The sequence below is a fragment of the Coregonus lavaretus genome (genome assembly GCF_964263955.1).
Source record: "Coregonus lavaretus genome assembly, chromosome: 38".
Classification (NCBI taxonomy): Eukaryota; Metazoa; Chordata; class Actinopteri; order Salmoniformes; family Salmonidae; genus Coregonus; species Coregonus lavaretus.
In genome coordinates, this window is record NC_140025.1 from 26,340,470 (window position 1) to 26,484,648 (window position 144,179).

The window sequence follows — 144,179 nt, forward strand, 5'->3', positions numbered from 1 at the left end:
TCATATCCCCTCATCAGTACCTGTACATGTGTTCCCTCTGCCCCCTGGTCTTTGTGTGTCATTGTTTATTGTAGAGGAGATTATAGCTCGGTGGATCTTGATTCTATTGTGTATTGCTGGGTTATTCACCCGTCTGCCTTTATTTCCCAAGTGCGCCGTTTGTCCGCACTGGTGTGTATTACGCATTGCTGCGTACCTCTGTTTATTGATTAAACCATTTATTCCGTGATTTCCTCTCCTGCGTCTGACGCCGTCCAACATCACCCGCTACAATTGCAGAATAAATTAATAAAACTCTTTGCAAAACATTCCAGTTAACTATGACTAACATGCTCCCTCTACTGCCTAGAAAGGCATATAGAAGGTCATAGTGCAGAACATTACAGTATTAGGTAGAATTACTTAAGATTGCTTAAGAGAATTGATTGCGTTGTAATATGAGAATGCAAGTAAGCTGAAAGCTGATGAGACATGTAGGTTCAGTCATAATCTAACCATCCAACAGTGGCTTCAACTGTGAACAAGACAGCTGCTTTAAACTGATCATTTCTTTGTCAGATGGAATGATTTTACAAATAAACATTTTGGAAGCTAAGAGATCAGCCATCTTTGAATTTATTGTATCGTGCACACTGACAAAAGTATTGATAATTTTAGCTTTTTCATGTGCTTTTTTAGAAATCTGCGTTGTGTTGTCAAAATAGAAAAAACTCATGCTCAATATTTTTTATATAATAATGTCACTTAATCAAATTACGATATTCTATCAATAACTATAATTATGTGAACCAGAGCTTGGTCAGCGACTTAGCCACTGACCATTCTTGACCATTTTCCCTATGGATCCCAGGCTTGAGCCAATCTATTTGTGTGGCTATTTTGAATACAATATAGAAATTGTCCAGTATTTTATTCACCACAATTGAACAAAATACAATTATGTTTCTTTACATGAATATTGGGGAAAATAATGCTCTCTCTCTCTCTCTCTCTCTCTCTCTCTCTCTCATACATAGAGTGCATACACACGTTTGTCACCTCATTTCAATTTGGACTGTGGACTGAATTCATTCTCAGAGCATCAGTGAGACAGGAGACAAACAGGGAGAGAGAGACAGAGACTATAGAGTTACACAGTATACATTATACACCAGTTGTTATCATTGAGATATGGAGACAGAAGAGGACATCTATGCCAATGTAGAGGAGGTCTGTGTTAAAGGCTATGGTGATCTGGCTGCAGGTTATGAGACTTTACACCAGAGTCCACAGGCTGGAACAAGTAAGTGTGTTTACAGATTCTTACACACATCTTAATTTATTCATTAAGTTTACTTTGCAGGACAATGCACAAAAAAAACCATAAGTCTGAGAGGAACCGAGAAATGATACGTCACACCATATTTAGTTAATTGCTACTTTCCATCTGTAGTCCCTGGGCAGGTGAACATCTAATCATGGAAATATTCTATACAAAACTGACAACATAAATACATCAGACATTATAAAAACAGTGATCAGGACATAGGGACATTTATCAACACAGACGTCAACACATTGCACTGAGAAAGTGAAACACATTGCTGTTGCACAGAAATTGAAATATATGTGTACTCAAATTAAAGATGTATTACAAATGGAGGGGAAATGGAGGGGACATATTGCTAACACTAACATACTGTGATGCGGTGATGTTGAAGGAGTCAGGTGCAGGAGGGTTACGCAGCAAGGCGTCAAAAAACGCTCCAATGCGCAAAACATGCGCACTGGAAAATACAAGGCACACAGGAAAATATCCTGCCGATACAAAATACACGAAGCTCCACCGAGCTTGACTATCCTCCACAATAAACAATCACACACAAAGACAAGGGGGCAGAGGGAACAATTTTACAGGTACTGATGAGGGGATATGAACCAGGTGTGTGTAATAAACAAGACAAAACAAATGGAATGATGAGATGAGGAGCAGCAGTGGCTAGAAGGCCGGTGACGACGACCGCCGAAGCCTGCCCGAACAAGGAGAGGAGGCAGCTTCGGAGGGAGTCGTGACACATACTGCTAATACTAAAGGCATGTATAATATTATCACCTGTTATAAGTATGTATGAAACGCTGCAAACGCTGCAATATTTCTTAAATCAACAAATCAATCATAATCATGTTCAATATCATCATACATTGTCTTTCTATGTCGTAATGACACATTTCACACAAACCTAATTCCTTTTAAATTGGAACAAAATTATTTCATGGAAATAGTAGTAGAGGAGGACAGAATTGGTGTTACTTTCTGTCTGTGTGTGGCTGAAGACCACAGCATCAGTTCATCTTGGTATCAGAACAGCATTGGTTTATAAGGGAGAAACTGGTCAGCTGGAAAGACTAAGATAGATACAGTAGGACCAAGTCAGGTGTATGTTACATTTGCTTCTCTACACGTGCAGGACTGAAACTTGGGAATCAGAACTGTCAGCCTTACAGACTGGCCTCAGTTTCTCTAGGACTGCTGTGTGTTCTCTTGCTGACCGCAGTCATAAGTCTATCTGTACACTGTGAATATTCAACAATCACAGGTGGTAGGGTGTGTGTGTGTGTGTAACAAAACATAAAATGATACATTTGTTCTCTGTTCCATCACAGATTACAATGACTACAATCAACCATACTTCAGAGAAGGAAGAACTTCAGACTAGTTACGAAAACCTGACTAAGGAGAGAGACCAGCTGGAGACTTCTTTCAACGCCTTGAATAAAGACAGAGACCAGTTACAGACCCATTTTAACACCTTGATTGAAGATATATTGAAGTTATATGACTGTATTATCCGATATGCTCTCCTTCTGCAGGATAATGTCCTGTCAGTTGGAGGAGATTCAAGTCTAGCTGTTATTACCTCTCTTATGAGAAAAAAACCTGGAGTCAGAGAAGAGCATAATGTAATAATAGAGGAGCGGACCTTGTGATCATAAACAGTAGAGACAAACAGGTGAGAGAGAAGGTGAAAGAAAGGTAGAGAGACAGATACAGACAGACAGAGATAATAAACATACTAACTATGTTTTCCCCAGGTGTTTCTGAATAAATTGGCTAATAGTCGGAAGTTCTGGAGTAGTCTGACTGAGTCAGTGAAGGAAGGGACCTGGAAATGGGTAAATTGAACAACTCTAACTGCAACACAGTGAGTAAAATACAGATGGATCTTGTAGATACTTGGTTCTTGTACTAAATGCTGAATACTTAATATAATGTCCCTCTAAACTTGTTGGTTCTTAGGTTCTGGAGACAAGGACAGCCAAATAATCATCTGGGTAGTGAGGATTGTGTGGTCTTTAACAGTTTCAATACTTCACCCTACTTGGGATGTATTCAGTCATGGAGTGACAAGCCTTGCTCACAGACTAATCAACGGGTATGAGAGAATATGAGAGAATCCTTTCACTATGTCCTTTTGTCCTTTTGAGTTAGCAATAGCTTTAGCCTAGATTCTTGACAAAAATCTAATTGATATAATATCTTAATAATCAAAATTAGTCCATTTGATTTTGGTGTTATTGATGTAATAGAATGGCAATTAGTAGTGCAATTGTAATATTATAGCTAATGTAGTATGTACAAGTCAAATGCACAATCTTTAAACAATAATTTAGTTAATATGATAATATTAAACACATACACTGAGTGTACAAAACATTATGAACAACACAATTGATTGGCTCAAATGCATTAAGAAGGAAAGAAATTCCACAAATTAACTTTTAAGAAGGCACACCTGGTAACTGAAATGCATTCCAGGTTACTACCTCATGAAGCTGCTTGAGAGAATGCCAAGAGTGTGCACAGCTGTCATCAAGGCAAAGGGTGGTTATTTGAAGAATCTCAAATATAAAATATATTTTGATTTGTTTAACACTTTTTTGGTTACTACATGATTCCATATGTGTTATTTCATAGCTCTGATGTCTTCACTATTATTTTACAATGTAAACATAAAAAAAAAAAAAAAAAAAAACTTGAATGAGTAGGTGTGTTCAAACTTTTGACTGGTACTGTTTGTACTCTGTCACCATATAAAATACACACGACGATTTAAACATTTTGCTAATTAAGTTATGGCATGTACAATATATATTTTTTCTGGCCTTTGGGAAACCAACTCACAAGGATTGGGAGAGAGTGAGTGTGGGTAATGTTGGCCAATTCATGTGTGGGTGTAGAGATGAGGGTCAGTGCACGCTGGGTCAAACAGTAGTTGAAACTAAACAGTCTGCTTTCCTTCATCTGAATTGACATAGGTAAAAAACAGGACTGCTGAAAGCAAATACATCCACAATATTACTTTCACCTATCCCATGTTTCAGATCAGTGCATTTGAAGCAGAGGAGAGGAAGCCACTGATGACCTATTGAGATACACCCAGTGAAGGAAGTTGGCTTCTAGAGAGAGTTTGTATCTGTGGGTAGTCTACACTAACGTTCGAACCAGCACAAGTTCAGATCATTCATTTATTTTACAGTGATTTTTGTGAAGCCATTTGTCTCAGAGCCTGACTTAACAGGATAGACCTAAACTGTCAGCTAAAACAATCTGGGACTGGGACTGGACAAAGAGAGGACAGAGATCCGGTAAGGACACACATTTGCTGGCACACACACACAAATGGATAATAATATTTTTCAATGATCTGTTTTAAAGTCAATTTGAAAGTCAACTGAATTATATGCACATTAGTTTGTGTTTCAATTCCACATTAGGTGATCAACCTCATGTTCTAGCAGTTATTACTGACTGACCAAGATGCATCAGTCATATTGCTTCATTGTAAAAATACCACTATTAGGAAATCAGTGATTATTTTTCAACACTCTGTCAACAGGTTGTTTTGCTGTCAACCTGCATTAATTATGAAATACTTGACAGGAGACCTGTTGCTCTTGGCAACAATGCTCACCACAGTCAACAGTGCAGAGGTGGGTGACCCCAGTTGTACATATTATTTGAATATATTGGTGACAGAATTTACAGGATGCCAGAGTTTTATATTTATATATGTAACCATTTACAGTATATATATTCTAACACTGTACAGCTGTCTTCAGCAGTGCAAGAATGATTCTAACATTGTATAGCTGTCCTCGGCAGTGCCAGAATGATTGTAACACTGTATAGCTTTCCTCAGCAGTGCCAGAATGATTATAATGCTGTATAGCTGTCCTCAGCAGTGCCATAATGATTCTAACATTGTATAGCTGTCCTCGGCAGTGCCAGAATGATTCTAACACTGTATAGCTTTCCTCAGCAGTGCCAGAATGATTCTAACATTGTATAGCTGTCCTCGGCAGTGCCAGAATGATTGTAACACTGTATAGCTTTCCTCAGCAGTGCCAGAATGATTATAATGCTGTATAGCTGTCCTCAGCAGTGCCATAATGATTCTAACATTGTATAGCTGTCCTCGGCAGTGCCAGAATGATTCTAACACTGTATAACTTTCCTCAGCAGTGCCAGAATGTTCTAACATTGTATAGCTGTCCTCGGCAGTGCCATAATAATTCTAATGTTGTATAGCTGTCCTCGGCAGTGTCAGTGCCAGTGTGACGAGGAGCGGTTGAACATAGAACCGAGCTCGGTGGACGACCGCTACCCGACGTGCAGGGAGGAGATGATGGGGAACATCACCGCGGGCGACCTGCTGACCAGGGAACGCCAGGCCACCCCCTCTTTCTCCACTGCCTGGTCGCAAGCTGAACGCTGCAATATGACCGTGGCGAACCTCACCGACCTCCATGTCACAGCGCTGACCCTCTACACAAACACATACAACCGCACCTTCCCTTTGATCTTCGATGTGGATGCCAGATCCCTGGGCCCCAACGCCAAAGTCTACTGCCGGTACTTCCTGTTTAAGTCCCTCCACTTCCTGCTGACCGACGCCCTGCGGCTCCTGAGGGGGCAGGATGAGGTGGAGGCAGAGTCGGGGCAGGATGGGAAGGGCTGCCTACTGGTGTATGCTGACAGCGCGCGCAGGGACAACTTGCGAGGGGAGGTGGGGGATCAGGTGCGCACCGGGCATTTCGTCCTGGCATCCACGCGGCGGTACAGCTCCAGCTTTGACCTGACCATCCGGACGTGCCACGGGCACCTGCTGCCCCGCTCGCACTCGCGCCACTGTCGCTCCTCTTCAGGCCTCAATGTGCTGGTGCCACCCTACGAGCTGTTCAGGGTGGTGGCGGTAAAGAGGGTACCTAACAAATGGGGAGGTGCCCTGAAGTGGCACTTCTACCTGGAGTCCATTGGCACTATGACCAACCTCAACTGCGCTATGACTTCTGCCGTGTGAATGACAAGTCAGTTTGTACAAAGCAAATAAAGTTTGTTTGTTTGAAGAATCGATTAATTTCAATATTTTTCTGTAGACACTACTACCCTCTACTCAGAACCATAAACATGGATTGCAATCATCCCTTTTTTTCTCTCTCTACATATAAAACACTCAAACCTACCTTCCTAATGCACCTATACATCTCTCTAAACTCTAAAGTCTCTGCAGTGGCAATTTGGTAGATGTGGCAGTACAGTCCGTGCTGATGTCTCTCTAGAAGACCATTCATACAGCAGTGATATCTTTCTAGTAGACCTGCCAGTGTCTGTCTCCCAGTACGGTCTGCATCCTCCAAAAGCCCCACATGCTCATCCGGCGCGTCCAACTCAAACGTTCCATCTCCCTAAACACTTCCCTCTCCAACTCCCCTCCTGACCAAAGCATGTCCGCCAGCTCCCAGCATTGGTCGGGCTCCAGCAGGAACCCCCACCGGGACTCGGAGGCCAGGTAGCATCGGACCTCACTGCCCAGCGAGGCATCCCCCAGCTCCCGCAGACCGCGGAAAAGCGCCAGGGTGGTCTGAGGGTAAGGCTCAGCCTTGATTGCCTGCTTGATGTACTCCGCCGTGATCTCCGTGATCCCCTCTGAGCCTGTGACCTTTAGACTTTTCCCTAGACATGCTAGATCTAAGAGAGTATGGTTGGGTGTTGTTGAGAGGCCAAGGAGGAAGCACAGGAAGAGGTCATAAGTTCCGTGCGTATTTTGTAAAACCCTGTCCACGGAGCATCTGTGGAGGTCTAAAAGGGTTGCTCTCCTGAATGTCCCTTTCAATCGACCAAAGAGTGTAGTACGGTGGAGTAGTAGGTTTCTCCTTTTGTTTGTGTAGGTGAGAAACACGTGCAGAGCAGCTAGGTAGTCTTGAATACCCGTGTACGTAAAGCGGTACATTTCCTCCAGGTACATCTCACACCCTGCGATGAGCGGGCTACACAACCTGTGGAATGTGGAACTTTTGGAGATGTCGATTCCGTGTTCCTTCACATCGCTCTTGCTGAATATGATACTTCCTCTCTCCAGTTGTAGAAAAGCCAGCTTCCCTAGCTTACGAACAACCTCTCTGATTGATTCTGAGTGTTCACCATTTAGATCGTTCTTTAAACCGATCTGAACAAGCAAAAAATGAGTGTATAGTTGCGTCAGAGTGTCTATCTCAACACGCTCTCCCTCCTCAGTGTTTTCTAAAATGGCCGCCAACATCTCACAGCACAACGGTGTCTGGCACAGGACGCAGAGGTTCCGTGATGACTCTAGGGCAATAGCTTTCATGACTAGGGCGATAGCTTTGTGCACCAGACTCTGATCGCCAAACCTCTTTCTAAAGAACTCCCTCTTCTGGGGGTCGTCAAACCCCCGTATCTCCGTCAAGCATCGTTGTTGGGGGAGGAAGTTGATGGGGATGAAACTGGCGGCCGCAGGCCTGGTGATCACCCAGACGTAGGCGGAGGGAAGAAGCAGCTGACACCACATGAGGTTTGCTAGGAGGACGGGCAAAGGCATCTCCTTATTGATGTCAGACTCCACCGATAAGCTATTAAAGTCCACATGGAAGTTGAATTGGTCCAAACCATCCAAGATGAAGACCATCTTCGACCGACTCAGGTCCAAACTGGGGGTCTCGCTCACTGATGTCATGGATGAGTGGAAGTGGCTGATGAGGCCACTCAGACTGAAGCGCCGGTCTATCAGCCAATTGAGTTCACTGAAGGGAAAGACAAACATGAAGTCGACGTCCTGATTGGCTCTGTCCTCTGCCCAGTTCAAAATAAACTTCTGGACACTCGCCGTCTTCCCTGAGCCCGCGGGTCCCTTTGTCAGGACGGTTTTTACTTGAGGCCGATCCGGAGATAGCGGCGGTTTGAAGATGTCGTCAAGCTTGATTGCTACTTCCTCATTGGCAGTGGGCATATCTGATGGTGGCCTTACGAGTCGCACAGCAGCATGCCTATCGTCGTGCCATTGGACATTGCCCTCGGTGATGAGGAGTTCCACGTAGGCGTGTGTGAGGCAGTGGCTCCGCACTTCTTGTCCTGATGGGGTTCCACCACACAATGACGCGCACCTCCCTCTTAGCTCTGATTGGAGCTTATCTCTGACTCCTCTTACTGCTGGGACACACACACAGAGATAGAGAGAGAGAGAGAGAGAGAGAGAGAGAGAGAGAGAGAGAGAGAGAGAGAGAGAGAGAGAGAGAGAGAGAGAGAGAGAGAGAGAGAGAGAGAGAGAGAGAGAGAGAGAGAGAGAGAGAGAGAGAGAGAGAGAGAGACAGGGAATTCAGATTAAATTGTTTAGGCTTTTTGCATGTATGCTTATGTATGTATGCCTATAAGAGAGAAACATTCTGAATGAAACTAAATCTATTCTAGTGAACTTAGCTCTAAATGTTGTGTGCACAGCGAGATGAGCTACTGAAGCAATGTCAACAGTTGAAGTCGGAAGTTTACATACGCAGGTACACCTCCAATTGACTCAAATGACGTCAATTAGCCTATCAGAAATACACTTAAACTCAGTTTTTCACAATTCCTGACATTTAATCCTAGTAAAAATTCCCTGTCTTAGGTCAGTTAGGATCACCACTTTATTTTAAGAATGTGAAATGTCACAATAATAGTAGAGAGAATGATTTATTTCAGCTTTTATTTCTTTCATCACATTCCCAGTGGGTCAGAAGTTTCCATACACTCAATTAGTATTTGGTAGCATTGCCTTTAAATTGTTTAACTTAGGTCAAACGTTTCGGGTAGCCTTCCACAAGCTTCCCATAAAAAGTTGGGTGAATTTTGGCCCATTTCTCCTGACAGAGCTGGTGTAACTGAGTCAGGTTTGTAGGCCTCCTTGCTCACACACGCTTTTTCAGTTCTGCCCACAGATTTTCTATAGGATTGAGGTCAGGGCTTTGTGATGGCCACTCCAATACCTTGACTTTGTTGTCCTTAAGCTATTTTGCTTTGGAAGTATGCATGAGGTCATTGTGCATTTGGAAGACCCATTTGCGACCAAGCTTTCTTCTTGACTTATGTCTTGAGATGTTGCTTCAATATATCCACATCATTTTCCTTCCTCATGATGCCATCTATTTTGTGAAGTGCACCAGTCCCCCCTGCAGCAAAGCACCCCAACAGCATGATGCTGCCACCCCCGTGCTTCACGGTTGGGATGGAGTTCTTCGGCTTGCAAGAACCCCCTTTTTCCTCCAAACATAACGATGGTCATTATGGCCAAACAGTTCTATTTTTGTTTCATCAGACCAGAGGACATTTCTCCAAAAAGTACGATCTTTGTCCCCATGTGCAGTTGCAAACCATAGTCTGTTTTTTTTTACTGCAGTTTTGGAGCAGTGGCTTCTTCCTTGTTGAGCGGCCTTTCAGGTTATGTCGATATAGGACTTGTTTTACTGTGGATATAGATACTTTTGTACCTGTTTCCTCCAGCATATTCACAAGGTCCTTTGCTGTTGTTCTGGGATTGATTTGCACTTTTCGCACCAAAGCACGTTAATCTCTAGGAGACAGAACGCGTCTCCTTCCTGAGCGGTATGACGGCTGCGTGGTCCCATGGTGTTTATACTTGCGTACTATTGTTTGTACAGATGAACGTGGTACCTTCAGCTGTTTGGAAATTGCTCCCAAGGATGAACCAGACTTGTGGAGGTCTACACATTTTTTCTGAGGTCTTGGCTTATTTCTTTTGATTTTCCCATGATGTCAAGCAAAGAGGCACTGAGTTTGAAGATAGGCCTTGAAATACATCCACAGGTACACCTCCAATTGACTCAAATGATGTCAATTAGCCTATGAGAAGCTTCTAAAGCCATGACATAATTTTCTGGAATTTTCCAAGCTGTTTAAAGGCACAGTCAACTTAGTGTATGTAAACTTCTGACCCACTGGAATTGTGATACAGTGAATTATAAGTGAAATAATCTGTCTGTAATCAATTGTTGGAAAAATTACTTGTGTCATGCACAAAGTAGATGTCCTAACCGACTTGCCAAAACTATAGTTTGTTAACAAGAAATTTGTGGAGTGGTTGAAAAACGAGTTTTAATGACTCCAACCTAAGTGTATGTAAACCTCCGACTTCAATTGTGATTCAGTATATACAGAGCATTCGGAAAATATTCAGACCCCTTTACTTTTTCCACATTTTGTTACGTTACAGCCTTATTCTAAAATTGATTAATTTGTTTTTTTTCCCCCCTGATCAATCTACACACAATACCACATAATGACAAAGCAAAAACAGGTTTCAGAAATTTAGCACATAAAAAAGAAAAAAAACTAATGTCACATTTACATACTCTAAGTATTCAGACCCTTTACTCAGTACTTTGTTGAAGCACCTTTGCAGCGATTACAGTCTTGAGTCTTCTTGGGTATGCCGCTACAAGCTTGGCACACCTGTATTTGGGGTGTTTCTCCCATTCTTCTCTGAAGATCCTCTCAAGCTCAGTCAGGTTGGATGGGGAGTGTCACTGCACAGCTATTTTCAGGTCTCTCCAGAGATGTTCGATCGGGTTCAAGTCCGGGCTCTGACTGGGCCACTCAAGGACATTCAGAGACGTGTCACAAAGCCACTCCTGTGTTGTCTTGGCTGTGTGCTTAGGGTCACTGTCCTGTTGGAAGATGAACCTTCGGCCCAGTCTGAGGTCCTGAGCGCTCTGGAGCAGGTTTTCATCAAGGATCTCTCTGTACTTTGCTCCGTTCATCTTTCCCTCGACCCTGACTAGTCTTCAAGTCCTTGCCACTGAAAAACATCCCCATAGCATGATGTTACCACCACCATGCTTCTCTGTAGGAATGGTGCCAGATTTCCTCCAGACATGATGCTTGGAATTCAGGCCAAAGACTTCAATCTTGGTTTCATCAGCCCAGAGAATGTTGTTTCTCATGGTCTGAGAGTCTGTAGGTGCCTTTTGGCAAGCTCCAAGCGGGCTGTCATGTGCCTTTTACTGAGGAGTGGCTTCCGTCTGGCCACTCTAGCATAAAGGCCTGATTGGTGGAGTGCTGCAGAGATGGTTGTCTTTCTGGAAGGTTCTCCCATCTACACAGAGGAACTCTGGAGCTCTTTCAGAGTGACCATCAGGCTCTTGGTCACCTCCCTGACCAAGGCCCTTCTCCCCCGATTGCTCAGTTTGGCCAGGCGGCCAGCACTACGAAGAGTCTTGGTGGTTCCAAACTAATTACATTTAAGAATGATGGAGGCCACTGTGTTCTTTGGGGACCTTCAATGCTGCAGACATGTTTTGGTACCCTTCCCCAGATCTGTGTCTCAACACAATCTTGTCTTGGAGCTCTACCGATAATTCCTTCGACCTCATGGCTTGGTTTTTGCTCTGACATGCACTGTCAACTGTGGGACCTTATATAGACAGGTGTGTGCCTTTCCAAATCATGTCCAATCAATTGAATTTACCACAGGTGGACTCCAGTCAAGTTGTAGACACATCTCAAGGATGATCAATGGAAACAGGATGCACCTGATCTCAATTTTGAGTCTCATAGTAAAGGGTCTGAATACTTATGTAAATAAGGTATTTCTGTTTTTAAAATGTCTAAAATCTTGTTTTCGCTTTGTCATTATGGGGAATTGTGTGTAGATTGATGATGGAAAACAATTATTTTGTCCATTTTAGAATAAGGCTGTAACGTAACAAAATGTGGAAAAAGTAAAGAGGTCTGAATACTTTCCGAATGCACTGTAAGTCCAGGCTTATGAAAATCATGAGGAGATACAGTACTTACACTCGCTTCTCTGAGTAAGGGCTGTACGTTCTCCCTCGGTGTCTGGCAGGGTCGCCCCCTGTTGGCCAGAATCCTCCATCGCAGTCTGAGCCAGGCTGATGTCACAATCTGTGGGGTTGGACTGGGATACACTTGTGATTTTCCCCAGAAGAGATTCACAGCAGGGTTGTGCTCAATTCAGCATGCTCTTGAATATAGGGTGGGAGTCATGTTTTGGCTGTTAAATGTGCTAAAATGGGAATACAATAGACATTTCTACTTTCAAATGGTACCTCAAAGATGGTTGGAGGGCCACACACATATCAGAGAATGCTGACTTGAATGGGAATATCAGTTGTTTTAAATTATACTGTCAATCTTCCATAGGAAACAGGGTTAGGCTCAATTCAGAATTGAACTGAGAATGCCTCATCAATTCCAATTAAATTATTGAATTTTAATTGAATTCTAATCGAAGTAGTAAACAGGATAAGGAATTGAATTAAAAGGAAATATAATTGAATTCAGTCAAAATAAAAATGCCTCTTCTATTCTACAGTGCCCTCCACTAATATTGGCACACCTGGTAAATGTGAGGTTCTAGGTCTTTCATTCAAAAATATTAACCAAAATCTAACATTGAAGTAAATTAAAATAATTGAAAGAAATTTTTTATTATTATCATAAAACAAATATTTTTCTCAAATATATGTGTGCCACAATTATTGGCACTCCTTCATTCAAGACTTTGTGCAACTTTCCTTTGCCAAGATAACAGCTCTGAGTCTTCTCCTATAATTCGTAATGAGGTTGGAGAACACATGGCAAGGGATCTGAGACCATTCCTCCATACAGAATCTCTCTAGATACTTCAGATTCCAAGGTCTACGCTTGTGGACTCTCCTCTTCAGCTCATCCCACAGGTTTTCTATGGGGTTTAGGTCAGGGGACTGGGATGGCCATGGCAAAACCTTGATTCTGTGGTCAGTGAACTATTTTTGTGTTGATTTTGAGGTGTGCTTTGGATCATTGTCCTGCTGGAAGATCCACCATGGCCCAGTTTAAGCTTCCTAGCAGAGGCAGTCAGGTTTTGATTTAATATCTGCTGGTACTTGATGGAGTCCATGATACCATGTATCCTAACAAGTTGTCCAGGGCCATTGAAAGAAAAACAGCCCCACAACATAAAGATCCACCACCATACTTCACAGTGAGGATGAGGAACTTTTCTGCATGGCTACCTTTCTGTCTATGACAACCCCACCTCTGGTGTCTGTTTCCAAAAAGCTATATTTTGGTCTCATCTAACCATAGAACCCGGTCCCATTGAAAGATTCAATAACGTTTGGCAAACTGTAGGCACTTGATTTTGTTGTTTGATGACAGCAATGGCTTTTTTTATGGCAACCCTCCCAAACAACTTGTGGTTATGTAGGTGGCATCTGATCGTAGTTTTGGAGACTTTCTGAACGCAAGACCCAACTAACGTTTGCAATTCTCCAGCTGTGATCCTTGGAGATTTTTGGGCCACTCGAACCATCCTCCTCACGTTGCGTGGTGTCAATATAAACACACGTCCATTTCCAGGCCGATTGTTAACATCTCCAGTCGCTTTAAACTTCTTAATTATTGCCCTGATAGTGGAAATGGGCATTTTCAACCATTGAGCTATTTTCTCATAGCCATTTCCTGATTTATGCAGCTCAACAACCTTTTGTCGCACATCATTAATGTATTCTCGGGTATTTCCCATAGTGATGGATGACTACGGGAGCTTGGCCTTTCTGTCACCTAATATTTATACCCCAGTGAATCAGGAAGTCATGGCTTACCACTTAAGTGTTCCTAATCACTCAGGTGAACTTAAAAATGTAAAATATGAATGGGAATATACTTCAGTTAGATTTTACTCATAAAAATGTCAAGGGATGCCAATAATTGTGGCACATGTTTCGGAGAAAAATATTTATTTCACATTTATCAAAAATCATTTTACTTCAATTAAAGATTCAATTTTTGTGAATATTTTGAATGAAAGACCAAGAGGATAAACAGCAAAAAAAAAAAATCACAGCCCGTTTTGCTCATATTTACCAAGGGTGACAATATTAGTGGAGGGCACTGTATATTGGGTGTAGTCTATGCAAATATACTTGTACATAAAACATCAAACATGTCATTATATACACACATATAATATATTGTTGAAACAATAGATTTTCAGGACAAACTCTTAAAATGAATGATCAAGGAAAACAACACCTGCATGTGAATATTCTAAGTTATTATATTTAATTATCACTTACGTTTCGTTCAGTATGGGGAAAATACTACATTTCCCAGAATACATTAGTTTAACCCACAAATTGACCCTGGCCTGAAGCCTTAAAAAAGAAGCCAAACAAATTTGGTGGAAGTATAATTAGTTGGCTATTATAAGCGCTAAGGTTAAAAGAGTATATGAACATTGTTTCCAGAGAAAAGTGATATATTCTTTGGTATCTGGAAGTGTGATCTGTCCGATTCAATGAAACTCTCATGTTTTATAACTGAGTGGAATTTATTTTAGTTGCACCAGAGAGGAAGAGGCGAAGCGAGAGGTTTACTCCGCCCGCAGAATATAAGCCCAAGAAGTGAGAACATTTTGTATTGAGGTCAAGGAAAGTGTCGAATTTGGTCGACAAAAAATGTAATTGCTAATTTGCTACGTGAGACTTATATGATCGAATAGAAGTTTGGTGCTGCCCATGCTGTCACATATTCTATAATGGTACAGATACAAAGATGGGTCCTCTATCTATCTCCATGGCCTGTTGGTCACACATGCATCTGCCCTCCCATTGGATAGAATGGTCCCACCTGATCTAGCCTCCTCCCACCTGTCTTCCATGTTTGAGGACATGCATTTCCATTGTTAAGAGTGTTCACTTGACTATCTTGTGAATATAATAGACAATCTTTGATTGCTCTGAATTAAATTCTACTTCCTGTTACTCAAACTGAAATTCGACATTTTATAGAGGGTGTAAGGGTGTGGTGAATTTCAACTCATGAGTTGAATGGAACTGAATTCCAAAATTCTGAATTGAGCCCAACCCTGATTCACAGCTAATAGGACAAAACGGAGATGCAACAGAAGATCTGATAAATGCCATGCATGAACTTCTTTGCACCCTTTTCATTGTAAACCTGAGTCTAAGCCTTGGGGGATAGTTTTTAGCTCAAACCATTCGGACTAGATAGACGATTTCGTGAAAAGTAACTTGTCGGTGTCCTCTCATGTCTGGCAAACAAAGGCACTGACAAGCACTTATCTCCCACATATGCGAATGGCCGATACAAGCAGATTCAGTGGAATGAGAAGCAGCCCATGCAAATAAACAGAAAGTCTCTAGCATTAACACAAGGGGGGCTTTCTCAATTGGATTTGCTCAACCCCTGCTTGCTCTCTCCGCCGTCCTCCCTGGGCTTTTGACAAAGGTCAAAGGTAATCAAGGAGAGGCGGCGAGGAGATGGAAAGTGGACGAAAATGCGCTTGTATGAAATGAGACTTCTTCAATCGCGCGTTATCAGGCAAATGGAATCCCAAAATAAATGTATAAAGTGATTTAAAATGAATCTAGATAGATGTCTCAGACATTTCATACATAGAACGTTTTTAAATGTTTGCATGGTTTACTCCGTCGAGAAAAAAATTGCTGATTAAAATGGGGTGTGGCAGATTTCAAAACTATTCCGAGAAGGACTCGGGTAGGGTACACATGTGCATCCTCTCCAAAAGGAGAGTATCAAAGAGGGGAAGACGTCTTCCGTTTGCTTACTAATGAGTTTACATTCTCCTTGACCACATCAGTTTCCGGGTCACAGAGGACAGACTTTTGCCCAAATGAGAAAAGGCAGGGTTTTATTAAATGAAACGTGATGACGCCACCAACGTCCGGCACGGACATCGACCTCTGATAGTTCCTCATTCCTCCTTCACAGCAGCCATACCTCTCTATCTGCCATTGAACCCAGTCTTGTTCATTCTCTTAAATTAAATACCATGACTGTTTTCTTATTAGCTGGGATTGTCATTTGAAATGTCTGATACAACATACTTTGGTGATATCGTTATCAACCTACTGCATAACCCTAAAAAATACAAATAAATGTGTATGCAGGGTGTGCTATTAGCTTGCTCGCACTCTTTAAGAAAGACTGATAGAATAGCTAGCATAGCTAGCCATCGCTAGCATTCACTGGTTGAAGTTGAAGTAACTTTTGAGTGTAATGGAGTGGACTATTACATGAATATATGTCAAAAACGCATCTTTTGACTAATGGGTAAAATAGTATGTTAATTGTGTAGATACTCCTCTAAGAAAACCAATGGTACAAACCCATGTCTCTATCATAATCCATTCAAAAGTGTTTACCCTTCGGGATAGCCGAAATTATGGTGACTAAATCAGTGGAGGCCAGAGAAAGAAAGTGGCCAAAAATCTGGTAAATAGCATTGTGACAGCTAGGCTGGATGCTGTGCGAGAATTAAGGCTCACTGTTGAACTCGTCATCTTTCTTGTCGAATCTGGAGGACATAAAACAATATACAGGTAATATAGATATCGATTTTGAGACATGACGTGATGTAATATTTTCATATTTTAGTACAAAAACAAGCGTATCCGTGTGAAATGTCTTTTACATTTAATTCAGCTGGTTTCATGTTAATGTAGCTTTTTGCGACCAGCGGAAACAACTTTGTAGCGGACCACCACACCTCAAAAGTTACTGCGAGAAAGCGCCACCGCTCTGTCAACAGAGTTCGGTGCTTATTATCTGATGCATGAAGTTACGAAAACCGACTTTAAAAAATAAATAATAATATTAATGATATGTTAGAAAAAGACCACACTGAACGATTCAGAACGTGAATAATCATATTTGTCTTGGTCAAATGTATTTTATACCGTAAGGAAGTTAAATTTCATCACCAAAGCGCGTTTTCACCCACTCAGGGTAGATAGACGGGACCTATAATCCAGTTATAATACAAAAAGTGTAAACTAACTATGTGTGTCGTTATCTCTTGAATTCAGGCTTGGATGAACTGCTTTCAACGGGGAAAAATTTCTTCTGTACCCCACTTCCGTGGTTTTAGTTGAAAACGTCACTTCGTGCAGCTATGCTATAGATGGGGAATCAAATTGAAAGTGTAAAAGTACTTACCACTTTGTCCATGCTGCTACTGACTGAAAGCTAATGTGCGTTTTATACAGGAATGTTACTCATTTCCTGTAACGAAACATTGGAGTTTAACAAATTACAACATTGCGCATGCGCAATCTGAACTTTGTGGAAAATTACATAACATTTATTCCTGGGGTCCAATCACGATTACGCAATTACATACAAAATAAAACAGTTCATAACACAACCTATTATTACACTCTACCACAACACACACACACACACACACACACACACACACACACACACACACACACACACACACACACACACACATGATTTAAGCTACACTTACACAATTTACAGTCCACTGTCTCAGAGCAAAACATTGTGCATAATTATGTTCAGTATACAGTATACTGAAATATAAAAACATTCAACCACTAGATGGGGGAAAAGGATTGGACAAAAAGTTCTCTAAACAATGCTTGACATTTTTTTGGATTTTAAAAATAAAAAGCGAGTAATTCACTGTTTACAGTCATAATTGTTTTCAAATTTGAAATGTACAGCTGCCTGGCATGCAAAGTGACAGGACAAAAGGTCACATACACTTAAACTCACTAAATAGAGAATCCACCAAACAATTACAGCGGTCCCTCCTATTTGACCCTAGAAGTAGGCTTCATTAAAACCACAATCTGGAGTTGTGTTTCTGGAGAAATGTCTCTAGAGAAATGTTGCCACTCTTAAACTCATAGAAACAGCTATAGCTTCAAGGAATGACAGTTTACACAGGTATTCTGACAACAAAAACATAAATGGGGAATAGAGTAATCTACCATCATATTTTGGGTTGTGATAGGGTATGTAAAACATGTATATATTTCAAGCATGGGTATTGATATATTGATGACTGTTAAACATCAGGAAATATACACATTTTATGACTTTAAATTAAATGAATGGGTAAGTCTTTGACTTAATATATTGATGTTCAGTTTGAATAAGTCAAGAGATTATTTTAAAATAGTGAAAAGTGAATTATATTTTCATATTCAGTCTCAGTAACTACTCTGAAATAGAGTAGTATAAAAATGAAATAGCCTACAGTGAAACAACTTACTATGGTATCGACAGATTTGTTATTTTCGGGTCACAGTAATCTGTGCAGGCACATGCTCTGATACAAGGAGAGTGTACAGTGTCTGCATGAGTCTGCAGGAGGGAGTGATTGTATTCTTAAGGGAGGATGTGCTACATAGATAGGGACAACCAATAAATGGTCCATCATATTAAACGAAACAAGCAAATTAAGAGCTACAATTGAGCCTAGACCAACATTTTGCGAAAAGCGATAAGAAGAGGAAAATGTCACTCAAGATCAAACGACAAATCAAGATCTACCCTCAGACGTGTTTCAATACAACATACACGGTGAAAGGAAAAAATAAATCTATAGACCTTTTGTTTCTAAAGTAGCCTAACAGCCATTGCGTCTACGGAGTAGGTGGCTTTATCTCAAACGCCTGCTCTTTTTATAATATGTACACAGCTGCTATCCACTGGCTAGCTAAACAATGACCAGCTATAAAAAGATACAGGGGAGGCACCTACATTTAAACAACAAAACAGAAAATAAGTTTGGCCCAGCAGTAGCATAGCAAACACACTAGTGAATTGGATTAAAAGATAGGACAAAAGACCCTTGAAAATAAGGATTATTTTGATCCTGCTACTAACTCAATTGCTACTAACTCAATGCATAGCTATTGAATTGGTCCGTATCAGTGGATGTCATCGAAACAGCTATTTGAAAGAAGGTCTGTGAGAATGACCTACAAAGAAAGCCTGAAATGATAATATCAGCTCAACAGGTTTTCTCCCATAACAACTGTGCCTCTAAAAGGTTTTCTGGGTGAATATATTTTTTACTTAGATTTTGTTTCAACGTCCTCTTTATGATATACCGTCCTCTCCAGGATGTGACTTATCATGTCGGCCGCTCATTGACTTCCCGTTTTGTTCCTTCATGCTGTGTCAACATCTCTGCTGGCAGCCATGCGATGTAACAGGATTGTATCATAAACTGATGTCAGTTCAGGGTTGTCTCTTTGCGACTCCAGTTCTTGTATACTTGTTCGCTCCTCCTAGGCAGGGAGAGGGAGGGAGGTAGGGGAGGGAAGGGCGGAGAGGGACAGGGAAAGAGGGACAGGGAAATAGGGACAGGGAAAAGGGGGCAGAGAGAGGGGAGAGAAAAGGGGTGGGAAAGCAACAAAAATAAGAAAGGATCTTATGCTTCTTTATTAGAAACTTTGCGCCTGATGCGCTCTTCTCCATACTCATTGTTCTGCAGTAGGTAACTCAACTGTCAACACAACACATCTAGGATCTTTCCTGAAGCTAGTGGGAGGAACCAAGAAGCCAAGCTTAAAAAGTCCACTGTAAAATACTTTCTTTTTTCTTTTTTTCTAGGGGGTAGATCAGCTTTCATATTGCAGATAGATTGTAACTTCCATCAATGTAATTGTCTGCATCACTTCCAATCAAAGGCATTACTATATACCACATGTGCTGTGTGGCTTCTCATTGTGCAACCCAACCATATCATATGGGCGAAACTGGTTGCAATGACATCAGGCCGGGTATCAGACTCAGGTGGTCTGTGCAGCTCAAGACCACATTAACCCACTGGCACAGAGCTAAAGCCTACAGTTGTTGTCATGTGGGCTGCAAAAGCTTCTGTATTGTCTATCAGCCTGTAGCTTTTTTACTAACCTGATTATCTGTTCGTTTTTTAGGAGTTATCGTTGCATACTGAATATCATCTTTCACTCTTTCAGATGAATCTATGAAGACAAATAAAGGAAAGTAAATATATGGCCTACGGTGAGGTGTGACTAACTGACAGAGACATACAGACACTCAGCCCCAGGACAGGTTCTGTAAACACTCAGGATTCATTTGTTACTATGGGTACCGGTCTCTGTGCTTGCAGTCTTTTTGGTGTCAGATAAGCCAGTAATCATTGTCAGAGAGTGTGTGTGTGTGTGCCTTCTGCTTTTTCAACATTTAGAGAAGTTGTCTGAGATAATGACACTGTCTGACCAAGCAGAGGAAGTGTGGAAGATATGCCACTTTATTTGACCAGCATCCTGTGTTCAAGAAAACATTTACTACCTTTTCCAAAACAATACCCTTGATAGTAAAAAAAATGAAATTAAAAATAAATTAAAAGGTAGTCACTTTGGGGAGTGACCTCACACCTCTAAAAGAGAAATACCTGCCTTGTGAGTGTCCATTTCTACTCTTCTTTAGATAGATTGCAAGTCCAACCAGCCCTGAGGCAACCAAAACACAGATTACAGCAATAATAAGCATACCCCGAGTCCTCTCATCACTGTCTGAAATAAATAAAACACAAGGAAATTATTAGTGTAAATATGTTTTGAATAAGCTCAACTACACTTAACTTTCACTTGGTAATTGCTATTTTCTGGATGGCTTAATTCAAAATTGCTCTAACCTGCATCATTAGGATGACCATCTTCGGTGCAACATATTGGGACATGAACTGTCTCATTGCTGATAGGGTTAGCAGACACACAGCTGTAGGTGGAGTTGTAGTTATTTCCCTCTACCTCCAAACGGAGAGATAGATCGGTGGTGAGGTTAGGACTGCTGGTCTGGTTTAGTTTTTCCTCTCCCCTGTACAAGGTCAATGTTACCTCTTTTTCGTTGTCGACAGAACACACCACACTACAGGAACTGCTGTCACACTCCGTCACCTGAGGTTTGGAAACAACATCTGGAAGAAAAATTATGAATATTCTGGAATTGGAAGCTATATTTAATGTTTTTGTAACAAACAGCACACACACACACACACACACACACACACACACACACACACACACACACACACACACACACACACACACACACACACACACACACACACACACACTTACTGTATACAGTGAGCTCAAACTTTTTTTTTTTTCCTCCTCCATCTGTATTCTCCACAGTATAAACCCCAGCATCGTCTGTCTGAAGGTCTGACAGGGTGAAGTATCTTGTAACATTGTTCAAGTGGAGGCGGTTTTCAAATCTCTTCTCAAGGGTGATTTTGCCTTCTTTACTAGGGTACACATTTGCAATAGTGCCAAGGTCTCCATAAAGTAAATTGCCAGACTTGATCACCCTCTCTGGAAAAGAGAAAGACTGTCCCACGACGCCTTTTACGTACTGAGTCTCAGACTGGACTGTTTGCTGGGAAGCACAGAGCACTGTGGACAAAGAGAGACTCAATATCAACACAATGACTGCATTCCAGGGGGACTGTAAAACAGTCGCACACTAAATCTCACAATACCTAGATAAGTGTTTAACATGTCAGTAACTGCATCCATATGATATTGTGATCTGATGCCAGACTGCAATGAAGATGACAATGACATTCAATCATTAGTTCATTTTTGCTGGACGTCTGCAATGTAGTCGCCTGCAAAGACACTACTGACTTGAGTATCACAGTCCTTCTTAGTTATTTACAGGCCTAATGTGATGGTTGGGGTCAGGAAATAATTGTTCGGACTAGTAGTTTAATGATTTATCAGAATTTAAGTTCACATGGAAATGTATTCTCTGAGTGAGGAAAGTTCTTCCCCAATTAACTGTTGTTTTTTCCCCAAAATAAAAGTCAAGGATATCACTGAAAAAGCACATGACTTTACAGAGATATTTCATTACCACCCAACATAATTTCCCACTACCGCCTCTTAAATAGCCTAGATTGTATCCTATGAATTTCAGGGTCAGAGGAACATTGCAGCATGATAGAGGACTAATGTAGGCGTTAGCCTATGTCTTATTTGTTGAAACAAGGTTTTGTGTTGACAACACAGAAAAAGAGATCAGGGGCATGATGGTTGCCCTACTAGCAGTAGGAAAGAGCCAGGAATTCTGTACATATGGACACTGCAAAAATATTCTGATTATCTGCTAAATTACTCAAATGTAATTATCTAGACAGAAGTAATGTATATCAATAATCAGTGGTGGAAAAAGTGCCCAATTGTCATACTAGAGTGAAAGTAAAGATACCTTAATAAAAATGACTCAAGTAAAAGTGAAAGTCACCAAGTAAAATACTACTTGAGTAAAAGTCTAAAAGTATTTGGTTTTAAATCTACTTAAGTATCAAAAGTAAGTAAAATAGCTAAAATATACTTAAGTATCAAAAGTAAAAGTATAAATCATTTCAAATTCCTTATATTAAACAAACCAGATGGCACGATTTTCTTGTTTAAGAAATTTACGGATAGCCAGGGGCACACTCCAACACTCAGACATAATTTACAAACTAAGCATTTGTGTTTAGTGAGACCGCCAGATCAGAGGCAGTAGGGATGACCAGGCATGTTCTCTTGATAAGTGCGTGAATTTGACAATTTTTTTGTCCTGCTAAGCATTCAAAATGTAATGAGTACTTTTGGGTGTCAGGGAAAATGTATGGAGTAAAAAGTACATTATTTTCTTTAGGAATGTAGTTAAGTAAAAGTAAAAGGTGTCAAAAATGTAAATAGTAAAGTAAATTACAGATATCCTCAAAAACTACTTAAGTAGTACTTTAAAGTATTTTTACTTATGTACTTTAAACCGCTGTCAATAATACATATTTTTTATTTTCCTAAATAAATAAGTGCTAACTGCAAAAGATTGGAAGGTTTTAGGCATTGCTGCAGGAAGTAGTTTGAGGAGGGGGGTGCTGCGATTTTTGGCCGCGGTGCAGACAGCTATACCCACCCAAATGACTGCAAAAACTGTTAAATCCCCTTGGATTGATGAGGAATTTAAAAATGTTATGGCTGAGAGGGATGAGGCAAAAGGTATGGCAAATAAGTCTGGCAGCCCAATCGATTGGCAAACATACTGCAAATTAAGAAATCATGTGACTAAACTAAATAAAAAGAAAATGAAACTACACTATGAAACAAAAATAAATGATAGAAAGAATAATAGTAAAAAGCTTTGGAGCACCTTAAATTACATTTTGGGAAAAAAGGCAAACTCCATCATTCATTGAATCAGATGGCTCATTAATCACAAAACCCACTGATATTGACAACTACTTTAATGACTTTTTCATTGGCAAGATAAGCAAACTTAGGCATGACATGCCAGCAACACACGCTTACACTACATATCCAAGTATGTCTGACCAAATTATGAAAGACAAGCATTGTACTTTTGAATTCCGTAAAGTGAGCATGGAAGAGGTGAAAAAAGTATTGTTGTTGTTGAACAATGACAAGCTACCGGGGTCTGACAATCTGGATGGAAAATTACTGAGGATAATAGCGGACGATGTAACTGCTATTTGCCATATCTTCAATTTAAGCCTACTATAAAGTGTGTGCCCTCAGGCCTGGAGGGAAGCAAAAGTCATTCCGCTACCCACGAATAGTAAATCCCCCTTTACTGGATCAAATAGCCGACCAATCAGCCTGTTACCAACCCTTAGTAAACTTCTAGAAAAAATGGTGTTTGACCAGATACAATGCTATTTTACAGTAAACAAATTGACAACAGACTTTCAGCACGCTTATAGGGAAGGACATTAAACAAGCACAGCACTTACACAAATGACTGATGATTGGCTGAGAGAAATTGATGATAAAAAGATTGTGGGGGCTGTTTTGTTAGACTTCAGTGCGGCTTTTGACAATATCGATCATAGTCTGCTGCTGGAGAAACGTATGTGTTATGGCTTTACACCCCCTGCTATATTGTGGATAAATATTTACTTGTCTAACAGAACACAGAGGGTGTTCTTTGATGGAAGCCTCTCCAACATAATCCAGGCAGAATCAGGAATTCCTCAGGATAGCTGTTTAGGCCCCTTACTTTTTTCAATCTTTACTAACGACATGCCACTGGCTTTGAGTAAGGCCAGTGTGTCTATGAATGCGGATGACTCAACACTATACACGTCATCTACTTCAGCAACTGAAATGACTGCAACACTTAACAAAGAGCTGCAGTTAGTTTCAGAATAGGTGGCAAGGAATAAGTTAGTCCTAAATATTTCCAAAACTAAAAGCATTGTATTTGGGACAAATCATTCACTAAACCCTAAACCTCAACTACATCTCGTAATGAATAATGTGGAAATTGAGCAAGTTGAAGTGACTAAACGTATTGGAGTAAGCCTGGATTGTAAACTCTCATGGTCAAAACATATTGATACAACAGTAACTAAGATGGGGAGAAGTCTGTCCATAATAAAGCGCTGCTCTGCCTTCTTAACAACACTATCAACAAGGCAGTGTCATGAATGTCTGTGGAATGCGGTAGGCCAGAGTCAAGCGCAGGACACAAAAATGCAATGAAAATCTACTTTACTGTATAGTAAAAAAACAAGCAAAACCTCCAACACAGGGAGGAGCAACCCGCTCACATACGACACTCGAAACAAGTAACAAACACGCACAACACACAGTGGGAGCGAACAGGTTAAATAGGGAAGGACATAATACCATAATGGGAAACAGGTGTGCAACACTAGACAACAACCAGATGAACATAGAAACATGAAACATAGATCGGCAGCAGCTAGTATTCCGGTGACAACGAACGCCGAAGCCTGCCCGAACCAGAAGGAAGGGCAGTCTCGGCAGAACCCGTGACAGGCAGGTCCTACAGGGCCTAGTTTTGTCGCACATAGACAACTGTTCAGTAGTGCGGTCAGGTGCCACAAAGAAGGACTTAGGAAAATTGCAGTTGGCTCAGAACAGGGCAGCACTGCTGGCCCTTAAAAGTACTCGGAGAGCTAACATTAATGATATGCATGTCAATCTCTCATGGCTCAAAGCGGAAGAGAGATTGACGTCATCACTAATTGTTTTTGTGAGAAGTGTTAACAAGCTGTCTGTTTAAACTACTAGCACACAGCTCGGACACGCATGCATACCCCACAAGTCATGCCACCAGAGGTCTCTTCACAATCCCCAAGTCCAGAACAGACTATGGGAGGCGCACAGAACTACATAGAGCCATGACTACATGGAACTCCATTCCACATCAGGTAACTGATGCAAGATTTTAAAAACAGGTAAAAAATACACCTCATGGAACAGCAGGGACTGTGAAGAGACACACACGAAGGTACAGACACACGCATACACATACATTGTAATATTGTTCTATGGTGGTATTATTAATGTTGTATTATACCTTTTGTATTGCAGATATGTAGTGGTGTAATAATGTTATATGATGTACTGTTTTATATTTTGTTGTACATGTAATGTAAGTGCTTTAATGTGTTTGGAACCCAGGAAGAGTAGCTGCTGCCTTGGCAAACACAAATACAAATACAAATCACAGCACTGGACTGTACTTTAGGGGTAGGACAAATAGTGGCCAACAGGAGGGTACCCTAGCCCAGACCATGCCAGGCCACATATGCAGAGGCAGCCTAAGGTAAGAAACATATAGACCCTTCAGCCATCGGAGAGACAACTAGACCCGGCCCGCATCAGTACAGTTCAATCAGACCCTGCCCATCACAGCTCAACCAGAGCCGTCCAGCCTTAGCACAGCTCAACCAGGCCCTGCCCGGCCCAGCACAGCACAGCACAGCACAACCAGACCCGGTCCATCACAGCACATCTCTATCAGACCCGGCCCATCACAGCACAGCACAACCAGACCCAGCACACCCCCAGCACAGCTCTACCAGAACAGGCCCGCCTCAGCACAGCTCTACCAGACCCTGCCCATCACAGCACAACACAACCAGACATGGCACACCTCAACTCAGCCCAGCTCTACACAGCACCGACCACTACCCTAGCGTCTGGCAAAACTCTGTTGAGGGTAGTGCATCACATGATGTAGTCCACACCATATATCATTCTCATCATCAGCCCTCATATGCTGAGAGTTTGGAGGTTCGCCACCACACTGCCCTTCACACCACCCTCCTCAATTCCCCCACAACCCTCCCAGGCCTGGGACACTTCTGCCGCCAATAGCAGCCCCAACCCTGCAACAGCAGCCACACCAAGGCCTCCTGAGTACACCCAGAATGGAGCATTGGCAGCCACTCCGGTCCCCTGCAGCAGCGCCACTCCATTGGCGGGAGCTTCATCCGGGTGGACTGAGCTCTGCAAAACACTGCTCTCCCAGTTCCCGCCCCAGCCCTGCATCCAGCGACTTGAAGGAGGTCTGTCAAATGCTCAGTCTGCTCTGCTCTCATGTGGTTTGCCAGGGACTTTGGCAAAGTCTCAGCTTACTCAACAAATTGCTCCAGATGACACTATGCCTGTTAGCTCTGATGGGAATGAGCTGAATACCCCCCCTGACTTTGAATCTTGTAGGGGGTTTGGGCTAATGCACCTAAATGTGCAAAGTATGATTTTCAAAATGTAACCATTCTCTTGAAAACATGGGTAAATGGTTCTGTCTCTGATTGAGACATTGAAGTAAATGATTATAATGTATATAGATGTGACAGATTACAGAAAGGGGCAGGAGTGGCCATATATTTAAAATCTAATTTGAAGGCATCCCAATCTTCAAATATTTATGTTCCCAAGAAATTTGAGCTCCTGGTTGTAGATGTGTCCATAAACCAGAATACACATGTATTTGTTGCTGTGATTTACCGCCCCCCTGCTGCCATGGCGGATGCTATTGGTGCTATATCTGAGTGTTTAACCTCTTAAGGATCGGAACCTTTTTTTCAATTTTCGCCTAAAATGACATACCCAAATCTAACTGCCTGTAGCTCAGGACCTGAAGCAAGGATATGCATATTCTTGATACCATTTGAAAGGAAACAATTTTAAGTTTGTGGAAATGTGAAATTAATGTAGGAGAATATAACACATTAGATCTGGTAAAAGATAAGATGTTCCATCATCTTTGAAATGCAAGAGAAAGGCCACAATATAATTCTGCAGTTTAGGCGCAATTTAGATTTTGACCACTAGATGAGAGCTGTGTGTGTGCAAAGTTTCAGATTGACCCTGTGAAGCATTGCACTTCTGGACACTTTTTTTATCAAGTCTGCACAAATGTGCCAAATTGGTCAATTGATACATTTTCAAGTACATAACTATAGAGAACATACAAAAATGATATGGTAATACAAAATGTAAGTTTACACACTCCCAGGAATGTCATACATGATGGATCATTAGCTTATACACTAACTTTCACACATCTAGATGGCCGGTGGGTGTGGAGCCAGAGACAGCAAGGATTCAAACTGTAGAACCCAGTTCCTACATTTGAATATAAAAATGGATTTTATCAAACAAAACTATGCTACATTTTATCTCTGGGACCCTTAGGATGACAAATCAGAGCAAGATTACTGAATGTAAGTACATTATTTACCTTCAGAAGTGAATGTATCAAACCAGTTGAAGTGATACATTTTTGTTGTTGTGCACTCTCCTCAAACAATAGCATGGTATTTTTTAACTGTAATAGCTACTGTAAATTGGACAGTGTAGTTATATTAACAAGAATGTAAGCTTTCTGCCCATATAAGACATGTCTATGTCCTGGAAGGTTTGCTGTTACTTACAACAGTCATCCTAATCACATTAGCGCACATTAGCTCAAACGTCCCGTATACGGGACACCGATCCCGTAGAGGTTAAAACCTTTTCTGTCCTCGGAGTTGGTCATTTTAGGCGATTTTAATCTGGATTGGCTATGCCCGGCCTCAGATGAATTTAAGAGTATATGCATTGATTTTAATCTGACTCAATTGATCTCAAAACCCACACGGCTAAATATGAAAAACCCTGTTAACTCATTGATTGATTTAATTCTTACTAATAACCCCCACAAGACCATCGCCAAGCAGCTTGGTGAGAAGGTGACAACAGTTGGTGCGATTATTTGCAAATGGAAGAAACACAAAATAACTGTCAATCTCCCTTGGCCTGGGGCTCCATGCAAGATCTCACCTTGTGGAGTTGCAATGATCATGTGAACGGTGAGGAATCAACCCAGAACTACACGGGAGGATCTTGTCAATGATCTCAAGGCAGCTGGGACCATAGTCACCAAGAAAACAATTGGTAACACATTACGCCGTGAAGGACTGAAATCCTGTAGCGCCCGCAAGGTCCCCCTGCTCAAGAAAGCACATATACAGGCCCGTCTGAAGTTTGCCAATGAACATCTGAAAGATTCGAAACTGGGTGAAAGTGTTGTGGTCAGATGATTACCTCAACTCGCCGTGTTTGGAGGAGGAGGAATGCTGCCTATGACCCCAAGAACACCATCCCCACCGTCAAACATGGAGGTGGAAACATTATGCTTTGGGGGTGTTTTTCTGCTAAGGGGACAGGACAACTTCACCGCATCAAAGGGACGATGGACGGGGCCATGTACCATCAAATCTTGGGTGAGAACCTCCTTCCCTCAGCCAGGGCATTGAAAATGGGTCGTGGATGGGTATTCCAGCATGACAATGACCCAAAACACACGGCCAAGGCAACAAAGGAGTGGCTCAAGAAGAAGCACATTAAGGTCCTGGAATGGCCTAGCCAGTCTCCAGACCTTAATCCCATAGAAAATCTGTGGAGGGAGCTGAAGGTTTGAGTTGTCAAACGTCAGGCTCGAAACCTTAATGACTTTGAGAAGATCAGCAAAGAGGAGTGGGACAAAATTCCTCCTGAGATGTGTGCAAACCTGGTGGCCAACTACAAGAAACATCTGACCTCTGTGATTGCCAACAAGGGTTTGCAGAGGGGTCAAATACTTATTTCCCTCATTCAAATGCAAATCAATTTATAACATTTTTGACATGCGTTTTTCTGGATTCTTTTGTTGTTATTCTGTTTCTCACTGTTCAAATAAACCTACCATTAAAATTATAGACTGATCATGTCTTTGTCAGTGGGCAAACGTACAAAATCAGCAGGGGATCAAATACTTTTTTCCCTCACTGTAGATACTGTAGAGAGTATAGATACTGTACAGACTATGGCGACCATGGAGACTATAGAGGAACCGTTGAAGATAGATATGGTGCAGTGGAAGTAACAACAAGAGAATTGTTGAAGATAAACATGGGTTAATAAGGGAGATTACAGAGTGTGTTTGGGAATAGTACTAAGTGAATGTGGATGTGAGAGATGTGTGAGTGTGGAAAGGACGTGATAGAAATGTGGATATTAAACTGATTGAAATTGGGATAATAAGAGGGTAACAGCTGATATGGGTAAGGGCTGTTCATTGATGCCCTTGGGCTGCACCTCTCGGGCTGGCTGCACTGTGATTGTTGCTGGTGGTGTAGATGTGAATACATAAGTTGATTTATAATGTTATATAGGGAAATTGTATGTGTGAATGGAACACTAGTGTGTGTGTGTGTGGGAAGATATGAAAAGAGAGATGAAATTGTATGTGTGAATAATTGGTTACTAGAGATTTTATAAAGTATTCATGGAAAAATAATAATAATAATAATAATAATAATAAATATACAACTTGCACACCCACAAGTGGTGTAAAAAGTATTCTGAGAACTGTTCAGAGTGGTCCCTTTATGGATCATTTGATAAAGATGAGGTTAAAGCATTGTACGGGACTTGACTTACCCCTAACCAATAAAACTATAAATGCTTATGAGATTTCCTCTACACTGGTAATACATGTTGAAACAAAACCCATGCTCTGTTAAATAAAACCAAACAATATTGAACATGTAGAGACTTGTTAACTAAACTTAATGCTACAATTTATTGTACCCCAGATGGAGTTTTCATTGATATCCCAAACGATTAAACCAATGAGTAAGCAGGCAAATTGAAGCACTCCCCCAGGAGGAGTGGGGGTCTGACATTGCCTCCCAATCTATTTTGTCTCAGGTGCCAGAAACCTTATGGATAGAACATTCCAATGCCAGTGGACTGATAGGCAGTGCTAGCCCAGTTATAATAACTGTTTATCTCTCCCTTCCTGAATTGACCGATGTATTTTATAAATTTGAAACATTACATATGAATCTTAAAACAATATATATTGAATAAGTGTGAAGCAGAAAGTGAATATCCAACAGAGATTGGTAATAAAAAGACAGAGTAACACAGTTAAGGTATAGTCCCCTGTAGCTCAGTTGGTAGAGCATGGTGCTTGCAACGCCAGGGTTGTGGGTTCATTTCCCACAGGGGGCCAGTATGAAAAATGTATGCACTCACTAACTGTAAGTTGCTCTGGATAAGAGTGTCTGCTAAATGACTAAAATGTATACTAAAATGAAAACAATGCCTTCCAATACTGAGAAAGTTATCATGTTTGTTTTGTTTTGTTATTAAAAGACCTCTATTCTTGTAATTAATACTCAGGGAGAAAAAGCTGTATATTCACGTGCAGAGCGCGAAAGGTGTTTATTTCGCCTTCGCAAAAGGCAGGAATCGTGGTCACAGACAGGCAATGGTCATACACAGGTAGGCAAACAGGCAGGAGAATCAAAAACTAGGACTGAAGGCTATAACTGGTTTTCACAAACGAGCTATAAAAAGGCTTAGTAGAGTCAAAACAAGCAATACCTCACAAGGCACAAACAGAAAGAACTGAACTAAATAAGGAGCTGATGAGACCAGGTGAGTAACTAACACAGGTGAAATCAATGAACAAAAATGAAAGACAGAGCTATGTTCAAGAACACAAAGAAACAAGGCTACGTACAAGAACAAAAGGTGAACTAAGAAAACAAATACAGAACCTTACAGTTCTGACTTTCTGGTGAGGCCTGATCACCCTCATGAGAAAGGCTAGAGACATTGGTTGAGAATTAAATGTAAAGTGTAAACACTGATGATTAGGAAGAAGTTTATAATTTATCAACAGTCCTATGTATGATTCGGACCACAAATGAGGGAAACCTGTCTCAAGTCTATTTTACTATTTCTTGAAGTACCTTATGGGATACAATTATTTCCTTATGGAGTTATCAAGGGTTCTAATTCTAATTTGATTTGTTATTCTAATTCATTTATTTTTTATTTCTAACGGCAGTGTTGTTATTTTTTTGGGACGCATGAATCACGATATGAGTCATGTCCAAAGGGGTAATTACCAGCCCCCTGGGGCCCTTTGGTAAATATGCACATATATTTTCTTCACATGCCTGCCTGTAAAAGGAAAAATATATGTTGGTAATGGTTGACAGTTACTCCAAATGAATTTAAGCTTTCTCCACCTCTAGGTGTATATGAAGAAGTGTATTGCTGTTGTTGTATTGTTTGTTTGTTTTTGTCTTGCTTCAATACAAATCTCACCAGATTGGGTCTGCTGGATGGTCGGGATTTCTCCCTAACGATTAGCCATAAACTCCCTGATCCTGTAACTATGGAGTGAGGTCGCCAAGATGATAGGGGAGTATAAGCCAATTTTGGGGGAAAAAATGGTTTCAACTGTGTGTTGTTATTCTCTTTGACATTTGTCTTAGACATTTGTATTACGAATATTGGTAGTAGTAATAACTTGTCATACAGTGAATAATGTCATTTGTCATACAGTGAATAGTTTGTCTGGATTTCCTGAATCAGAAATGCCCTAAACTAAACTGTTGTTTTGGTTTGTCCCATCTCGAGGTGATGGCGAAGGTGACCACAGATGGTATCTAGACGCATGGAAGGGATAATTCGGCCAAGAACAGTGTGAACCTCACCCCCTCTAACCTGCTGAAGTAATGGTGACAATGGCATTCACAATGGTCCTTCACCACCTAGTACCTGAGTCCGAGCCAGCAACCTGTACACAGAAGCCAGTCGATGCTATCAACTGCCCTTTCTCTCAGGAGTGTGACATTAGTCCACGTGGAGTGAGCATGGAGAGAGATCCCGTCCAAACTTCTCTCATGCTGCTGGTGTACTGGTTGGAAAATTGACATAATGGACCGTAAATCTCAGGTGAGAGATTCGTCTGCTGGGAAAATCAGATTATTCCCCAGATTGACATTATCAAGACGAACTGTAAAGCTATCTGAAGAGGAAAATTAAGACACACCAGAAGGATGTGCCGTGAAGGAGGGGGGTGGTCAACCGTGCCCGTAATTGATTTAGGCTTGTCAAAATTATTTATTTGTGGTATCAGGGTTGATTGTGGAGGTCTGCACACTGCGAAAGTTACAGTAATTTAGACTAAGAATGCATTGAGATACCAGTCTGTCATTACCACAAATAGCAAGCAAAAAATGTGAATGCTAGAAATATAAGGTGAATATACTGTATGTCCATATAAATGTACATTCTGCCAGTGTCGGTGTGTGCTAAGTTGAGGGTCTTAACTTTGGGTGATAGAACCAACGTGAAGCACTAAACACTGTCATTCTAAATTTGGGTTGGATAATTAATTGATTGGGTTCTAATTATGATTTGGAAAGGCGAGAAGGAGTGAGCCACTAGAATGTGACTTATTTTCCACCATAATTTGCAAATAAATTCATTAAAAATCCTACAATGTGATTTTCTGGATTTTTTGTTCTCAATTTGTCTGTCATAGTTGACGTGTACCTATGATGAAAATTACAGGCCTCTCTCATCTTTTTAAGTGGGAGAACTTGCACAATTGGTGGCTGACTAAATACTTTTTTTCCCCACTGTAGCTTGGGCTAAGCTTGCCCCAATCTCATTCTTATCCACGTTGGTGTGAAACTGTTATAACATGTGTTCTCTCTCTTCCCTGTGAAAGTCAATATGGTTTCTAAGTGGGATGGAACATGCACTGTTTGCATTAGACACACAGGCCCACCGTCTTTTGCTAGGCCAGATAATACCTTACTCTACTTCCAGTAGCAGGAGTGATGACAGCCCCTTGGTTTATTCAAGGATAAGAGCTATGAGTGAGGTTCTTTTTTGTTTGACAAGTTTAGAATGCCCTAGCGGATTTGTTAAACAACAGGTTTTGTGTTTTGACTAGTCTCAGGGCCAGCCACTGCAACCCGATTGTGGTAAGAGCTATGTAAACAATGGTTAAACATTGAGAGATTTAGTCACCTCTGAGTCTACAGATCCCTTGTGTATGTGTGTGTATTTTAGATTGTAAAACCCAGAGTGAAGGGTTTGAAAGGATGAAGTGTCTGGTTTTATGTGTTGATTTCGCTTAATTTAATATAAATATTTTGATTGAACCTCCTTTGATAGAAGCTATAATTTAATGCTTATATTAAAATGTAATGATCATTATCACAACAGTGATAAGAGGAAGGAATGTGATGGAAAATGTTATGTTTGAATATGAGATCAATGCTGCTTTTCTACTAACAAATTGGAATAGGTTCATACAAGTGACTGATTGAACGTGCTTGGAGGAATCCTCACTATCAGTATAAGCAATTTGGCAGTACGCCCATAACATTGTTTTCATCCTCACTATCAGTATAGACAATTTGGCAGTACTCCCAGAACATTGTTTAGAGAATGAATGATATCTCAGTTTCAAGGTCTCAGCTTGGAGAGAGGAAGCCTAGTGAGGTATTGGTCTGTCACATGCATGAACCAAATGTTGTTGATGAATTAATTATTAATAAAGAATAAGCTAAATCATGCAAATATTACTTGTCTGTGTAAGTAGATAAGAGAACTAACGGGACTACCCCGTTGGAGCTCCTGATCGACATGTGTACTTGGTGCATTGAGTTGGTTGGAACCACTCCAGCGCACTGATAATAAAGGATGATTCATTTAATATTGACTTCAGGTGTCCCTGGTGGTAATTTCCACAACATGGTGTTGAATTTCCACGACAGTATGATTATTGTCACATAGTATGTATTAGAGATATGAAACAGCAAATTACTAATCCTCGTATAATTAAGAAGATACATTTTTTAAAGTTCTCTCCTCAAGGGTTTTTACATGACATGTTCTACTCTGATTTAGCCACTGTCTCCTGTATTCCTGATCCTGAGTTGGCTCTAGAAAATGTATCCTCCATATTTATTTATCTGGCTGATAAACACGCCCCTTTTAAACAATTCAGAGTGAAAGATAGATCTAACCTTGGTTTAGCTATCCGAGCTCAATCAGATGAGAAATCAGGCCTGGGCCAAAGTGTCACGTTCGTTTAAGGATGGGTCAGACCAAGGCGCAGCGTGAAAGGCATACATGTTTATTTCAACGATAAACACACAAACAAAACAACAAACCAACGTAGCGTGAAGTCCTCAGGCTAAACACAAAACAAGCCTACACACGGAACAAGATCCCACAACTAACGAGTGCCAATAGGCTGCCTAAGTATGATCCCCAATCAGAGACAACGAGCGACAGCTGTCTCTGATTGGGAATCACACCCGGCCAAACATAGAACTACAACACCTAGACTGAAACATAGAAAACACTACATAGAACACCACACCCTGACTCAACATACAGAGTCCCATAAGTCAGTGCGTGACAGTACCCCCCCCCCCCCCCCCCAAAGGTGCAGACTCCGACCGCACAAACTTTACATAACAGGGTAGGGGCCTGGTGGGCGGATCCGGCTCCGGGCGTGACGACCACTTACTCTCCGCCTCCCTGTTGCGCCCCTGTTCTGGTCTGGACCTCGGCGCGCTGCTTCCCCTCTCCTTCCTCCCACGAAGTACCAAGCCCTGTCTGGACCCTGGTGTGGGAGACCCCGAACCTGGAGAGGGGCTAACGTCTGGGTCTGGACTGGAGCCGCTGACCGGAGCTGGACTAGGCACCGGTGGAGCGGACTGCTCTGGCTCCGGACTGGAGCCGCTGACCGGAGCTGGACTGGGCACCGGTGGAGCGGACTGCTCTGGCTCCGGATTGGAGCTGCTGACCGGAGCTGGACTGGACCCCGGTGGAGCGGACAGCTCTGGTTCCAGAGTGGATCCGTTGAGGGGAGCTGGACTTGGCAACGGTGGAGCGGACTGTTCTGGCTCCGGAATGGAGCAGCTGACCGGAGCTGGACTGGACCCCGGTGGAGCGGACTGCTCTGGCTCCAGAGTGGAGCAGCTGACCGGAGCTGGACTGGGCACCAGTGGAGCGGACTGCTCTGGCTCCGGATTGGAGCTGCTGACCGGAGCTGGACTGGACCCCGGTGCAGCGGACTACTCTGGCTCCGGAGTGGAGCAGCTGACCGGAGCTGGATCAGGCACCGGTGGAGCGGACTGCTCTGGCTCCAGAGTGGAGCAGCTGACCGGTGCCGGACCAGGCACCGGTGGAACAGGCATGGGCCATGCCGGACTGGACACACGCACCACTGGTCTGGTGCGAGGAGCAGGCACGGGCCGGACCGGACTAGGAACACGCACCACTGGCTTGGTGTGAGGAGCAGGCCGGGCCGGACCGGACTGGGGACACACACCACTGGCTTGGTGCGAGGAGCAGGAACTGGCCGGGCCGGACTGGGAACACGCACTACAGGCTTGGTGCGAGGAGCAGGAACGGGCCGGGCCGGACTGGGAACATGCACCACAGGCTTGGTGCGAGGAGCAGGAACGGAACGGGCCGGGCCGGACTGGGAACACGCACCACTGGCTTGGTGCGAGGAGCAGGAACGGGCCAGGCCGGACTGGCGACAAGCACCACTGGCTTGGTGCGAGGAGCAGGAACAGGCCGGGCCGGACTGGGAACACGCACCACTGGCTTGGTGCGAGGAGCAGGAACGGGCCGGGCCGGACTGCGACACGCACCACTGGCTTGGTGCGGGGAGCAGGCACGGGCCGTACCGGGCTAGCGACACGTACCACTGGCTTGGTGCGGGGAGCAGGAACGGGCCGGGCCGGACTGGGAACACGCACCACTGGCTTGGTGCGGGGAGCAGGCACGGGCCGTACCGGACTGGGAACACGCACCACTGGCTTGGTGCGAGGAACAGGAACGGGCCGGACCGGACTGTGGAGGCGGACTGGAGGTCTGGAGCGGAGAGCTGGCACAACCCGTCCTGGCTGGATGCCCATTTTCGCACGGCACGTGCGTGGTGCTAGCACAGGACGTACAGGACTGTGCCGGCGCACTGGCGACACAGTACGTAGCTCCGCATAACTGGGTTCCTCTATTAACCCCCGCACCTTATATTGCCTAACCAGCTCCTCTACTTCCTCCTTCTCCCTACGAGCCTCCTGCAGTGCCTCCTCTTGAATGGATCTCTCCCGCTCTATTCTAGCTATCAGCCCCCGTAATGTGGTGACCTCCTCTCTTACCCTGCCGATCCAATCCTTCTCTCTCTCTCGGCACTCCTCCTCCAGTAAGGACTCCTCCGGGAGCCCCCACGAGTTAGGGAACAGAAACTCAACGTTGTCGTCATCCTCCGACTCCTCAGTATAGAACTGTTCCCACTCTTCCCCCCAGGTCGTGGGAACTCAATCTGGAAACCCACCGGGTGCGGTGGTCGGGGCTCTTCACTCTCGCTCCCCGACCACTCCTTTAGCCCCCCAAATTTTTTTCTTGGGGTTGCCTCTCGGGTCTCCATTGTTGGCACTGTTGGCGCCGTTTCTCCTCTCCTACCCGGGCTTCCTCTTTTGTCCAGGGTCCTTTCCCAGCGAATATCTCCTCCCATGACCACAATTTGCCCACCTGTGACATGGCTATTCGCTCCGCCTGGGCACGCTGCTTGGTCCGTGTTTGGTGGGATCTTCTGTCACGTTCGTTTAAGGACGGGTCAGACCATGTCGCAGCGTGAAAGGTATACACGTTTATTTCAACGATAAACACACGAACAAAACAACAAACCAACGTAACGTGAAGTCCTCAGGCTAAACACAAATCAAGCCTACACACGGAACAAGATCCCACAACTAACGAGTGCCAATAGGCTGCCTAAGTATGATCTCCAATCAGAGACAACGAGCGACAGCTGTCTCTGATTGGGAATCACACCCGGCCAAACATAGAACTACAACACCTAGACTGAAACATAGAAAACACTACATAGAACACCACACCCTGACTCAACATACAGAGTCCCATAAGTCAGTGCATGACACAAAGCAAGGAAAACGGATTCTGGAGTGGACTGGTAATTTTTCTAGACCTTTGAGAAACATGTGTACTACATCGATTAAGAAAGGTAAATCAAGGTACTTTTTAAGCTCTATCTCTGACTCTGATGGTGATCCTTCTAAATTTGGAAAACAGTAACTGCACTAAAGCGTACAAATTCCTCATCTTCCCTGCCTAAGCAAGTTCTGTCTGACTCTGGCATCATAACTGAGAAGAAGGGGATAAGTGATGCTTTTAATCATCATTTTATCTTGGCATGCTTTTTATTTGAGAGAAACTGTGGATTAATTAACCCTAATCAGTCAATAGACTGCTCTGCCCTCTGCCAGCCTCTAGCAGACTCAACGATTAACACGTCAACTTCTAGTGAATCTTTGTTTTCATTTCAGCAATTTACTATCTGTGATGTGCTAGATACCTTGCTTAAGATTGATGTCAAAAAAATCCACTGGGGCTGATATGCTTGATCTATTTTTACTGCAGGTCTCTGCCCCCCTGATTGCTGAATCATTAACCCATATGTTTTACCTGACGATTATATCTGATACTATCCCCAAGGTTTGGAAGGCAGCCCATGTACTCCCCCTTCACAAAAGTGGTGAACCTTGTGACCTAAATAATTATCGCCCTACTTCTAACCTTTCTCGCCTAGCTAAAATATTAGAATCCTTGATTAATTCTCAGCTAAGATCTTTCTTGTCTTTGAAATGTATTCTAAATGTACATCAGTCGGGTTTTAGACAAGGTCACAGCACTATCTCTGCTGCATTCCTAGTTATAAATGATGTGGTTCATTGTGCGGCTAAAAGGCAACATTGAGCTGCCCTCCTTATTGAGCTGTCAAAGGCTTTCGACACAGTTGATCACTCACTGCTAATTCAGAGGCTTTCCTCAATTGGCCTAGACCAGGCTGCATGTAAATGTTTTAAAAATTACTTGACAGATGTGTATCTACTGATGGTGTTAAATCAGCTTTCCTGGATATTACGAAAGGTGTCCCGCAGGGGTCGATTTTGGGTCCTGTACTTTTTACTGTTTACATTAACAAAATCAACTTGTCTGTAAAAAATTGTAACCTGCACTTGTATGCCGATGAAACTTTTGTGTATGTTATTGCCCCCACGGTTGACCAGGCTCTATCGTTACTAGTCAGCCTTCATTGAATTACAGAAAATCTTTATTGACCTACAGGTAAAACTAAGTATATGTTGTCCTCTAGAGCGCATAAAAATAACTCAGATGATTTAAGCATATGTACTTTGGATGGTGTCCATATTGATCGTGTCCCTGCTTGCAAGTATCTGGGCATCTGGATAGATGAAAAGCTGTCTTTTAAAAAGCATATTGACGAGTTCATTAAGAAACCGAGAATTAAATTGGTCTTCTTCTATAGAAATAGGTCCTGCCTCTCGATAAATCGGAGAAAGCAGATTATTCAGTCGACGTTCCTATCGGTTCTAGACAATGGCGACATCTATTTGAATGCAGCTGCTACTTCATTAAAGCCATTAGATTCAGTTTATCATAGCGCACTATGCTTTATTAAGGGCAACAGTTTTAGTACTCATCACTGCATTCTATACCAGAAAGTTGGTTGGCCCTCTTTGATGTCACGTATGTTGACACATTGTTATGTTTTCATTACTAAACTTTAGACATACGAGTTACCAAACCCGGTCTCAGGGATGGCTAACCCTGGAAATTCCTTTGGTCTCTACTGAGTTAGGTAAATCAGCTTTTAGCTTTTTTGCACCTTATTTGTGGAACAATCTTCAAAATGTTCTGAAATGTTATGTTTTGGTGCCTCTAGGCCAATTTAGAATGCTGATTGAGGACCTTTTTACTGATGAATGTCTTTGTTTTTTTATGACTGTTTTTCTTTCAGTATTTTCTGTAATTTATGTAATTCATGGCTCATCTGTAAAAGAGACCTTGGTCTCAGTATGACTACCTGATAAAATAAAGGTTAAAAATAAAAATAAAAAATCAGTACACTCTTTGCTATCTAGAACCAAAAAGGGTTCTTCGGCTGTCCCCATAGGAGAACCCTTTGAAGAACCCCTTTTGGTTCCAGGTAGAACCCTTTTGGGTTCCATGTACAGTAGAACCCTTTCCACAGAGGGCTCTGCATGGAACCCCAAAGAGTTCTACCTGGAACCAAAAAGGGTCTCGTACGAGGACAGCCGCAGAACCCTTTTGGAACCCTTTTGTCTAAGAGTGTAGGCTGGTAAAATAGGTCCAGATCTTTTATCACAACTTTAATAGTTGTTTATTAAATTGACATTTTCCACACGTTTTTCTTAGCTTGTTTGCTATTTCTCTGACGGTAGCCAATATTAGTTTCCCTCCCTTTTTTACATGATAAAACTTTCTTACTTTCTGATACTTTCTGATACTTTCTGATACTTTCTATGCTTAAACAACATTCATATTTTCCATGACAACGTTATGGAACATGGGGTGAGTGCAAATTTGGCACAATATAGAATGTTAAGAACAATAATAAACATTATCCAACGGGTGGGTCTAATCCTGAATGCTGATTGGTTAAAACCGCATTCCAGCTGTTCCACAAGTTACCACTGGCTAAATCTATGACATTAAAATGACGGTTTACACTGTTCAATCTGACTGCGCAATCCCCTGCCTCATCAGCCCAGCCAAGCAATTTATAAACTTGATCTCCACTATAAAAAACATCTAGACAAGATCTCACATTTCTTTCAGACTAACATTTCATTTTCAACAGCAGAGATTTGTATAAACCTTGCTGTCTGTCTCATTTGCAACATTGTTTCAATATTCAAATTCGATCTCCAGCTGTCCCATAGTAATGAATGTGTCGGGAGTCGGGACGAGACAGACAGGTAGGCAACGTTTCTCAGCTGGTCGAAATCATGAGTCAGCTGGCATCCTTTTTATGGATATTTACAAAACAATGTTCATTGAAAAAAAGTAAGTGCAGCTAGTTTGCAGTCTTTTCAGCTTCAGTTTGAAGTGATTGTGTTAGCTGTGTTGTTGGCTAGCTCCTCTGAACAACAGTGTCCTGACAGGTGAGCACATTTTCTATGCCAGGCAAAATCGTGCCACATTGTTATGGATGTAAACAAAAATGGTTCAGAGACAGAGAGAATCGTTGCGGCTGCATGTATGAGAACCTAGGGAATGAGCACTGCCCGTGGAAATGTGCAATTCAGTATCATAAATAAATAGCTGTCAATGCTGTGACCATCCGAAGAAAATTGTCATTGTGGCTTCTATTCTGAAATAACAAAACATGCCGAAAGGCTGCTGTGTTGTTCAATGTACATGTAACGAGGTAAAACCCACAACCTACGGTTCGCAGTGCTCCCACGTAGGGAAATAGAGCCTGTGAGAAGAGCCATGTGGCCTCAGGCTATTCGGCGTAGGAGAGTGGGAAATGTGGGGACCCGGTGTCCAAGTAGGCTACACATAGCTACAGTATGTGTGTGGAAAATATTTAATCACAAGTAAGACATTTAACTTGTGTAGTATATAGTCTGTTTGTAACTCCACTCACTACTTGTATCTGTACAGTCCGTTTGTTTGTGTTGTTGGTCTTAGCTAGCTTAATGTTCCGGTCAGTAGCTAGCTAGCACTCACTCACGTGGCTGCTAGCGCGTCATGAAAAGGGGCAGGAGGGAAGCCCTACAACACCTACAACATTATGTTTATCTAAGTAGTGAGAATGCTCGGGAGCAGGCAATGCTGAAAAGTAATCTTAAGACATATTGTACTTTCGTTAAATGTAGTTTTGTAATTGACTAAAACAAGCAGACAACAAGAAAATTGTGATTGAAAAAGATAACGTTTTTGCAGTGAGTCAATGACCTGTGTAACCACAGGTTGTTTTCCCCACAGGCGGCTTTCTATCTAATACCAGCTGGGACTACATGCTGATAATCATGACTTTCTTACATTTTATACATTTTATACATTTATGTTTTTATGCTCATTAGTTATATTATTTGTCCCTCCTCTCTTATTAAGTGATGGAGTCTAGACAGGCTACTTTAGGAAACTTTACGAATGGACATAGAGAGAATTAGTAAACTCACACACACACCCTAAAAGTCTAGACCATAAAAGGCTACACTGATCACTTGTGCTTGGCTGCCAAATGTACAGGTGTCCCCATAGGCCTATTATTTAAATTGAGGAAATCTGTTCGTTATCATTATTTTAGCGATCCATGTTAGACGTCCCTCCTAATGAAAAGGTCCCCATCCTGCTGATGTGAGCTGCTGGACAGCTCTCTTGCAGTTGATATGCTTTTATTTACATTTTGTTTACATTTTAGTCATTTAGCAGACGCTCTTATCCAGAGCGACTTACAGTTAGTGAGTGCATCCATTTTCATACTTTTTTCAAACTGGCCCCCCGTGGGAAATGAACCCACATCCCTAGTGTTGCAAGCGCCATGCTCTACCAACTGAGCTACACGGGGCCCATGGATGACAAAGTGAACTTGCCATTTCCAAAAAGGAGCTCAAAGTGAACTTGCCATTTCCAAAAAGGAGCTCAGTGGAATCGGAGATTCCCTGTTTGCGAACTGTTGTCTACGTCAACAGCCAGGGTTTCATTAAATCCACCTAGGCAATATATTTGTTTTATTCTACATTTAAATAAACATGACGCATTTGGCAATGTTCAAGTTCAACTTAAATTAATTGGCCCAAAGCATGCGTCAGACATTTTTTGTTGTTGTTGTCTCTGGCTTGCATAGCACAGGTGGTGGTCGCCTATATTCACTGTAGCAGGCTAGGCCTAATATAGGCTAGCATACGAATGGTGGATTAATAGCCCAGCCTGAATGAACTTTTTTGCATAAACATTGGAGGATAGCTGTGAGGGTTATCGAATCATGATCTGAAACTCTGATTTCCTCGAGCTCATTAATGATAGAATGTTCATATTTGAAGAATGCCGAAAGGCAAGTCTCTTTGGCAATGACAAGGAGTAGTAACGAGTGGAATGTTTGCTAAAGAGACTGGTACTCAGGCTAGAGGTAAGGTCCCTGAACCAATGTTGGTTGTATTCATGAAAGTCATAATGGGTGGATGCTATTTAAAGGAAATTCCACTTTTCAATCTCATATTCATCATCTCCAGCACCAAACTAGTGTCTATATATGTGAAAACAGCATGTTTCTATGATCTGTGGTTAAAAACACAAGAAGAAAGGTCTTTAAAAAATGCTTCTCTGTGACATCACGGGGATTGAAAGTGAAAAACAGTGATTTTTAAAACCTGCAACAAGTTTCTAGGCCAAGGGAGGGTATTTTCTTGCTCCCCACGTCACCGCGAATCTCATAGTGTTTGAAAATCACTGTTTTTAAAATGTTTAAACTTTTGATGATGACATCGGGTAGAACTTTTTTACTTTATATTATTTTCTATAAAGCATAGAAATGCGCCGTTTTCACATACAGTAGCAGTCAAAAGTTCGGACACACCTACTCATTCAAGGGTTTTTCTTTATTTTTACTATTTTCTACATTGTAGAAATAATAGTGAAGACATCAAAACTATGAAATAACACATGGAATCATGTAGTAACCAAAAAAGTGTTAAACAAATCGTAATATATTTTATATTTGAGATTTTTCAAAGTAGCCACCCTTTGCCTTGATGACAGCTTTGCACACTCTTGGCATTCTCTCAACCAGCTGCATGAAGTAGTCACATAGAATGCATTTCAATTAACAGGTGTGCCTTCTTAAAAGTTAATTTGTGGAATTTCTTTCCTTCTTAATGCGTTTGAGCCAATCTGTTGTGTTGTGACAAGGTAGGGGTGGTATTAAGAAGATCACCCTATTTGGTAAAAGACCAAGTCCATATTATGGCAAGAACAGCTCAAATAAGCAAAGAGAAATGACAGTCCATCATTACTTTAAGACATGAAGGTCAGTCAATCCGCAAAATTTCAAGAACTTTTAAAGTTTCTTCCAATGCAGTCGCAAAAACCATCACTCGCTATGGTGAAACTGGCTCTCATGAGGACAGCCACGGGAATGGAAGACCCAGAGTTACCTCTGCTGCAGAGGATAAGTTCATTAGAGTTACCAGCCTCAGAAATTGCAGCCCAAATAAATGCTTCACAGAGTTCAAGTAACAGACACATGTCAACATCAACTGTTCAGAGGAGACCGTGAATCAGGCCTTCATGGTCGAATTGCTGAAAAGAAACCACTACTAAAGCACACCAATAAGAAGAAGAGACTTGCTTGGGCCAAGAAACACGAGCAATGGACATTAGACAGGTGGAAATCTGTCCTTTGGTCTGATGAGTCCAAATATGAGATTTTTGGTTCCAACCGCTGTGTCTTTGTGAGACGCAGAGAAGGTGAACGGATGATCTCCGCATGTGTGGTTCCCACCGTGAAGCATGAAGGAGTGATGTTGGAGGAGTTGTGAAGTAGGTGGTGTGATGCTGTGGGGGTGCTTTGCTGGTGACACTGTCAGTGATTTATTTAGAATTCAAGGCACACTTAACCAGCATGGCTACCACAGCAAGTGCTCAGCATACACTACAGGTCAAAAGTCACTTTTTTGGTTACTACATAATTCCATATGTGTTATTTCATCGTTTTGATGTCTTCACTATTATTCTACAATGTAGAAAATAGTACAAATAAAGAAAAACCCTTGAATGAGTAGATGTTTCCAAACTTTTGACTGGTACTTTATGTTGACACTGGTATTGTGCTGGAGATAATGAAAATGAGTTTGAAAAGTGGTGGAGTTGCGCTTTAAGCTTAAGGAAACAGTTTTTACATGAAATTAATCAACATGTATAAAAAAATAGACAAAGTAAAAATACATACATAAGTTATTGCTGTGGATCGGATAGAAGAGGTCCCTGAACCAATTATAGTTGGTTAAGTTAATCTAAGTCCTATGGGGTGGAATATATTGAAATGTATAAAAAAAATAGATTAAGTCAAAATAAGTTACATTAATTGCCGTGGATTGGAGAGAAGAGGTCTCTGAACAAAGTCAAATTGGATGGAGAGCTCTATGTCATGTGGTTGAAAAGCTATTGGCCGGATAATTTTTGTCAAGTTGGTGACCATCGTTGGTCACCGCCTTTCAAAGTGTTTTTCATTATGGGGGTTAAAATGGTACGACTTGCACCGACATGTCCACTGCATGAACTTTACAAAAATCATGTGATCAAAGGTCATGAAGTTTTAACTGCAGTCGACTGCAAGTTTCTGCAGTTGCTCTTCACCAACTTCATCCTGCAGCCATCGCCTGCATTGTGGGAGGCTCTATTGTCAACTAGTAATTAGGGAGTTTTTGTTCAACCCACGCGAACACGACCAAAACATGACTGAACCATATGCAGTTGATATATACAAATTAATGTAATATTGAGGCTCTCTCTGACTAATTGATTGTACAATGTACATGCATTGCATTCGGAAGTTATTCAGACCCTTTGACTTTTTCTACATTTTGTTACGTTACAGCCTTATTCTAAAATTGATTAAATTGTTTTTTTCCCCTTATCAATCTACACACAATACCCCATAAAGCAAAAACAGGTTTTCAAATGTCTGCAAATGAAATGTCAAGTTTCAGTCCCTTTACACAGTAGTTTGTTGAAGCACCTTTGGCATTGATTACAGCCTTGAGTCTTATTGGGTATGACGCTACAAGCTTGGCACACCTGTATTTGTGGAGTTTCTCCCATTTTTCTCTGCAGATCCTCTCAAGCTCTGTCAGGTTGGATGGGGAGCGTCGCTGCACAGCTATTTTCAGGTCTCCAGAGATGGTCGATCGGGTTCAAATCAGTGCTCTGGCTGGGCCAATCAAGAACATTCAGAGACTTGTCCCGAAGCCACTCCTGTGTTGTCTTGGCATTGTGCGTAGGGTCGTTGTCCTATTGGAAGGTGAACCTTCACCCAGTCTGAGGTCCTGAGTGCTCTGGAGCAGGTTTTCATCAAGGATCTCTCTGTAATTTGCTCTTTTAATCTTTCCATCGATCCGGACAAGTCTCCCAGTCCCTGCCGCTAAAAAACATCCCCACAGCATGATGATGCACTGTAGGGATGGTGTCAGGTTTCCTCCAGATGCGACACTTGGCATTCAGGCCAAAGAGTTCAATCTTAGTTTCATCAGACCAGAGAATCTTGTTTCTTATGGTCAGAGAGTCCTTTAGGTGCATTTTGGCAAACTCCAAGCAGGCTGTCATGTGCCTTTTACTAAGGAGTGGCTTCCATCTGGCCACTCTACCATAAAGGCCAGATTGGTGGAGTGCTGCAGAAATGGTTGTCCTTCTGTAAGGTTCTCCCAACTCCACAGAGGAACTCTGGAGCTTTGTCAGAGTGACCATCGGGTTCTTGGTCACCTCCCTGACCAAGGCCCTTCTCCCCCAATTGCTCAGATTGGCCAGGCAGCCAGCTCTAGGAAGAGTCTTGGTGGTTCCAAACGTCTTCCATTTAAGAATGATGGAGTCCACTGTGTTCTTGGGGACCTTCAATGCTGCAGACATTTGTTGGTACCCTTCCCCAGATCTGTGCCTTGACACAATCCTGTCTCAGAGCTCAACGGACAATTCCTTTGACCTCATGGCTTGGTTTTCCTCTGACATGCACTGTCAACTGTGGGACCTTATATAGACATGTTTGCGCCTTTCCAAATCATGTCCAATCAATTTAATTTACCACAGGTGGACTCCAATCAAGTTGTAGAAACATCTAAAGGGTGATCAACGGAAATTGGATACACCTGAGCTCAATTTCGAGTCTCATAGCAAAGGGTCTGAATACCTACAGTTGAAGTCAGAAGTTTACATTCACTTAGGTCGAGGTCATTAAAACTATTTTTTCAACCAGTCCACAAATTTATTGTTAACAAACTATAGTTTCGGCAAGTCGGTTAGGACATCTACTTTGTGTATGACACAAGTAATTTTTCCAACAATTGTTTACAGACAGATTATTTCACTTATAATTCACTGTATCACAATTCCAGTGGGTCAGAGGTTTACATACACTAAGTTGACTGTGCCTTTAAACAGCTTGGAAAATTCCAGAAAATGATGTCATGGCTTTATAAGCTTCTGATAGGCTAATTGACATCCTTTGAGTCAATTGGAAGTGTACCTGTGGATGTATTTGAAGGCCTACCTTCAAACTCAGTGCCTCTTTGCTTGATATCATGGAAAATCAAAAGAAATCAGCCAAGACCTCAGAAGAAAATCGTAGACCTCCACAAGTCTGGTTCATCCTTGGGAGCAATTTCCAAATGCCTGAAGGTACCACGTTCATCTGTGCAAACAATAGTATGCAAGTATAAACACCATGGGACCACGCAGCCGTCATACCGCTCAGGAAGGAAACGGGTTCTGTCTCCTAGAGATTAACATACTTTGGTGCGAAAAGTGCAAATCAATCCCAGAACAACAGCGAAGGACCTTGTAAAGATGCTGGAGGAAACAGGTACAAAGGTATCTATATCCACAGTAAAACAAGTCCTATATCGACATAACCTGAAAGGCCGCTCAGCAAGGAAGAAGCCACTGCTCCAAAACCGCCATAAAAAAGACAGACTACGGTTTGCAACTGCACATGGAGACAAAGATTGTACTTTTTGGAGAAATGTCCTCTGGTCTGATGAAACAAAAATAGAACTGTTTGGCAATAATGACCATCGTTATGTTTGGAGGAAAAAGGGTGTATCTCGCAAGCCGAAGAACACCATCCCAACCGTGAAGCACGGGGGTGGCAGTATCATGCTGTGGGGGTTCTTTGCTGCAGGAAGGACTGGTGCACTTCACAAAATAGATGGCATCATGAGGAAGGAAAATGATGTGGATATATTGAAGCAACATCTCAAGACATCAGTCAGGCAGTTAAAGCTTGGTCGCAAATGGGTCTTCCAAATGGACAATGACCCCAAGCATACTTCCAAAGTTGTGGCAAAATGGCTTAAAAACAACAAAGTCAAGGTATTGGAGTGGCCATCACAAAGCCCTGACCTCAATCTTATAGAACATTTGTTGGTTGAACTGAAAAAGCATGTGCGAGCATGGAGGCCTACAAATCTGACTCAGTTACACCAGCTCTCTCAGGAGGAATGGGCCAAAATTCACCCAACTTATTGTGGGAAGCTTGTGGAAGGCTACCTGAAATGTTTGACCCAAGTTAAACAATTTAAAGGCAATGCTACCAAATACTAATTGAGTGTATGGAAACTTCTGACCCACTTCACTTGGAATGTGATGAAATAAATTAAATCTAAAAGTAAATCATTCTCTCTACTATTATTCTGACATTTCACATTCTTAAAATAAAGTGGTGATCCTAACTGACCTAAGACAGGGAATTTTTACTAGGATTAAATGTCAGGAATTGTGAAAAACTGAGTTTAAATGTATTTGGCTAAGGTGTATGTAAACTTCCGACTTCAACTGTATGTACAGTGGCTTGCGAAAGTATTCACCCCCCTCTGCATTTTTCCTATTTTGTTGCCTTACAACCTGGAATTAAAATTGATTTTTGGGGGGTTTGTATAATTTGATTTACACAACATGCCTACCACTTTGAAGATGCCAAATATTTTTTATTTTGAAACAATCAAGAAATAAGACAAAAAAACAGAAAACTTGAGCGTGCATAACTATTCACACCCCCAAAGTCAATACTTTGTAGAGCCACCTTTTACAGCAATTACAGCTGCAAGTCTCTTGGGGTATGTCTCTATAAGATTGGCACATCTAGCCACTTCCTCCTCTGGTGTACAGCAATCTTTAAGTCATACCACAGATTCTCAATTGGATTGAGGTCTGGGCTTTGACTAGGCCATTCCAAGACATTTCAATGTTTCCTCTTAAACCACTCAAGTGTTGCTTTAGCAGTATGCTTAGGGTCATTGTCCTGCTGGAAGGTGAACCTCCGTCTCAGTCTCAAATCTCTGGAAGACTGAAACAGGTTTCCCTCAATAATTTCCCTGTATTTAGCGCCATCCATCATTCCTTCAATTCTGACCAGTTTTCCAGTCCCTGCCGATGAAAAACATCCCCACAGCATGATGCTGCCACCACCATGCTTCACTGTGGGGATGGTATTCTTGGGGTGATGAGAGATGTTGGGTTTGCGCCAGACATAGTGTTTTCCTTGATGGCCAAAAAGCTCAATTTTAGTCTCATCTGACCAGAGTACCTTCTTCCATTTATTTGGGGAGTCTCCCACATGCCTTTTGGCGAACACCAAACTGTCACGGAATCTGCCGAGGCTGCTCCTCCTCCTTGTTCGGGCAGGCTTCGGCGTTCGTCGTCCCCGGAGCACTAGCTGCCACCGTTGAATGTTTCGATGTTCGTTTGGTTTGATCTGTCTGTTACACCTGTGTCAGTTTGGTCTTGATTATGTGCCTTATAAGTTTCCTGTGGTTGTTTTCGTTAGTTGTGTGTTATTTTATTTCCTGTCTGTTGGTGGTATCCTGTGCAGTACTCTGGTATTGTTATTGTAACGCACTGTGTTGCGTTGTCGTTTTGCCTCCTCGTTAGAGGTACTTTATTTTGTACTGGTTGTACATTTAAGTAAAGTCTTGTTGACTTAGCTTATGCGTCCTGCATATGACTCCTCTCAATGCACCCACATCAACAGTGACAGAATAACACACCATCATGGAGTCAGCAGGAGCAGCGGCGGCACCCAAGTCCCTCGAGGAACGGATCAGCAATCAAGACACCATGATCCAGCAACTTGGGGCCGCCATGAACGATTTGTCCAACATGCTGCGCCGTTTGGTTACTGGAGAGGTGCCCACATCTTCGCACACCTTACCATCACCATCGGCCAGTCCTCCTCTCCCAGTACCAGAACCCAGCGGCATTCGGCTCTCGCTCCCGAGGGCATATGATGGTACCGCAGCCGGGTGTCACGGATTCCTCCTGCAGGTGGAACTCTACCTGGCCACCATACACCCGGTGCCCTCGGGATACGAGAGCGTCTCCACCCTCATCTCCTGTCTCTCCGGCAAGGCGTTGGAGTGGGCTAACGCCGAATGGAGGGGAATAGACGCCGCTACCATCACCTACGCGGAGTTCTCCCGCCGCTTCAGGGCAGTGTTTGATCATCCACCTGAGGGGAAGGCGGCGGGGGAGCGTCTGTTCCACCTCCGACAGGGGAAGAGGAGTGCCCAGGAGTTCGCCCTGGAGTTCCGGACGCTAGCGGCAGATGCGGGATGGAATGAGAGGGCCCTCATCGACCATTATCGATGCAGCCTACGAGAGGACGTTCGTCGTGAGCTGGCCTGCAGGGACACCAACCTCACCTTCGACCAGTTGGTGGACATGTCCATCCGTCTCGACACCCTGCTGGCTACCCGCGGACGTCCCGAATGGGGGTCGTCCATTCCATCCTCCAGCACTGCCGAGCCGATTCCCATGGAGCTCGGGGGTGCAGGCGCTAGGGAGAGGAGGAGAGAGAACCCGAGGGGGGCCGTCCCCTGCACCAACTGTGGCCGTGGAGGGCACACTGCGGCTAGGTGTTGGGGAGGGTCTCCTGGGAGAGGGGACAACAGGTCGCGCACTGGGGAGTCATTTCAGGTGAGTAGATGCCCCACTTACCCAGAGCTCTCTGTTGGACACCTGTGTATACCTGTGAGATTTCCACAGGTGGCACCTCATTCCCAGCATAAGGCGCTAGTAGATTCAGGCGCAGCTGGGAATTTTATTGATCGTGAATTTTGTTCTAGGGTAGGAATTCCCCTTCGGCCGGTGGAACCCCCTTTCCCAGTTCATGCTCTAGACAGCCGGCCGCTGGGGTCGTGGTTGATTAGAGAAGTCACAGCACCACTGAAGATGATTACACAGGGGGGTCATGAGGAGATCATTCAGTTTTATCTGATTGACTCTCCTGCGTATCCCGTGGTGCTGGGGCTTCCCTGGTTAAGCACCCATGATCCTACCATTGCGTGGCAACAGAGGGCTCTTATGGAGTGGTCTGCCCAGTGTGTAGGGAGATGTCTAGGTGTTTCCATAGGGGCAACATCGGTGGAGAGTCCGAACCAAGTGTCCGCAATGCACATTCCCCCTGAATATGAGGATTTAGCACTGGTTTTCAGCAAAACTAGGGCAACACGGTTGCCACCTCATAGACAGGGGGATTGTGCGATAGATCTCCAAACAGGAGCAGCACTTCCACGGAGCCGTGTGTATCCCCTGTCTCAAGAGGAGACCGCGGCTATGGAGACTTACATAGCCGAGTCCTTGGAACAGGGATACATACGGTCCTCCACTTCCCCGGTTTCCTCGAGTTTCTTCTTTGTGAAGAAGAAGGACGGGGGTTTGCGCCCGTGTATTGATTATCGTAGTATCAATCAGATCACGGTTAAGTACAGTTATCCTCTTCCTCTGATTGCGACTATGACAGAATCATTACGCGGAGCGCGGTTCTTCACAAAGTTGGATCTCAGGAGCGCGTACAATCTGGTGCGCATTAGGGAGGGAGATGAATGGAAAACAGCATTCAGCACCACCTCGGGTCATTACGAATATCTCGTCATGCCATACGCGTTAATGAATGCTCCTTCAGTCTTTCAATCCTTTGTGGACGAGATTTTCAGGGACATGCATGAGCAGGGTGTGGTAGTGTACATCGACAACATCCTAGTGTACTCTTCTACACGAGCCGAGCATGTAGCCCTGGTACGCAGAGTGTTGAAGAGGCTGTTGGAGCATGACTTGTATGTCAAGGCAGAGAAATGCTTGTTTTTCCAGGAGTCCATCTCCTTCTTGGGTTATCGATTGTCCGCGTCTGGTGTGAAGATAGAGGTTGACCGTGTGTCGGCCGTGCGTAATTGGCAAACTCCAACCACTGTAAAAGAGGTGCAGCAGTTTTTGGGTTTTGCTAATTACTACCGGAGATTTATCCGGGGTTTTGGACAGGTGGCAGCTCCCATTACGTCCCTGCTAAAGGGGGGTCCGGTGCGTTTGCAGTGGTCAGCTGAAGCGGACAGGGCATTTGTTAAACTGAAGGACCTGTTCACTTCGGCTCCGGTGCTGGCGCATCCGGATCCCGCTTTATCATTCCAAGTGGAGGTGGACACGTCAGAAGCCGGTATTGGGGTGGTTCTGTCGCAACGGTCCGGCACGCCACCTAAACTCCGCCCCTGTGCGTTCAATTCCAAGAAGCTCAGCCCGGCGGAGCGTAATTTTGACGTAGGGGACAGGGAGTTGTTAGCCGTGGTTCAGGCCCTAAAGGTGTGGAGGCATTGGCTTGAGGGGGCTCAACACCCTTTCCTCATTCTGACTGACCACCGTAACCAGGAGTGCATCCGGGCAGCTAGGAGACTAAACCCTCGTCAGGCTAGGTGGAACATGTTCCTAACCCGGTTTGTTTTTAAGATCACGTACATCCCAGGGTCCCAGAACGGTAAGGCAGATGCCCTGTCCCGGCGGTATGACACAGAGGAGAGGTCCATTGAGCCTACTCCCATACTGCCGGAGTCTTGTCTGGTGGCTCCGGTAGTGTGGGAGGTCGATACGGAGATCGAGAGGGCGTTACGTGCCGACCCTACTCCCCCCGAGTGTCCTGTGGGGCGGACGTACGTTCCGCTCGAGGTTCGTGACCGACTTATTTATTGGGCTCATACATCACCCTCCTCTGGACATCCAGGTATTGGCCGGACAGTGCACTGCCTTAGCGTGAAATACTGGTGGCCAACGTTAGCTAGGGATGTGAGAGTTTATGTCTCCTCCTGCTCGGTGTGCGCCCAGTGTAAGGCGCCTAGACACCTGCCCAGGGGAAAGTTACATCCCCTGCCCGTTCCACAACGACCATGGTCCCACCTCTCGGTGGATTTTGTGACCGACCTTCCCCCCTCCCAGGGGAATACCACCATTTTGTTCGTTGTGGATCGGTTTTCCAAGGCCTGTCGTCTCCTCCCAATGCCGGATCTCCCTACTGCCCTACAGACCGCTGAGGCCCTATTTACCCACGTTTTCCGGCACTATGGGGTTCCCGAGGATATAGTGTCTGACCGAGGTCCCCAGTTCACCTCCAGAGTCTGGGGGGCTTTCATGGAATGCTTGGGGGTCTCGGTGAGCCTTACCTCGGGTTACCACCCAGAGAGCAATGGGCAGGTAGAACGAGTCAACCAGGATGTGGGTAGGTTTCTGAGGTCCTATTGCCAGGGCCGGCCGGAGGAGTGGTCAAGGTATATCCCCTGGGCAGAGATGGCACAGAACTCTCTCCGCCACTCCTCCACCAATCTAACACCTTTCCAGTGTGTTTTAGGGTATCAGCCGGTTCTGGCACCATGGCACGAGAGCCAGATCGAGGCTCCTGCGGTGGATGAGTGGATTCGGCGCTCGGAGGAGACGTGGGACGCTGCACATGTCCATTTGCAGCGGGCCATCCGTCGACAGAAGGCGAGCGCCGATCGCCACCGCAGTGAGGGACCGGTATACGCACCGGGAGATCGAGTCTGGCTCTCCACTCGAAACCTGCCCCTCCGCCTGCCCTGCCGGAAGCTGGGTCGGCGGTTTATGGGGCCTTTTAAAGTCCTGAGAAGATTGAACGAGGTGTGTTACAGGTTACAACTGCCTATTGATTTTAAGAATATTAACCCCTCGTTCCATGTGTCTCTTCTCAGGCCGGTGGTAGCTGGTCCACTCCAAGAAGATGAGATAGGAGAGACCCCTCCGCCCCCATTGGACATCGAGGGGGCTCCGGCGTACAGGGTCCGGACCATCTTGGACTCGAGACGCCGGATGAGAGGTCTCCAGTATCTCGTGGAGTGGGAGGGGTACGGCCCAGAGGAACGGTGCTGGGTGCCTAGGAGGGACATCCTAGATCCATCCCTCCTGACTGAGTTCCACCGTGGTCATCCCACGCGCCCGGGTCCGCGTCCTCCTGGCCGTCCCCGAGGTCGGGGTCGGCGCACGGCTGGAGCCGCGCGTCAAGGGCGGGGGGTACTGTCACGGAATCTGCCGAGGCTGCTCCTCCTCCTTGTTCGGGCAGGCTTCGGCGTCCGTCGTCCCCGGAGTACTAGCTGCCACCGTTGAATGTTTCGATGTTCGTTTGGTTTGGTCTGTCTGTTACACCTGTGTCCGTTTGGTCTTGATTATGTGCCTTATAAGTTTCCTGTGGTTGTTTTCGTTAGTTGTGTGTTATTTTATTTCCTGTCTGTTGGTGGTATCCTGTGCAGTACTCCGGTATTGTTATTGTAACGCACTGTGTTGCGTTGTCGTTTTGCCTCCTCGTTAGAGGTACTTTATTTTGTACTGGTTGTACATTTAAGTAAAGTTTTGTTGACTTAGCTTATGCGTCCTGAGTCTGACTCCTCTCAACGCACCCACATCAACAGTGACACAAACGTGTTTGCTTATTTATTTGTTTAAGCAATGGCTTTTTTCTGGCCACTATTCCGAAAAGCCCAGCTCTGTGGAGTGTACGGCTTAAACTTCCAAGATTGATTGCTTGGAAATCATACAATGTGATTTTCTGGATTTTAGTTTTGGATTCTGTCTCTCACAGTTGAGGTGTACCTATGATGGAGATTGCAGACCTCTACATGCTTTGTGGGTGGGAAGGCCTGCAAATTCGGCAGTGTATCAAATACTTGTTGTCCCCACTGTACATAAAGTATAGTGGACATGATGTCATGAAAGTTATGTGATTGTTGTCAGTTATATAATGCCCTCATGGATTTCTGAATCCATAAAAGTGTGGATTAAATCTTAAAACGATCAACAAGTCCCCTGTAGCTCTGTTGGTAGAGCATGGTGCTTGCAACGCCAGGGTTGTGGGTTCATTTCCAATGGGGGGCCAGTATGAAAAATGTATGCACTCACTAACTGTAAGTCGCTCTGGATAAGAGCGTCTGCTAAATGACTAAAATGTAAGTGGTCCTATGGACAGATACTCCAATCTCCGCTGTGGAGCATTGCAGTTCCTTCAGGGTTATCTTTGGTTTCTTTGTTGCCTCTCTGATTAATGCCCTCCTTGCCTGGTCCGTGAGTTTTGGTGGGCAGCCCTCTCTTGGCAGGTTTGTTGTGATGCCATATTTTTCCATTTTTAAATAATGGATTTAATGGTGCTCCGTGGGATGTTAAAAGATTCTGATATTTTTTTATAACCCATCCCTGATCTGTGCTTCTCCACAACTTTGTCTCTGACCTGTTTGGTGCCATGGTCTTCATGGTGCCGCTTGCTTGGTGGTGCCCCTTGCTTACTGGTGTTGCAGACTCTGGGGCCTTTCAGAATGGTGTATATATACTGAGATCATGTGACAGATCATGTGACACTTAGATTGCACACAGGTGGACTTTATTTAACTAATTATGTGACTTCTGAAGGTAATTGGTTGCATCAGATCTTATTTAGGGGTTTCATAACAAAGGGGGTAAATACGTATGTACGCACCACTTTTCTGTTATTTATTTTGTAGAATTATTTGAAACAAGTTATTTTTTTCATTTCACTTCACCAATTTGGACTATTTTGTGTATGTCCATTACATGAAATCAAAATCAATTTAAATGACAGGTTGTAATGCAACAAAATAGGAATAACGCCAAGGTGGATGAATACTTTTGCAAGGCACTGTAAATAATAAGGTAGTTCTGTTTTTTATTTTTTATAAATTAGCAACATTTCTTAAAACCTGTTTTTGCTTCGTCGTCATTATGGGGTATTGTCTGTAGATAGATGAGGATTTGTATTTATTTAATACATTTTAGAATAAGGCTGTAACGTAACAAAATGTGGAAAAAGGGAAGTGTTCTGAATACTTTCCGTATGTACTGTATATCAATAACCCAGTATTAACAACCCAACCTTTCTCTTTTTAAAGAAAACAACCCAAGTGACCCAATGCCTGCAAGCCAGCAAATGGGTCATTCAAACAACCCAGCATTAAGCATGTACCATCCTTTTTTAGTTTAGAAAACAATCTCTCCGAAGAAGCGACAGTTACAGGGATGGTAAAAAAGGCTGGTAAAAACAGCTTGATTGCCATAGCATCATCAGGGCAACTGGGCAGAAGGGAGTTGTGCTTCAATTACAGCAATTCTGTGACATCTTTAATCGAGCCTCCCATTCTCCTTAATTTCTGGCTTCAACACATTACGGAAAGAGATTAACTGTATAGGAAGGAATCTCTGGAGACAGGTCGTCTGGATACTGGACAGCCAATAAATTCACAGATGCAAACAGATCATCATCTTTAGCAGACAACAACAGTTCTTGAGGGCTTGAACAAAAAAGGATTTTGCGATTTCGTTCATCCTCGTGAACCGGTGTTTGAGTTATGAGGTTGCAATATCAACAGCTTGTTATCTCTGGTATATCTTGGCAGGCATCATTCAAGACTAACTTTAAATTGTGTGCTGCGCAATGGACATATAATGCACAATGTCTCAGGAAAGACTGTCTGGGTTGGCAATACTCATTATAGAAAACAGTCGGGCCCGCAAACGGGACCTACGGGCTGTGGTGAAAACAATTGCACACAAAAAAGGAGGACTTCAGGACACCAGAGGAGTCTCAAGTTGGATATAATTTAATTTACCTGGAATAATTTACACATTTGTGTAGGGTATTAGCCAGACAACACCCGCTGAGTTTAACATTAAATAGTGGGTGAATTTATCCTCAAGCCGACTATTTGTTTTCCTCATTGTTAGGCTATTTGATATATATAATGTTGATAAAATGTTTATAAATAGCAGCTAAATGTGGTATATAGCTATTGTACTGTCCTCAAGGTGTATGCAACCATAATTTGACAGCCAGCCAAACTCATGTCAAGAACTGAACCAGAGTCAGGGATAGGCTTTCCATAAACCTCCAGTTTTATAGTTAAAACTGTAACAATACAGAAAAATGAAATTATTGGAGCAGCTCAGACTTAATGGCAATATAAATATGCAACGGAGTCTAACTGATGTTTCATAGTCGCATAGTGAACAATACAATACAATACTTGACCAACACTGTACATAGAAAACTTAGGTATTCTGCTTGAATATGGTTCTAAACAGGATTAGTATCTAAATAACATGTAAGCTAACTTAAGTGTGAAGAGAAATCACATGTAGAGAGAAGCTAGCTGCAAAACAGCACTTAACAAGCAGGCTAGGCTAGCGAGGGAATACTTGTAATCGATTTACTTAAAAACTCAGAATTAAAACATGACCTGCAGAAAATACAATACTAAAAGATGAACATCTTAGAATTTATTTGTACTAACAGGCAATGTTTTACGAAGGCTTAACAAGTAGGATGCAGAAGATAAACAGCAGTATTAAGTTGCTCTTTTCCAACAATGAGTCGAACTGCATAATTTTCTATTTCCTGTTTTACCACCAACAAAGAAGTAGCAAAGCATAGTACACTTTAGCTGCAGCTACATAAAACAGCCACTGGATGGCGCCAAATCAAAAGGCGCTTGGCCAAAAGAATAGAAGGCAGTCTGGTATCTGAAAGAGGCCACTATTAATTAACGCTACACACATACCTCAAAGACTAGCAAACCCTCAGTCTTCTTTGGCTAAAAGGAGTATGACCTCTGAGACGGGTCTCAGGAACTTCTTAGTGGTCCCCTGAGCAGTAATTTTGAGCTCCACTTTGCGCACCTTACTGTCACTGCTGGTGAAGGTGGAAGTGACCAGTGCCATGTGCCACTCCTTGCGGGTGACTCGATTGTCTTTTAAAAGCACTAGATCTCCCTCTTGTAGGTTGCGGTGAGCTTGGTTAGGTTTGTACAGGAACGCTGGTCCCATACTGGTGAGCTGAGAAGCGGGAACCGATCTTGAGGTGTGGTCGGCAGGATTGTGTTCTGTGGGCACGTAGTGCCGCTGCTTAGGGTGTGTTGATTGACGGATGTGTTGGACTCTGTTGTGCACATACACGTAGAAGCGTTTAGTCTCATTGTATATGTATCCCAAGACTACTTTACTGTCGCAGTAGAAGTTAACGATGTCTGGTTTGAGCTCTATTTCGTCTAGGATGAGCTCTGCCATTTCTACTGCCAACACTGCTCCAAATATGGAGTTGAGAGGGAGTTCTTAGTGTAAGTGTGTGGGATATGGAGCTGCTTCAGATCCTGTAGTGAGTCCCTCCATATTTCCCATTCTTTCAGCTTTTCTTCAGGGGGTGGTGAATCCCAGTCACAAGTGTCTGGGGAGAGTTCCTTCAGTATGGCTCTGCCCTGTATGGTTATTGGCGCTACCAGGCCGAGAGGGTCGAAGAGGCTGTTTACCATTGACAGGACTCCACGTCGTGTGGATGGTTTGCTGCTGACTGATACCCCAAAGGTGAAGGTGTGTGTTTCTATTTCCCAGCATAAACCAAGACTGCATTGCATGGGTGTGGTTTCTCCTCGGAGACCTAAATCTTTTACACCCTTGGCATGGTCTTCTGGGTAACTGCCTCCATCACAGTCGCACTGTTTGATGCAATCTTGTGCAGTCGTAGGTTTGACTCTGCAAGCGATGCTTGTGTTCTCCGTAGCAGGTCGATGGCCTCTGTGTTTGTGGGCAGAGACTTGAGCCCATCATCCACATAAAAATGTCTCTCCACGAACTATCAAGAGTCTGCTCCGTGGTCTTGCTCACAAAACCTATTGCATGTAACAAACAGCTACATGACCTACAGCATGGTCAAGCAAGTTAATGTTTCCGACATTTTCGGACTACTAAACAACTATTGATTTAGAACCACAGAGAGTTACCACAAGTCCCAAAGAAAACAGGCGATGCCTCCACTATTCCAGCATTTCAACTTCAACATTTCAAAATCATCTAATCACCTATTCTTAATCTAGTATAGTGACAACTAAAATATGCTTGCTGTTCTAGGCTGCCTGGCTAAAATGCTTGCTGACTAGCCTAACTAACTTTCATTGGCAACGATGAGCCTGGCCAGCTAGTTAACGTTAGTTTATAGGTCTACTACATCTAGCTAGCTACATGTTGAACTCCATCCTCTCAGGCCAGGAGCACAATGTATGAATTTATGGTTGGATCAGAATCGCTGTTATAATCATTGGCCAGTACTGAGAATTAGGCTAAGTTAAACCACAAGTCCTAATCTCTATCTCCATCCATGGCTAATTTAGGAAAGGGATGCTTTTAGCTAGCTAGCTAGCCACCGGAGGACAAATACACAAAGAGATGCAACAACTCAAGTTTTCTGTCAATGACGTTTGGCACCGAGACGAAAGACAGGCCTACATTATTTTGTTTCTGTTTTTGGTTATTCTTTTGGGGAAGATTGTCTTCCCTTGGCATCCATGAATACACGGCACCAAACATATTTTACAATCTGCAATGAATGAATTTCCAACTTTAATTAGGCTACCAAACAAGTAGGCCACTAATTAAACTATATATACAAAAGTATGTGGACACCCCTTCAAATTAGTGGATTCGGCTATTTCAGCCACACTCGTTGCTGACAGCTGTATAAAATCGAGCACACAGCCATGCAATCTCCATAGACAAACATTGGAAGTAAAATGGCCTTACTGAAGAGCTCAGTAACTTTCAACGTGTCACTGTCCTAGGGTGCCACCTTTCCAACAAGTAATTTCTGCCCTGCTAGAGCTGGCCCGGTTAACTGTAAGTGCTGTTATTGTGAAGTGGAAACGTCTAGGAGCAACAACGGCTCAGCTGTGAAGTAGTAGGCCACACAAGCTCACAGAACGGGACTAGCGAGTGCTGAAGCGCGTGCATGTAAAATGTGTCCTCGGTTGCAACACTCACTACCGAGTTCCAAACTACCTCTGGAAGCAACGTGAGCACAAGAACTGTTCGTCGGGAGCTTCATGAAATGGGTTTCCATTGCCGAGTAGCCGCACACAAGCCTAAGATCACAATGCGCAATGCCAAGCATCGGCTAGAGTGGTGTAAATCTCGCCGCCATTGGACTCTGGAGCAGTGGAAACGCGCTCTCTGGAATGATGAATCACGCTTCACCATCTGGCAGTCCGACGGACGAATCTGGGTTTGGCGGATGCCAGGAGAACACTATCTGCCCTAATGCATGGTGCCAACGGTAAAATTTGTTGGAGGAGGAATAATGGTCTGGAGCTGTTTTTCGTGGTATGAGCTAGACCCCTTAGTTCCAGAGAAAGGAGATCTTAAACTACAGCATACAATTAAATTCTAGACAATTCTGTGCTTCCAACTTTGTGGCAACAGTGTGGGGAAGGCCCTTTCCTGTTTGAACATGACAATGCCCCCGTGCACAAAGCGAGGTCCATACAGAAATGATTTGTTGAGATTGGTGTGGAAGAACTTGACTGGACTGCACAGAGCCCTGACCTCAACTCCACCGAACACCTTTGGGATGAATTGGAACGCCGACTGCGAGCCAGTATCAGTGCACAACCTCACTATTGCTCTTGTGACTAAATGGAAATAAGTCCCTGCAGAAATATTCCAACATCTAGTGGAAAGCCTTCCCAGAATAGTGGAGGCTGTTAAAGCGGCAAAGGGGGGACCAACTCCATATTAATGCCCATGATTTTGGAAGGAAATGTTTGACGAGCAGGTGTCTACATACGTTTGGTTATTTAGTGTAGCTCTTATTTGTATTTGTATTTATTATGGATCCCCATTAGCTGCTGCCAAGGTAGCAGATCCTCTTCTTGGGGTCCAGCAAAATTAAGGCAGTTATACATTTTAAAAACATTACATTACATTCATAACAGATTTCACATCATATTAAGTGTGTGCCCTCAGGCCTCTACTCTACTACCACATATCTTTAACACAAAATCCATGTGTACATGTGTGTATAATGCTTATGGTATCTTGTGTTTGTATGCATGTGTCTATGTTTGTGTTGCTTCACAGTCCCCCCTGTTCGATAAGGTGCATTTTTATCTGTATTTTTTTAATCTAATTTTGCTGCTGGCATGAGTTACTTGATGTGGAATAGAGTTCCATGTAGTCATGGCTCTATGTAGTTATGTGCGCCTCCCATAGTCTGATCTGGACTTGGGGACTGTGAAGGGACCTCTGTTGGCATTTCTTGTGGGGTATGCATCGGTGTTCGAGCTGTGCCCCAGTAATTCAGGCTCTGTTGTAGCCGGCCGCAACCGGGAGACCAATGGGGTGGCGCACAATTAGCCCAGCGTCGTCCAGGGTAGGGGAGGGAATGGCAGGCAGGGAGGTAGCTCAGTTGATAGAGCATGGCGTTTGCAACGCCAGGGTTGTGGGTTCGTTTCCCACGGGGGGCCAGTATGAAAATAATAATGTATGCACTAACTGTAAGTTGCTCTGGATAAGAGCGTCAGCTAAATGACGTAAATGTAATTCAAACAGACAGCTCGGTGCATTCAACATGTCAATACCGCTCACAAATACACGTAGTGATGAAGTCAATCTCTCCTCCACTTTGAGCCAGGAGAGATTGATTTGCATATTATTAATGTTAGCTCTCTGTGTACATCCAAGGGCCAGCCGTGCTGCCCTGTTCTGAGCCAATTGCAATTTTCCTAAGTCCCTCTTTGTGGCACCTGACCACACAACTGAACAGTAGTCCAGGTGCGACAAAACTAAGGCCTGTAGGACCTTCCTTGTTGATAGTGCTGTTAAGAATGCAGAGCAGCGCTTTATTATAGACAGACTTCTCTCCATCCTAGCTACTGTTGTATCAATATGTTTTGACTATGACAGTTTACAATCCAGGGTTACTCCAAGCAATTTAGTCTCCTCAACTTGCTCAATTTCCAAATTAATCATTACAAGATTTAGTTGAGGTTTAGTGAATGATTTGTCCCAAATAAAATGATTTTAGTTTTTGAAATATTTAGGGCTAACTTATTCCTTGCCGCCCATTCTGAAACTAACTGCAGCTCTTTGTTAAGTGTTGCTGTCATTTCAGTCGCTGTGGTAGCTGACGTGTATACTGTTGAGTCATCCGCATACATAGACACACTGGCTTTACTCAAAGCCAGTGGCATGTCGTTAGTAAAGATTTTAAAAAGTAAGGGGCCTAGACAGCTGCCCTGGGGAATTCCTGATTCTACCTGGATTTTGTTAGAGAGGCTTCCATTAAAGAACACCCTCTGTGTCCTGTTAGACAGGTAACTCTTTATCCACAATATAGCAGGGGGTGTAAAGCCATAACACATCAGTTTTCCAGCAACAGACTGTGATCAATAATGTCAAAACAGCCCCCACAATCTTTTTATCATCAATTTCTCTCAGCCAATCATCAGTCATTTGTGTAAGTGCTTGATGAATGTCCTTACCTGTAAGCGTGCTGAAAGTCTGTTGTCAATTTGTTTACTGTAAAATAGCATTTTATCTGGTCAAAGTTGACTAAGGGTTGGTAACAGGCTGATTGGTTGGTTATTTGAGCCAGTTAAGGGGGCTTTACTATTCTTAGGCATGGGGAATAACTTTTGCTTCCCTCCAGGCCTGAGGGCACACACTTTCTAGTAGGCTTAAATTGAATATATATATGGCTAATAGGAGTGGCAATATTGTCCGCTATTATCCTCAGTAATTTTCCATCAAAGTTGTCAGACCCCGTAGGCTTGTCATTGTTGATCGACAATAATAAAATGTTTCACCTCTTTCACACTTACTTTATGGAATTCAAAATTACAATGCTTGTCTTTCATAATTTGGTCAGATATACTTGGATGTGTAGTGCTAATCTTGCCAATTAAAAAATCATTAAAGTAGTTGGCAATATCAGTTGGTTTTGTGATGAATGAGTTTGCTTTTTTGGCCAAAATTGTATTTAAGGTGCTCCAAAGCTTTTTACTATCATTCTTTATGTCATTTGTCTTTGTTTCATATTGTAGTTTCTTCTTCTTTTTATTCAGTTTAGTCACATGATTTCTCAATTTGCAGTATGTTTGCCAATCGGTTGTACAGCCAGACCTATTTGCCATCTCATTTGCTCATTAGCAAATTTAGGCATGACATGCCAGCAACCATACAATTTTTCAATTCCTCATCAATCCACGGGGATTTAACCGTTTTTATAGTCATTTTCGTAATGGGTGCACGCTTATTAGTAAATGGGATAAGCAATTTCATAAATGTGTCAAGTGCAGCGTCTGGTTGCTCGTCATTACACACCACGGACAAACAAATATTCTTCACATTAACAACATAGGAATCACTACAAAACATATTATATGACCTATTGTACACAATATTAGGCCCAGCCTTTCGAACTTTGGTTTTCGTAGATATGGCTACTATATTGTGATCACTACATCCGATGGATCTGGATACTGTTTTCAATTATTACTTTTTTGCATTAGTAAAGATATGATCAATACATGTTGATTATTTCATTCCTGTACTGTTTGTAACTACCCTGGTGGGTTGATTGATAACCTGAACCAGGTTGCTGGCACTAGTTACAGTTTGAAGCTTTCTCAAGAGTAGGCAGCCTGATGAAAGCCAGTCAGTATTTAAATCACCCAGAAAGTATACCTCTCTATTGATATCACATTCTGTACATTATCAGGCATTTCACACATGTTATCCAGATACTGACTGTTAGCACTTGGTGGTCTATAGAAGCTTCCCACCAGAATGGGCTTTAGGTGAGGCAGGTGAACCTGTAGCCATATTACTTCAACAGTATTTAACATGAGGTCCTCTCTAAGCTTTACAGGAATGTAGTTCTGAATATACACTGCAACATCGCTCCCGTTGGCATTTCCGTCTTTTCTGTAAATGTTATAACCTTGTATTGCTACCACTGTATCATCAAATGTATTATCTAAGTGAGTTTCAGAGATTGTCAGAATATGAATGTCATCTGTTACTAGCAAATTATTGATTTCATGAACCTTGTTTCTTAAGGTACATATGTTAACGTGGGCTATTTTAAAACCTTTTCTGGGATGCTTGATTATTTTTCTTGCTTTACTGGGAAGCTTAGCAGAGGTATACATACTCAGGTTATTTTTATTAGTGCAGGGTGAGCTGCACACAGTGGACTTCCTACTAGGGCACACCACCTCAGTGCTAACAGTATTACTCTGGTTCATAAGCATATGATTACTGCATACAATAGCTGTAAGATCAGCAGAGGCATTCCGGGCAGTAAGAGGGACATAAATTAGGTAATTTCATTGTGTCTTCTAACGCCCCTAGGATGATGTACATTTGCTGAACATTATGACAACTCAGCGACACAGTGGTAGGGATTAAATGAGTTGGACTTGAGTCATTGATAAGTCATTGTCTCAACGTGCCTTATAATGCTGTGAAAGGATCCAGGAACCCAAATGATTTGGGTGGATCTCATCCTCCTTATAATATGAGCTTTCTTTCCAGAAGGTATCAAAATTGTCAATAAATGTTACACCGACAGAGCTGCAATAGTCTCGTAGCCAGTTATGGAGGGCTAAAAGTCTGCTGAACCGTTCATGCCACGATTTAGGGAGGGCAGAGGGGCAGATATTATGGGGCGTTTGTTGGTGTCAAGTAGAAACCCAATCAGTTCTTTAAAATCCATGTTCAGCTGTTCTGAGCTGCCCTTCATAATGTCATTTGACCCCACATGAACCATGACAGTATCAATGCTCTTGAATGTCTTCATTCTCAGTTAAGATGTTCAAGTGAGACACTTACACCCTAAAAAACCCAGCTTTGTTGTCCCACACAATGAAATTAATATTGAGACACAGAGCAGCATGACCAGAGGAACATCACACTTGTGATGGGCTGACCAGTGACCACATAATCACAGGAAACCACCAACATTTCCTGTTTATAGGGGAACAATCTAACGTCCCATTCGAATGTAGCTTAAATACCACTGAGTTTGAATGTTCATTTTACCTAATGACTTTTAGATATTGATATCCATGAAAGGATTTCTTCATTTTGGGGTTGAAGCCATGTCCATTGTCCTTCAATGATTCAACATGGTTGAGGGAATTCCCAAGTCCCAACACCATACAGGTGCATGTTTTATCACATCCATAGTGTTTAGGCACTGTGAGCCTAAACACAATGAGCCTGTAAGCTCTGTCAATTTGCAAAAATGCAAATAGAAAGGCAAATGAGTTTCAAATGACTTGATACAGTCTGTCTCAGATAATTATAAAAGGTTGTCAGCCTGTTGTTTCCAAAATCTTATTAATCTTTCATATAAGTTAATATATGAATCAAAGTATTGGCATTCTCTGTAGTTGCTGTATAGATTGCAAACTTTTATAGCCTACACCTCTTTCTTCGCATGAAAGAGCTCTGTTTTAGAATCTACACTCTGTCATTATCTATCCCTTACTGTAAATATTTGTCTAATGACAGGATACAGGAGGATATGAGAGGAATGTTATTTTAAAATGAGTCTTAGCGATTGGTTACACACTGGGGGGAGAGGGGGTTGGGAATGCAGTTAGGGAAAGTCGTATTCGGTCTGTGCTCCACGCACTGCGACTGCTAGTCTAGGCTCCCTTGTCAGGAGACACAGCAAACATGCAAAAATAGATAATGTTTAGGCTACTTACCTATCATCTCCCACATACACTTTTAGTTAGTGCAGCAAATCAGTAACAACAAAATAAACATACCATCAATGACAAAATATAGCAGCATGAACATCAGTCTGGCAATCCTTCTCCATCCGAACAAATGATTCATTGCTCTAAGGCTTGAGCTGTTCAGTGGTGTGCACTGCGAAGAACAGTAAAGTTATAGAGAGAATAGACTCAACCAGACCAGCTGCCCTCTGTGGTGTATCATTACGCCGATTCTGTTAGTAGTTCTGATGCGGTTAGTAGATTTGTTGTGTAGTGATGAACCAGAGTGTACTGTAGGTTGTTAAAGACTGCCTTCTAGTGGAGAAATTAGAGAATTTCACTGTTTTTTTTGGGGGGGTCATTTAGCAGACACTCTTATCCAGAGCGATTTACAGTTAGTGAGTGCATACATTTTCATACTGGCCCCCCGTGGGAGACGAACCCACAACCCTGGCGTTGCAAGCGCCATGCTCCGTGAACTGTGAACTGTTTGCAGTTTGCATCATCTTGTATGGTAGCCTTCTATGTTCTATTATGGTAGGTATATACACTGAGTGTACAAAACATTAGGAAAACCTGCTCTTTCCATGACATAGACTGACCAGGTGAATCCAGGTGAAAGCTATAATCCCTTATTGATGTCATGGTCACCTGTTAAATCCACTTCAATCAGTGTAGATGAAGGGGAGGAGACAAGACAGGATTTTTAAGCCTTGAGACATGGATTGTGTATGTGTGTTATTCAGAGGGTGATTGGGTAAGACAAACTATTTAAGTGCCTTTGAACAGGGTATGGCAGTAGGTGCCAGGCACACTGGTTTGAGTGTGTCAAGAACTACAATGCAGCTGTGTCTTTCTGGGTAAGTCTCTTAGAGCTTCGCACACCTGGATGTACAATATTTGCACATTATTCTTATTCTTAAAGCTCTGTCAAATTTGTTGTTGATCATTGCTAGTCAGCCTTTTTCAAGTCTTGCCATAGATTTTCAAGCTGATTTAAGTCAAAACTGTAACTAGGCCACTCAGGAACATGTTGTCTTGGTAAGCAACTCCAGTGTATATTTGGCTTTTTGTTTTAGGTTATTGTCCTGCTGAAAGGTGAGTTTGTCTCCCATTCTGTTGGAAATCAGACAGAATCAGGTTGTCCTCTAAGATTTTGCCTGTGCTTAGCTCTATTCCATTTATATTTATCTTAAAAAACTCCCAAGACCTTGCCGATAACAAGCATAACCATGGCATGAGGTAGCCACCATCATGCTTGAAAATATAAAAAGTGGTACTCAGTGATGTATTGTGTTGGATTTGCCTCAAACAACGCCTTGCATTCAGGACATAAAGTTAATTTGCCAAATGTTTTGTTTTCTTTAGTGCCTTATTGCAACAGGATGCATGTTTTGAAATGTTTTTATTTATTTTGTAATGGCTTCCTTCTTTTCACTCTGTCATTTATTTTAGTATTGTGGATTAACTCCAATGTTGTTGATCCATCCTCAGTTTTTTCCTATCACAGCCATTAAACTCTGTAACTGTTTTAAAGTCACCATTGTCCTCATGGTGAAATCCCTGAGTGGTTTCCTTCCTCTCTGGCAACTGAGTTAAGAAGGATGTCTGTATCTTTGCAGTGACTGGGTGTATTGATACACCATCCAAAGTGTAATTAATAACTTCACCATGCTCAAAGGGATATATTAATTGTTAGTTTTTTGTATTTTGACCCATCTACCAATAGGTGGCCTTCTTTGTGAGACATTACAAAACCTCCCTGGTCTTTGTGGTTGAATCTGTGTTTGAAATTCACTGCTCGACTGAGGGACCTTACAGATAATTGTATGTGTGGGGTACAGAGATGAGGTAGTCATTCAAAAATCATGTTAAACACTATTATTGCACATTATTGCAACTTATTATGTGACTTGTTAAGCACATTATTTTGTCCTGAACGTATTTAGGCTTGCAATAACAAAGGGGTTGAATACTTAATGACTTAAGACATTTCAGTTTTAAATGTTTAATTAATTTGTAAAAATGTCTAAAAACATTCCACTTTGACATTATGGGGTGTTGTGTGTAGGCCAGTGACACAAAATCTCAATTTAATCAATTTTAAATTCAGGCTGTAACACAACAAAATGTGGAAAAAGTCAAGGGGTGTGAATACTTTCTGAAGGAAATGTATATACAGTGCCTTCGGAAAGTATTCAGACCCCTTCACTTTTTCCACATTTTGTTATGTTACAGCCTTATTCTAAAATGGATTAAATAGTTTTTTTCCCTTCATCAATCTACACCCAATACCCCATAATGACAAAGTGAAAGCAGGTTTTAGATTTTAAAAAACAAACAGAAATACCTTATTTACGGTATTCAGACCCATTGTTATGAGACTCGAAATTGAGCTCAGGTGCATCCTGTTTCCATTGATCATCCTTGAGATGTTTCTACAACTTGATTGGAGTCCTCCTGTGGTAATTTCAATTGATTGGACATGATTTGGAAAGGCACTGTCTATATAAAGGTCCCACAGTTGATAGTGCATGTCAGAACAAAAACCAAGCCATGAGGTCACAGATCTGGGGAAGGGTATCAAAAAATGTCTTCAGCATTGAAGGTCCCCAAGAACACAATGGCCTCCATCATTCTTAAATGGAAAAAGACTGGACCCACCCAGACTCTTCCTAGAGCTGGCCACCCGACCAAACTGAGCAATCGGGGGAGAAGGGCCTTAGTCAGGGAGGTGACCAAGAACCTGATGGTCGCTCTGACAGAGCTCCAGAGTTCCTCTGTGGAGATGGGAGAACCTTCCAGAAGGACAACCATCTCTGCAGCACTCCACCAATCAGGCCTTTATGGTAGTGGCCAGACGGAAGCCACTCCACAGAAAAGAATGGGAGAAACTCCCCAAATACAGGTGTGCCAAGCTTATAGCGTCATACCCAAGAAGACTCAAGGCTGTAATTGCTACCAAAGGTAATTTAACAAAGTACTGAGTAAAGGGTTTGAATTGTGTGTAGATTGATGCGGGAAAAAAAAACTATTTCATCAATTTTAGAATAAGGATGTAACGTAACAAAATGTAGAAAAAGTCAAGGGGTCTGACTTTCCGAATGCACTAGGGTTTCATTCAAGCTTGGGTTCTAAAGACACTGTATGTCATGTACTGTATTTGTTTTCCCCCCACACAACTCCACAACAAAGATGTGAGGCATGGAGGAAGATACTATCCTGTTATCCCAGCAGCAGCCTTGGTGGTGTTCCCAATAATCTTTGCAGTGTTCTTCACCATAAGGAGATGACAACAAAGATAAGATACATTTACTATAATACAGTTCACTTATCCTGTATGTGTCCCTCAAAAAGAGCTGTATCTGTCTAACCGATTCTGTGTGCATTCATTCTCTCACTTCATAATCTCCAGAGAATCTTTGAATGTTGATGAATGGTGGATGACCAATCAATCCTTTGAAAAGCAGAGAGCAAAGTTAGTGAGAGAAAGTAGGTTGGTTGAAATTTTAAACCAATGGGCAACACAACGCTGCTTGGAAGAGTCTTTGTAATCTCCCTGATTTGAGGCTGGGCTGCAGGTGACTGAACAAAGAAAAGGTACCTCAGGAATACGTTTGGGAGGAGCAGCCAGATTGTGGGAGGGTTGGGGGCCTGTGTGGGGTAACCAGAGATCTGTGTGGGTGTGTTGCATCAGCTAACTCAGCCAGGTGAAACCTAGAAGATTTTACTTGTTAGGGGTGGGTAGAATAAACAAGCTGTGTGGTGGGTTGAAATGTCCCTTGGCAAATAGCTCATCAACTGCTTTAACGTTTAAATGAATCAGTTACCTTGGCCACAATCAGACATACAGTGCTGAATGTACCATCAACATCATTTTGCATATAACTGTACTGGTCTCTCTAATTCCCTTCATAAGTTAACTTGCTGTATGTTGCAACACAGTAAAAGTAGCATTGTGTATTATTGATTAGCTGTATTACTTGCCATACTGTAGAAATAACTGTTGTAAAGAAAGGTACATCCCAAAATGTGTAATTTTTTATTTCATAAAGACACTTTGAAAAAAAAAAAAAAATGTCAGTAGGTTGTTGTGGTTGATCTCATGTACTTACATTGAATAGGATATCAAGGTGTTTTGACACTTGAATAGGTTATTCCGGTGTATCTCTAGATCAGGATTCCCCAAACTTGGTCCCACATAACCCCCAGGGTGCAGGTTTTGTTTTTTGCCCAGGCACTACACAGCTGATTAAAAGAATCAAAGCTTGATGATGAGCTGTGTAGTGCTAGGGAAGAAACCAAAACATGAACCTGAGTTTGGGAAACCCGGCTCTAGATGACAGATTGATAAAGCCATCACCTGCTGCTTATCTATTGCATCATATTTTCAAACAGCCTATGAAGTATGATGCAATAGATAGAAAGGAAAACTGCCTGAAGGCCAGGGTATCAGGCCAGGATATTATGTACATTTACAATGAAGGTTACTGAATGTGTATGTCCATTAGAGAGAATGGTAGTTCATCTGTCAAGACAAATAAATGCAGTTCAAAAGAAAATGCTATATAAAGTGCAGCTGCTACATCTTTCAATACTGTGGTGGAGTAAATAGCACTGTATTTGAAAGTTATTTCGGATGTTGCCTCTATCAGATCAGGGTGGCATGTCTTCTTCTATGACCATGGTGTGGTCCTGATAGAAATATGCTGTATAGAACATACTGTACAGACACCATCTGTACATCACTCTGCAAGGTTCTTTGAATAAGGCCCTGAAGTTAGTCTCAAAACAACACCCACAAACAGAGAGAGCGTGGGAGCCTTGTGGTTGCTTTAGCTCAAGTAAAACTACACAAATACATGTTTCAAAATGAACGAGTGTCAACATACATGGATTCCATCAACCACCACAACACCACCATATTGTCTGTGTGTGTGTGTGTGTTAGTGTGTGTGTGTGTGCACATACGCTTCTCTATCGCCATCTATGTCAGCGTGTGGTTATCACTTATTTGTTCTCTCTGAGGTCAGTAGCCTACATGGGTCAGTCGCTCTCATTCTCCTTATAGGGAGAAGTGGTACCTTCCTCTATCTCTGCACAGCTTCTCTATAGCAAGAGAGCTGACACCACAAACCATGCTCTCAGTCCCCTGCACCCACATTTAGCAGACACTCTTATCAAGAGTGACTTACAATAAGTGCATTCAACAAAGACAGACATACAATGAAAGAGAGAGAGAGAGAGAGAGAGAGAGAGAGAGAGAGAGAGAGAGAGAGAGAGAGAGTCAGAGAGAGAGAGAGAGAGTCAGATAGAGAGAGAGAGAGAGAGAGAGAGTCAGAGAGAGAGAGAGAGAGAGTCAGAGAGAGAGAGAGAGAGAGAGAGTCAGATAGAGAGAGAGAGAGAGAGAGAGAGAGAGAGAGAGAGAGAGAGAGAGAGAGAGAGAGAGAGAGAGAGAGAGAGAGAGAGAGAGAGAGAGAGAGAGAGAGAGAGAGAGAGAGAGAGAGAGAGAGAGAGAGAGAGAGAGAGCTCCATCAGTAAGGTAATACAGAGTGCAGTAGGAAACGTTGCTAAATGGAGACACAATCATGATCGTTCAAAAATGCATGAACCATTGGAAAACATTTTAAAGTGCTTGAATCGTGTGGTAATAATGATTTGCCAGGCTTAGCCACAACTGGAAAGTGTGGTTGCCATGCACAGACAGGAGGGCAAGAGAGACGGGTTCTGGGTGTTTGAGATGTGTTCAGGTTTAACACTATCTTCTACTTGCTGTGACATACACAACCACAAGCTCACCAATAGCATCTTACTTGGATTAAATGCTCATAAGATCATTTGAAGATACAAGGGGTATGATGAATTATGTTTATTTCTCTTTATGAAGACGTGTAGTCAGGGTCTCTGTCTCTAAGCTAGACAGGATGTGGTGGGGCTGTAGAGAAACAGAGATGATAGAAAACAGAGGCAGGGAGAAATACACCATCTCTGACTGATATCATCAACCACACGGCCAAGGTGACAAGCACCAAAAACCTGTTCAGACTAGATTAATTGAAAGTGTTAAAATGTGGGATTCATACTAGAGCTAATGCCAAATAAAGTAGTGTTTATTGTATAGAGTTTGACCTTTTGAGGATATGGTAAGTGCTTTATTTGTCTCTTCCCCATAGTGGAGTCTTAGTAAAGATTAGGGACGGCTGCAGTGCGAAACTGCACTGTAAAAATAGAAAGTCTAAAAACAGCATGGTTTTGTAACGAAACCATGGAAAGTAGTGCACCTAATCAAAAATCGAATCAAATCAAATTTTATTGGTTGCATACACATATTTTGCAGATGTTATCGCAGGTGCAGTGAAATGCTTATGTTTCTAGCTCCAAAAGAGCAATACTGTAGGTAGCCTGGTGGTTTGGAGCGAAGGGAAAAATCTGTAATTCTTCCCTTGAGCAAGGCAAGTTACTGTAATTGCTCCAGGGTCGCCATCAATATTGGCTGATCCCTTGCCGTGACCCCCACTCTCTGAGGGGAGTGGGATATGCAACAAAACACATTCCCATTTCACACCTCACACTTGTACAGGTTACCCACTTGTGCATATAGTGTAACATGACTATATAAGTACCCCGTAATTAGAACAATACACACAAATCCCAAAAATAAAAAAGAAAGAAATTAAGAAATATCAGAACAAGCAATGTCAGAGTCTGGAATAAAAATTCTGTATATTTAGTGTAGTTTTTTCTATAAAGGATAACTTTTTTAATGTTTCACTATTTTTATTTTTATGAAATTCACTGAGGAGGATGGTCCTCCTGTTCCTCCTTTGTGGAGCCTCCACTGGGAGGTTGACCTGCAAGAATGTGGGATTTCTTCTTCTTCTTCTTCAGCTTCTTCTTCTTCTTCGGTATTTGGTTGGTGGGTCGCATCCAATTTTTAGGTGCATACACCGCCACCTACTGTACTGGTGTGTGAGGCTATTCACCACCTACCTACATTATATTATTTTCTACGATAATACAAAATTAGTAAAAATAAAAAGGAAAATTGCCCTGACAACTATTAGCCCTCTCTAAAAACGACACCACCCATTCCACTATTTAACCAGTCCTACTCCAGACCAACGATCTGAGAGGACATATCACTACCACTCAACACCCCCTGCAGCTGTTCTGCAATAAATCCTCACAATCCCAAGTACTTCTCTGCCGCTGCCACCACAACCTCTATTTTCTGTGACCATTTCTGCAGTACAATTGACAACCATGGCAATGAATGCTAAAAAGCCAACCTTTTGACCTCTTATTCAATATAAGTCTCATGATTACCCTGCATTAACAGAAAGGAAAACGCTTTACACTGCAGCTCATGCTCCCAGGTGATATTTATTTATTACAATGTTTCAACACTTAGGTCTCCATCAGGCATCCATATCCCAGGTGGTAAAAAATATATAACATAGGTTCACAATATTAACATTCAATGTATCAAAATATATGATCATACACAAGGAATGTGATCAATATTTACAGTAATATATATATATATATATATATATATATATATATATATATATACAGTACCAGTAAAAAGTTTGGACACACCTACTCATTCCAGGGTTTTTCTTTATTTTTACATTGTACAATAATAGTGAAGACATCAAAACTATGAAATAACACATAAGGAATCATGTAGTAACCAAAAAAGTGCAAAATCAAAATATATTTTATATTTCCAATTCTTCAAAGTAGCCACCCTTTGCCTTGATGACAGCTTTGCACACTCTTGGCATTCTTTCAACCAGCTTCATGAGGTAGTCACCTGGAATGCATTTCAATGAACAGGTGTGCCTTGTGTCAAGTTAATTTGTGGAATTTCTTTCCTTCTTAATGCGTTTGAGCCAATCAGTTGTGTTGTGACAAGGTAGGGGTGGTATACAGAAGATAGCACAATTTGGTAAAATACCAAGTCCATATTTTGGCAAGAACAGCTCAAATAAGCAAAGAGAAATAACAGTCCATCATTACTTTAAGACATGGTTAGTCAATCCGGAAAATGACAAGAACTTTGAAAGTTTCTTCAAAAATAAGAAAATACATGCAGTGTTATATTTAAGATAGAAGAAAATTATCACGGAGAGACATCACTGTGAACAACATAGCCAATAAATAGTGACAGTTGACACCCACTCAGTCAGTCAGACCAACTTTGACTATGAGGGGTGTAGCTCAGTTGGTAGAGCATGGCGTTTGCAACGTCAGGGTTGTGTGTTCGATTCCCACGGGGGGCCAGTATGAAAAATAAAAAATAAATTAAATAAATAATGTATGCACTCACTAACTGTAAGTCGCTCTGGATAAGAGCGTCTGCTAAATGACTAAAATGTAAATGTAATGAACATATTTATTGGGCAGCTGATGAGCATACTCTTGTGGTAGAGAGAGAATGTTACAACTGTGAGCAACCAAGGGTTATATTGTAGCTTATTTTCAGTTCAACCACGGCAATGGGGCCAGAATGACGCCAAACGAAACAGAATAAGTTCACGCAGGGCCTCAGAGTCCAGACCATAGACTTATATCCAGACAAAATCTGTGCAGTACAATACTGTAGTAGGATATCAGGAGCATCTCCAGTAGTAGAAAGAGAGATCTTTCTCCTCAGGCCAAAAGTTTTTATTTCCTTATTTTCACCTACTGATTCCAGGCTTTTTGAGTTCCAATGAGAGTTGACAGTTCCAATGAAGCCATGGTTTCGATAAACCCAAAGTTCCTATGAAGAATGATACACCTGCTGTTTTAAAATACTGTTAAATGATATTAATAATCAAGCTGTTTTGTGAACTTGAAGCCATGGAAGGATATTCTGGCTGACACCAGTTCACGTTGGTCGCGTCAGCCAGGCTGATGGAAGGAAGCCATGGTTTTACCAAACCTTACGCCATGCAATGAGAATGATGTCTGTCTATAGTGTGGGATAGGAGACACATTTTTCTCGATGTTACAGTGCTGCTGAATAATCTATTTCAGTACCAGCAATGTGTTGTCACTCAGCAACAAGAGGCAGTGATTTGGAAAAACTGCAGCCATCCATCTCTGTCGCCATAGTGACGCCACATAACCAACCATAACCAATGATACATGACCATTAGCCTCTTCCCACAGACCACTAATGCAAAAAAGGCATCCCAGGACGTGTCTACTGTAAATCTTTGTTTGGACACAGTGAGAGACACATCTCGGGTCACAAACTATGAACACAAACAAAGACAAATACAAGCCCAAAGAGCTAACAGAGACAATGGGAGAGACACAGTTTTGGAGTTCTCACAGTTTTCTGCTAGGCATCCTTGACCTAAGGGAGGGGCTCTCTCTCTCTCTCTCTCTCTCTCTCTCTCTCTCTCTCTCTCTCTCTCTCTCTCTCTCTCTCTCTCTCTCTCTCTCTCTCTCTCTCTCTCTCTCTCTCTCTCTCTCTCTCTCTCTCTCTCTCTCTCTCTCTCTCTCTCTCTCTCTCTCTCTCTCTCTCTCGCTGTCTCTCCAACCCCCCTTCTATCTCTCTATCCCTACAGTTCAAGATGGTGCGGTCTGTCAGAGAAGAAGGTAGTCGGCTCAGCACCATACAAGACCTTAAGGACTCTGGCTTCGGCCGTCCTTCCCCCACGACAATGCCTCAAGCTCCTCTTCTGGTTCGCCAACGAATGCGTGGCGTTCAATCACCATGGCAAAATGCTGGTACAGTGCCACCCTGAGAGAGGCGACTTCGGCTTCCACTACTTTGGCAACTTCGAGGAGTTTCTCCCAGTTCTATTGCGAGACCACAGGGAAAGCTACTTCGAGGTGGGCAACCTGAACACAGAGACCTATTCCAAAGCCAAGGACCTACCGGACTATGTGAGACAGGACTACGGGCTATCCCTGGGCTACCGCTGATGCAACAAGGACCGCATCATCATCAGGCTGAGGCAAGGGGACGTGACAGCCACCTATGTCACCGAGCACAAGGGAGTTTGACTCCGAACGCACCCACCTTGTAAATCTGGATTTGATCCGCATCATCTGGGACCCTGAGCTGGAGCTTGCGACATTCCTGGACAAGACTGGCTACATGGGGCTGTTGCTGAGAGAGCGCCTCCTCAGAGCTTTCAAGGTCTTCATCTTGTTTGTGGTCTTCCTGGTGATCGCTTCTATCATTTTGAGCATCTTAGGGAAGTTGTAGAGACAGGAGTCTGATGTTAGCCATTGTGCGTTTATAGGTTAAGTACATAGGTAATTTGCCATAGTGTTTTGGTTGGTTAGGTCATAAGCCCAGTAAATACAATAGTTATATTATTTTATAAATAGTCAAATAGTTATGTTTCAAATAGTCTCCCGAGTGGCGCAGTGGTCTAATGCACTGCATCGCAGTTTTAGCTGTGCCACTAGAGATTCTGGTTTGAATCCAGGCTCTGTCGTAGCCGGCCGTGACCGGGAGACCCATGGGGCGGCAGGGATGTAGCTCAGTTGGTAGAGCATGGCGTTTGCAACGCCAGGGTTGTGGGTTTGATTCCCACGGGGGGCCAGTATGATTTTTTTTTTTTTATAATAATGCACTCACTAACTGTAAGTCGCTCTGGATAAGGGCGTCTGCTAAATGACTAAAATGTAAATGTTATTAGGTCTATTTGTAATAGATTATATATCTGTTTAAAAACATGAATTTACATGAATGAAAACTTTTTTTCTGTGATTATTTTGAATAAAAATCAAAGAAGAAAAGAAGACTAATTAGCCAATGTCTCTTGCTGTTGTTTCATTATAATAAAAATCGGATGTCATCTCAGGGGAGTATGACTCCGAACCGCCAGAACGATCAGGTCCGGACCAGAACACCTGGAACGATTTGGTTCGAACCACTTGGGATCCGGAGCAGCACCAGACCACGTCCCAGTTGGGACTATTGCTGAGACAACGGTTCACCAGAGTCTTTGTAGTCATGCTAGTGGTCCTCCTGGTCATCACTTTAATCGTTTTGGTCATCTTAGGGAAGTTGTAGAGATAGCAGTCATTGTAGTTGTTGTGCTGCTGTTGGTCCATCAGGGTTGGGGTCAATTCTATTTAAATTCAGTCAATTCAGGAAGTAAACTGAAATTCTAATTTTTCCTAACGGTAAAGTTTTGAGAAATTATTGAATTGAAATGGAATTGATCCCAACCCTGAGGTCCATAGATCATTTCTCAGGGGTAAATAAAATAGTTTTATTATGTTAACTCAATACTTATAGCACATTACTCTTGTATGTCTTTCTACACTCACACTCGCACTTGTCTTTTCTCACTGGCACTGATTTTGCACAGATTTTCCTTCCAAAGACTGTGATATGTGGTTGTCTTTACCTTCCATAGTCGAATGCTCTGAATGTAAGTCGCTTTGGATAAGAGTGTCTGCCAAATTACTAAAATGTGAAATGTAATGTCATGTTTTTAAACATTTTTGTAATCGATAAGATATTATCAGATTTTTTATGTGACAATTTAGAATAAAATTAAAAGAAGACAAGTTGAATAATTTGTCTTTATTTCAACTCTGTGATATATCTCTGTTCTTTATACCATAGGGAACAGAAACCTCTCTAATACACACACACACTACATAAACACCTGGCCTTTGTCACCTCTCTCTCTCTCTCTCTCTCTCTCACATAGAGTGCATACACACGTTTGTCACCTCATTTCAATTTGGACTGTGGACTGAATTCATTCTCAGAGCATCAGTGAGACAGGAGACAAAGAGGGAGAGAGAGACAGAGACTATAGAGTTACACAGTATACATTATACACCAGTTGTTATCATTGAGATATGGAGACAGAAGAGGACATCTATGCCAATGTAGGGGAGGTCAGTGTGAAAGGCTGTGATGATCTGGCTGCAGGTTATGAGTCTGTTTAATATTATCATATTAACTAAATTATTGTTTAAAGATTGTGCATTTGACTTGTACATACTACATTAGCTATAATATTACAATTGCACTACTAATTGCCATTCTATTACATCAATAACACCAAAATCAAATGTACTCATTTTGATTATTAAGATATTATATCAATTAGATTTTTGTCAAGAATCTAGGCTAAAGCTATTGCTAACTCAAAAGGACATTTGCATTATATGTTTGTTTAGTGAAAGGATTCTCTCATATTCTCTCATACCCGTTGATTAGTCTGTGAGCAAGGCTTGTCACTCCATGACTGAATACATCCCAAGTAGGGTGAATAATTACAACTGTTAAAGACCACACAATCCTCACTACCCAGATGATTATTTGGCTGTCCTTGTCTCCAGAACCTAAGAACCAACAAGTTTAGAGGGACATTATATTAAGTATTCAGAATTTAGTACAAGAACCAAGTATCTACAAGATCCATCTGTATTTTACTCACTGTGTTGCAGTTAGAGTTGTTCAATTTACCCCACACTAAGCCAGGGGTGCGCATCGTCAGCCCGGTCCGGTCCGTTCCTGCCTCACGCACCAGGCCAGGGGTGCGCGTCGTCAGTCCGTGTGCAAAGCTGTCATCAAGGCAAAGGGTGGTTATTTGAAGAATCTCAAATATAAAATATATTTTGATTTGTTTAACACTTTTTTGGTTACTACATGATTCCATATGTGTTATTTCATAGCTCTGATGTCTTCACTATTATTTTACAATGTAAACATTTAAAATAAAAAATTAAAAAACTTGAATGAGTGTCACGATCGTCGTACGGAATAGACCAAGGCGCAGCGTGATGAACGAACATGTTTTTTAATCTTTAGTGATAAATACGGACAATAAACAAAACAACAAACGACTCGTGAAGTCCACGGTACAAACACAAAACCAACTGGAACAAGAACCCACAAACACAAAGGGAAAACAGACAGTTTAAATATGGCTCCCAATCAGAGACAACCAGCCACAGCTGACACTCGTTGCCTCTGATTGGGAGTCACTCAGGCCAACATAGAAATAAACAAACTAGAACTCCCAACATAGAAATATAACACATAGAATGAACACACCCTGGCTCAACATATAGAGTCCCAGAGCCAGGGTGTGACAGTACCCCCCCCCTAAAGGCGCGGACTGCGACCGCGCCTCAACTTGAACAAAACAGGGGAGGGCTGGGTGGGCATTCCTCCTTGGCGGCGGTTCTGGCTCCGGGCTTGACCACCACCCTCCAATAATCCCCCCATAGCGCCCCTGGTCCGGTCTGGCCCCGCTGGCCGGAGCTGAACTGGACGTAGCAGGAGCGGTTAGCTTCAGCTCCGTAGTGGAGCAGTTGACCGGTACCTCATTAGGCAACGGTGACCCAGGCACGGGTTGTGCCGGACTGACGACGCGCACCCCTGGCCTGGTGCGTGAGGCAGGAACGGACCGGACCGGGCTGACGATGCGCACCCCTGGCTTAGTGCGTGGAGCAGCAACAGGCCGGACCGGGCTGACGATACGCACCCCTGCCTTGGTGCGTGGAGCCGGAACGGGCCTCACCGGACTGACGACTCGCACCCCTGGCTTGGTGCGTGGAGCAGCAACAGGCCGGACCGGGCTGACGATGCGCACCCCTGGCTGGGTGCGTGGAGCCGGAACGGGCCTCACCGGACTGACGACTCGCACCCCTGGCTTGGTGCGTGGAGCAGCAACGGGCTTTACCAGGCTGACGACTCGCACCCCTGGCTTGGTGCGAGTAGCAGGAACGGGCTGGACCAGGCTGACGACTCGCACCCCTGGCTTGGTGCGAATAGCAAGAACGTTCTGGACCAGGCTGACGACTCGCACCCCTGGCTTGGTGCGAGTGGCAGGAACAGGCCGGGCCGGGCTGGCGACGCGCACCGTAGGCTTGGTGCGAGTGGCAGGAACAGGCCGGGCCGGGCTGGCAATGCACACCGTAGGCTTGGTGCGAGTGGCAGGAACAGGCTGGGCCGGACTGGCGACGCACATCTTAGGCTTGGTGCGAGGGGCAGGAACAGGCCGGGCCGGGCTGGCGACGCACACCGTAGACTTGGTGCGAGTGGCAGGAACAGGCCGGCCGGGCTGGCGACGCGCACCATAGACTTGGTGCGAGTGGCAGGAACAGGCCGGGCCGGGCTGGCGACGCGCACCGTAGACTTGGTGCGAGTGGCAGGAACAGGCCGGGCCGGGCTGGCGACGCGCACCGTAGACTTGGTTGAGAGTGGCAGGAACAGGCCGGACCGGGCTGGCGACGTGCACCGTAGACTTGGTGCGAGGGGCAGGAACAGGCTGGGCCGGACTGGCGACGCACACCTTAGGCTTGGTGCGAGGGGCAGGAACAGGCCGGGCCGGGCTGGCGACGCACACCGTAGACTTGGTGCGAGTGGCAGGAACAGGCCGGGCCGGGCTGGCGACGCGCACCGTAGACTTGGTGCGAGTGGCAGGAACAGGCCGGGCCGGGCTGGCGACGCACATCTTAGGCTTGGTGCGAGGGGCAGGAACAGGCCGGGCCGGGCTGGCGACGCACACCGTAGGCTTGGTGCGAGGGACAGGAACAGGCCGGACCGGGCTGGCAACGCGCACCGTACATTTGGTGCGAGGGGCCGTAACAGGCCGGACCGTACTGGGGACACACACCACTGGCTCTACCCCGGGATCTGGAACGGGCCGGACCGGACTGGTAACACACCCCAGTACCTCTCGCCGTGCCTCTAAACCTTCTTTCCCTACTTTGACCAGTGGCCCCCGTAACCTGGTGGCCTTCTGAATACGTCCCTTTTCTGCCTCCGTCAGCCCCGTCGTCCATGCCCTGTGCCCCCACCTAATTTTTTTTGGGGGTTGCCTCTCGACCGTCCGACGACAACACTGATCACGCCGTTGCTCCTCTCTCCGTCGCCTCTCTACTGTCTCACTCCATGGCCGGCGATCCATCCCGGCCAGGATTTCCTCCCAGGTCCAGGACCCCTGCCCGTCTAAGATCTGCTCCCACGTCCAGGCCGCCTGCTCCTGGACACGCTGCTTGGTCCTGTGATGGTGGGTTCTTCTGTCACGATCGTCGTACGGAATAGACCAAGGCGCAGCGTGATGAACGAACATGTTTATTTATCTTTAGTGATAAATACGGACAATAAACAAAACAACAAACGACTCATGAAGTCCACGGTACAAACACAAAACCAACTGGAACAAGAACCCACAAACACAAAGGGAAAACAGACAGTTTAAATATGGCTCCCAATCAGAGACAACCAGCCACAGCTGACACTCGTTGCCTCTGATTGGGAGTCACTCAGGCCAATATAGAAATAAACAAACTAGAACTCCCAACATAGAAATATAACACATAGAATGAACACACCCTGGCTCAACATATAGAGTCCCAGAGCCAGGGTGTGACAATGAGTAGGTGTGTTCAAACTTTTGACTGGTACTGTTTGTACTCTGTCACCATATAAAATACACACGACGATTTAAACATTTTGCTAATTAAGTTATGGCATGTACAATATATATTTTTTCTGGCCTTTGGGAAACCAACTCACAAGGATTGGGAGAGAGTGAGTGTGGGTAATGTTGGCCAATTCATGTGTGGGTGTAGAGATGAGGGTCAGTACACGCTGGGTCAAACAGTAGTTGAAACTAAACAGTCTGCTTTCCTTCATCTGAATTGACATGGGTAAAAAACTGAACTGCTGAAAGCAAATACATCCACAATATTACTTTCACCTATCCCATGTTTCAGATCAGTGCATTTGAAGCAGAGGAGAGGAAGCCACTGATGACTATTGAGATACACCCAGTGAAGGAAGTTGGCTTCAAGAGAGAGTTTTGTATCTGTGGGTAGTCTACACTAACGTTCGAACCAGCACAAGTTCAAATCATTCATTTATTTTACAGTGATTTTTGTGAAGCCATTTGTCTCAGAGCCTGACTTAACAGGATATAGCTAAACTGTCAGCTAAAACAATCTGGGACTGGGACTGGACAAAGAGAGGACAGAGATCAGGTAAGGGCACACATTTGCTGGCACACACACACAAATGGATAATAATATTTTTAAATGATCTGTTTTAAAGTCAATTTGAAAGTCAACTGAATTATATGCACATTGGGTTGTGTTTCAATTCCACATTAGGTGATCAATGTTCTAGCAGTTATTACTGACTGACCAAGATGCATCAGTCATATTGCTTCATTGTAAAAATACCACTATTAGGAAATCAGTGATTATTTTTCAACACTCTGTCAACAGGTTGTTTTGCTGTCAACCTGCATTAATTATGAAATACTTGACAGGAGACCTGTTGCTCTTGGCAACAATGCTCACCACAGTCAGCAGTGCAGAGGTGGGTGACCCCAGTTGTACATATTATTTGAATATATTGGTGACAGAATTTACAGGATGCCAGAGTTTTATATTTATATATGTAACCATTTACAGTATATATATTCTAACACTGTACAGCTGTCTTCAGCAGTGCCAGAATGATTCTAACATTGTATAGCTGTCCTCGGCAGTGCCAGAATGATTGTAACACTGTATAGCTTTCCTCAGCAGTGCCAGAATGATTATAATTTTGTATAGCTGTCCTCAGCAGTGCCATAATGATTCTAACATTGTATAGCTGTCCTCGGCAGTGCCAGAATGATTCTAACACTGTATAGCTTTCCTCAGCAGTGCCAGAATGATTCTAACATTGTATAGCTGTCCTCGGCAGTGCCAGAATGATTGAAACACTGTATAGCTTTCCTCAGCAGTGCCAGAATGATTATAATGCTGTATAGCTGTCCTCAGCAGTGCCATAATGATTCTAACATTGTATAGCTGTCCTTGGCAGTGCCAGAATGATTCTAACACTGTATAACTTTCCTCAGCAGTGCCAGAATGTTCTAAAATTGTATAGATGTCCTCGGCAGTGCCATAATAATTCTAATGTTGTATAGCTGTCCTCGGCAGTGTCAGTGCCAGTGTGACGAGGAGCGGTTGAACATAGAACCGAGCTCGGTGGACGACCGCTACCCGACGTGCAGGGAGGAGATGATGGGGAACATCACCGCGGGCGACCTGCTGACCAGGGAACGCCAGGCCACCCCCTCTTTCTCCACTGCCTGGTCGCAAGCTGAACGCTGCAATATGACCGTGGCGAACCTCACCGACCTCCATGTCACAGCGCTGACCCTCTACACAAACACATACAACCGCACCTTCCCTTTGATCTTTGATGTGGATGCCAGATCCCTGGGCCCCAACGCCAAAGTCTACTTCCGGTACTTCCTGTTTAAGTCCCTCCACTTCCTGCTGACCGACGCCCTGCGGCTCCTGAGGGGGCAGGATGAGGTGGAGGCAGAGTCGGGGCAGGATGGGAAGGGCTGCCTACTGGTGTACGCTGACAGCGGGCGCAGGGACAACTTGCGAGGGGAGGTGGGGGATCAGGTGCACACCGGGCATTTCGTCCTGGCATCCACGCGGCGGTACAGCTCCAGCTTTGACCTGACCATCCGGACGTGCCACGGGCACCTGCTGCCCCGCTCGCACTCGCGCCACTGTCGCTCGTCTTCAGGCCTCAATGTGCTGGTGCCACCCTACGAGCTGTTCAGGGTGGTGGCGGTAAAGACGGTACCTAACAAATGGGGAGGTGCCCTGAAGTGGCACTTCTACCTGGAGTCCATTGGCACTATGACCAACCTCAACTGCGCTATGACTTCTGCCGTGTGAATGACAAGTCAGTTTGTACAAAGCAAATAAAGTTTGTTTGTTTGAAGAATCGATTAATTTCAATATTTTTCTGTAGACACTACTACCCTCTACTCAGAACCATAAACATGGATTGCAATCATCCCTTTTTTTCTCTCTCTACATATAAAACACTCAAACCTACCTTCCTAATGCACCTATACATCTCTCTAAACTCTAAAGTCTCTGCAGTGGCAATTTGGTAGATGTGGCAGTACAGTCCGTGCTGATGTCTCTCTAGAAGACCATTCATACAGCAGTGATATCTTTCTAGTAGACCTGCCAGTGTCTGTCTCCCAGTACGGTCTGCATCCTCCAAAAGCCCCACATGCTCATCCGGCGCGTCCAACTCAAACGTTCCATCTCCCTAAACACTTCCCTCTCCAACTCCCCTCCTGCCCAAAGCATGTCCGCCAGCTCCCAGCATTGGTCGGGCTCCAGCAGGAACCCCCACCGGGACTCGGAGGCCAGGTAGCATCGGACCTCACTGCCCAGCGAGGCATCCCCCAGCTCCCGCAGACCGCGGAAAAGCGCCAGGGTGGTCTGAGGGTAAGGCTCAGCCTTGATTGCCTGCTTGATGTACTCCGCCGTGATCTCTGTGATCCCCTCTGAGCCTGTGACCTTTAGACTTTTCCCTAGACATGCTAGATCTAAGAGAGTCTGGTTGGGTGTTGTTGAGAGGCCAAGGAGGAAGCACAGGAAGAGGTCATAAGTTCTGTGCGTATTTCGTAAAACCCTGTCCACGGAGCATCTGTGGAGGTCTAAAAGGGTTGCTCTCCTGAACGTCCCTTTCAATCGACCAAAGAGTGTAGTACGGTGGAGTAGTAGGTTTCTCCTTTTGTTTGTGTAGGTGAGAAACACGTGCAGAGCAGCTAGGTAGTCTTGAATACCCATGTACGTAAAGCGGTACATTTTCTCCAGGTACATCTCACACCCTGCGATGAGCGGGCTACACAACCTGTGGAATGTGGAACTTTTGGAGATGTCGATTCCGTGTTCCTTCACATCGCTCTCGCTGAATATGATACTTCCTCTATCCAGTTGTAGAAAGCCAGCTTCCCTAGCTTACGAACAACCTCTCTGATTGATTCCGAGTGTTCACCATTTAGATCGTTCTTTAAACCGATCTGAACAAGCAAAAAATGAGTGTATAGTTGCGTCCGAGTGTCTATCTCAACACGCTCTCCCTCCTCAGTGTTTTCTAAAATGGCCGCCAACATCTCACAGCACAACGGTGTCTGGCACAGGACGCAGAGGTTCCGTGATGACTCTAGGGCAATAGCTTTCATGACTAGGGCGATAGCTTTGTGGACCAGACTCTGATCGCCAAACCTCTTTCTAAAGAACTCCCTCTTCTGGGGGTCGTCAAACCCCCGTATCTCCGTCAAGCATCGTTGTTGGGGGAGGAAGTCGATGGGGATGAAACTGGCGGCCGCAGGCCTGGTGATCACCCAGACGTAGGCGGAGGGAAGAAGCAGCTGACACCACATGAGGTTTGCTAGGAGGACGGGCAAAGGCATCTCCTTATTGATGTCAGACTCCACCGATAAGCTATTAAAGTCCATACGGAAGTTGAATTGGTCCAAACCATCCAAGATGAAGACCATCTTCGACCGACTCAGGTCCAAACTGGGGGTCTCGCTCACTGACGTCATGGATGAGTGGAAGTGGCTGATGAGGCCACTCAGACTGAAGCGCCGGTCTATCAGCCAATTGAGTTCACTGAAGGGAAAGACAAACATTAAGTCGACGTCCTGATTGGCTCTGTCCTCTGCCCAGTTCAAAATAAACTTCTGGATACTCGCCGTGTTCCCTGAGTCCGCGGGTCCCTTTGTCAGGACGGTTTTTACTTGAGGCCGATCCGGAGATAGCGGCGGTTTGAAGATGTCGTCAAGCTTGATTGCTACTTCCTCATTGGCAGTGGGCATATCTGATGGTGGCCTTACGGGTCGCGCAGCAGCATGCCTATCGTCGTGCCATTGGACATTGCCCTCGTGATGAGGAGTTCCACGTAGGCGTGTGTGAGGCAGTGGCTCCGCACTTCTTGTCCTGATGGGGTTCCACCACACAATGACGCGCACCTCCCTCTTAGCTCTGATTGGAGCTTCTCTCTGACTCCTCTTACTGCTGGGACACACACACACACAGAGAGAGAGAGAGAGAGAGAGAGAGAGAGAGAGAGAGAGAGAGAGAGAGAGAGAGACAGTTTAAGCCCCACCCTCTTCAATATATATATCAACGAATTGGCGAGGGCACTAGAACAGTCTGCAGCACCCGGCCTCACCCTACTAGAATCTGAAGTCAAATGTCTTCTGTTTGCTGATGATCTGGTGCTTCTGTCACCAACCAAGGAGGGCCTACAGCAGCACCTAGATCTTCTGCACAGATTCTGTCAGACCTGGGCCCTGACAGTAAATCTCAGTAAGACAAAAATAATGGTGTTCCAAAAAAGGTCCAGTTGCCAGGACCACAAATACAAATTCCATCTAGACACTGTTGCCCTAGAGCACACAAAAAACTATACATACCTCGGCCTAAACATCAGCGCCACAGTTAACTTCCACAAAGCTGTGAACGATCTGAGAGACAAGGCAAGAAGGGCCTTCTATGCCATCAAAAGGAACATAAAATTTGACATACCAATTAGGATCTGGCTAAAAATACTTGAATCAGTTATAGAACCCATTGCCCTTTATGGTTCTGAGGTCTGGGGTCCGCTCACCAACCAAGAATTCACAAAATGGGACAAACACCAAATTGAGACTCTGCATGCAGAATTCTGCAAAAACATCCTCCGTGTACAACGTAAAACACCAAATAATGCATGCAGAGCAGAATTAGGCCAATACCCGCTAATTATCAAAATCCAGAAAAGAGCCGTTAAATTCTATAACCACTTAAAAGGAAGCGATTCCCAAACCTTCCATAACAAAGCCATCACCTACAGAGAGATGAACTTGGAGAAGAGTCCCCTAAGTAAGCTTGTCCTGGGGCTCTGTTCACAAACACAAACACACCCCACACAGCCCCAGGACAACAACAACAACAACAACACAATTAGACCCAACCAAATCATGAGAAAACAAAAAGAGAATTACTTGACACATTGGAAAGAACAAACAAATAAACAGAGCAAACTAGAATGCTATTTGGCCCTAAACAGAGAGTACACAGTGGCAGAATACCTGACCACTGTGACTGACCCAAACTTAAGGAAAGCTTTGACTATGTACAGACTCAGTGAGCATAGCCTTGCTATTGAGAAAGGCCGCCGTAGGCAGACCTGGCTCTCAAGAGAAGACAGGCTATGTGCACACTGCCCACAAAATGAGGTGGAAACTGAGCTGCACTTCCTAACCTCCTGCCAAATGTATGACCATATTAGAGACACATATTTCCCTCAGATTACAGCGATCCACAAAGAATTCGAAAACAAACCCAATTTTGATAAACTCCCTTATCTACTGGGTGAAAAACCACATTGTGCCATCACAGCTGCAAGATTTGTGACCTGTTGCCGCAAGAAAAGGGCAACCAGTGAAGAACAAACACCATTGTAAATACAACCCATATTTATGTTTATTTATTTTCCCATTTGTACTTTAACTATTTGCACATTGTTACAACACTGTATATATACATAATATGACATTTGAAATGTCTTTATTCTTTTGAAACTTCTGAGTGTAATGTTTACTGTTAATATTTATTGTTTATTTCACTTTTGTTTACTATCTACTTCACTTGCTTTGGCAATGTTAACACATGTTTCCCATGCCAATAAAGCCCTTAAATTGAAATTGAAATGGAATTGAATTTAATTGAAATTGAATTGAATTGAATTGAATTGAGAGAGAGAGAGAGAGAGAGACAGGGAATTCAGCTTAAATTGTTTAGGCTTTTTGCATGTATGCTTATGTATGTATGCCTATAAGAGAGAAACATTCTGAATGAAACTAAATCTATTCTAGTGAACTTAGCTCTAAATGTTGTGAGCACAGCGAGATGAGCTAATGAAGCAATGTCAACAGTTGAAGTCGGAAGTTTACATACGCAGGTACACCTCCAATTGACTCAAATGACGTCAATTAGCCTATCAGAAATACATTTAAACACATTTTCACAATTCCTGACATTTAATCCTAGTAAAAATTCCCTGTCTTAGGTCAGTTAGGATCACCACTTTATTTTAAGAATGTGAAATGTCACAATAATAGTAGAGAGAATGATTTATTTCAGCTTTTATTTCTTTCATCACATTCCCAGTGGGTCAGAAGTTTACATACACTCAATTAGTATTTGGTAGCATTGCCTTTAAATTGTTTAACTTGGGTCAAACGTTTCGGGTAGCCTTCCACAAGCTTCCCACAAAAAGTTGGGTGAATTTTGGCCCATTTCTCCTGACAGAGCTGGTGTAACTGAGTCAGGTTTGTAGGCCTCCTTGCTCGCACACGCTTTTTCAGTTCTGCCCACAGATCTTCTATAGGATTGAGGTCAGGGCTTTATGATGGCCACTCCAATACCTTGACTTTGTTGTCCTTAAGCTATTTTGCCACAACTTTGGAAGTATGCATGAGGTTATTGTGCATTTGGAAGACCCATTTGCGACCAAGCTTTCTTCCTGACTTATGTCTTGAGATGTTGCTTCAATATATCCACATCATTTTCCTTCCTCATGATGCCATCTATTTTGTGAAGTGCATCAGTCCCTCCAGCAGCAAAGCACCCCAACAGCATGATGCAGCCACCCCCGTGCTTCACGGTTGGGATGGTGTTCTTCGGCTTGCAAGAACCCCCTTTTTCCCCCAAACATAACGATGGTCATTATGGCCAAACAGTTCTATTTTTGTTTAATCAGACCAGAGGACATTTCTCCAAAAAGTAAGATCTTTGTCCCCATGTGCAGTTGCAAACCATAGTCTGTTTTTTTTTACTGCAGTTTTGGAGCAGTGGCTTCTTCCTTGTTGAGCGGCCTTTCAGGTTATGTTGATATAGGACTTGTTTTAGTGTGGATATAGATACTTTTGTACCTGTTTCCTCCAGCATATTCACAAGGTCCTTTGCTGTTGTTCTGGGATTGATTTGCACTTTTCGCACCAAAGCACGTTCATCTCTAGGAGACAGTCTCCTTCCTGAGCGATATGACGGCTGCGTGATCCCATGGTGTTTATACTTGCGTACTATTGTTTGTACAGATGAACGTGGTACCTTCAGCTGTTTGGAAATTGCTCCCAAGGATGAACCAGACTTGTGGAGGTCTACACATTTTTTCTGAGGTCTTGGCTTATTTCTTTTGATTTTCCCATGATGTTAAGCAAAGAGGCACTGAGTTTGAAGATAGGCCTTGAAATACATCCACAGGTACACCTCTAATTGACTCAAATGATGTCAATTAGCCTATGAGAAGCTTCTAAAGCCATGACATAATTTTCTGGAATTTTCCAAGCTGTTTAAAGGCACAGTCAACTTAGTGTATGTAAACTTCTGACCCACTGGAATTGTGATACAGTGAATTATAAGTGAAATAATCTGTCTGTAAACAATTGTTGGAAAAAGTACTTGTGTCATGCACAAAGTAGATGTCCTAACCGACTTGCCAAAACTATAGTTTGTTAACAAGACATTTGTGTAGTGGTTGAAAAACTAGTTTTAATGACTCCAACCTAAGTGTATGTAAACCTCCGACTTCAATTGTGATTCAGTATATACAAAGCATTCTGAAAATATTCAGACCCCTTTACTTTTTCCACATTTTGTTACGTTACAGCCTTATTCTAAAATTGATTATTTTATTTTTTTCCCTGATCAATCTACACACAATACCACATAATGACAAAGCAAAAACAAGCACATTTATAAAAAATAAATAATAATGTCACATTTACATACTCTAAGTATTCAGACCCTTTACTCAGTACTTTGTTGAAGCACCTTTGGCAGCGATTACAGTCTTGAGTCTTCTTGGGTATGCCGCTACAAGCTTGGCACACCTGTATTTGGGGTGTTTCTCCCATTCTTCTCTGAAGATCCTCTCAAGCTCTGTCAGGTTGGATGGGGAGTGTTGCTGCACAGCTATTTTCAGGTCTCTCCAGAGATGTTTGATCGGGTTCAAGTATGGGCTCTGACTGGGCCACTCAAGGACATTCAGAGACTTGTCACAAAGCCACTCCTGTGTTGTCTTGGCTGTGTGCTTAGGGTCATTGTCCTGTTGGAAGATTAACCTTCGCCCCAGTCTGAGGTCCTGAGCGCTCTGGAGCAGGTTTTCATCAAGGATCTCTCTGTACTTTGCTCCGTTAATCTTTTCCTCGACCCTGACTAGTCTTCCAGTCCCTGCCACTGAAAAACATCCCCACAGCATGATGCTACCACCACCATGCTTCTCTGTAGGAATGGTGCCAGATTTCCTCCAGACGTGATGCTTGGAATTCAGGCCAAAGACTTCAATCTTGGTTTCATCAGCCCAGAGAATGTTGTTTCTCATGGTCTGAGAGTCTGTAGGTGCCTTTTGGCAAGCTCCAAGCGGGCTGTCATGTGCCTTTTACTGAGGAGTGGCTTCCGTCTGGCCACTCTAGCATAAAGGCCTGATTGGTGGAGTGCTGCAGAGATGGTTGTCTTTCTGGAAGGTTCTGCCATCTACACAGAGGAACTCTGGAGCTCTTTCAGACTGACCATCAGGCTCTTGGTCACCTCCCTGACCAAGGCCCTTCTCCCCCGATTGTTCAGTTTGGCCAGGTTGCCAGCTCTACGAAGAGTCTTGGTGGTTCCAAACTAATTATATTTAAGAATGATGGAGGCCACTGTGTTCTTTGGGGACCTTCAATGCTGCAGACATGTTTTGGTACCCTTCCCCAGATCTGTGCCTCAACACAATATTGTCTTGGAGCTCTACCGATAATTCCTTCGACCTCATGGCTTGGTTTTTGCTCTGACATGCACTGTCAACTGTGAGACCTTATATAGACAGGTGTGAACCTTTCCAAATCATGTCCAATCAATTGAATTTACCACAGGTGGACTCCAGTCAAGTTGTAGACACATCTCAAGGATGATCAATGGAAACAGGATGCACCTGATCTCAATTTTGAGTCTCATAGTAAAGGGTCTGAATACTTATGTATATAAGGTATTTCTGTTTTTAAAATGTCTAAAATCTTGTTTTCGCTTTGTCATTATGGGGAATTGTGTGTAGATTGATGAAGGAAAACAATTATTTAGTCCATTTTAGAATAAGGCTGTAACGTAACAAAATGTGGAAAAAGTAAAGAGGTCTGAATACTTTCCGAATGCACTGTAAGTCCAGGCTTATGAAAATCATGAGGAGATACAGTACTTACACTCGCTTCTCTGAGTAAGGGCTGTACGTTCTCCCTCGGTGTCTGGCAGGGTCGCCCCCTGTTGGCCAGAATCCTCCATCGCAGTCTGAGCCAGGCTGATGTCACAATCTGTGGGGTTGGACTGGGATACACTTGTGATTTTCTCCCAGAAGAGATTCACAACAGGGTTGTGCTCAATTCAGCATGCTCTTGAATATAGGGTGGGAGTCATGTTTTGGCTGTTAAATGTGCTAAAATGTGAATACAATAGACATTTCTACTTTCAAATGGTACCTCAAAGATGGTTGGAGGGCCACACACATATCAGAGAATGCTGACTTGAATGGGAATATCAGTTGTTTTAAATTATACTGTCAATCTTCCATAGGAAACAGGGTTGGGTTCAATTCAGAATTGAATTGAGAATGCCTCATCAATTCCAATTAAATTATTGAATTTGAATTGAATTCTAATCGAAGTAGTAAACAGGATAAGGAATTGAATTAAAAGGAAATATAATTGAATTCAGTGAAATAAAAATGCCTCTTCTATTCTACAATGCCCTCCACTAATATTGGCACACTTGGTAAATGTGAGCAAAACATTTCTTTATTGTTTATCCTCTAGGTCTTTCATTCAAAAATATTAACCAAAATCTAACATTGAAGTAAAGTAAAATAATTGAAAGAAAAAAATTATTATTATCATAAAACAAATATTTTTCTCAAATATACAGTGGGGAAAAAAAGTATTTAGTCAGCCACCAATTGTGCAAGTTCTCCCACTTAAAAAGATGAGAGAGGCCTGTAATTTTCATCATAGGTACACGTCAACTATGACAGACAAAATGAGAAAAAGAAATCCAGAAAATCACATTGTAGGATTTTTAATGAATTTATTTGCACATTATGGTGGAAAATAAGTATTTGGTCAATAACAAAAGTTTCTCAATACTTTGTTATATACCTTTTGTTTGCAATGACACAGGTCAAACGTTTTCTGTAAGTCTTCACAAGGTTTTCACACACTGTTGCTGGTATTTTGGCCCATTCCTCCATGCAGATCTCCTCTAGAGCAGTGATGTTTTGGGGCTGTCGCTGGGCAACACGGACTTTCAACTCCCTCCATGCTTCACAGTAGGTATGGTGTTCTTTGGATGCAACTCAGCATTCTTTGTCCTCCAAACACGACGAGTTGAGTTTTTACCGAAAAGTTCTATTTTGGTTTCATCTGACCATATGACATTCTCCCAATCCTCTTCTGGATCATCCAAATGCACTCTAGCAAACTTCAGACGGGCCTGGACATGTACTGGGGCAGGTAGCTTAGTGGTTAAGAGCGTTGTGCCAGTAACCGAAAGGTCGCTGGTTCTAATCCCCGAGCCGACTAGGTGAAAAATCTGTCGATGTGCCCTTGAGCAAGGCACTTAACCCTAATTGCTCCTGTAAGTCGCTCTGGATAAGAGCGTCTGCTAAATGACAAAAATGTAAATGTAAATGTACTGGCTTAAGCAGGGGGACACGTCTCGCACTGCAGGATTTGAGTCCCTGGCGGCGTAGTGTGTTACTGATGGTAGGCTTTGTTACTTTGGTCCCAGCTCTCTGCAGGTCATTCACTCGGTCCCCCCGTGTGGTTCTGGGATTTTTGCTCACCGTTCTTGTGATAATTTTGACCCCACGGGGTGAGATCTTGCGTGGAGCCCCAGATCGAGGGAGATTATCAGTGGTCTTGTATGTTTTCCATTTCCTAATAATTGCTCCCACAGTTGATTTCTTCAAACCAAGCTGCTTACCTATTGCAGATTCAGTCTTCCCAGCCTGGTGCAGGTCTACAATTATCTTTCTGGTGTCCTTTGACAGCTCTTTGGTCTTGGCCATAGTGGAGTTTGGAGTGTGACTGTTTGAGGTTGTGGACAGGTGTCTTTTATACTGATAACAAGTTCAAACAGGTGCCATTAATACGGGTAACGAGTGGAGGACAGAGGAGCCTCTTAAAGAAGAAGTTACAGGTCTGTGAGAGCCAGAAATCTTGCTTGTTTGTAGGTGACCAAATACTTATTTTCCACCATAATTTGCAAATAAATTCAATAAAAATCCGCCAATGTGATTTTCTGGAAAAGAAAATCTCAATTCGTCTGTAATAGTTGACGTGTACCTATGATGAAAATTACAGGCCTCTCTCATCTTTTTAAGTGGGAGAACTTGCACAATTGGTGGCTGACTAAATACTTTTTTGCCCCACTGTATGTTTGCCACAATTATTGGCACTCCTTCATTCAATACTTTGTGCAACCTCACTTTGCCAAGATAACAGCTCTGAGTCTTCTCCTATAATGCGTAATGAGGTTGGAGAACACATGGCAAGGGATCTGAGACCATTCCTTCATTCAGAATCTCTCCAGATACTTCAGATTCCAAGGTCTACGCTTGTGGACTCTCCTCTTGAACTCATCCCACAGGTTTTCTATGGGGTTTAGGTCAGGGGACTGGGATGGCCATGGCAAAACCTTGATACTGGGGTCAGTGAACCATTTTTGTGTTGATTTTGAGGTGTGTTTTGGATCATTGTCCTGCTGGATGTTCCAACCACGGCCCAGTTTAAGCTTCCTAGCAGAGGCAGTCAGGTTTTGATTTAATATCTGCTGGTACTTGATGGAGTCCAAGATACCATGTATCCTAACAAGTTGTCCAGGGCCTTTGAAAGAAAAACAGCCCCACAACATAAAGATCCACTTCCATACTTCAGAGTGGGGATGAGGTTATTTTCTGCATAGCTATCTTTCTGTCTACGCCAAACCCACCTCTGGTGTCTGTTTCCAAAAAGCTATATTTTGGTCTCATCTAACCATAGAACCCGGTCCCATTGAAAGATTCAATAACGTTTGGCAAACTGTAGGCACTTGAGTTTGTTGTTTGATGACAGCAATGGCTTTTTTTATGGCAACCCTCCCAAACAACTTGTGGTTATGTAGGTGGCGTCTGATCGTAGTTTTGGAGACTTTCTGAACGCAAGACCCAACTAACGTCTGCAATTCTCCAGCTGTGATCCTTGGAGATTTTTGGGCCACTCGAACCATCCTCCTCACGGTGCGTGGGGTCAATATAAACACACGTCCTTTTCCAGGCCGATTGTTAACATCTCCAGTCGCTTTAAACTTCTTAATTATTTCCCTGATAGTGGAAATGGGCATTTTCAACCATTGAGCTATTTTCTCATAGCCATTTCCTGATTTATGCAGCTCAACAACCTTTTGTCGCACATCATTACTGTATTCTCGGGTATTTCCCATAGTGATGGATGACTACGGGAGCTTGGCCTTTGTGTCACCTCATATTTATACCCCAGTGAAACAGGAAGTCATGGCTTACCACTTAAGTGTTCCTAATCACTCAGGTGAACTTAAAAATGTAAAATATGAATGGGAATATACTTCAGTTAGATTTTACTCATAAAAATTTCTAGGGGTGCCAATAATTGTGGCACACATGTTTCGGAGAAGAATATTTATTTCACATTTATTTTTTAAAATCATTTTACTTCAATTAAAGATTCGATTTTTGTGAATATTTTGAATGAAAGACCAAGAGGATAAACAGCAAAACATTTTTTTTCACTGCCCGTTTTGCTCATTTTTCCCAAGGGTGTCAATATTAGTGGAGGGCACTGTATATTGGGTGTAGTCTATGCAAATATACTTGTACATAAAACATCAAACATGTCATTATATACACGCATATAAAATATTGTTGAAACAATAGTTTTTCAGGACAAACACTTAAAATGAATGATCAAGGAAAACAACACCTGCATGTGAATATTCTAAGTTATTATATTTAATGATCACTTACGTTTCGTTCAGTATGCGGAAAATACTACATTTCACAGAATACATTAGTTTAACCCACAAATTGACCCTGGCCTGAGGCCTTCAAAAGAAGCCAAACAAATTTGGTGGAAGTATAATTAGTTGGCTATTATAAGCGCTAAGGTTAAAAGAGTATATGAACATTGTTTCCAGAGAAAAGTGATATATTCTTTGGTATCTGGAAGTGTGATCTGTCCGATTCAATGAAACTCTCATGTTTTATAACTGAGTGGAATTTATTTTAGTTGCACCAGAGAGGAAGAGGCGAAGCGTGAGGTTTACTCCGCACGCAGAATATAAGCCCAAGAAGTGAGAACATTTTGTATTGAGGTCAATGAAAGTGTCGAATTTGGTCGACAAAAAATGTAATTGCTAATTTGCTATGTGAGACTTATATGATCAAATAGAAGTTTGGTGCTACCCATGCTGTCACATATTCTATAATGGTACAGACACAAATATGGGTCCTCTATCTATCTCCTTGGCCTGTTGGTCACTCATGCATCTGCCCTCCCATTGGATAGAATGGTCCCACCTGATCTAGCCTCCTCCCACCTGTCTTCCATGTTTGAGGACATGCATTTCCATTGTTAAGAGTGTTCACTTGACTATCTTGTCAATATAATAGACAATCTTTGATTGCTCTGCATTAAATTCTACTTCCTGTTACTCAAACTGAAATTCTAAATTTTATAGAGGGTGTAAGGGTGTGGTGAATTTCAACTCATGAGTTGAATGGAACTGAATTCCAAAATTCTGAATTGAGCCCAAACCTGATTCACAGCTAATAGGACAAAACTGAGATGCAACAGAAGATTGGATAAATGCCATGCATGAACTTCTTTGCACCCTTTTCATTGTAAACCTGAGTCTAAGCCTTGGGGGATAGTTTTTAGCTCAAACCATTCGGACTAGATAGATGATTTCATGAAAAGTAACTTGTCGGTGTCCTCTCATGTCTGGCAAACAAAGGCACTGACAAGCGCTTATCTACCACATATGCGAATGGCCGATACAAGCAGATTCAGTGGAATGAGAAGCAGCCCATGCAAATAAACAGAAAGTCTCTAGCATTAACACAAGGGGAGCTTTCTCAATTGGATTTGCTCAACCCCTGCTTGCTCTCTCCGCCGTCCTCTCTGGGCTTTTGACAAAGGTCAAAGGTAATCAAGGAGAGGCGGCGAGGAGATGGAAAGTGGACGAAAATGTGCTTGTATGAAATGAGACTTCTTCAATCGCGCGTTATCAGGCAAATGGAATGTATATAGTGATTTAAAATGAATCTAGATAGATGTCTCAGACATTTCATACATAGAAGGTTTTTAAATGTTTGCATGGTTTTCTCCGTCGAGAAAAAAATTGCTGATTAAAATGGGGTGTGGCAGATTTCAAAACTATTCTGAGAAGGACTCGGGTAGGGTACACATGTGCATCCTCGCCAAAAGGAGAGTATCAAAGAGGGGAAGACGTCTTCCGTTTGCTTACTAATGAGTTTACATTCTCCTTGACCACATCAGTTTCCGGGTCACAGAGGACAGACTTTTGCCCAAATGAGAAAAGGCAGGGTTTTATTAAATGAAACGTGATGACGCCACCAACGTCCGGCACGGACATCGACCTCTGATAGTTCCTCATTCCTCCTTCACAGCAGCCATACCTCTCTATCTGCCATTGAACCCAGTCTTGTTCATTCTCTTAAATTAAATACCATGACTGTTTTCTTATTAGCTGGGATTGTCATTTGAAATGTCTGATACAACATACTTTGGTGATATCGTTATCACCCTACTGCATAACCCTAAAAAATAAAAATAAATGTGTATGCAGGGTGTGCTATTAGCTTGCTAACACTCTTTAAGAAAGACTGATAGAATAGCTAGCATAGCTAGCCATCGCTAGCATTCACTGGTTGAAGTTGAAGTAACTTTTGAGTGTAATGGAGTGGACTATTACATGAATATATGTCAAAAACGCATATTTTGACTAATGGGTAAAATAGTATGTTAATTGTGTAGATACTCCTCTAGGAAAAACAATGGTACAAACCCATGTCTCTATCATAATCCATTCAAAAGTGTTTACCCTTCGGGATAGCCAAAATTATGGTGACTAAATCAGTGGAGACCAGAGAAAGAAAGTGGCTGTAGTGTATTAAGATTATGCCTTTGTTAAATGTTTTTCATGAAGAAATGGAATGTTGGTTGTGTTAGTAGCAAGAGGGAATGTTTTGGGTGTAACGCCACATCCAGCAGACCGGAAGTGTCTTGGAGACTGGGGATTGGTCAGAAGAGGTCAGTTTCATTGTTTATAAATAAGGGGGTTAGGCGAGGAAGACGTCAGAACGGCCATGGCAATCTGAGGAGCCGTTCTCCAGACCTCGCGAGTCTGTTACTCATGCTGAAGCTTGTGGTCTGAATAAACCTTATGATCAACGTTCAGTATGAGCAGACTCCTTTTGTTCATCAGCAATAATTGCCACCACTCACTCGATACGACATGGCCAAAAATCTGGTAAATAGCATTGTGACAGCTAGGCTGGATGCTGTGCGAGAATTAAGGCTCACTGTTGAACTCGTCATCTTTCTTGTCGAATCTGGAGGACATAAAACAATATACAGGTAATATAGTTATCGATTTTGAGACATGACGTGATGTAATATTTTCATATTTTAGTACAAAAACAAGCGTATCCGTGTGAAATGTCTTTTACATTTAATTCAGCTGGTTTTATGTTAATGTAGCTTTTTGCGACCAGCGGAAACAACTTTGTAGAGGACCACCACACCTCAAAAGTTACTGCGAGAAAGCGCCACCGCTCTGTCAACAGTTTGGTGCTTATTATCTGATGCATGAAGTTACGAAATCCGACTTTAAAAAATAAATGATAATGTTAATGATATGTTAGTAAAAGACCCCACTGAACGATTCAGAACATGAATAATCTTGGTCAAATGTATTTTATACCGTAAGGAAGTTACATTTCATCACCAAAGCGCGTATTCACCCACGCAGGGTAGATAGACGGGACCTATAATCCAGTTATAATACAAAAAGTGTAAACTAACTATGTGTGTCGTTATTTCTTGAATTCAGGCTTGGATGAACTGCTTTCAACGGGGAAAAATTTATTCCGTACCCCACTTCCGTGGTTTTAGTTGAAAACGTCCCTTCGTGCAGCTATGTTATAGATGGGGAATCAAATTAAAAGTGTAAAAGTGCTTACCACTTTGTCCATGCTGCTACTGACTGAAAGCTAATGTGCGTTTTATACAGGAATGTTACTCATTTCCTGTAACGAAACATTGGAGTTTAACAAATTACAACATTGCGCAATCTGAACTTTGTGGAAAATTACATAACATTTATTCCTGGGGTCCAATCACGATTACGCAATTACATACAACATAAAACAGTTCATAACACAACATATTATTACACTCTACCACAACACACACACACACACACACACACACACACACACACACACACACACACACACACACACACACACACACACACACACACACACACACACACACGATTTAAGCTACACTTACACAATTTACAGTCCACTGTCTCAGAGCAAAACATTGTGCATTATTATGTTCAGTATACAGTATACTGAAATATAAAAACATTCAACCACTAGATGGGGGAAAAGGATTGGACAAAAAGTTAGCTAAACAATGCTTGAAATTGTTTTGGATTTTAAAATAAAAAGTGAGTAATTCACTGTTTACAGTCATAATTGTTTTTCAAATTTGAAATGTACAGCTGCCTGGCATGCAAAGTGACATGCCTTAAACTCACTAAATAGAGAATCCACCAAACAATTACAGCGGTCCCTCCTATTTGACCCTAGAAGTAAGCTTCATTAAAACCACAATCTGGAGTTGTGTTTCTGGAGAAATGTCTCTAGAGAAATGTTGCCACTCTTAAACTCATAGAAGCAGCTATGGCTTCAAGGAATGACAGTTTACACAGGTATTCTGACAACAAAAACATAAATGGGGAATAGAGTAATCTACCATCATATTTTGGGTTGTGATAGGGTATGTAAAACATGTATATATTTCAAGCATGGGTATTGATGTATTGATGACTGTTAAACATCAGGAAATATACACATTTTATGACTTTAAATTAAATGAATGGGTATGTCTTTGACTTAATATATTGAAGTTCAGTTTGAATAAGTCAAGAGATTATTTTAAAATAGTGAAAAGTGAATTATATCTTCATATTCAGTCTCAGTAACTACTCTGAAATAGAGTAGTATAAAAATGAAATAGCCTACAGTGAAACAACTTACTATGGTAACGACAGATTTGTTATTTTCGGGTCACAGTAATCTGTGCAGGCACATGCTCTGATAGAAGGAGAGTGTACAGTGTCTCCATGAGTCTGCAGGAGGGAGTGATTGTATTCTTAAGGGAGGATGTGCTACATAGATAGGGACAACCAATAAATGGTCCTTCATATTAAACGAAACAAGCTAATTAAGAGCTACAATTGAGCCTAGACCAACATTTTGCGAAAAGCGATAAGAAGAGGAAAATGTCACTCAAGATCAAACGGCAAATCAAGATCTACCTTCAGACGTGTTTCAATACAACATACACGGTGAAAGGAAAAAATAAATCTATGGACCTTTTGTTTCTAAAGTAGCCTAACAGCCATTGCTTCTAAAGAGTAGGAGGCTTTATCTCACCAAACATCTGCTTTTTATGGACACAGCTGCTATCCTCTGGCAAGCTAAACAATGACCAGCCATAAAAAGATACAGGGGAGGCACCTACATTTAAACAACAAAACAGAAAATAATTTTGGCCCAGCAGTAGCATAGCAACCACACTAGTGAATTGGATTAAATGATAGGACAAAAGACCCTTGAAAATAAGGATTATTTTGATCCTGCTACTAACTCAATTGCTACTAACTCAATGCATAGCTATTGAATTGGTCCGTATCAGTGGATGTCATCGAAACAGCTATTTGAAAGAAGGTCTGTGAGAATGACCTACAAAGAAAGCCTGAAATGATAATATCAGCTCAACAGGTTTTCTCCCATAACAACTGTGCCTCTAAAAGGTTTTCAGGGTGAATATATTTTTTACTTTCATTTTGTTTCAACGTCCTCTTTATGATATACCGTCCTCTCCAGGATGTGAGTTGTCATGTCGGCCTCTCATTGACTTCCCATTTTGCTCCTTCATGCTGTGTCAACATCTCTGCTGGCAGCCATGCGATATAACAGGAGAGTATCATAAACTGATGTCAGTTCAGGGTTGTCTCTACGTGACTCCAGTTGTGGTAATCTGGTTCGCTCCTCCTAGGCAGGGAGAGGGAGGGAGGTAGGGGTGGGAAGGGCGGAGAGGGACCGGGAAAGAGGGACAGGGAAAAGGGGGCAGAGAGAGGGGAGAGAAAAGGGGTGGGAAAGCAACAAAAATAAGAAAGGATCTTATGCTTCTTTATTAGTAACTCTGCGCCTGATGCGCTCTTCTCCATACTAATTTTTCTGCAGTAGGTAACTCAACTGTCAACACAACACATCTAGGATCTTTCCTGAAGCTAGTGGGAGGAACCACGAAGCCAGGCTTTAAAAGTCCACTGTAAAATACTTAATTTTTTCTTTTTTTCTAGGGGGTAGATCAGCTTTCATATTGCAGATAGATTGTAACTTCCATCAATGTAATTGTCTGCATCACTTCCAATCAAAGGCATTACTGTATACCATATGTGCTGTGTGGCTTCTCATTGTGCAACCCAACCATATCATATGGGCAAAACTGGTTGCAATGACATCAGGCCGGGTATCAGACTTACCTACAGTTGTTGTCATGTGGGCTGCAAAAGCTTCTGTATTGTCTATCAGCCTGTAGCTTTTTACTAACCTGATTATCTGTTCGTTTTTTAGGAGTTATCGTTGCATACTGAACATCACCTTTCACTCTTTCAGATGAATCTATGAAGACAAATAAAGGAAAGTAAATATATGGCCTACGGTGAGGTGTGACTAACTGACAGAGACATACAGACACTCAGCCCCAGGACAGGTTCTGTAAACACTCAGGACTAATTTGTTACTATGGGTACCGGTCTCTGTGCTTGCAGTCTTTTTGGTGTCAGATAAGCCAGTAATTATTGTCAGAGAGTGTGTGTGTGTGTGCCTTCTGCTTTTTCAACATTTAGAGAAGTTGTCTGAGATAATGACACTGTCTGACCAAGCAGAGGAAGTGTGGAAGATATGCCACTTTATTTGACCAGCATCCTGTGTTCAAGAAAACATTTACTACCTTTTCCAAAACAATACCCTTGATAGTAAAAAAAATAAATACAAAATAAATTAAAAGGTAGTCACTTTTGGGAGTGACCTCACACCTCTAAAAGAGAAATACCTGCCTTGTGAGTGTCCATTTCTACTCTTCTTTAGATAGATAGCAAGTCCAACCAGCCCTGAGGCAACCAAAACACAGATTACAGCAATAATAAGCATACCCAGAGTCCTCTTATCACTGTCTGAAATAAATAAAACACAAGGCAATTATTAGTGTAAAATATGTTTTGAATGAGCTCAACTACACTTAACTTTCACTTGGTAATTGCTATTTTCTGGATGGCTTTAAATCAAAATTGCTCTAACCTGCATCATTACGATGACCATCTTCGCTGCAACATTTTGGGACATGAACTGTCTCATTGCTGATAGGGTTAGCAGCCACACAGCTGTAGGTGGAGTTGTAGTTCTTTCCCTCTACTTCCAAACGGAGAGATAGATCGGTGTTGAGGTTAGGACTGCTGGTCTGGTTTAGTATTTCCTCTCCCCTGTACAAGGTCAATGTCACCTCTTTTTCGTTGTCGACAGAACACACCACACTACAGGAACTGCTGTCACACTCCGTCACCTGAGGTTTGGAAACAACGTCTGGAAGAAAAATTATGAATATTTTGGAATTGGAACCTATATTTAATGTTTTTGTAATAAACACACACACACACACACACACACACACACACACACACACACACACACACACACACACACACACACACACACACACACACACACACACACACACACACACACACACACTTACTGTATACAGTGAGCTCAAACTTATTTTTATTTTTTTCTCCTTCTGTATTCTCCACAGTATAAACCCCAGCATCGTTTATCTGAAGGTCTGACAGGGTGAAGTATCTTGTAACATTGTTCAAGTGGAGGCGGTTTTCAAATCTCTTCTCAAGGGTGATTTTGACTTCTTTACCAGGGTACACATTTGCAATAGTGCCAAGGTCTCCATAAAGTAAATTGCAAGACTTGATCACCCTCTCTGGAAAAGAGAAAGACTGTCCCACGACACCTTTTACGTGCTGAGTCTCAGACTGGACTGTTTGCTGGGAAGCACAGAGCACTGTGGAAAGAGAGAGACTCAATATCAACACAATGACTGCATTCCAGGGGGACGGTAAAACAGTCGCACACTAAATCTCACAATACCTGGATAAGTGTTTAACATGTCAGTAACCGCGTCCTTATGATATTGTGATCTGATGCCAGACTGCACTGAAGATGACAATGACATTCAATCATTAGTTAATTTTTGCTGCACGTCTGGAATGTAGTCGCCTGCAAAGACACTACTGACTTGAGTATCACAGTCCTTCTTAGTTATTTACAGGCCTAATGTGATGGTTGGGGTCAGGAAATAATTGTTCGGACTAGTAGTTTAATGTTTTATCAGAAATTAAGTTCACATGGAAATGTATTCTCTGAGTGAGGAAAGTTCTTCCCCAATTAACTGTTGTTTTTCCCCCAAAATAAAAGTCAAGAAGATCACTGAAAAAGCACATGACTTTACAGAGATATTTCATTACATTTTAGTCATTTAGCAGACACTCTTATCCAGAGCAACTTACAGTTAAGTGAGTGCATAGATTTTCATACTGGCCCCCCGTGGGAATCAAACCCACAACCCCTGGCGTTGCAAACGCCATGCTCTACCAACTGAGCTACATCCCTGCCGGCCATTCCCTCTCCTACCATGGACGACAGTGGCTAATTGTGCGCCGCCCCATTGGTCTCCCGGTCGCGGCCAGCTACGATAGAGTCTGGATTCGAACCAGGATCTCTAGTGGCACAGCTAGCACTGCCTTACACCACTGCGCCACTCGGGAGACTCATTACCACCCAACATAATTTTCCACTACCGCCTCTTAAATAGCCTAGATTGTATCCTATGAATTTCAGGGTCAGAGGAACATTGCAGCATGATAGATACATAGGACTAATGTAGGCGTTAGCCTATGTCTTATTTGTTGAAACAAGGTTTTGTGTTGACAACACAGAAAAGGAGATCAGGGGCATGATGGCTGTCCTACTAGCAGTAGGAAAAAGGCAGGAATTCTGTACATATGGACACTGCAAAAATATTCTGATTATCTGCTAAATTACTCAAATGTAATTATCTAGACAGAAGTAATGTATATCAATAATCAGTGGTGGAAAAAGTGCCCAATTGTCATACTTGATTGAAAGTAAAGATACCTTAATAAAAAATGACTCAGTAAAATACTACTTGAGTAAAAGTCTAAAAGTATTTGGTTTTAAATCTACTTAAGTATCAAAAGTAAATAAAATTGCTATGAATCATTTCAAATTCCTTATATTAAACAAACCAGATGGCACGATTTTCTTGTTTTTTAAATTTACGGATAGCCAGGGGCACACTCCAATACTCAGACATAATTTACAAACTAAGCATTTGTGTTTAGTGAGTCCGCCAGATCAGAGGCAGTAGGGATGACCAGGCATGTTCTCTTGATAAGTGTGTGAATTGGACAATTTTTTGTCCTGCTAAGCATTCAAAATGTAATGAGTACTGTTAGGTGTCAGGGAAAATGTATGGAGTAAAAAGTACATTATTTTCTTTAGGAATGTAGTTAAGTAAAAGTAAAAGGTGTCAAAAATGTAAATAGTAAAGTAAATTACAGATACCTCAAAAACAACTTAAGTAGTACTTTAAAGTATTTTTACTTAAGTACTTTAAACCTCTGTCAATAATATTCCTAAATAAAAAAGTGCTAACTGCAAAAGATTGGAAGGTTTTAGGCATTGCCGCAGGAAGTAGTTTGGGGATGGGGGTGCTGCGATTTTTGGCCGCGGTGCAGACAGCTATATCGGTCCGCTAATGCAGGACTATTAAAGGCCCACTGTACTACTTTTGTGCAAACAATACATTAATATTTTTTCCTTCTGATTTTTATGGGGGTGCTGCAGCACCCTCAGCACCCCTACTTCCCGCGGCTATGGTTTTACGCCTTGAGTAAGGTAGAACAAATGTTTCAGTGTCACATCCTATGAGGAGACATAGGCTTAATGTATGCGGCAGGTGGGTTCAATTAGGCATTAGGTTACCCAGGTCATTAGCTCAATAATCTGGTTATTGGCTAATAGGCCCAACAGTATATTATTGGGCTTGTACATTAACAACTTTTCAGTATTAGTTCTAGAGGTGGATAGAAGAAAACTCATGCACACCCTACGAACATAATGTATTTGTCCTTCTATAGTGAACTGTATACATTGTCTATATGAAATGTGACTGTGTCTCTGCTTGTGAACACAGACTCGTTTCCTTTCCGATCAGTCTGTCACATCGTGTGGTCTGCCTTTTTCTGTCACGTTAGTGGTTTATACCCACTGAGAAGCAGCCCCAGACAGTCTTCCCTGCATACAGGAGTCCTGTCTCACACGCAGACCTATGTGGTGAAATACGTTTCCACTGCAATGAATACTTTTCACTGCAGCGAACAGAAACGTTCTCAGTAATGCTAACGGTCAACTCGTGACTCTATAATTCTTACAGTTGTCGGATTAATGTAGACCTGATAGGGGTCTTTGGATTTCTAAAAGTGAAAGTGAAATTGCACTGGGAAAAGGAAGCTATTTTGCATGGGTGGGTAGGCCAAGGAGTGTAACTACAGTACTTTTCTACATTGTTTTCACATTCTCTAAGCAAATTAACTATGCAAATCGGTGATGAGACGATGAACATTGTGGTGATAGCTTCCCTAGTGTTGCATGTTCTTCAGCATAAGGGAGCTAGCCTCCAGCCTACATACTCCAGGCACTTGATAATAAAGGACGCATACGGTATGCCTAATATCATTATGTGTTTCTGTCTCACCCACACATACTCACATACCAAAGTCCTGTTCATTTAGGATAAACATACTTCTCAGCCCAGCCATAGGGATTGTAACAGAGGATAGACAACACACAGACAGCGACTTATGAGAAGAAAAACTGTTTAGAAATGTTTTGGCAACGTTTCAGGGGGGTTTCTGCAGCTGGCAACTGTAACAGTAAAACTGACAATAATTACAACAAAGCACTGGCTATGCTATCAACTTGTAATTAATTGCAATTGTGAAACTGCAGTTACAGTATTTGCAGTGTAATGGTTATTTTGAATGCAGCAATTGCAGTATAACTGCAAAATAACCAGAGTTAGGACATAACCACTACACCAGGGGTAGGCAACCCTGATCCGGAGTGCCGCTTGCTATTCACGTTTTTGATTTAGGACAGGTGTGTTGAATTTAGGCAATCACTGAACTGAAACATTAGCTCAGTTGGTCAGGTGTGGTGCCTAGTTGGAACAAAATCCTGTAGTACCTGCGGCACTCCAGGAACAGGGTTCCCTACCCCTGCACTACACAATTACTGAATTGTATAATATAACATTAACCCTGCAGTTACAAAAGTGACTGTAACTGTGTTATTTTGGATGCAGCTATTGCAGTAGCCATATAATAAAACAGCATGTGCAACTGCACAACTGCAATTATTTTTGTAGGGAAATATGTTTATCAATGGAAAATGACAGAGAATTTCAAAACAACAGTTATGAGTTATTGAGTTATTGTTCCAAGTTCAAAGAGCAGCTGGTAAAATTATGAGCTCCTAATATCTAGTATTATATATCCTATTTCAAATGATTTCGAGGAAGAGTACATTTGAGAAAAACAAGTCAGTTAAAGATAAAGGAAGAAGTACTAAGAATATAACATCAGAAGAAGAGAATAAATCAGAAGACAACTTTTATCCTGAAAACTCAACTGGATAGCTAACAAGCTAACAGTTGTTTACACGTCTTTAGGGAGTTGCTAAGAGTTTCTAGCTACTGGCTACCTGCTGTTAAAAAGGACAAAGGACAGGACAAAGGACAGGAAAACTAGGACCTAACCTTACACAAGCCAGAAAAAACAATTCAGACAGAAAACAAGCAAGATAGACTTTGTTTACATTCAAAAACACCTAGCTACAACTAGCCAAGTGCAAACCAGCTGTAACATATACTGTATCCAGCTGTAATCAACTAAGATGCATACATTGACAAGCCCCAAACTCAGCAACCTTGCAATCCAATATGCAGAAGGTATTGCCAGTGAAGCAGGGAGGACAAAACATAAAGCAAAGGTTTTAAAAGAGCACCCAGCGACCCTAAGAGCAGACTTTATTCAACAAAAATACAAAGAAATCAAGGTGGATCTTCTCTTTTTTACTGAACATCCAAATGCTTGGCATGTATCCCTGCGCACGGCAAACAAACATCTTAAAATGTCTGGAAACAATGTGGACACAATGCCAAAATTGTATATTAATATACTGTATATAATAACGGAACAGTAATGATCCAAGGCTCTGAGGCCAGTCTAGAGCTATTTGAAGAAGAGTTCGACATTATAAAACCTCTAGTGGATGATGAACTAAAAACTGGCATGTCTCCACTAACAATCCCTGCAACTCCCAAAACCTTGGCTTCAAAACAGGAGGCCCACAGTACATCACTCCCTCCCTCAACTGTAGCAGCTGTGTGCACACTAAAAACATTATCGGTGAAACAAATCCAGAACTGCCTCTCCCTACTTGAAGTGGAGATTACGGAATTCAGGGAGAGCAAACAACAAGAATGTGACACTGTCCAGAAGCTGATGGAAGAGTTGAGGAACCGTGGTTCAATAGAACAGCTAAGAGAGTACACTGAACAAATGACATAGTCCAATGATGCCCTCCAAGAGGAGCTGTGTGTGGTAATGGTGGAGCTGCAGCAAAGAGAGAGGGACATTGATGCCCTCCGTCAGCAGCAAATGACTACGCCACCAACAGAGCAGCCCATCAGCCTGGTAGAAGCCCAGATGCCCCTGAGCCCATTGGAGCCTTCACCCCATCTGCCTCACAAGCCCTCAGCCTCTTAGGGTCCACCCCGACCTGCCAACTTCCCAGCCTGCCGCAGCATACCCTGACCTGCCAACCTCCCAGCCTGACATAGCCTACCCTTCCTCGCCAACCTCCCACCAGTCTGACCATGTTCAGCCAAACACACCTCCAGAGGACAGGATCCAGTTCAACCCAGGATACTTCCCAAAACAGCAGTTCTGATAGACTCTAATGGGAAGTATCTGGAAGATAGGAGATTATTCCCCAGACACCAGACGGCTAAATTCTGGTGTCCCACTACTGACAGTGCACTATAACTCCTGTACCAAGTCAAGCTGGAAAATCCTGACAACCTTGCTTCACATACTGGGACAAATGACCTGCGCACAAAAGGAGAAGGAGTGGCTGAGGAAGTGAGATAGGTGGCAGAGAAAGCACACACCCTGTTCCTAAGGAGAAACATTATTATATCCACCCTTCTACCAAGGAAAGATCTCCCCTGGCAAATGATCCAAAATGTCAACCATAAAATCACCATGGAACTGCTCCTCACTGCCAAATGTCAGCATCTCTCACCACCACACCCTGAAATGTGTGCACTTGTAAGACCATGTACACCTGGACAATGAGGGAGTTAGAATCTTTGCCAAGGACCTGAAGGATGCCACGTTAGGCAGAGTTCCACAATCATACCAGGCCAGCAACAGAGCCCCCCCACCTCCCCGCATCTCCAAGGAGAGAGAGGAGGCCAATCTCATCTCAACTGATCCAGACACAGACATCTCCAGCCCCTACCAACATGTCCGAGCCAAGCGGTGCAAGACCCAGACCAGCTCAGCCCGGCGGTGCCAAAACCAACCCAGCTCAACCCAGCAGTGCCAGACACAGCTCAGCTCAGTCCAACACAACCCAAGATTCAACAGTCTACTGGCATTACACATCTGGCTAAAATATTACTGTAGCTCTGTTGGAATCACATTTATAGATAACTTTGACACCTTCTGGAAAAAGAAGATACTATACAGGAATAACGGAGTCCATCCAAATCATCTTGGCTCCTGGACTCTGTCCACAAATTTCAAGACTGCGTTAAGACAAGTACTTCTCAATGACCCAAGACCAGCTCAGTTAATCCCTACCATTGTGACAATGAGTCGTCATAATGCTGCATCAAATGTACATTATCCCAGGGGCATTGGCAAACACAATGTAAGTAACTTAATTTATGTCCCCCTAACTGCCCTGAATAGCTCTGTTGATCCTACAGCTATTGTATGCAGTAATCATGTGCATATGGCAGTATGCCCTAGTAGGAAGTCCACTGTGTGCAGCTCACCATGCACTATCAGCTCCAATATAAATAACATGAGCAAGTCTACTTCTGATAAGCTTCCCAGTAAAGCATTTAAAACAATCAATATTTTCTGGGTGATTTAAATATTGACTGGCTTTCATCAAGCTGCACACTCAAGAAAAAATGTCAAACTGTAACCAGTGTCTGCAACCTGGTTCAGGTTGTCAGTCAACCTACCAGGGTAGTTACAAATATCACAGGAATGAAATCATCAGCATGTATTGGATACTGCGTTAAATTTGCATTAAAGCACTATCCAAATCCATAGGATGTAGTGATCACAATATAGTAGCCATATCTAGGAAACCCAAAGTTTCAAAGGATGGACCTAATATAGTGTATAAGAGGTCATACAAAAAGTTTTGTAGTGATTCTTATGTTGATGATGTAAAGAATATTTGCTGGTCTGTGGTTTGTAATGAGGAGCAACCAGACGCTGCACTTGATACATTTATGAAATTGCTTATTCCAGTTACTAATAATCAGCCACCCAAATGACTGCAAAAACTGTTAAATCCCCTTGGATTGATGAGGAATTGAAAAATTGTATGGTTGAGAGAAATGCGGCAAAAGGTATGGCAAATAAGTCTGTCAGCCCAATCAATTGGCAAATGTACTGCAAATTAAGAAATCATGTGACTAAACTAAATAAAAATAAAATGAAACTAGACTATGAAACAAAAATAAATGATATAAAGAATGATAGTAAAAAGCTTTGGAGCACCTTAAATACAATTTTGGGAAAAAAGGCAAACTCGGCTCCATCATTCATTGAATCAGATGGCAAATTCATCACAAAACCCACTGATATTGCCAACTACTTTAATTACTTTTTAATTGGCAAGATAAGCAAACTTAGGCATGACATGCCAGCAACAAACGCTGCACTACATATCCAAGTATGTCTGACCAAATTATGAAAGACAAGTATTGTACTATTGAATTCCGTAAAGTGAGTGTGGAAGAGGTGAGGAAATTATTGTTGTTGATATGACATGTTTATACAGGGTTTTAGGAATGAGGTCAATCCATTAGTATAGGTCACTCTTGGTGCCAGAAAGTCTGAGTGCCAGGAAGGATGGGGGGCCACTGGTGTTAATCTTAGAATGAGTACGTGATGGAATGTCCTGACTGGGGTACAAGATGATACCATTGTAGTTGGGAGTGACACCCAATAATCGTTGGCAACTGTTGGCTAGAATTGGTTTACATTATAAAGTTGTTGGGTTTGAGTCCCTTAGTGTGTAAAAGCATTATAAAGTTGTTGGGTTTGAGTCCCTTAATGTTTAAAAGCATTATAAAGAATTAGTTTAATTTAAGTAATAAAGGGAAATATATATATTTGTAAAGGATATGTATGTATGTATGTATGCATGTATGTATGTATGTATGTATGTGTATATATATATATATATATATACACATACATATATATAAATACAGTGCCCTCCACAATTATTGGCACCCCTGTTTAAGATGTGGTCGAGGACTTCCAAAAATTCTCCTTTTTTTTTTAAACAACATAGAACCCTAATGCAAAAAAAGAGAAAAATCCAACCTTTTATTTAAGTACATTACTTTGGTGTAAAAAAAAAAAATCACACATTTAGAAAAAAAAAATCTTGAAATCATGATTATAAACCACAATTATTGGCACCCCTGATGTTAATACTTTGTACAACCCCCTTTTGCCAACAAGACAGCACTTAATCTCCTCCTATAACATTTCACAAAATTGGAGAACACAGAGAGAGGGATCTTTGACCATTCTTCTTTGCCCAATCTTTCTAGATCATCCAGTGTCCTGGGTCCTCTCTTATGCACTCTCCTCTTTAGCTCGCCCCACAGGTTTTCGATTGGGTTGAGGTCTGGGGACTGAGATGGCCATGGGAGGACCTTGAGTTTGTGACTGCTGAACCATTTTTGTGTAGATTTTGCCACATGTTTTGGATCATTATCCTGCTGAAAGACCCAATGACGACCCATCTTCAGCTTTCTGGCAGAGGCCATCAGGTTTTTATTTAAAATGTCCTGGTAGTTCAAAGCGTTCATAATGCCATGCACCCTAACAAGGTTCCCAGGGCCTTTGGAAGAGAAACAGGCCCACAGCTTCACAGATCCTCCACCATACTTCACGGTGGGCATGAGGTGCTTTTCAGCATACTCATCTTTTGTTTTACGCCAGACCCACTTAGAGTGTTTGTTGCCAAAAAGCTCAATCTTAGTCTCATCTGACCAAAGCACACGATCCCAGTTGAAGTCCCAGTGCCGCTTAGCAAACTCCAGACGTTTACGTTTGTGAGTGTTAGTGAGAAAAGGCTTTTTCCTTGCATGCCTCCCAAACAGCTTGTTGGCATGTAGAGAGTGTCTGATGGTTGTTTTGGAGACTTTGTGACCCCAAGATGCCACTCTTTGATGCAATTCTGTGACAGTGAGTTTAGGACTTTTTTTTTACTTCTCTTACCATCCTCCTCACTGTGCGTTGTGGCAAGATAAACATGGGACCTCTTCCAGCCTTGTTTGTCACTGTTCCAGTTGTTTTAAACTTCTTAATGATTCCTCTGACTGTAGATACGGGCAAGTTAAGGCGAGTGGCTATTTTCTTGTAGCCATTGCCTGACTTATGAAGGTCGACACAAATCTGCCTTACTTGAATGGTGTGTTCTCTTGTCTTTGCCATGTTGACAAATGGGTAAGAGAATTAGGCCTCTGTGTCACGTCATATTTATACCCCAGGGAAACAGGAAGTCATGAATTACTAATTAAAAGTTCCTAGATACCCTGACCAACTTTAGCAACTACAGAAAAATATATTTTTTTAAAAATCAATTAAAAATTTCAGCGGAATTGTTAGGGGTGCCAATAATTGTGGGACACATGATTTCAAGTTTTTTTTTTGTAAATGTGTGAAAAAAATTTTTTACCACCAAAGTAATGTACTTAAATAAAAGGTTGGATTTTTCTCTTTTTTTGCATTTGGGTTCTATGTTGTTTAAAAAAAAAGGAGAATTTTTGGAAGTCCTCGACCACATCTTAAACAGGGGTGCCAATAATAGTGGAGGGCACTGTATATATATATGTATATACAGTGGGGAAAAAAGTATTTAGTCAACCACCAATTGTGCAAGTTCTCCCACTTAAAAAGATGAGAGAGGCCTGTAATTTTCATCATAGGTACACATCAACTATGACAGACAAATTGAGAAAAAAAATGCCAGAAAATCACATTGTAGGATTTTTAATGAATTTATTTGCAAATTATGGTGGAAAATAAGTATTTGGTCACCTACAAACAAGCAAGATTTCTGGCTATCATAGACCTGTAACTTAAGATACGCAGAGAGTTTAAATTGTATGTGTGTATAATTGGTTACTAGAGATTTTATAAAGTATTAATGGAAAGATTATAATAATAATAATAATAATAATAATAATAACATAAAACTTGCACACCCACAAGTGGTGTAAAAAGTATTCTGAGAAATGTTCAGAGTGGTCCCTTTATGGATCATTTGATAAAGACAAGGTTAAAGCATTGTACGGGACTTGACTTACCCCTAACCAATAAAACTATAAATGCTTATGAGATTTCCTCCACCCTGGTAATACATGTTGAAACAAAATCCATGCTCTGTTAAATAGAACCAATGAATATTGAACATGTAGAGACTTGTTAACTAAACTTAATGCTACAATTTATTGTACCCCAGATGGAGTTTTCGTTGATATCCCAAACAATGAGATATTAAACCAACGAGTAAGCAGGCAAATTGAGCCACTCCCCCAGGAGGAGTGGGGGTCTGATACTGCCTCCCAGTCTATTTTGTCTCATGTGCCAGAAACCTTATGGACAGAACATTCCAATGACAGTGGACTGTTAGGCAGTGCTAGCTCAGTTATAATAACTGTTTATCTCTCCCCTCCTGAATTGACCAATGTATTTTATAAATTTGCCACATTACATATGAATCTTAAAATAATAGACATTTAATAAGTGTGAAGCAGAAAGTGAATATCCAATAGAGATTGGTAATAAAAAGATAGAGTAACATTGTTAAGGTATACTAAAATGAAAACAAGGCCTTCCAATACGGAGAAAGTTATCATGTTTTTTTTTTTTTTTTTTTTTAAACCTTACAATAGGGGTAAAAACAAAACATTGTTTGAGAGTGATCCATGTGTATTAGGAGTAGTGATTGAGAATGTTTTTTTTTCCTACTGGAAAGAGTAGAAGGGTATTAGTTGAAGGAAACAGGTATGGAGACTAGCGAAAGTGACAAAAACATTGATAAAGAAGGTGATGTCAAATGTAATGAGTGTTGGCAGTATGTGAATGGTAATATTAGTGGCTTTCAGATAGCATTCTAACAATGCAATATTTTTGTGAATTTAAAGATGCTGTGGTTTCTATACAAGGTCACATGACGAACAGAGGGATTGAGCATTGGGACTGATATTAAATTAGAAGCCACCATCTGGTGTTTGGGTTAAAGATACGTTTCCTGTGGAACAATAGATTGCAGCCAGTACTAACTGAACTCAAACAGGCTGTAAGGGACACAGTGGGGAAATTTGGGACAGAGGTATGAATAATTAATTGAATAAGACACGTTTTTGACAATTCCCAATTATTATTACTCAATTCTATAGTTTGGGTAGCACCAGTGATTTACGTAAAAGGTAATGTCATCAAAAACAACAATCTGTTTCCATTACGTGGAACTGTGTCCAAAATTGAAGTAGATCCAAGTAAATGTTTTGTCACGCCCTGGCTCTAGGGACTCTTTTAAGTTGAGCCAGGGTGTGTAGAGTTTATGTTTTGTGCTCATTGTGTCTAGTCTAGTTTGTATATCTATGTTGGCCAGAGTGGTTCTCAATCAGAGGCAACGAGTATCAGCTGTTGCTGGTTGTCTCTGATTGGGAACCATATTTAGTCAGGTGGTTTTCCCACAGTGTTTGTGGGATCTTGTTCCGTGTTGGTTTGTACCTGTGGACGTCACGTATCGATTTGTTGTTTTGTTCGTGTATCATTTAATAAATAAGTATGTTCACCTTCCACGCTGCGCCTTGGTCCTCTATATCCGACGATCGTGACATGTTTTTAGTACCAAATATTGCGCTGATAAGATTAAGAATTTGTAGGACTGATTAAGATGTAGCAAGAGTAAAAACAAACTACATGTTTATTTTCTTTCTTCCAGGACTTATTGAATGTCCACTACCAAGTTTTCTGATGAGTTTACCAATGATTTTGTATCTCTACCTTGGAAATGCTTTCTGAGGCAGGTGCCTTGGATATAAAGGTACCTGGATCCGGCTGTTAAGGGAGCTCCCAAATTAAGTAAGGCCTGGCCATTTTGTTTGTTTTTACCTGATAATGAATATTTGTTAGTGGTGTTAATATTGATTTATTGTGTGGGGTCTTTTTATTTTTTATTTTTTTATTTTAGTGGGTTTTTCACAGAAGTATCTATTGTCAAGAGTTTTGGTTGCACACATGTAAATTATCTTGATAAGTAATGTACTGAAAAACCCAATGTAAACCTGGTACACAAATGGTTTGAAATGTTTGTTTTTAATTAATGAGTCTGAGGTACAGGGAAAGAGAAGGGACAGAACACTCACTTAATGGGATTGAATGAACTCTGACCTCTGTTCTGACTTTCTGGTGAGGCCTGATCACCCTCATGAGAAGTTTATAATTTATCAACAGTCCTATGTGTGATTCGGACCACGAATGAGGGACACCTCTCTCAAGTCTATTTGACTATTCTTGAATTACCTTATGGGATACAATTATTTCCTTTATGGAGTTATCAAGGGTTCTAATTCTAATTTGATTTGTTATTCTAATTCATTAATTTGTATTAATGTTGTTGTTGTTTTTTTGGGACGCATGAATCACGATGTGAGTCATGTGTCCAAATGCGGAATTACCAGTCCACTGGGGACCTTTGGTAAATATGCAAATAGATTTTCTTCACATGCCTGCCTGTAAAAGGATAAATATATGTTGGTAATGGTTGACAGTTACTCCAAATGGATTGACGTTTTCTCCACCTCCTAGTTGTATATGAAGAAGTGTATTGCTATTGTTGTGTTTGTTTGTTTTTTGTCTTGCTTCAATACAAATCTCACCAGATTGGGTCTGCTGGATGGTCGGGATTTCTCCCTAAGGATTAGCCATCATCTCCCTGACCCTGTAACTATGCAGTGAGGTCGCCAAGATGATAGGGGAGTATAAGCCAATTTGGGGGGAAAAAATGGTTTCAACTGTGTGTTGTTATTCTCTTTGACATTTGTCTTAGACATTTGTATTACGAATATTGGTAGTAGTAATAATTTGTCATACAGTGAATAATTTATCATTTGTCATACAGTGAATAGTTTGTCTGGATTTCCTGCATCAGAAATGCCCTAAACTAAACTGTTGTTCTGGCTTGTCCTCTCTCGAGGTGACCACAGATGGTATCTAGATGCATGGAAGGGATCATTCGGCCAAGAACAGTGTGCACCTCACCCCCTCTAACCGGCTGAAGTAATGGTGACAATGGCGTTCACAATGGTCCACCACCTGAAATCTGAGTCCGAGCCAGCAACCTGTACACAGCAGCCAGTCGAGGCTATCAATGGCCTTTTCTCTCATGCCTTTTCTCTCAGGAGTGTGACATTAGTCCACGTGGAGTGAGCATGGAGAGAGATCCCATCCAAACTTCTCTCATGCTGCTGGTGTACTGGTCTGAAAATGGACATAATGGACCTTAAAGGATGGTGGTGGCTCAGGTGAGAGATTTGTCTGCTGGGAATATCAGATTATTCCCCAGATATTGAAATTGGGACATTATCAAGGGCCATCCACTTTGAACATGTGTGCCATTTGGAAGACGAACTGTAAAGCTGAAGAATAAAATGAAGACATGAGTGGGGTGGTCAACCGTGCCCGTAATTGATTTAGGCTTGTTTATTTGGGGTATCAGGTTGATTATGGAGGTCTGCACACTGCGAAATGTATAGTAATTTAAACTAAGAATGCATTGAGATACCAGTCTGTCATTACCACAAATGGCAGGCGAAAAAAGTTAATGCTAGAAATATAAGATGAATATATTGTATGTCCATATAAACGTACATTCTGCCAGTGTCGGTGTGTGCTAAGTTGAGGGTCTTAACTTCGAGTGATAGAACCAACATGAAGCACTAAGCACTGTCATTCTGAATTTGGGTTGGATAATTAATTGATTGGGTTCTAATTATGATTTGGAAAGGCGAGAAGTAGTGACAGAGCGATGCCCTAAAATGTGAGGAGAGCCACTAGAATGTAGCTTGGGCTAAGCTTGCCCCAATCTCATTCTTATCAACGTTGGTGTGAAACTGTTATAACATGTGTTCTCTCTCTTCCCTGTGAAAGTCAGTATGGTTTCTAGGTGGGATGGAACATGCACTGTTTGCATGAGACAAACACACAGGCCCACCGTCTTTTGGTAGGCCAGATAATACCTTACTCCCACCCATTTCAGTAGCAGAAGTGATGACAGCCCCTTGGTGTATTAAAGGAAGAGCTAGGAGTGAGAATTGAAGGTTGTTTTTAGTTTGACAAATTTAGATGGCCCTAGTGGATTTGTTAAACAACAGGTTTTGTGTTTTGACTAGTCTCAGGGACAGTCACTGCAATCCGATTGTGGTAAGAGCTTTGTAAACAATGGTTAAACATTGAGAGATTTAGTCACCTCTGAGTCTACAGATCCCTTGTGTATGTGTTTGTATTTTAGATTGTAAAACCCAGAGTGAAGGGTTTGAGAGGTGTCTGGGGTTTATGTGTTGATTTCACTTACTTTAATATAAATATTTTGATAGAACCTCCTTTGATAGAAGCTATAATCTAATGCTTACATTAAAATGTAATGATCATTATCACAAGAGTGATAAGAGGAAGGAATTTGATGGAAAATGTTATGTTTGTAGATCAGATCAATGCTGCTTTTTTACTAACCAATTGGAATGTGTTCATACAGGTGACTGATTGAACGTGCCTGGAGGAATCCTCACTATCAGTTTAAGCAATTTGGCAGTATGCCCAGAACATTGTTTTGAGAACGAAAGATATCTCAGTTTCAAGGTCTCAGCTTGGAGAGAGGAAGCCTAGTGAGGTATTGGTCTGTCACATGCATGAACCAAACGTTGATGATTAATTAATAATGAATAATGAATAAGCTAAATCATGCAAATATTACTCGTCTGTGTAAGTATATAAGAACTAACGGGACTACCCTGTTGGAGCTCCTGATCGACATGTGTACTTGGTGCATTGAGTTGGTTGGATCCTCTCCAGCGCGCTGATAACAAAGGATGATTAATTTCATATTGACTTCAGGTGTCCCTGGTGGTAATTTCCATGACATGGTGTTGAATTTCCACGACAGTATGATTATTGTCACATAGTATGTACTAGAGATACGAAACAGCAAATTACTAATCTTCGTTTAATTAAGAAGATACATTTTTTAAAGTTCTCTCCTCAATGATTTTTACATGACATGTTCTACTCTGATTTAGCCACTGTCTCCTGTATTCCTGATCCTGAGTTTGCTCTAGAAAATGTATCCTCCATATGTATTTATCTGGCTGATAAACACACCCCTTTTAAACAATTCAGAGTGAAAGATAGATCTAACCTTGGTTTAGTTATCTGAGCTCAATCAGATGAGAAATCAGGCCTGGGCCAAAGCAAGGAAAACTGACTCTGGAGTGGACTGGTAATTTTTCTAGACCATTAATGAAACATGTGTACTATATCGATTAAGAAAGCTAAATCAAGCTACTTTTTAATCTCTGACTCTGCTGGTGATCCTTCTAAATGTGGAAAACAGTAACTGCACTAAAGCATACAAATTCCTCATCTTCCCTGACTAAGCAAGTTCTGTCTGACTCTGGCATCATAACTGAGAAGAAGGGGATAAGTGATGCTTTTAATCATCATTTTATCTTGGCAGGCTTTTTATTTGAGAGAAACTGTGGTTTAATTAACCCTAATCAGTCAATCGACTTCTCTGCCCTCTGCCAGCCTCTAGCTGACTCGATGATTAACACGTCCACGTCTAGTGAATCTTTGTTTTCATTTCAGCAATTTACTATCTGTGATGTGCTAGATGCCTTGCTTAAGATTGATGTAAAAAAAAAAAGTGGTGGCCCTTGTGACCTAAATAATTATCGCCCTACTTCTAAACTTTCTCGCCTAGCTAAAATATTACAATCCTTGATTAATTCTCAGCTAAGATCTTTCTTGTCTTTGAAATGTATAAATGATGTGGTTCATTGTGTCGCTAAAAGGCAACATTGAGCTGCCCTCCTTATTGACCTGTCAAAGGCTTTCGACACAGTTGATCACCCACTGCTAATTCAGAGGCTTTCCTCAATTGACCTAGACCAGGCTGCATGTAAATGTTTTAAAAATTACTTGACAGATAGAACTCAATGTGTATCTACTGATGGTGTTAAATCAGCTTTCCTGGATATTATGAAAGGTGTCCCGCAGGGGTCGATTTTGGGTCCTGTACTTTTTAATGTATACATTAACAAAATCAACTTGTCTGTAAAAAATTGTAACCTGCACTTGAATGCCGATGAAACTTTTATGTATGTTATTGCCCCCACGGTTGACCAGGCTCTATCGTTACTACAGTCAGCCTTCATTGAATTACAGAAAAACTTTATTGACCTGCAGGTAAAACTAAGTATATGGTGTCCTCTAGAGCACATAAAAATAACTCAGATGATTTAAGCATATGTACTTTGGATGGTGTCCATATTGATCGTGTCCCTGCTTGCAAGTATCTGGGCATCTGGATAGATGAAAAGCTGTCTTTTAAAAAGCATATTGACGAGTTCATTAAGGGCGGCAGGTAGCTTAGTGGTTAAGAGCGTTGTGCCAGTAACCGAAAGGTCGCTGGTTCTAATCCCCAAGCCGACTAGGTGAAAAATCTGTCAATGTGCCCTTGAGCAAGGCACTTAACCCTAGTTGCTCTGGATAAGAGTGTCTGCTAAATGACTAAAATGTAAACCAAGAATAAAATTGGTCTTCTTCTATAGAAATATGTCCTGCCTATCGGAGAAAGCAGATTATTCAGTCGACGTTCCTATCGGTCCTAGACTATGGCGACATCATCTATTTGAATGCAGCTGCTACTTCATTAAAGCCATTAGATGCAGTTTATCATAGCGCACTATGCTTTATTAAGGGTGACAGTTTTAGCACTCATCACTGCATTCTAAACCAGAAAGTTGGTTGGCCCTCTTTGATGTCACATATGTTGACACATTGCTATGTTTTCATTTACAAAGCCCTTTTACAAAAGGTTCCACTGTACCTAACATCATTACTAAACTTTAGACATATGAGTTACCAAACCCGGTCTAAGGGATGGCTAACCCTGGAAATTCCTTTGGTCTCTACTGAGTTAGGTAAATCAGCTTTTAGCTTTTTTGCACCTTATTTGTGGAACAATCTTCAACATTTTCTGAAATGTTATGTTTTGGTGCCTCTAGGCCAATTCAGAATGCTGATTGAGGACCTTTTTACTGATGAATGTCTTTTTTTTTTATGACTGTGTTTTTTCTTTCAGCTTGCATTTTGTATTAATGTTTTAATGTGTGTATTTTCTGTAATTTATGTAATTCATGGCTCATCTGTAAAAGAGACCTTGGTCTCAGTATGACTACCTGATAAAATAAAGGTTAAAAATAAAAATACAAAATCAGTACAATGTGCTATCTAGAACCAAAAAGGGTTCTTCGGCTGTCCCCATAGGAGAACCCTTTGAAGAACCCCTTTTGGTTCCAGGTAGAACCCTTTTGGGTTCCATGTACAGTAGAACCCTTTCCACAGAGGGCTCTACATGGAACCCCAAAGAGTTCTACCTGGAACCAAAAAGGGTCTCGTACGAGGACAGCCGCAGAACCCTTTTGGAACCCTTTTGTCTAAGAGTGTAGGCTGGTAAAATAGGTCCAGATCTTTTATCACAACTTTAATAGTTGTTTATTATTAACAAGTTCTCATTTACAACTGCGACCTGGCCAAGATAAAACAAAGCAGTGCGATAAAAACAACAACAATACAGAGTTACATATGGAATAAACAAAACGTACAGTCAATAACACAATAGAAAATCTATATACAGTGTGTGCAAATGTAGCTAATTTTCCCCCAACATCGGACACCCCCTAACTTCGGACACTCTCTAGCGGTTGGAGGACTAAATCACCTCGAGTTCAACATTTAAATGGACTGGAAAAATAACGGTAAGTTTTGCGACTAAAGACACCCTTCTAGCTAGCTGACCACCGATTTTCATTGCAATTTTTGTAAGATAGGTTAGGTTTTGAGAGTTTTCAAAAAACGTTATATACATACACATTTTGTGGGACACGCTGTATATTGTAAAATTCGACTGCGCGACAGACCACACCTCATTTAATATCCAACTTTTTACCTCTGAAATATAGCTAACGGACTTTCTAATGTTGCTAGCTTAGTTGCTAAATGTTGATAGAACTGCTAAGTAAGCAAAAAGGAAAGAAATGGTAAGATAATACATATCACGAAAACAGCTGAATGTTGTCAAGCTTGACCTTTTCAGAATTGGAGTCCTTTGACGGGGGCGTTTTACACAATCTGCAAAAATAACCTTTTGACACCTATCACTGTTGGCTATGTTTAATCTTACAACAGCTACATATAGGCAGTATTTAGTCTAATGTTACAATGTATACATCAATATTAAACTAATTGGGACACTAATTTTCATTACAGATAACATCAAACAAAAAATGTGGGTACACTTTCAGTTATTGTGAAAACTTTCATCACTTTTCAATGCCTTAGCTTTGAAATGTAAATGTTTATAAATATTCAGATTGAGTTATCTTTCTAAAATGTACAGTGGGGAAAAAAACTATTTAGTCAGCCACCAATTGTGCAAGTTCTCCCACTTAAAAAGATGAGAGAGGCCTGTAATTTTCATCATAGGTACAGGTCAACTATGACAGACAAAATAAGAAAAAAAATCCAGAAAATCACATTGTAGGATTTTTAATGAATTTATTTGCAAATTATGGTGTAAAATAAGTATTTGGTCAATAACAAAAGTTTCTCAATACTTTGTTATATACCCTTTGTTGGCAATGACACAGGTCAAACGTTTTCTGTAAGTCTTCACAAGGTTTTCACACACTGTTGCTGGTATTTTGGCCCATTCCTCCATGCAGATCTCCTCTAGAGCAGTGATGTTTTGGGGCTGTCGCTGGGCAACACGGACTTTCAACTCCCTCCAAAGATTTTCTATGGGGTTGAGATCTGGAGACTGGCTAGGCCACTCCAGGACCTTGAAATGCTTCTTACGAAGCCACTCCTTCGTTGCCCGGGCAGTGTGTTTGGGATCATTGTCATGCTGAAAGACCCAGCCACGTTTCATCTTCAATGCCCTTGCTGATGGAAGGAGGTTTTCACTCAAAATCTCACGATACATGGCCCCATTCATTCTTTCCTTTACACAGATCAGTCGTCCTGGTCCCTTTGCAGAAAAACAGCCCCAAAGCATGATGTTTCCACCCCCATGCTTCACAGTAGGTATGGTGTTCTTTGGATGCAACTCAGCATTCTTTGTCCTCCAAACACGACGAGTTGAGTTTTTACCAAAAAGTTCTATTTTGGTTTCATCTGACCATATGACATTCTCCCAATCCTCTTCTGGATCATCCAAATGCACTCTAGCAAACTTCAGACGGGCCTGGACATGTACTGGGGCAGGTAGCTTAGTGGTTAAGAGCGTTGTGCCAGTAACCGAAAGGTCGCTGGTTCTAATCCCCGAGCCGACTAGGTGAAAAATCTGTCAATGTGCCCTTGAGCAAGGCACTTAACCCTAATTGCTCCTGTAAGTCGCTCTGGATAAGAGCGTCTGCTAAATGACAAAAATGTAAATGTAAATGTACTGGCTTAAGCAGGGGGACACGTCTCGCACTGCAGGATTTGAGTCCCTGGCGGCGTAGTGTGTTACTGATGGTAGGCTTTGTTACTTTGGTCCCAGCTCTCTGCAGGTCATTCACTAGGTCCCCCCGTGTGGTTCTGGGATTTTTGCTCACCGTTCTTGTGATCATTTTGACCCCACGGGGTGAGATCTTGCGTGGAGCGCCAGATCGAGGGAGATTATCAGTGGTCTTGTATGTCTTCCATTTCCTAATAATTGCTCCCACAGTTGATTTCTTCAAACCAAGCTGCTTACCTATTGCAGATTCAGTCTTCCCAGCCTGGTGCAGGTCTACAATTTTGTTTCTGGTGTCCTTTGACAGCTCTTTGGTCTTGGCCATAGTGGAGTTTGGAGTGTGACTGTTTGAGGTTGTGGACAGGTGTCTTTTATACTGATAACAAGTTCAAACAGGTGCCATTAATACAGGTAACGAGTGGAGGACAGAGGAGCCTCTTAAAGAAGAAGTTACAGGTCTGTGAGAGCCAGAAATCTTGCTTGTTTGTAGGTGACCAAATACTTATTTTCCACCATAATTTGCAAATAAATTCATAAAAAATCCTACAATGTGTTTTTCAGGATTTTTTTTCTCAATTTGTCTGTCATAGTTGACGTGTACCTATGATGAAAATTACAGGCCTCTCTCATCTTTTTAAGTGGGAGAACTTGCACATTTGGTGGCTGACTAAATACTTTTTTCCCCCACTGTATATAGTATGCCAAGTTATTTAGCTACATGTATTTACCACCACAGCATGGAGAAAGTCAAGAGGTAGCAGTGGAGTGAGGTGGACATATTCCATGCCATGGAGGACTGCGGGGCAGGGATGGCTATCCGCTGCCAAGGTTAGGCATCTTTTGTTTTTAGGAGATTACCACGTGTATGTGAATTTTATCTGGTAGTAACAGTTTTCTTTTCTTATCTACCAAGATGCATGGTGTACCTCGGCAGACCCTGGCGGACAGGCTGAGCGGCCGGGTGACCCATGGTTGTCGCAGTGGACCACCCACATTGCTTGAAAATTCTCTGGTGCAGTACTGTATCTACTGCGCCAGCCATGGGTTCCCCTTTACTAGACAGAGGCTGATGAAATACGCCAACAAAATACGCAGGTATTTGGTGTTCTATGTGTTTATGTATGTAGAATGCTGGACTGACTGTTCTCAATGTCTGTGATGTAAATGTGGATGTGTAAGGTGATGCCAAAACAAACATTTTCATCCTGGATGGACAATTACATATTCTCTTCTATTGTAGGTTTCGGCACCCAGGGGAAACAATCCCACCACTGGGGAAGAGGTGGTGGGAAATGTTCAGGAGGAGGCACAAGAACCTGAGCATGAGGAGGCCGGACACCCTGGACAGGAGGAGAGCTGAGTGTGCCACACGTCCGATGATGGACACCTTCTTCATTTCTTATGAGAAGCACTTGGAGGAGAGTGGGTTGAGGGAGAAACCCAGACAAATCTATAACTGCGATGAGTCTGGGGGCCAAGGAGCACATCACAGTGCTGGCCTGCTTCAACGCACCTGGGGAGGATGTCCCCCCATTTATCATCTACCCCAAGTGTTTCCCCGGTGGCCACTACACACTGGGAGGCCCCCCCCCCAAGCCTTGTATGGATGGTCAAACAGTGGCTACATTGACGGGGACCTGTTCAGGAAGTGGTTTCAGCACTTCATTAAGCATGCAGTGAAGGAGCACCCTCTCTTTCTCCTCTTCGATGGGCACAAGAGCCACATGGACCCAGAGGTGCTCGCGGCGTCACTAAGGGAAGGGGTTATAGTTCTTTGTCTTCCACCACACTGCACCCATGTCCTGCAGCCGCTGGACGAGGCATACTTTGGCCCTTTAAAGAATTTGCCAGAGTATTTCCGCTACCCGTACCAGCGCTGCAAGGACATGCGCTATGTGGTGGAAGGGTTTAAGAAGTGTGGCCTCTTCCCTTTTGACCCTTCAGCCATTGAAGGGTCCCGTTTAATGCCGTCTCGGTCCCTTCCGGGTCCCACCACCGCCTCTCCTGGAACCAGCAGCACTGTGCCGTCCATCAGCACCTCCTCCCCAGTGACCACAGGAGGACCCTCAGCCCCTGCTCCAGTCCAAGCCCCTGCTCCAGTCCCAGCCCTAGCTCTAGAAGAGCACCCCCTAATAGAGGGGGGGCTGATAGCGAAGGACCTGGGGCACATCCTTACTGTCCTTAAGTATCGGCTAGATCAATACAGAAGACTCCCTGTGTTCGCCACATGCCTCACCGGGGAGGAATACTTGCGCCAGTGGCAGGAGAGGAGTGAGAAGGAGAGGGCAGAGGAGAAAGAGCGTCGGGCAGCCCTCAGAACACAGACGGCACAGGAGAGGGCTGCCATGGATGAGACCATTGATGCCATCGCCTCTGCTGGACCCCATGCCGGAACCACTCCTGACAGCTGCATCACCACTGCCAGTGCCTCCCAGTGTGCAACACCTGTAGGAGCCGCCGGAGTCCCCAGCTGCAGAAGAAGGCTTCGTGCCTACTCTCCCGACCACACCATCGTCGGCCCATCAACCCCACCATTACAAACACCAGCTCCTCCAAGCCATCGTTGGCGGTTTTGTCCACCACCACCACGATGCACACCACCCCCCCTCTCTGTCACCACCAACACGGCCTCCTCTGGACCAACTGCCTCCTCCGACTCCCATAGTCACACCACCATAGCAGCCTCGCCTGGTGTCCCTGCCCCCTGCAATTTGAATACAGCCACCTCCACAGGTAAACACATGTTAAATTACAAAAAAATGACTGTTATCTGTTTTATAAAACAGCAATGTAAAAAAATCAAAAATAATCTCTCTTTATATATCTACAGTCCATAGCACCAGCCCTCAAGTCATCTCCACCTCCTCCAAAACCTCTGCAGCTTCCTCCAGCTACAGGAGTGTAGATCCGAGGTGCCATGGGTGTGCTGTGACTTCTGCCAGCACTGGTTCCACTGCAGGTGTGTGCAGTGGGATCAAGAGGTAGCGGTGGAGCTGGATTTTTATTGTGATTTTTGTGACAATATAGGGATGGAGGTTGAGATTTAATTGTTTGTTTTGTTTGTGTTCATATGAAATTATTTATTTGTACAAAAAAAATGTCTAAAATAGAATATATATATATTTATTGAACCCATCTTGTGTATTTCTTCCTTTACTTTCCAAGTGCATCTCTGCAACACAAACTCCAACAGTGTTTTCATTGTTTATGTCAATGCACATTACTGAAATTAAAGTTTTATTTGATGTAAATTATTAATACTCATATTTTAGTATTCAACTGTTATCTACTGTCACGGATTCAGCCGAGGCTGCTCCTCCTCCTTGCTCAGGCAGTACTAGCTACTGCCGATCGATGTTTCGGTGTTTGTCTTTTTTGTCTTGTTTGGTCTTTATTGTTTACACCTGTTTCCCATTATGTTGTATTGTATTCCCTATATTAACCCCTGTCTCTCATTGGTTATTGTTTGTGATTGTTCTTTGTCATTCCGTCAGTTGCTTTGTGTACGGGTATTGTGTTTTCCTCCCTGTATGGTGGTTTGTTGTTTTTGTACGTTATTTACTGTGTTCAGTAAAAGTACGTTGCCAGCCGCTCTGTGTCCTGCGTTTGACTTCGCTGAACACATACACAACGCGTGACATCTACTTTCTCAAAACATAAGATTAATCTGTAAAACAAACGATGAGACATTATTTGGTTACAACACTGAATATGTTGGTGAAGAACCATTGTTTAAGAGTCCACAGGAGGGCGCACCGGGCTACGCAATGAAAAGTTGACAGGCAAGTCATTATTTTTTACCGGAAGGCTAGCCAACTAGTCAACTATCTAGTAAACACTTTGGGTACGTGGTTGGTGTCTCTTTTTTGAACAAAATTAAACTGATATATCTTGTATTTGAACAGAATAGTAAGGTGGCCAATAACTGGGGGCCGTATGCCGATAATATGGGACGTATTTGTTTTGCTAAACCGCTTATGAAAAAGCTGATAATAGTAGTATTTCCACTGAAATGTCAAACTTGCTAATTGCTAACCCGTTAGCTAACATTTTTACGACACCAATAATCACATAACATTGATGGCTTGATCACAAGATAACACTGTTGAAGGTAATATATTTCTTAAACGCTGTTGAATATAGATAATACGGGGTTCCATGCTAGTAAGTTATGGAGGTAAGGCAATAAATAGGCTATAGTGCAAAATAATTACAATTTAGTATTAACACTGGAGTGATAGATGTGCAGAAGATGATGTTCAAATAGAGATACTGGGGTGCAAATGAGCAAAATAAATAACAATGTAAATAACAATATGGGGATGAGGTAGTTGGGTGGGCTAATTACAGATGGGCTGCGTAGAGATGCAGTGATCGGTAAGCTGCTCTGACAACTGATGCTTAAAGTTAGTGAGGGAGATAAGTGTCTCCAGCTTCAGAGATTTTTGCAGTTCGTTCCAGTCATTTGCAGCAGAGAACTGGAAGGAATGGCGGCCAAAGGAGGTGTTGGCTTTGGGGATGACCAGTGAGATATACCTGCTGGAACGCATACTACTGGTGGGTGTTGCTATGGTGACCAATGATCTAAGATAAGGCGGGGATTTGCCTCGAAGTGATTTATAGATGACCTGGAGCCAGTGGGTTTGGCGACGAATATGTAGTGAGGGCCAGCCAACGAGAGCGTACAGGTCACAATGGTGGGTAGTATATGGGGCTTTGGTGACAAAACGGATGGCACTGTGATAGACTACATCCAATTTGCTGAGTAGAGTGTTGGAAGCTATTTTGTAAATGACATCGCCGAAGTCAAGGATCGGTAGGATAGTCAGTTTTACGAGGGCATGTTTAGCAGCGTGAGTGAAGGAGGCTTTGTTGCGAAATAGGAAGCCGATTCTAGATTTAACTTTGGATTGGAGATGCTTAATGTGAGTCTGGAAGGAGAGTTTACGGTCTAACCAGACACCTAGGTATTTGTAGTTGTCCACATATTCTAAGTCAGACCCGCCGAGAGTAGTGATTCTAGTCGGGCGGGCGGGTGCAAGCAGCGTTCGATTGAAGAGCATGCATTTAGTTTTACTAGCGTTTAAGAGCAGTTGGAGGCCACGGAAGGAGTGTTGTATGGCATTGAAGCTCGTTTGGAGGTTTGTTAACACAGTGTCCAATGAAGGGCCAGATGTATACAACATGGTATAGTCTGCGTAGAGGTGGATCTGAGAGTCACCAGCAGCAAGAGCGACATCATTAATATACACAGAGAATAGAGTCGGCCCGAGGATTGAACCCTGTGGCACCCCCATAGAGACTACCAGAGGTCCAAACAACAGGCCCTCCGATATGACACATTGAACTCTATCTGAGAAGTAGTTGGTGAACCAGGCGAGGCATTTGAGCAGCTCTTTCAGGACATCAGCTATCTGAATTTGGGTGAAGGAGAAGCGGGGGGGGGGGGGGGGGGGGGGGCAAGTTGCAGCGGAGGGTGCAGAGCTGGTGGCCGGGGTAGGGGTAGCCAGGTGGAAAGCATGGCCAGCCGTAACAAAATGCTTATTGAAATTCTCTCTTATCATACATTTATCAGTGGTGACAGTGTTTCCTAGCCTCAGTGCAGTGGGTAGCTGGGAGAAGGTGCTCTTATTCTCCATGGACTTTACAGTGTCCCAAAACCTTTTGGAGTTAGTGCTACAGGATGCAAATTTCTGTTTGAAAAAGTTAGCCTTTGCTTTCCTAACTGATTGTGTACATTGGTTCATGACTTCCCTGAAAAGTTGCATATCGCGGGGGCTGTTTGATGCTAATGCAGTACGCCACAGGATGTTTTTGTGCTGGTCAAGGGCAGTCAAGTCTGGGGTGAACCAGGGGCTTTATCTGTTCTTAGTTCTGAATTTTTTGTATGGGGCATGCTTATTTAAGATGGAGAGGAAATCACTTTTGAAGAACATTCAGGCATCCTCTACTGGCGGAATGTGGTCAATATTCATCCAGGATACCCGGGCCAGGTCAATTAGAAAGGCCTGCTCGCTGAAGTGTTTTAGGAAGCGTTTGACAGTGATGAGGGGTGGTCGTTTGACCGTGGACCCATTACGGACGCAGGCAACGAGGCAGTGATCGCTGAGATCCTGGTTGAAGACAGCGGAGGTGTATTTAGAGGGTAAATTAGTCAGGATAATATCTATGAGGGTGCCCATGTTTACGGATTTAGGGTTGTACCTGGTAGGTTCCTTGATCATTTGTGTGAGATTGAGGGCATCTAGTTTAGATTGTAGGACGGCCAGGGTGTTGAGCATATCCCAGTTTAGGTCACCAAGTAGTACGAACTCTGAGGATAGATGCGGGTCAAGCAATTCACATATGGTGTTCAGGGCACAACTGGGGGCTGAGGGGGGTCTGTAGCAAGCGGCAACAGTGAGAGACTTATTTCTGAAAAGGTGGATTTTTAGAAGTAGAATCTCAAACTGTTTGGGCACAGACCTGGACAGTATGATAGAGCTCTGCAGGCTATCTCTACAGTAGATTGCAACTCCGCCCCCTTTGGCAGTTCTATCTAGACGGAAAATGTTGTAGTTCGGAATGGATATTTCTGAATTTTTGGTGGCCAAGATTCAGACACTGCTAGATCATCAGGGTTGGCAGAGTGTGCTAACGCACTGAATAACTCAAACTTGGGGAGGAGACTTCTGATGTTAACATGCAAGAAACCAAGGCTTTTATGGTTACAGAAGTCAACAAATGATAGCTCCTGGGGAGTAGGAGTGATACTGGGGGCTGCAGGGCCTGGGTTAGCCTCTACATCACCAGAGGAACAGAGGAGGACTAGAATAAGTATACGGCTTTAAGAACTGGTCTTCTAGTGCGTTGGGTAAAGGTGAGTAAATAATAGAATCCGTTCCACATTGAGTGAGGCGGGTTGCAGGAAAGTATATTTAGTAGAAGGATGAAAAGTGTGATAGGGAAATATATACAGTGGGGAAAAAAAGTATTTAGTCAGCCACCAATTGTGCAAGTTCTCCCACTTAAAAAGCTTAGAGAGGCCTGTAATTTTCATCATAGGTACACGTCAACTATGACAGACAAAATGAGAAAAAAATTTCCAGAAAATCACATTGTAGGATTTGTAATGAATTTATTTGCAAATCATGGTGGAAAATAAGTATTTTGTCAATAACAAAAGTTTCTCAATACTTTGTTATATACCCTTTGTTGGCAATGACACAGGTCAAACGTTTTCTGTAAGTCTTCACAAGGTTTTCACACACTGTTGCTGGTATTTCCGCCCATTCCTCCATGCAGATCTCCTCTAGAGCAGTGATGTTTTGGGGCTGTCGCTGGGCAACACGGACTTTCAACTCCCTCCAAAGATTTTCTATGGGGTTGAGATCTGCAGACTGGCTAGGCCACTCCAGGACCTTGAAATGCTTCTTACGATGCTACTCCTTCGTTGCCCGGGCGGTGTGTTTGGGATCATTGTCATGCTGAAAGACCCAGCCACGTTTCATCTTCAATGCCCTTGCTGATGGAAGGAGGTTTTCACTCAAAATCTCACGATACATGGCCCCATTCATTCTTTCCTTTACACGGATCAGTCATCCTGGTCCCTTTGCAGAAAAACAGCCCCAAAGCATGATGTTTACACCCCCATGCTTCACAGTAGGTATGGTGTTCTTTGGATGCAACTCAGCATTCTTTGTCCTCCAAACACGACGAGTTGAGTTTTTACCAAAAAGTTATATTTTGGTTTCATCTGACCATATCACATTCTCCCAATCATCTTCTGGATCATCCAAATGCACTCTAGCAAACTTCAGACGGGCCTGGACATGTACTGGCTTAAGCAGGGGGACACGTCTGGCACTGCAGGATTTGAGTCCCTGGCGGCGTAGTGTGTTACTGATGGTAGGCTTTGTTACTTTGGTCCCAGCTCTCTGCAGGTCATTCACTAGGTCCCCCCATGTGGTTCTGGGATTTTTGCTCACCGTTCTTGTGATCATTTTGACCGCACGGGGTGAGATCTTGCAAGGAGCCCCAGATCGAGGGAGATTATCAGTGGTCTTGTATGTCTTCCATTTCCTAATAATTGCTCCCACAGTTGATTTCTTCAAACCAAGCTGCTTACCTATTGCAGATTCAGTCTTCCCAGCCTGGTGCAGGTCTACAATTTTGTTTCTGGTGTCCTTTGACAGCTCTTTGGTCTTGGCCATAGTGGAGTTTGGAGTGTGACTGTTTGAGGTTGTGGACAGGTGTATTTTATACTGATAACAAGTTCAAACAGGTGCCATTAATACAGGTAACAAGTGGAGGATAGAGGAGCCTCTTAAAGAAGAAGTTACAGGTCTGTGAGAGCCAGAAATCTTGCTTGTTTGTAGGTGACCAAATACTTATTTTCCACCATAATTTGCAAATAAATTCATTAAAAATCCTACAATGTGATTTTCTGGAAAAAAATTCTCAATTTGTCTGTCCTAGTTGACATGTACCTATGATGAAAATTACAGGCCTCTCTCATCTTTTTAAGTGGGAGAACTTGCACAATTGGTGGCTGACTAAATACTTTTTTCCCCCACTGTACGTAAAATAAAAATAAATACAGGCTATTTACATGGACACACAAGAGAACACGACCGCACTGCTATGCCATCTTGGAACAAGATTCGGAAAGTATCAGACCCCTTGACTTTTTCCACATTTTGTTACGTTACAGCCTTATTCTAAAATTGATTACATTTTTTCCCTTTATCAATCTACACACAATACCCCATAATGACAAAGCAAAAACAGCTTGTCAAATTTCTGCAAATGTATTAAAAATGTCTAATTTTCAGACCCTTTACACAGTAGTTTGTTGAAGCACCTTTGGCATTGATTACAGCCATGAGTCTTCTTGGGTATGACGCTACAAGCTTGGCACACCTGTATTTGTGGAGTTTCTCCCATTTTTCTCTGCAGATCCTCTCAAGCTCTGTCAGGTTGGATGGGGAGCGTCGCTGCACAGCTATTTTCAGGTCTCCAGAGATGGTAGATCGGGTTCAAATCCGTGCTCTGGCTGGGCCACTCAAGGACATTCAGAGACTTGTCCCGAAGCCACTCCTGTGTTGTCTTGGCATTGTGCGTAGGGTCGTTGTCCTATTGGAAGGTGAACCTTCACCCAGTCTGAGGTCCTGAGTGCTCTGGAGCAGGTTTTCATCAAGGATCTCTGTACTTTGCTCCATTAATCTTTCCCTCGATCCCGACTAGTCTCCCAGTCCCTGCCGCTGAAAAACATCCCCAAAGCATGATGATGCACCGTAGGGATGGTGTCAGGTTTCCTCCAGATGCGACGTTTGGCATTCAGGCCAAAGAGTTCAATCTTAGTTTCATCAGACCAGAGAATCTTGTTTCATAGCAAAGGGTCTGAATACCTACAGTTGATGTCGGAAGTTTACATACACTTAGGTCGGAGTCATTAAAACTATTTTTTCAACCACTCCACAAATTTCTTGTTAACAAACTATAGTTTCGGCAAGTCGGTTAGTACTTTGTGCATGACACAAGTAATTTTTCCAACAATTGTTTACAGACAGATTATTTCACTTATAATTCACTGTATCACAATTCCAGTGGGTCAGAAGTTTACATACACTAAGTTGACTTAAGCTAAAATGGCTTAAAAACAACAAAGTCAAGGTATTGGAGTGGCCATCACAAAGCCCTGACCTCAATCTTATAGAAAATGTGTGGGTTGAACTGAAAAGGCGTGTGCGAGCATGGAGGCCTACAAACCTGACTCAGTTACACCAAATCTCTCAGGAGGAATGGGCCAAAATTCAAACAACTTATTGTGGGAAGCTTGTGGAAGGCTACCTGAAATGTTTGACCCAACTTTAAACAATTTAAAGGCAATGCTACCAAATACTAATTGAGTGTATGTAATCTTCTGACCCACTGGGAATGTGATGAAAGAAATAAAAGCTGAAATAAATCATTCTCTCTACTATTATTCTGACATTTCACATTCTTGAAATAAAGTGGTGATCCTAACTGACCTAAGACAGGGAATTTTTACTAGGATTAAATGTCAGGAATTGTGAAAAACGGAGTTTAAATGTATTTGGCTAAGGTTTATGTAAACTTCCGTCTTCAACTGTAGTGGCTTGCGAAAGTATTCACCCCCCTCTGCATTTTTCCTATTTTGTTGCCTTACAACCTGGAATTAAAATGGATTATTGGGGGGTTTGTATTATTTGATTTACACAACATGCCTACCAATTTGAAGATGCAAAATATTGTTTATTTTGAAACAATCAAGAAATAAGACTTGAGCGTGCATAACTATTCACACCCCCAAAGTCAATACTTTGTTGAGCCACATTTTACAGCAATTACAGCTGCAAGTCTCTTGGGGTATGTCTCTATAAGCTTGGCACATCTAGCCACTTGGGTTTTTGGCCATACTTCAAGGCAAAACTGCTCCAGCTCCTTCAAGTTGGATGGGTTCCTCTGGTGTACAGCAATCTTTAAGTCATACCACAGATTCTCAATTGGATTGAGGTCTGGGCTTTGACTAGGCCATTCCAAGACATTTCAATGTTTCCCCTTAAACCACTCGAGTGTTGCTTTAGCAGTATGCTTAGGGTCATTGTCCTGCTGGGAAGTGAACCTCTGTCTCAGTCTCAAATCTCTGGAAGACTGAAACAGGTTTCCCTCAAGAATTTCCCTGTATTTAGCGCCATCCATCATTCCTTCAATTCTGACCAGTTTCCCAGTCCCTGCCGATGAAAAACATCCCCACAGCATGATGCTGCCACCACCATGCTTCACTGTGGAGATGGTATTCTTTGGGTGATGAGAGATGTTGGGTTTGCGCCAGACAGACACAAGCTCAATTTTAGTCTAATCTGACCAGAGTACCTTCTTCCATTTGTTTGGGGAGTCTCCCACATGCCTTTGGCGAACACCAAACATGTTTGCTTATTTATTTGTTTAAGCAATGGCTTTTTTCTGGCCACTATTCCAAAAAGCCCAGCTCTGTGGAGTGTACGGCTTAAAGTGGTCCTATGGACAAATACTCCAATCTCCGCTGTGGAGCATTGCAGCTCCTTCAGGGTTATCTTTGGTTTCTTTGTTGCCTCTCTGATTAATGCCCTCCTTGCCTGGTTCGTGAGTTTTGATGGGCGGCCCTCTCTTGGCAGGTTTGTTGTGATGCCATATTTTTAAATTTTTTAATAATGGATTTAATGGTGCTCCGTGGGATGTTAAAGGTTCCGGATATTTTTTTATAACCCAACCCTGATCTGTGCTTCTCCACAACTTTGTCTCTGACCTGTTTGGTGCCTTGGTCTTCATGGTGCCGCTTGCTTGGTGGTGCCCCTTGCTTAGTGGTGTTGCAGACTCTGGGGCCTTTCAGAATGGTGTATATATACTGAGATCATGTGACAGATCATGTGACACTTAGATTGCACACAGGTGGACTTTATTTAACTAATTATGTGACTTCTGAAGGTAATTGGTTGCATCAGATCTTATTTAGGATTCATAACAAAGGAGGTAAATACGTATGTACGCACCACTTTTCTGTTATTTATTTTGTAGAATATTTTGAAACAAGTTATTTTTTTCATTTCACTTCACCAATTATGACTATTTTGTGTATGTCCATTACATGAAATCCAAATAAAAATCAATTTAAATTACAGGTTGTAACGCAACAAAATAGGAATAACGCCAAGGAGGATGAATACTTTTGCAAGGCACTGTAAATAATAAGGTAGTTCTGTTTTTTATTTTTAATAAATTAGCAACATTTCTTAAAACCTGTTTTTGCTTCGTCATTATGGGGTATTGTCTGTAGATTGATGAGGATTTTATTTTATTTAATTCATTTTAGAATAAGGCTGTAACGTAACAAAATGTGGAAAAAGGGAAGTGTTCTGAATACTTTCCGTATGTACTGTATATCAATAACCCAGCATTAACAACCCAACCTTTCTCTTTAAAAGAAAAACAACCCAAGTGACCCAATGCATGCAAGCCAGCAAATGGGTCATCCAAACAACCCAGCATTAAGCATTTACCATCCTTTTTTAGTTTAGAAAACGATCTCTCCGAAGAAGCGACAGTTACAGGGATGTTAAAAAAGGATGGTAAAAACAGCTTGATTGCCGTAGCAACATCAGGGCAACTGGGCAGAAGGGAGTTGTGCTTCAATTACAGCAATTCTGTGACATCTCTAATTGAGCCTCCCATTCTCCTTAATTTCTGGCTTCAACACATTACGGAAAGAGATTAACTGTATAGGAAGGAATCTCTGGGGACAGGTCGTCTGGATACTGGACAGCCAATAAATTCACAGATGCAAACAGATCATCATCTTTAGCAGACAACAACAGTTATTGAGGGCTTGAACAAAAAAGGATTTTGCGATTTCGTTCATCCTCGTGAACCGGTGTTTGAGTTATAAGGTTGCAATATCAACAGCTTGTTATCTCTGGTATATCTTGACATGCATCATTCAAGACTAACTTTAAATTGTGTGCTGCGCAATGGACATATAATGCACAATGTCTCAGGAAAGACTGTCTGGGTTGGCAATACTCATTATAGAAAACAGTCGGGACCGCAAACTGGACCTACGGGCCGTGGTGAAAACAATTGCACACAAAAAAGGAGGACTTCAGGACACCAGAGGAGTCTCAAGTTGGATATAATTTAATTTACCTTGAATATTTCATCCCATTTGTGTAGGGTATTAGCCAGACAACACCCGCTGAGTTTAACAATAAATAGTGGGTGAATTTATCCTCAAGCCGACTATTTGTTTTCCTCATTGTTAGGCTATTTGATATATACAATGTTTATCAAATGTTTATAAATAGCAGCTAAATGTGGTATATAGCTATTGTACTGTCCTCAAGGTGTATGCAACCATAATTTGACAGCCAGCCAAACTCCAATCAAGAACTGAACCAGAGTCAGGGATAGGCTTTCCATAAACCTCCAGTTTTATAGTTGAAACTGTGTAAAACTGTAACAATACAGAAAAATGAAATTTTTGGAGCAGCTCAGACTTAATGGCAATATAAATATGCAACGGAGTCTAACTGATGTTTCATAGTCGCATAGTGAACAATACAATACTTGACCAACACTGTACATAGAAAACGTACGTATTCTGCTTGAATATGGTTCTAAACAGGATTAGTATCTAAATTACATGTAAGCTAACTTAAGTGTGAAGAGAAATCACATGTAGAGAGAAGCTAGCTGCAAAACAGCACTTAACAAGCAGGCTAGGCTAGCGAGGGAATACTTGTAATCGATTTACTTAAAAACTCAGAATTAAAACATGACATGCAGAAAATACAATACTAAAAGATGAACATCTTAGAAATGATTTGTACTAACAGGCAATGTTTTACGAAGGCTTAACAAGTAGGATGCAGAAGATAAACAGCAGTATTAAGTTGCTCTTTTCCAACAATGAGTCTGAACTGCATAATTTTCTATTTCCTGTTTTACCACCAACAAAGAAGTAGCAAAGCATAGTACACTTTAGCTGCGGCTACATAAAACAGCCACTGGATGGCGCCAAATCAGAAGGCGCTTGGCCAAAATAATAGAAGGCAGAATACTCCCCGTCTGGTATCTGAAAGAGGCCACTATTAATTAACGCTACACACATACCTCAAAGACTAGCAAACCCTCAGTCTTCTTTGGCTAAAAGGAGTATGACCTCTGAGACGGGTCTCAGGAACTTCTTAGTGGTCCCCTGAGCAGTCATCTTGAGCTCCACTTTGCGCACCTTACTGTCACTGCTGGTGAAGGTGGAAGTGACCAGTGCCATGGGCCACTCATTGCGGGTGACTCGATTGTCTTTTAAAAGCACTAGATCTCCCTCTTGTAGGTTGCGGTGAGCTTGGTTAGGTTTGTACAGGAACGCTGGTCCCATACTGGTGAGCTGGGAAGCGGAAACCGACCTTGAAGCGTGGTCGGCGGGATTGTGTTCTGTGGGCACGTAGTGCCGCTGCTTAGGGTGTGTTGATTGACGGATGCGTTGGACTCTGTTGTGCACATACACGTAGAAGCGTTTAGTCTCATTGTATATGTATCCCAAGACTACTTTACTGTCGCAGTAGAAGTTAACGATGTCTTATTTGAGGTCTATTTTGTCTAGGATGAGCTCTGCCATTTCTACTGCCAACACTGCTCCATGTAATTTGAGGCGGGGTATGGGAGGGAGTTGAGAGGGAGTTCTTAGTGTAAGTGTGTGGGATATGGAGCTGCTTCAGATCCTGTAGTGAGTCCCTCCATATTTCCCATTCTTTCAGCTTTTCTTCAGGGGGTGGTGAATTCCAGTCACAAGTGTCTGAGGAGAGTTCCTTCAGTATGGCTCTGACCTGTATGGTTATTGGCGCCACCAGGCCGAGAGGGTCGAAGAGGCTGTTTACCATTGACAGGACTCCACGTCGTGTGAATGGTTTGCTGCTGACTGATACCCTGAAGGTGAAGGTGTCTGTTGCTATTTCCCAGCATAAACCAAGACTGCATTGCATGGGTGTGGTTTCTCCTCGGAGGGCTAAATCTTATACACCCTTGGCATGGTCTTCTGGGTAACTGCCTCCATCACAGTCGCACTGTTTGATGCAATCTTGTGCAGTTGTAGGTTTGACTCCACGAGCGATGCTTGTGTTCTCCGTAGCAGGTCGATGGCCTCTGTGTATGTGGGCAGAGACTTGAGCCCATCATCCACATAAAAATGTCTCTCCACGAACTATCAAGTGTCTGCTCCGTGTTCTTGCTCACAAAACATATTGCATGTAACAAGGTCAAGCAAGTTAATGTTTCCGACCTTTTCGGACTACTAAACAACTATTGATTTAGAACCACAGAGAGTTACCACAAGTCCCAAAGAAAACAAGCAATGTGTCACGATCGTGTGAATGATGAGACCAAAGCGCAGCGCGTGTTCCGAGAAACATGATGACTTTATTTACTTAAAGTGCAACACGAGAAAACAACAAAGAACGATACGTGAAGTTCCACTACTGATAACGACAGCAACAAGGAAACAAAAACCCACAAACCCCACAGGACAACATACAGCCTAAATATGGCTCCCAATCAGAGATAACGAGCCGAACAGCTGACACTCGTTACCTCCGATTGGGAGTCAATGAATACAAACACCCAACATAGAAATACCACAACCTAGACACCCCAACATAGAAATACACCCAAAACAAATGAACATGAACAACCCTGGCTCAAGAATAAAGGTCCGTGGAGCCAGAGTGTTACATTACCCCCCCCTAAAGGTGCGACCTCCGGGCGCACCAGCAAACAGTCTAGGGGAGGGTCTGGGTGGGCGTCTGTCCAGGTGGCGGCTCTGGCCCAGGTCGTGGTCCCCACCCCACCATAGTCATTACCCACTTACTTAGCCTCCTACACATTACCACCCCCCCACTACACCCCACTGGGTTAAGGGGCGGCACCGGACTAAGGGGCAACACCGGACTACGGACCAGCACCGGGATAAGGGGCAGCACCGGGCTAAGGGGCAGCACCGGGCTAAGGGGCAGCACCGGGCTAAGGACCAGCACCGGGATAAGGACCAGCACCAGGCTAAGGAACAGTACCTGACTAAGTGGCAGCACCGGACTGAGGGGCAGCTCCGGACTGAATGGCGGATCCTGGCTGGCTGGCTCAGGCGGATCCTGGCTGAACGGCTCATGGCTGGCTGAAGGATCTGGCTGCTCATGGCTGGCCGACGGATCTGGCTGCTCATGGCTGGCCGACGGATCTGGCTGATCCTGTCTGGCCGAAGGCTCTGGCTGATCCTGTCTGGCGGAAGGCTCTGGCTTATCCTGTCTGGCGGAAGGCTCTGGCTGATCCTGTCTGGCGGAAGGCTCTGGCTGATCCTGTCTGGTGGAGAGCTCTAGCGGCTCCGATCTGGCGGACGGCTCTGAAGGCTCATGGCAGACGGGCGGCTTTGTAGGCTCTGTACAGACGGGTAGTTCAGACGGCGTTGGGCAGACGGACAGCTCAGACGGCGTTGGGCCGACAGGCAGTTCAGGCGCCGTTGGGCAGACGGGCAGTTCAGACGGCGTTGGGCAGACGGGCAGTTCAGACGGCGTTGGACAGACGGGCAGTTCAGACGGCGTTGGGCAGACGGGCAGTTCAGGCCCCGTTGGGCAGACGGACAGTTCAGGCCCCGTTGGGCAGACGGCAGACTCTGGCCGTCTGAGGCGCACCGTAGGCCTGTTGCGTGGTGCCGGAACTGGAGGTACCGGGCTGAGGACACGCATCACAGGGCTAGTGCGGGGAGAAGCAACAGGGCATGCTTGGCCCTGGGGACGCACCGTAGGCCTGATGCGTGGTGCCGGAACTGGAGGTACCGGGCTGAGGGCACGCATCACAGGGCTAGTGCGGGGAGAAGCAACAGGGCATGCTTGGCCCTGGGGACGCACCGTAGGCCTGATGCGTGGTGCCGGAACTGGAGGTACCGGGCTGAGGACACGCATCACAAGGCTAGTGCGGGGAGTCGGAACAGGGCATGCTGGACCCTGGGGACTCCCATAACGCCTAGTGCGGGGAGCCGGAACAGGGCATGCTGGACCCTGGGGACTCACCTCACGCCTAGTGCGGAGAGCAGGAACAGGCCGGGCTGGGCTGGCGACGCGCACCGTATCCCTGGTGCGAGTGGCCGGAACAGGCCGGGCCGGGCTGGCGAAGCGCACCGTTTCCCTGGTGCGTGGAGTAGGAACAGGCCGGGCTGGGCTGGCGACGCACACCGTATCCCTGGTGCGTGGAGTAGGAACAGGCAGGGCTGAGCTGACGACGCACACCGTATCCCTGGTGCGAGTGGCCGGAACAGGCCGGGCCGGGCTGGCGAAGCGCACCGTATCCCTGGTGCGTGGAGTAGGAACAGGCCGGTCCATACCGGGAACACACACCACTGGCCTCAACCGAGGATCAGGAGCGGGCCGGACCGGACTGGCAACATACCTTAGTCCTTCACGCCGTGCCACACACACATCCCTGCCTCTTCTCGCCAATGGCTCCCGTACTCCGTTAGCCCTCTCACCTATACTCCCTGTGGCAGCTTCCTGCTGCCCAGCCGCCCAAGCCATGTGCCCCCCCCCAAAAACTTTTTGGGGTTGCCTCACGTCCACGGGCTTCCAGCCTCGCCTTCGCGCTGCCTCCTCGTACCACCTCCTCTCGGCTTTGGCTGCCTCCAGCTCTTCCCGAGGGCGGTGATATTCCTCCGGTTGTGCCCAAGGATCCTCTCCGTCCAATAACTCCTCCCATGTCCAGACCCTCGGCTCCTGGACACGCTGCTTGGTCCTGGTATGGTGGGTTTTTCTGTCACGCTCGTGTGAATGATGAGACCAAAGCGCAGCGCGTGTTCCGAGAAACATGATGACTTTATTTACTTAAAGTGCAACACGAGAAAACAACAAAGAACGATACGTGAAGTTCCACTACTGATAACGACAGCAACAAGGAAACAAAAACCCACAAACCCCACAGGACAACATACAGCCTAAATATGGCTCCCAATCAGAGATAACGAGCCGAACAGCTGACACTCGTTACCTCCGATTGGGAGTCAATGAATACAAACACCCAACATAGAAATACCACAACCTAGACACCCCAACATAGAAATACACCCAAAACAAATGAACATGAACAACCCTGGCTCAAGAATAAAGGTCCGTGGAGCCAGAGTGTTACACAATGCCTCCGCTATTCCAGCACCATTTCAACTTCAACATTTCAAAATCATTTAACTCTTCCGAGTCGGCGAACGCTTCGGCGCGTTCAAATCGCGGGCCGGCTTTAGGACCGCGCAGCATCCAAACCAAGTGACGCAGAGGGCTGCCGTCGATTTCATGCAGAAATGGAGACCCGAAGCTACGTTTGAGTGTTTGTTTCATGTAAATACACCAACTAAAACCAAAGTTATGATAATTTCAATTCCATGAAAAAAGTGCGTCAAAATATGCGCTCTTTTATGAGCGCTTTGCATTTATTATAATAACTTTGTCGTCTTTTGTGATAAAAAGGAACGGAAAAAAACGTGTGCTTGTGCTAACCCGGTTCTTCAGGATGCACACGAGTATATAAACATTCATTCCCATGACAACTAGCCATTGCGAAAGAACGAACGAGAGGAATTAGTTCAGTTCATGAGTAGTTTTGGAGAGTTTTTCACGAGTTAGTATTTCAATTGTTAGTATTTCAAGAGTTTTATTGTCAGCAGTATCGTTTTTGTGAAGCAATATGAGGCGCACACTTCACGTTGAACAAGCCGTCGACTTGTTATTCCAAATGAGCGATGAAGAAACTTTGGAAAGTTCGTCGTCAGACAATGAGAGTGGCCAGGATGACTTCGAGGACCCTGATTTTGTTGCTGAAAACGTGAGGTAAGAAGACAAACATTTTTCTAAAATGAATTTGTTTTATTGCTTTCGTTTATCTTACTATAGTATTCTATTCTACTTCACTGTAGTGCAAATGCCAATGAACATCTTGAACTTTGAATAATCTTGAATCCGTTTACCTGTTTTGTATAGTGACGACGACGACGACGAGCAGCCTGGGCCATCAACAGCCCCCACCCCCACAACAAGCCGACGGAGGCCATCACAGAGGGGGCGTGGAAGGAAGGATCAGGCCAAGACCAGGTCAAGATCTCCAGCCCAGTCAGCAGCACAGCCAGAACAGAGCTCTGAGCCATGGAAAACAGAGACTGATCCTGACACTGCCCCACAAGCCAGTAGGTTCATGCCCCGCAGACCACCAGGAGCCCAGGTGGATTTGCATTCAGGGCACACACCAAAGGACCTCTTCCTGCTCTACTTCGCCGCAGATACAATGAGGACAATCTGCAGAAACACCAACAAACAGGCAGCAAGAAATCAGCAGAAGGGGAGCAAATATCAGTGGACTGACGTTGATGTGGAGGAACTGCACAGATTTCTGGGTCTCCTCATCTACACCTCATTGGTGACTCTGCCTAGTATCCAGGACTACTGGAAACAAAGCCACATATTGTCTGTTTCATTGCCAGCGAAGGTCATGCCAAGAGACAGATTCCGGTCCATCTCATGGAACATCCACCTAAGTGATCCAGAGGAGGATGTCATAAATGACCAGCGCAAAGGTACACCCCAGCATGACAAACTGTTCAGGGTCAAACCTCTGATGGACGACATTCGCACTGCCTGCCAGGCTCATTACCATCCTAAGAAGGAACTGTCAGTCGACGAGAGGATGGTGGCTACAAAAGCCAAAACTGGCATGACCCAGTACATGAAGGACAAGCCTAACAAATGGGGGATCAAGCTCTTTGTGTTGGCAGAGTCTAACAATGGCTACACTCTAAACTTCAACGTGTATGTTGGGAAAGCACACACACCCAGCGTGCATGGACTTTCATATGATGCTGTTATGGACCTCATTCAGCCATCACATCTTGGTACAGGATACCATATTTATATGGACAATTTCTACACCAGCCCAAAACTGTTCCTGAGTTTGGGAAGTATGAAGTTTGGAGCCTGTGGGACCTACAGAAGCAACAGAAAAGGGTGTCCTAGTGGCAGAGAAAATGCCCTCACCAGCAAATCGAAGAGGGGGTCTGTGAGATGGATCAGAGAGGATCGCCTGGTCTTTGTGAAGTGGATGGATACGCGGGAGGTGTCGGTGTGCTCCACAATCCACCCAGCGTTTTCGGGCGAGACAATCAAGAGGAAGGTGAAGGAAGGACCTGGACGCTGGGTAGCAAAAGACATTCCCTGCCCTACCCCCATCATGGCCTACAATAAGTACCTGTCAGACCAGCTTCTCCAGTATTACTCAACCCATCGCAGAACTGCTCGCTGGTACCGTACCCTCTTCCTGCATTTTTTGGACATGGGAACAACAAATGCATACATCCTGCACTGTGACATCAGTGCGACCCAACAGGTCACACCCATGACGCACAAGAACTTTGTGGCAGAACTTGTGGCCCAGCTGTGCGGAGTGACCCAGACAGGGGTTCCACTTCAAAAAAGCACCAGCCATGTTCCTGTGGCCATTGCCAATGTTGCAGAGGCCAAAGACAAAGCCACAGCAGGCCGCAGGGTTTGTCAACGCTGTAAACAAGTTGACAAGAAGAGGTTTGTCACACCATGGAAGTGCAAGGCCTGTGATGTGGCTCTCTGTGTCATTGTGGACAGGAACTGTTTTGAAGAGTGGCACAAATAGGGTAAAGGCCAGTGGCTATACCTACTTTTTTTGTAAATAGTTGTGTATTGCTTGTATATATCTCAAGAATACTTTTATATGTTCATATTTGCACTTTGTGGTTCAATTTGAAGCTTTTTTTTTCATTTTGGACAGAAACTGTTTTGAGGAGTGGCACAAAAAGGTTTAGGGTTAGAATAGAAGAAAAACGCCAGTGGTTATACCTACTTTTTATTGTAAATAGTTATTTATTGCTTGTATATATCACCAAAATACTTTTATATGTTCATATTTGCACCTTGTGGTTCAATTTGAAGCTTTTTAAATGCTTGGTTCACCATGTTTGAGGGTTTTACAATAAAAAAACCATCTTTTTTCTAAACGGACTTTGTGTTTTCTGTGTGTGTTTGGGTCCAGTGTGTTGAAATAGTATGTCAAAGTGAAAAACTTACTAACAGATCATATAGGTGAGGTTGTGCTGAAAAAAAAGATACCCAACATTGGTCTGGTAAACATTTCTTTATGTAGTATATCAGGGCAAAATTGAAGGTACCCAAAAACGGCCAAAAAAGCTCCAGACTCCGAAGAGCTAATCACCTATTCTTAATCTAGTATAGTGACAACTAAAATATAAAAAAAACTATTTAGTCCAATCAACGTAAGCTAAATATGATGTGGCTGTCCATGGTACGGATTTCTGTGTGTGTGCGTGCTTTCATGCTGGTAGAAAAAACATGTTGAAGCACCCTACTTGTAGAGAAACGCCAATGCCATCCTCCTCTTTCATGTTGGAAACGGTCTATGACTTTGTCATACAGTAGGCTAGACACTTTTAGTTTTTGTTGTTCTAGGCTGCCTGGCTAAAATGCTTGCTGGCTAGCCTAACTAACTTTCATTGGCAACGATGAGCCAGGCCAGCTAGTTAACGTTAGTCTATAGGCCTACTACATCTAGCTAGCTACATGTTGAACTTCCATCCTCTCAGGCCAGGAGCACAATGTATGAATTAATGGTTGGATCAGAATCACTGTTATAATCATTGGCCAGTACTGAGAATTAGGCTAAATTAAACCACAAGTCCTAATCCCTATCTCCATCCATGGCTAATTTAGGAAAGGGATGATTTTAGCTAGCTAGCTAGCCACCGGAGGACAAAGACAGGCGTACATTATTTTGTTTCTTTTTTTGGTTATTCTTTTGGGGAAGATTGTCTTCCCTTGGCATCCATGAATACACGGCCTTGCACCAAACATATATTTTATAATCTGCAATGAATGAATTTCCAACTTTAATTAGGCTACCAAACAAGTAGGCCACTAATTACACTATATATACAAAAGTATGTGGACACCCCTTCAAATTAGTGGATTCGGCTATTTCAGCCACACTCGTTGCTGACAGCTGTATAAAATCGAGCACACAGCCATGCAATCTCCATAGACAAACATTGGTAGTAAAATGGCCTTACTGAAGAGCTCAGTAACTTTCAACGTGGCACTGTCCTAGGGTGCCACCTTTCCAACAAGTCATTTCGTCAAATGTTGCCCTGCTAGAGCTGGCCCGGTTAACTGTAAGTGCTGTTATTGTGAAGTGGAAACGTCTAGGAGCAACAACGGCTCAGCTGTGAAGTGGTAGGCCGCACAAGCTCACAGAACGGGACCACCGAGTGCTGAAGCGCGTGCATGTAAAATGTGTCCTCGGTTGCAACATTCACTGCCGAGTTCCAAACTGCCTCTGGAAGCAACGTCAGCACAAGAACTGTTCGTCGGGAGCTTCATGAAATGGGTTTTCATTGCCGAGCAGCCGCACACAAGCCTAAGATCACAATGCGCAATGCCAAGCATCGGCTGGAGTGGTGTAAATCTCGCCGCCATTGGACTCTGGAGCAGTGGAAACGCGTTCTCTGGAATGATGAATCACGCTTCACCATCTGGCAGTCCGACGGACTAATCTGGGTTTGGCGGATGCCAGGAGAACGCTATCTGCCCTAATGCATAGTGCCAACGGTAAAGTTTGTTGGAGGAGGAATAATGGTCTGGGGCTGTTTTTCGTGGTAGGAGCTAGACCCCTCAGTTCCAGAGGAAGGACATCTTAAACTACAGCATACAATGAAATTCTAGACAATTCTGTGCTTCCAACTTTGTGGCAACAGTGTGGGGAAGGCCCTTTCCTGTTTGAACATGACAATGCCCCCATGCACAAAGCGAGGTCCATACAGAAATGATTTGTTGAGATCGGTGTGGAAGAACTTGACTGGACTGCACAGAGCCCTGACCTCAACTCCACCGAACACCTTTGGGATGAATTGGAACGCCGACTGCGAACCAGGCCTAATCGCCCAATATCAGTCCCCAACCTCACTATTGCTCTTGTGACTAAATGGAAATAAGTCCCCGCAGAAATATTCCAACATCTAGTGGAAAGCCTTTCCACAATAGTGGAGGCTGTTATAGCGGCAAAGGGGGGACCAACTCCATATTAATGACCATGATTTTGGAAGGAAATGTTTGACGAGCAGGTGTCCACATACTTTTGGTTATTTAGTGTAGCTCTTATTTGTATTTGTATTTATTATGGATCCCCATTACAGTGGGGAAAAAAAGTATTTAGTCAGCCACCAATTGTGCAAGTTCTCCCACTTAAAAAGATGAGAGAGGCCTGTAATTTTCATCATAGGTACATGTCAACTATGACAGACAAAATGAGAAAAAAAATTCCAGAAAATCACATTGTAGGATTTTTTATGAATTTATTTGCAAATTATGGTGGAAAATAAGTATTTGGTCAATAACAAAAGTTTCTCAATACTTTGTTATATACCCCTTGTTGGCAATGACACAGGTCAAACGTTTTCTGTAAGTCTTCACAAGGTTTTCACACACTGTTGCTGGTATTTTGGCCCATTCCTCCATGCAGATCTCCTCTAGAGCAGTGATGTTTTGGGGCTGTCGCTGGGCAACACGGACTTTCAACTCCCTCCAAAGATTTTCTATGGGGTTGAGATCTGCAGACTGGCTAGGCCACTCCAGGACCTTGAAATGCTTCTCACGAAGCCACTCCTTCGTTGCCCGGGAGGTGTGTTTGGGATCATTGTCATGCTAAAAGACCCAGCCACGTTTCATCTTCAATGCCCTTGCTGATGGAAGGAGGTTTTCACTCAAAATCTCACGATACATGGCCCCATTCATTCTTTCCTTTACACGGATCAGCCGTCCTGGTCCCTTTGCAGAAAAACAGCCCCAAAGCATGACGTTTCCACCCCCATGCTTCACAGTAGGTATGGTGTTCTTTGGATGCAACTCAGCATTCTTTGTCCTCCAAACACGATGAGTTGAGTTTTTACCAAAAAGTTATATTTTGGTTTCATCTGACCATATGACATTCTCCCAATCCTCTTCTGGATCATCCAAATGCACTCTAGCAAACTTCAGACGGGCCTGGACATGTACTGGCTTAAGCAGGGGGACACGTCTGGCAATGCAGGATTTGAGTCCCTGGCGGAGTAGTGTGTTACTGATGGTAGGCTTTGTTACTTTGGTCCCAGCTCTCTGCAGGTCATTCACTAGGTCCCCCCGTGTGGTTCTGGCATTTTTGCTCACCGTTCTTGTGATCATTTTGACCCCACGGGGTGAGATATTGCGTGGAGCCCCAGATCGAGGGAGATTATCAGTGGTCTTGTATGTCTTCCATTTCCTAATAATTGCTCCCACAGTTGATTTCTTCAA

General features: G+C 42.9%; 4 protein-coding genes across 4 annotated transcripts in view; 2 read left to right on the forward strand and 2 right to left on the reverse strand.

Moving 5' to 3' along the window:
- Positions 1–1,713: 1,713 nt before the first annotated feature.
- Positions 1,714–6,394, forward strand: LOC311112395 (ecto-ADP-ribosyltransferase 4-like). Its single transcript, XM_084155505.1, has 3 exons — positions 1,714–4,626; positions 4,878–4,971; positions 5,583–6,394. Exons 2-3 carry the CDS (start codon positions 4,906–4,908, stop codon positions 6,339–6,341), a joined length of 825 nt encoding a protein of 274 aa, XP_084011631.1. The 5' UTR covers positions 1,714–4,626; positions 4,878–4,905; the 3' UTR covers positions 6,342–6,394.
- Positions 6,395–8,469: 2,075 nt separating this feature from the next.
- LOC311112389 (SLAM family member 5-like) lies at positions 8,470–64,891 on the reverse strand. The gene is made up of 8 exons (XM_084155497.1): positions 64,812–64,891; positions 21,250–21,567; positions 20,805–21,086; positions 20,566–20,682; positions 20,057–20,127; positions 17,318–19,428; positions 12,128–12,356; positions 8,470–8,485 (listed from the first exon to the last, which is right to left on the reverse strand). The coding sequence occupies exons 1-6, from the start codon at positions 64,879–64,881 to the stop codon at positions 19,309–19,311; spliced, it is 978 nt and encodes a 325-aa protein (XP_084011623.1). The 5' UTR covers positions 64,882–64,891; the 3' UTR covers positions 8,470–8,485; positions 12,128–12,356; positions 17,318–19,308.
- A 16,734-nt stretch (positions 64,892–81,625) lies between these two features.
- On the forward strand, positions 81,626–82,495 carry LOC311112398 (ecto-ADP-ribosyltransferase 4-like). The gene has a single exon (XM_084155506.1). It carries the CDS (start codon positions 81,660–81,662, stop codon positions 82,440–82,442), a length of 783 nt encoding a protein of 260 aa, XP_084011632.1. The 5' UTR covers positions 81,626–81,659; the 3' UTR covers positions 82,443–82,495.
- A 15,438-nt stretch (positions 82,496–97,933) lies between these two features.
- Positions 97,934–144,179, reverse strand: part of LOC311112400 (uncharacterized protein) — a 52,095-nt gene continuing 5,849 nt past the window's right edge. Inside the window, exons 2-6 of the mRNA XM_084155508.1 lie at positions 100,736–101,053; positions 100,282–100,563; positions 100,041–100,157; positions 99,533–99,603; positions 97,934–98,970 (exon numbers count right to left, since the gene is read on the reverse strand). Of these exons, the coding sequence (XP_084011634.1) occupies positions 98,851–98,970; positions 99,533–99,603; positions 100,041–100,157; positions 100,282–100,563; positions 100,736–101,053 (908 nt within the window). The 3' untranslated portion in view covers positions 97,934–98,850. The remainder of the gene's footprint in view (positions 98,971–99,532; positions 99,604–100,040; positions 100,158–100,281; positions 100,564–100,735; positions 101,054–144,179) is intronic.

What these genes read in the sequence shown, in the direction of transcription:
- LOC311112398 (XM_084155506.1), top strand. Translation starts at nt 81,660, where the DNA reads ATGTTGTATAGCTGTCCTCGGCAGTGTCAGTGCCAGTGTGACGAGGAG.
- LOC311112389 (XM_084155497.1), bottom strand. Translation starts at nt 64,881, where the DNA reads ATGAATCATTTGTTCGGATGGAGAAGGATTGCCAGACTGATGTTCATG. An exon ending in GTTTGAGCTCACTGTATACA is followed by an intron (nt 21,087 to 21,249) that starts GTAAGTGTGTGT and finishes TTTTTCTTCCAG; the next exon opens with ATGTTGTTTCCAAACCTCAG. An exon ending in TGGTCATCCTAATGATGCAG is followed by an intron (nt 20,683 to 20,804) that starts GTTAGAGCAATT and finishes TATTTATTTCAG; the next exon opens with ACAGTGATGAGAGGACTCGG.
- LOC311112395 (XM_084155505.1), top strand. Translation starts at nt 4,906, where the DNA reads ATGAAATACTTGACAGGAGACCTGTTGCTCTTGGCAACAATGCTCACC. An exon ending in CCACAGTCAACAGTGCAGAG is followed by an intron (nt 4,972 to 5,582) that starts GTGGGTGACCCC and finishes TGTCCTCGGCAG; the next exon opens with TGTCAGTGCCAGTGTGACGA.